Source organism: Taudactylus pleione, unplaced genomic scaffold (assembly GCF_031769625.1).
Source record: "Taudactylus pleione unplaced genomic scaffold, aTauple2 ptg001166l, whole genome shotgun sequence".
Lineage (NCBI taxonomy): Eukaryota > Metazoa > Chordata > Amphibia > Anura > Myobatrachidae > Taudactylus > Taudactylus pleione.
Genome location: NW_028285567.1, coordinates 65,073 through 189,843, shown reverse-complemented (window position 1 = coordinate 189,843; position 124,771 = coordinate 65,073). Strand labels below are relative to the sequence as shown.

At 44.7% G+C, this 124,771-nt stretch overlaps 1 protein-coding gene across 1 annotated transcript; it reads right to left on the bottom strand.

Moving 5' to 3' along the window:
* Positions 1 to 14,428: 14,428 nt before the first annotated feature.
* Positions 14,429 to 123,591, bottom strand: GRK4 (G protein-coupled receptor kinase 4). The gene is made up of 14 exons (XM_088462242.1): positions 123,409 to 123,591; positions 102,449 to 102,526; positions 77,208 to 77,308; positions 52,981 to 53,073; positions 37,971 to 38,034; positions 37,744 to 37,884; positions 30,691 to 30,881; positions 30,011 to 30,048; positions 29,002 to 29,091; positions 22,980 to 23,188; positions 20,942 to 21,079; positions 19,734 to 19,871; positions 19,032 to 19,163; positions 14,429 to 15,046 (listed from the first exon to the last, which is right to left on the bottom strand). The coding sequence occupies exons 1-14, from the start codon at positions 123,589 to 123,591 to the stop codon at positions 14,996 to 14,998; spliced, it is 1,647 nt and encodes a 548-aa protein (XP_088318368.1). The 3' UTR covers positions 14,429 to 14,995.
* Positions 123,592 to 124,771: the final 1,180 nt, after the last annotated feature.

Genomic DNA, 124,771 nt, shown 5'->3' with positions numbered 1-124,771 from the left:
GATATTCAGAAAGCTCTGGTCCATTTAATCTGGAACCACAGACCCCCCCGAATATCGGCCAATGTTTTGAAGAGACCGGTAGATGCTCGTGGCAGAGGACTTCCAGATATTAAATTCTATTACCTAGCCTCCCATTTCTCGCAAATTACCTCTTTTCGCCCCCAGGATCCACTTCCTGGTTAGACATAGAAGCTGCCTATATTACCCTTCCTGACCTTACCTCCATTTGGGGCCTTTCCCCCTTGCAGCGCCCTGTCACTCTTAAACAACTTCCTGCCCTTAAATTTAATATCTCCCTCTGAGACCGACATTCACTCAAATTGAATCTTACCTCCTCCATTTCTCTCCTAACTGCTATTTGGTTCAATCCCTTGTTTCCCCCTGGGTCTTCTGTTAAAAAAGCATACTTATGGTCCAAAGCGGGCTTTAAGTTTCCTATAGATTTCTCCACACAGGGCCAATGGTTGGCCCTACCAGAACTGCAAACACATTGTCCAGCCCAAACATTAAGTCCCTTTGAATTTTTTCAAATTAGTCATTTTCTGCGTTCTCTACCTTCTGCATCGGTACTCAGAGAATTTACGCCCTTTGAACGCCTTTGTAAATATTGTCCCCTTACCAAAGGCCTGATCTCACAACTTTACTCAATTTTTCTTGACATAACTTTTCCTTCCCCAAGATCTCATGAGGTTGCGTGGGAGACAGATTTAGGCCCTCCTCCAGAGGAGGAAACCTGGGAGGAAATCCGACTTAATATTGCTAAATGCTCCATCTCCACTAAAATTAAGGAAACCTCATACAAAATATACTACCGTTGGTATTATACCCCTGTACGACTCCATCAGATGTTTCCCTCCTCATCACCTGACTGTTGGCGAGGTTGCGGCCATAGAGGCACTATGTTACATATTTGGTGGACATGCCCAAATATTATCCCCTTCTGGGATTTGGTTACTGACCTTTTGAATTCTTTGTTGGAATCCCCAGTCACAAAGGATCCCTGGGTATTTTTGTTATGCTGCTCACCACCAAATCTTCATAGTTTCTCAAAGAAATTACTTATGCATGTTCTTTCGGCGGCCAAATCTCTGACAGCTCTTAATTGGAAAAATACCTCCCCACCGTCTCTTTCTGCGCTTAAACGCTAGATTTGGCACATAGCTGCTATGGAAGAGATAACTTATTACCTCCATGATAGAGGACATATGTTTGCTCAAGTATGGGCTCCCTGGCTTTCTGTTGAGCATAAACATCTACCCCCATCTCTGGGAGGTGACGTGTATGGAGACCCATGGAGGGTAGGCACATCTTCTTCTTTAGTTTAAGCTGAAATTTTTTTATTCCATTTATTTTTGTGGTAATTTTCCCCAACCCTTTCCTCCCCCCCAATGGTTTCTGACCTATGACTGTTGTCTCATATATAAGGACTTATTTGTATTGATAATTTGGTTATCAATTTATTTCTGTTGTCACCATTAGTAGACTGATATCTATTTTGTTCTTTTTTTGCTTTAACCGATTCAATTTTATTGTTGATTGTGTAAAGCCGTTTGATATTGGCATTGTTTATCGTTTTGCGGCCGGCGACACGGTTTTGATGTTTATTTTTCTGTTTTTCTTGTTATGACTGACCATCCAAAATAAAGAATTTAAAAAAACCCCAAACTGTTACACTTCACACAGGAAAGGAAATTGAATGCTGAATTCAACGCAATAAACAGAGGTTAAATATTTACATTACAAGGGAAGTTAAGCAGTGAAAACAACACTTAGGACAGTAACATCATAAGTACACAGGGATTTTCACCCTATCAGTATTTTGTTGGGTATCCTTTATTCTTCAAGACAGCAGCACAGCGATGTGTCATTGAGCCAACCAATGTTTGGAGCTCTTCCTTCTTTATTATATAGTGCCATGACACAATCATAGCCTCAATTAATTGTCTTTTATTGGATGGACGGCTCATATGTACCAGTTATTTCAAACGGAACCACAAATGCTCTATGGGGTTCAGGTCTGGGCTGTTTCCTGGCCATCCCAGCACCTGCATGTCATTCTCTGTGAATCACTATTTGTATGTCCGTGCAGTGTGGCAGGGAGCTGAATCCTGTTGAAAAAAAATGGGGCATTATCTGGGAAAAGATCCCTGACAGAAGGTAGTTTTGGTTGTAGGATGGTGTCAATCTACTTTCTGCTGTTCAGTGTGCCATCTATGACATAACGGCGGCCTACAGCATCTGCTGTCATACATGCCCAGATCATAACACTTGTAGGATTCTTTGTTGTCGCTTTACTGCAATCTGGATGTACCTCTTCCCCGATGCGACATCTCACATATTTTCTCCCATCACTACAAATATCGATATCTTAGTTTCGTCACTCCATATCACTTGTTTCCACTGACCTTCTGTCCATGCAATGTGTTATTTTGCCCACTGTATTCGTTTCTGCTGCTGCTTTTTATTCAGCAATGGCTTTTTTTCGGGGAATCCTACCTTTTAGGCCAACCTCCGTTAGTCTTTTCCGTACCGTTCTTGCACTGACAAAAACACCAGTTGCACTCAGGTCACTGCTAATGGCCGCAGATAACATCCATCTGTCCCTGACGCAAATTTGTTTTATTATCCTATCATCAACAGCTGTTATGCACTTTTTCCAGCCTTTTCCTTCTTTGTTTTGTAGATTGTGTTTCCTGTAAACAAAACTTTCGTACTTGTGATGTTGTCACATTCCCATCAAATTATTTTGCAATTGCTCCATACGAAAGACCATTTTCATGTAACACTACAATCCTGGATCTCTTCCTAGGTGACCAGTCACCACTTTGCCTGGACGATATTGTTGTATTTATTTTTTACACCGTCAATAGCACTAAACAATATACACAAACATCCAACCGTAATTGCACTTCAGTAACAAACTTTATTCTGGAAAATGAAAACAGCCAAATTGACCTTTCCCACCTTTGAACATGACCTTGTATTTGCTCATAAATTACAGCTGATTGGTCCTCAGAACAACGATTCCGATCGGCAGCTCCTACAATCCGTTTCTTGAATCTCACGCATCTGTGCTTCTTTGTCTGACTGAAAGTAGCATAACTTCCCTTGTAATGCAAATATTTGACCTCTGTTTATTGTGTTGAATTCAGCATTAAATTTCCTTTCATTTGATATATGAATCATTGCACTGCTTGAGGTGAAAGTTTATAGGCATTCAAAGTTGAAAAACATTCAAATTTCAAAATGTGTCCACAATTTTGGCCACCAGTGTACATGTGCAGTACCCAGAATTTGGTATACCGCTCAGCCCTGTGATAAAATAAGTACAGAATACGGTCATGAAAATATGGTTAGTAAACTATGTAGGAGTAAAATAAGAGCGTTATGATAGACTTACCATTGATAACGCTTTCTTCGAGGTCCATAAGCTCCACAGGAATACCATGGGGATAATGTGGGAGTGATCCAAGCACCAAACAGTTACCGCTTTCAGCTCCCAGGATGCCCCTGGTCCTCCTACACACATACCCCACCCCCAGGCATTCAGTTCTGTAAACAAGCCAAAGGTAGGAGAAGGAAAGAGGAGAAGGAAGAACAATCGTACACCATAAACACTGTCAGAAAATGAGGAAATCCGTGCCTGAAAGAAGAATTACCCAATGAAGCCAGGTGCATCAGGGTGGGTGTCCTGTGGACTTCGAAGTAAAAGTGTTATCAATGGTAAGTCTACCATAACTCTTATTTTCTTCTTCAGGGACCATAGGGATCCAAAGGGATACCATGGTGATGTCCTAAAGCAGTTCACCTAAGGGTGGAGGATTCTCCTGTGCAGAAAAGGAGAACTCGTCATCCAAAGGAAGCATCTTGAGAGGCAAAAGTATCAAAGGCGTAAAAACCTAAGAAAAGTGTGGACAAAAGATCACGTGGCTGTCATGCACAATTGTTCAACATAGGCACCACAATGAAATGCCCACAATGGTTCCACAGACCGAGTAAAATGTGCTGTCGCCGTGTTAAGGACAGGGAGATTTGCCTTAGTGTAAACCTGGGAGATAGTCATACATAACCATCGAGCCAGAGTTTGTTGGCTAACCAACCTCGTTTGTGAAAAATCATATAACACAAAAAGAGTGTCCATACAGATACGGAGAGCACAAACCACATCCAGGAAGACTTCACCTACAGAAAAATCTGAAGACTGATAAAGCTTGAACCACCATTTCTTCATTCACATGAAGACGGGGCATTACCTTAGAAAAGGTAACTCTCCCCTGTACGGAGGACAGCTCTAACCTGGTGGGGAAAAAAAAAAAAAGGGACGCAACAATTAGTGCTGCAAAATCAGAGACTCTGTGTGCAGAAGAGATAGCGAGGAGAAAAAAAGTGTCTTCGCTGTCAACCTCGAGAAGAGAAAAGAACAAAAGATAAATCCCACGGTGCTACCGGTGGGACAAAAAGGTGGCTGAACTTGGAGAACCCCCTGAAAAAAAGAATTCTAACCTCCGGCAAAGAAGCAATTCCCTTCTGAAACCAGACTGACAGTGCACTACCAGGGTGGCTAGGCTGAGACCAAAGTCTAACCCAGCCTAAAAAAAAAAAGTACCTGGAAAACCCTAAAACCTTAGGGTCATACTTTCTTGTGGGAACACCCAACAGAATGCCAAACTCTGTAAGATGCAGGCAGAGGAAGGCTTTCGTGCCCTAAGCATAGTTTAAATCACAGAGCTGGAGAAACTTTTGGCTCTTAAGGTGGAAGTCTTAAGAGCTACCCCGTCAAGAACAGACTAGATAAGTCCGGATGCAGGCAGGGACCCCTGCACTGACAGATCCGGCCATAAAGGAAGATGAAACGGATTATCTGTGGATAGATTCCATATGTTGGTGAACCAATGACATCTAGGCCAAGCAGGAGCCAGTAGTATTACTGTTCAGTCTTGCTGCTTGAATTTCCTGAGGACTCTTGGAAGGAGGGAATCGGGGAAAAGAGATCCACCTGCTTGAAGTCCCATCTTCCTGCCAGTGCGTCCATGAAGGTGGCAGAGAGTATCTCTGGTCCTGGACCCTTACCTGGACCATGTGGTTGTGATGTGAGGCCATCAAGTCTATGTCTGGGAGGTCCCATTTGTCCACCAGGAGTTGAAAAAAAAACCCAGGAGGAGAACCCACTCTCCGACTGGTATGCAGTCGGGAAGCCGGCGGACCTAATCCCGACAGCCGGCTTCCCGACTGCTTAATCCTGGCGAGGGTTAAATGACAGGCATCTAAATCTAGACGCCTGTCATTTTACCGATGCCGGGAGTCTGGCGCCCGGCATCCCGATGTATGTCCTAACGACTTAGGAATTACTCTTCCCAATTGAGGACTCCCAGGATGAATATAGCAGAGATGACATTCTGCCCATTTCAGAATGCTTATCACTCATTTCAGGGCTACATGACTTTGCGTGCCTCCCTGATGATTGAGACAAGCAACTGTGGTCGTGCTGCCGTACTGGATCTGGACCAGGTCCTGTGCCATGATGAGTGCATTGTATACTGCTTGAAGCTCCAGAACGTTTATGGGCAGATGAGTTTCCTGATTTGTCCATCTTCCCTGATAGGTGTGACCTGTCACCCATCTGTGAAGACTGGCGTCCACGGCGAAAAGCACCCCATTTTTAATCCAGAATGGGCGACCTTTATCCAGATGATCCCTTTGTAGCCACCAAAAGAGAAAGAGATGAATCTCCGGAGTGAGAAGGATCCTCTGGTACCGTATTAGATGATACTGTCCGTTCCATCAGGAGAGAAACTTTGCTGCAAAGGCCTGGAGTGGAACTGAGCATATTCCACCATGTCGAAGGTGGATACCATCTACCCAAAGATCTGTATTGCTTATAGAATGGATACCCTTTGATTGCGTAGCAATTTGCCCTCAAGATGCCCTCTGCCAGAGGACATCTTGTCCTCTGGCAGAAACACCCTCTGCGCCCGAGAACCCAGAAGCACCCCCAGATGTACCATCCACTGTATTGGAGACAGAGAAGATTTCTTCCAATCGATTATCCAGCCGTGCTTCTGTAGGCAGGCAATGGTCAGTTGGTGATGGTGTTGTAGAACAGCTGGAGACTGTGCCATTATCAGAAGACCTGCCCAGACATGGCCGTATTCTGATTCCCTGAATCCTGAGATAGGCCGTCAACAATGCCATTATTTTGGTGAACACCCACGGGCCGTCGATAACCCAAAGGGCAGTGTCTGAAATTAGTAAATGTTGTTGCAGGACAGCAAACCGTAGAAATTGTTGGTGTGATGGCTTAATCGGCACATGAAAGAACACACCCTGAATGTCCAGAGAAGCCACAAAAAAAACAAAAACCAGGTTCCATTGATAGAAGAGTTTCCCTGCGGAACTTTGGTACACGGATAACCTTGTTGTGGGATTTCAGATTTTGAATAGGGCGATGAGACCCATTCTGGACCAAAAAATAAATTGGACTAATAATCCTTTCCCTGTTGATTCAAAGGAAACAGGATTATCACACCCCTGCCTGCAGCAGGGAGTAAATGGCCTCCTGTAGGGCTAAATTCCTGATAGACTCCGATGGGGGAGTAGTGCAAAAAACCCCCCACACTTCTCTGACCCAGGCATGTATTATTTGATGCCAGTAGTCTGCAATTGAAGAAGTCGGCCTCCCACCCTGGGCTCCCCCCAGGAGGACGCCCGCCCTATCAGGCAGAAGGTTAGTCATCCAACTTAGAAACTGGACGCCTGGCCGACCAGGACCTCTTAGCTTGCTTGATGGTCCTGCAAAGACTTCCTAGACTTGAATGTAGCTGTTAATAGCAGACCTGCAGAATTTAAAGCAGCAAGAGTAGGCAGTATCTTATCTAATTCTGCTCCAAAAAGTATATTTTCAAAGTAAGTATTCCGGAGCCTTCTTAGAGCCCGTATGTTTTCCAGGACCTTAAAAGGGCTCTACAAGCCATAACCAAGGCTGCCGATGCTTTAGAGGCTAGAAACCCAGCATCTATTGCAGCTTCTCCCAAATAGGGACCGATTCCCATATGTGAGAGATATGTCAGCTGTTCTCTGGTAGCATTTGATAGAGTATCTTCCAAGTCCCCCGTCCATTCCTCAACAGCCTTTGATATCTAAGCCCTAGCCATAGCTGGACGAGTAAAAGCTCTAGATGATGAAATACTGCTTTAAGACATGTTTCAATATCCTATCTAAAAGGAACTTTGAGGAGATGCTGACGGAATAAGTACCGTAACTTTCCTGACTAAGGGCATGTCTTTAGCCGCCCACTAGCGAACGTCATCTCCTGGAAGTGTATACAAAGATCGGTACATCGGAGTCCATCGGAAATGACCGCAGCACTTACGGTTGAGTGTACCCTACCGCAAGCACTGCGAGCACTTCAGTGTATAATTCAACCAGGTGACGTGTACTATGACGCTGCCTGTTAATTATGCACGCCTCTGAAATGGCATTGAAACACTCAGGCACACCTGCTTCCGCAACTCCACTCCCCCCTTTACTACTGCCCTGCCCGTTACCACACACATACGGCCTCTCCTATCACTCTTTCCACTGGGCTGTCTATGCTGAGCGAGTGCATCCAGATTGCTCATACTAGCTTGCGCACTGCGAACTATATGCATGCACACATTTGCAAACATCGCCAGCAACGAGCGATTGCTTGCTAGCGAGCAGGTCTGAATCAGGTCCTAAATGTGTCACCTGAGAATCCACGGTAAGAGGGACTTCCCACTTAGTACATTCAGTAGCTGGGAAAGGATACAAAAGATGCTAATATTCCGTTAAACCGGGTTACTCCATGCCTCTTCCATCAATTCAGTGAGCTGACCGCCCCCCTCCCTCTCAAATTGAGGAAACTCAGCTTTTACCACCTTCTGTTGTTTAAATACTGGAGCCTTCTTTCTTGGAGTCGGCTCATCATTCTGTATATTTAGGATTTGACCACCCTCACCAAAGAAAAGACATCCACTGTAGAAGGATGGTCCTCCTCTCCCGGGCAAGATCCTGGAGAACCTGGCACATCATCTGATTCCTCCGATGATGCGTCTGAATCTACATGCTGAGCAGACTGATAAAACTAACGTCCGCTTAAGGCGCCTTAGTGACTACTGGTCTGTTTGCAACAGCCAACTGAGCCATACTCTGACTTGAGTGGGTATAAACATCAATCCAGGAAGGATGTATAGAAGGGACAAACATAGCATGCTGAGAGTATCCCATTAAAGGAGGCAGTGTTGGAGAAGGAGGACGGACCCAAAACCTCGAGACCAAATCGCTTCAGCAGAGCACAGATAGAGGTCTCTGAGTGTCTCATTTACACGAGGAGGGTAGAAGCGACCCAGACGTGCGAAAACCTTTGATGGATCTGTGTCTGGGGAGAAGCTGCCGGGGGGAGAGCTTACCTCCCCTAAGCTGCGTCAACCGGCCGGGTATGCTGAACTCATGGTAGCAGAAGCGTCTGCTGCCGATCCCCGGCGTCAGATGATAAGGCCCCGGCGGTCTAGTGAGGGAGTGGGCATCCCGGTCCCTCACTGCAACGGCTTCCGGTGAGTCTCCAGCACCAGAAGCAAGGACTGCCGCGCTCGATTCCCCATAAGCAAGGAATCGCCTTACCTAACATCTCCATGTGGCCGGTTACAGTCCGGGCCCCAGCATCACTGCTAGCAAGGTAGATGGAGTCGCAGTGCAGGCGTCTTAATTCAGACACTCAGCACTGCTAACTCAAAAACATAGAAAATAAAATATAAAATAAAAGCTTGGGACTACATGCGCAGTCCCCTTGTTCCAAAGGTGCGTCTGAATCCTGCCGCACTAAACGAACAACTGAATGCCTGTGGCCGGGGTATATGTGGAGGACGACCAGGGGCATCCTGGGAGCTGAAAGCTTAACTGTTTGGTGCCTTGATCACTCCAACCACATTATCCCCATGGTATCCCTGTGGATCCCTATGGACCCCGAAGAAGAAAAGAAGTTCATGATTTAAGTGGTCACATCTCCTGCAAAAAAAAGTACTGTAGCTTATTAAACTGCAGCAGTTAGGGCATTCGCGTCATCTGTTTTAGCTGGTGCCAGCTTATTGGGGAGTGGCAAAACAACCCAGAGTATGGCATTTCCCATTCACTTCCAGACAAACATCATAAACAGTAAATGGAATGAAAGGATCAGAGACACTTGGAAGCATCAGGTTGGAGACTTATGCTGGGTAGACACTGACCGATACATTGGCCGATCATTTGATCGGCCAATATATCTGCTGCACGTCGACCAGTGTGTACCCGCGATATGTCGGTGAACGTCGTCGTTCACCGACATATCGCATTGGCTGTGCTGCACAGCCGATGGACAGATATGTCTGCAGACCACCCGCGCACACACACAGCGGCAGCCGTGAGGAGGGGAGAGACACGCCCCCGACCCGCACAACGGCCACCGGGTCCCGCCCCCCGGCCGCCGGGACCCAAGGGTAAAAGTAGATGATGGCCGTTCAGTGTGTATGAACGACCATCATCTGCAGATATATCTATCAGGTGCGTAACCCACCTTATCTCAAAATTAAGGTTATCTGTATGACAGCAACAACTGTAGATAAATACATTAACGTAGGAAGTAATTTAACACCTAGTATATTTACTAAAGTACGGGTTTTTAGATGTGGAGAGGTTTCTCATTTCAACCAATCAGATTCTACTTAACATTTATCTAGCACCTTATAGAAAATAATAGCTAGAATCTGATTGGTTGCTATGGGCAACATCTCCACTTCTAAAAACCTGCACTTCAGTAAATATACCCCTAAGTTGCGATCAGAGATCAAATCACTATTACAGGGTGTCTGTCAAATTGGAGGGAGCAGTTACTATTGTAGCATGTGCAGAGCTTATGGCAGGAAAATAAGGTATAATTCATGTTTCCTATTGTAAAACTGATTGATAAATTCATAGAAAGTGTTGTTACAAAGTGGAACTGCACCTTTGAGTCACAGTGTAGATAATCCCTATAGGTCTGACACGTCGGGGAAGTGATCATGTTGTAACCTGAGAATGCATCCGGCCCAGGGCACAGGATAATGGCTTTGCAGCAGGTAGCGGAGAGCAGGGATCAGACTAGACTCACAAGATAGGAGACGCCCTTAGGTGCACCCATTGCCAGCACACTATGGGGACAGCCACCAAGGCAGTATGCATAAGGCGGCCTTTCAATTCACTAGGAAGTGCATCAGGGCGGTCAGTAGTGAATCCAGACAATGCATTCTCATGAATATTGCTTCAGCTATAAGACCTGTAGCAGCGTCTCAATTTGCATATGCGCTTTAGAGATTGGTGAGCAGACGTGCACCTTGCATGCACTGGGCTAACCACCCAGGAACAATGGTTTTCTGCACATCGAGCATAGGCCATAAGGTGAGCCCCACTAGCTGCAGGCGATGGGTGCTCTATACAGTCTGAGGTATGAAAATAGCTTCTCTCTCCCCCAAAATATTTAATACAAAAAAAAAATGACATTTAATTAAAATGAAAAACATAAATCCCAAAACAAGATGGATAGAACATAGTGCAGAAATCCCATTAGCGATTCATGAAAGATGCCTGGACAGAAGGAGGCGGCAGGAGGAACAAACTTTTTTTTCTTGGTGCATTGGCCGCAAATATGAGGTGTGGCTATTAAATAATGAGTCTGACGCTATCGTTTATGTTTAATTATATTAAGTACATTTTAACTCCATTCCCCTGCTATGTACTCCCCTTCTGCATCCACACATCGCTGCATTCTTATTTTCCATTGGTCAGAGCCGCGCTGAAGCTCGTTATCTGTCTCCTGTCTCATCAGCTCCGTCATTTTCTTCTTTATCTTAGAAAAGGTGCATACACACATAACGATTTTAGTAACCAACGATTTTCATTAAGATTTTCCCTTGAAAAAGTGAACGAAAATAGTTTACAAAAATCGTTGGTTACTAAATTAATGAACGATTTTGGCAACGATTTTTATGAACGATGAACGATTTTTTAACCATGCATACAGTGAACGGACATCGTTCATTCTGTACAACAAATGATTTTCTAAACAAAAATCGTTATGTTGGACAGTCAGAATGGACGATGAACTACAAACGGTAGCGCGTTTGGATGATTTTCGTTCACCCAAAATAAAAATAAACAATTTTTTAAACGATTTAACGATAACGACGTTGTTATAATTAAATCGTTAAAAAAATCGTTACGTGTGTACGCACCTTAACTGGTGCAAAACAGGTTCCCCTTGAGTACAGATTTGACTTTAGGGAAAAGAAAGAAGTCACATGGTGCTAGGTCTGGCGAGTATGGAGGGTGTTCTAGCACTGCAATCTATTTGTCGCCCAAAAACTGCTTCACAAAGGGAGCAGTGTGGGCTGGTGTGTTGCCCTGATGGAGGATGAAACCATTTTTCCACAACTCAGGCCTCTTCTGGTACCCAGTCTTCCAAAATAACACCCTTGATATCAAAAGGAAACAATAAACATGGCTTTCAATTTGGATTTGCTTTGATGTGCTTTCTATATTCTTGGTGATGGTGTTTCCCAGTGCATGGACTGGTGTTTTGTCTCAGGATCGTACTAGAAGATCCATTTTTCATCACAGGTAAGAACTTTATCTAAAAAAAAAATGTGAATCCGCTTGAATCGGTCACAAAACGTCTGTACAGATTTGCTTTCGGTTTTCCTTCTGCTCGGCAGTGAGAAGCCTTGGGACCAACTTAGCACAAACTTTTGCCATGTTTAGATCTTGATGCAAAACTTGTCTAACAAATTCTTAACACGTTGCTCTTACTTTGGACCATTTTTAAGACGCACGGAAAAAACACGACTTCTATGACGGCTGTGTGACAGCAAACTATCTTTGTGAGAGGGGTGAAACATGCAAAACCGCATTGGGGTAGTCTAAGGTCTATGTTCCCCCCACCTCCCTTTTAACTCACGCAGTATATTTTATTATTATTACTTACAAGTACAGTCTCGTTATTTAATAGCCACACCTCGTAGATGTGTGAAAAATAACATGGCAGATAGAAAAAAAGCCATATAAATTCTGTATGAAAATAAAGAGAGGACACAAGAAAACTCACCAGGATTTAACCCCTTTGCTGCCACATACGAAAGGAGCCAACTGCGCATGCTGGGAAGTTGCAGGACATAATCCATATGGTTCAAACCCACTGCTTGGACGCTTCACATAGGTACAGTAAGGTCATAATAAACCTACCTTCTCCTGCTGATGGAGTTAGCAATGACAGTACATGTCCATATGCTGATATTCCACTCCCTAAAGCAGGGGTAATTCCAGGGACTGTGGAACTACACATCTCAGCATGCCCTGTCCCAGTTTTGATATTAGGGCATGCTGGTATATGTAGTACCCCAATAGCTGGAGGGCTGCATTTTGAATACCCGTCATTAAAACATGTAACGTGTATGATCTTGGTATTTGTGTATGGAGGTAGATGGGGCAGATTTAATTACGGTCGGCAACACTATCCCACATACGAGATGTGAGGTGTCAAAAATACCTTCATGGTGCATCCTACTAGTACATTAGGGCCATGTAAACACAAAGTACTAGTTTGCGGGGAGAGAAAAACTTGGGCAACTTCCATTAAACAAGGTGGGAGTTGCTATCGGCGTGGGATATTTGGTAAATAGCCCCGAAATCCTTGTCGTAGAAATATGCGCCAATAAGGAGTCCCACTGCCACAATCATAAGGTGGTCCCAGAGGGTGAGGCGGGCAGCGAGAAACATCCCCAGATTCCAGCAGCTCACAATAATAGACACAGGGGTCAGCTGTGGTGGCAATATACATATGGGATAAAACACACTCACGCAGGTCCAATGATTGATGTTAGTGTGCACGCTGTACAGCACAGCACTCACTGGGGGCTGAGGCTCCGCAGGCTGCATCTCACCATGCAGTCCCAGTAATAAAAACACAATACATCCAACACCTTTATACGTTTGGTAACTTGGCTTTGAAATGACAATTTCATCTACTGTATATAGAGTATGACTTTGTTTACACCATTGCTATAGAATGGAAAGCTCTAGGAATTATGACAGAGGGCAGCAGTGAGGAATGACATAGCGCAAGTTACAGAATGTTACAGGGAATGTGAAGTTGATGTTCGGATTACACACGTCCCCCTGCATTATAGACCACAGAGCCGCAGAAACAGGTTTGTGCATCTGCATGTTGTACTGTAGCAAAGCCATTTCTAGAGGTAAATGGATCCCTTGGCAGGGCTCCTAATGAACCCTGGTCTCTATAAACCACTCGCCAGCTCCTCTACATTAGAGATCTTCTCTATCCCACATAATACATATCCTTACTATGCACAGATGGTACAATGACAATGAATATGGTAGAGGTGCCCGAATAAGAGACTGTCTCTCTGGATATTACACTAAATTTCCTGGAAAATGTTGTTCTGTAACGTTCCGCAGCACCTCCTACGCCAAGGTGTACCGAACACAAGTGCGACATTTATAAAAGGGGTTTCCAGCGACCAATGACTGACTGAGCCCTTGTGCAACTTTTACTAATGGCGTGGCATGATTCTGGCTTCATTGTGTGTTTCCCATCTAAACCTTTCTATCATTTTGCAGTTAAATATGGATACAGCACAAAAACACACAATAAAATGCAGTTCTGTAATGAAATCCATAGAAGAAAGGAGCACACAAGTGCATTTAAAATAAATAGCTCTATAATACTGGTGGCAAAAGAGACTATACATAAATGAATTTTAAAGTAATATGAAGGTGGAAAACCACTTTAATCCATGGTTAACTGGCCATATTGGTCACAAATGAAAGGATTGAGGGAGTCCGCCTATCCCGGATGTCGTTTGGACACACAAACCGGTCGTCCCAGACCTGATGATTTCATATATACAGCAGAACATTAGTGCATGGCTTTGCCGACCTCCAAGGCAGTGCTTCCACGGAACACAACAAAGGGGCAAGTACATGAACAATCAATCGGCCCAAATCTGCGTTTTGCCAAAACGTCAAAATCTAACTTGTTGGAAATTTCCATTTAGCTGATTCCGATAATTTTTTTGTTGCAATCATAATTTTTTTACAAATTCATCGGCAAAACACAGAGTTGAGCCAACACAGAACATGCACCTTAACAATGCATGTTTTCTTACCATCAGCTTCCGGTACCCTTCCCTACTCTAAGGGTCAAGACCTCACCGCTGACTCACTATGGCCCTGTGTGATCCCGCAGCCACTAATGGTCCATCTTGGTTACTCTTCCGTCCATCCTCCATTTTGTAAAAAAAAAAAAAATTATAAAAAAATAAATAAAAAATCATGGCATTGAACGGCAGCAAAGGGGTACGGTAAACACAACAAAGAACATAAATAAAGCAAAAAATTAAAAGTTTTCCTTTAATCCACAAATTTAGCTTAAAAATAAAACCATACAAACAGTATAGACAAGTCTTTGCAGTTCTGCTCCTTATGAGAGATGGCGTTTGGTAAGGAGCCCGCAATCATTATGCTGCGCACCTGTCTGCGGAATAAAATGCAGAGGCGCGTCTCCCCGCAGCACTGTACGCGCTTAATGCCGCTAACACAGACTGTGGCTTTAAATACTATCAGTCATTCAAAATAACATTGTGTGCACATATAGGCATATTATATATATATATATATATTACATATAACTAATATACATATGCGCACACGCACGCGCACACACACTGTATGCATTGGAGTGGTAACGATTGTGGCCTCTTTTTTTTTTGTACAATACACTTTGTGAAAATATACATCTTAACAGAATTCAAGTAGAAATGTACAAAATCTGTAAACTCATACAGAATTCTTTGTTTAATTTATAATACACCTTTACAGTTTATAGATACAATAAAATATTTGCAGTTTTAATGCTCTAGGATTTGATTTTTTTTGGCTGTTGGACAGTGGTTCATGGTCTGGAGGCTTCTCCGTCATCATCGCTGTAAGATTTAAAGCAGACCTAGAAGAGATCAAGAAGAAGAAAAAGGTTAGAGAGGCAGGTTCCTTCCTGTGGGCCCGACACTGCATGGATCGCTAATCAGCGGTGCTATTTACATGTGTGCATTCACATTGCGTACACAGCCTGACATAAGGACGCCCACTTCCCCTTCCTCACATAGCGAAACAACCGGTAACATCGGACCCATGCGTACAGTTAAGGAAGCCCAGACCTCACTCAGGAATTGCTTACTTCTGTGCACGCTATGAGACCTCAGGAGGCGTCCGGTATCACAGTGGTTAATTTATGCACGTCCCTGCAACGGCGTTGAAACGCACTGGCACGCCTGCGTTCGCCCGACCACCCCCCGTCACCACCCACAAACGGCACTTCCTGTCAATCACTCTGTTCCAAGTCTGCGCAGCCTCTGCAAATGCAGTTGCCATCGCAATTGCTAGTTTGCGCACTGCGATGCATACACATGCGCAGAATGCAACAATCTACCGATTGCGTGCGTCTTTGCAAATGCGTTCCTTGCTGAATCAGACCCTCTGTCAGCTATATTGCAGCCAACATCTCAGAACGGGCTTCTTAAAACCTGCCCACAGCACCAAATGTTCAGTGAAACAGTAACAGGTTAGGATGGAAAAGAACAAACATTACAGTCAAATACCTATTAAATTTGATTTGGAAGGTTACAAGGCTGCAGGAGGTGGGTCCATCTCAGTGGCAAATGCAGGATTTCTAGAGGGGGGTTTCCAAATGCCTGAGTTTAGAGTAAGTGTGGCCAGTGCATGAAGATGGCATAATTAGCACTTAACCAGCTTTAATGTGTCAGTTCCTTTACACAGGCTCATAGGTGCTGCTTTCACAATCTCCCTGAAACGCTTTTTCAAAAGTAGGCAAGTATGATACACAGGTGTATTTATTACTGTCTGACACTTTATATTTCCAGCTTTTACCCACACCCTGCTAATTATTTCATTTGTGATACTGAGAAGAACGTGCAGCCCTAGTACAATTCTTTTATATTACTATTTCTATTGTGGTCATGGTGTGGGCTGGGGGAGGGGGGTTTCCAGGCAACCGGAAACCCCCCTTGAGTTTGCCTATGCATCTCAACACATGGGTTCAACTCAGAAGATTTCAAGTGATGTCACCCTTGGATCTCTCTTGTCCAAGCAGCAACGGGGGGCACTGACAAAATACTTTTTCTTCCATGCAAAGTTCTACAAAGACTCATTATAGTTACCAGAGGATCATTTTCTGGTTGCCAAACCCATGCAAACCTTTACCTTATTTGATATTGGGAACTCCAGGGGCGTTTATGTTTGTTTTTGTTTTTTTAACTTACTGGTAATTTCAAATTTTAGCCAAATATGCCCATAATGTGGATTGTGTATATGTAATACAAAACACATGTGCAATTAATAATATATACTATTTTAACTCTACTGATGGGTCCTGCGTACCCGAGTCCTATACGATGCTGTTCATCTCCCTAATCACTAAACGCACCTTTAGATCATCTCAATTATCAACAATAATCTTCTGCTGCCAAAAATGATCTCCTGCTCTATCTATCTTACAGCTCCTCTATGGCCAGAATGAAATCGTCCTGTAATATAGGAACAGCCGAAATGCCGTGTCAGGGGCTATTCAATTACAGGCTGCACTTAACACGGATTTCTGTTCTGGCCTTATTGCAGCCAGCGCAATTGTGTTTACCATAGCTACGGGTACTTATCCCGGAATCTATGGGTTAACGCGTGTTAGCCGCAGATTTACCGTGCGAGGGAAAGGACTTCTAAATAAATAGCTCTGGGATCTTAAAGCTTGAGGCTACGACCCTTTTCCTCGTATGATAACATATCGAGGATATTTGAATTCGCACCTATGAAACATATTTTGTGGTTGTAAAATGCGTTTGTAAACCACAGGTCCAAGCTATGTTCTGTATCTGTGGCAGTCAGAGCCCTGTGGTTATGGGTTCAATCCTGGCCATCCATTCGTGGTTTGTACATTCTCCCCATACTGGTGTTGGCTTACTCTACACAACCCAAAATCATACTGGTAGATTGGTTGGCTGATGACTAAAATTGTCCCTAGTGTGTTTATGATTAGGGAATCTCCAATGGCTCAGGGATGAAACATTTTCTGTACAGCACAGTGTAATATGCTGGCGCTATACTGTATATACAATAGTAAATAAATATTATATGTCTGCCCACCTTATTATATTGTAAGCAGTAATGAGCTAGTCTCTATACCAGGCGGGCCAGTGAGTAACCATTTCTAAATATGACAAAATGCTTTTAAAAAGGACCTAAGTACATTCCAGCAATAGAATTTTATTTTACATTCATTATTTTTCATTAAACAAATACAAAGGTAAAATAAAAAAACTAGGTTTAGTGTACCGTAAAGAAGTACGGTTTTAGACAATCGTTGAGGAGGTGTTCATATAGGACAAATAGCTCAAACGGCAAAGCAAAAGCTGGCAATCAATGCCCTATCATTTCCATAACTTGTCATTCCATCATCTTTGAAGTCACTAATTTTTCAAATAGAAATATTTAAAGAGGATGCGTCAGTAGGTTTATACAGGTTTAAAATAATGTATGAATTTACCCAACCTGCACCTTTGTTTTATCGCACAGAGACCTAGTACTCCTCATAGTTTATAGAGCTGCGTTTGCTACTGTATATACCTTGTAGCTTTTTAGTCAATAGTGACCACCCTCTTCCACTACCGAGCCCCTGAGAATATATCACCATCAGCAATATTACACTTCTCCGTTTGGATAGGAAAAAGAAACCAGTAAATTTCAATCAAGTTCACATTGATTAATGATATACTTTTTGTTTGTTTTTTTCACTTGGCTGACAGGCACTGTTAGATTTAGACAAAATTGTACCCAGGGCTGACTTTATGGGATGACTCAGTGAACACCAGGCCAGTTGTATCATATAGTAACACCAGGCATGTGGGCAGGCTTTGTTACATACCAGAGAAAAGGGGACGTTTAGCCTGAAACGTATGAAGTGGTTGTGTGGATAAATCATCTCTGGCTAAAACGCAGAATAGATTCAATCTGTGGCCATTGCAATCTGGTGCGACTCTTCCTGTATTTAGCACCCCTGGAATCTCATTTCTACTACAGTGTACCAAAAGTGACTGCACAGGCTGATTATCTCAGCAGGGCCCTTACCCCATAATTATACTCTACAGTGCATCACAGAGGCTGGGCAGACTGTTTATCCCAGCAGTGCCTCCTTCCCATGTGCACCAACAGAGCCTGCGCAGACTGATTATCCCAGCAGTGCCCTTACTCCATGATTATACTCCACAGTGCACCAACAAAGTCTGTAAAGAACTGATTAAACCAGCAGTGCCCTTATCCCATAAATGTAAGTATCCTATTGTATTACTTACACTAGTAGTTCCTCATACAGCACATAACATGGACTATGTGCAGCGTGCACAAATACTGCACCATACAGTATCCTCAATTTGTGCACTTTACTATGCGCCCCTATTGGGTCTGCGCACTAATACGCACAATGTAGGGGCGAATTAAGGACGAGTCCCCAACTAATGGGTCCCTACATAAATACAGCAAATAAGACATTGGGCCAAATGTAATAAGGTGCTGGATTCTGAAAGTCGAGAGATTTTGGCGAGTTAGCAGATAACTGTGAAGCAGCAATATTTAGTAAGACCAGACCAACCAGGTTTTGCTTTACTAAACATTGCTCTTTAAATTTATCTGATAACTCGCCGGAATCTCAGGCCTTTCAGAATCTCGCACCCATATTTCGTCCATTATCCAACAAGCAATTCTTTATGGTAAAAGAGGTAATAAACAGTAAACAGACAGTAACAGATGTGCTTATGTAACCTTGTAATATAGAAAGACCTTCAGTGCAAGAGAATACAATTACATTTCCTGTATACTGTAGCTACAGTAGTACTGAAAATAACATTTGATTGAAAGTGTCTCACCCCTCGCCTGAACAATCGATGGAAGAAGCTTCTCTTTGGTCTAATGTTCTGTTTGTTCACATCCAAGTCTGGCGACAAGCAGCCATCTGTCTCATAAACATTGATATCTTTAAAACATTCTGTTTCAATCATCTGCAAGAAAGAGAACAGCAGATACACAGAAAATGAGTATTCAAAGAGCATCGCAAGTGCCGGGACAATGTCCTGTCCCACAGAACTAGAGTAGACCCTATTATTCTGACGCCCACCCACCCTTTTTCTTCCCCAATCTGCAATGACATCCCCAGTTGTATCAGTGGAAAACAAGACAGACAGTGGTGATAGGAGAATGGGAATAGGACATGTAGGGCTGCAAGGAGACATTAGTCATATAGGACCTGTAGATGTAGAACTATTACAACCCTGGGGTATGGTTTGTAAGGCCAGACAGGTTGGTCCTGGATATTACGCAAAAAAATAGCCCAATATATAAAAAGTAGGGAAAAATATGACATTTTATCTTATTTACATATGGACACAATGGAATAGTATCGATACAATATATGCAATTGTATACGTGAACCCTTTATTGTGATCCAATTGCAATGGTATACAATATACAATTGTATACGTGATCCAATTTATTGTGCTATTTACACAAGGAGGGACATACAACTGGCAAACTATGCAAACTGGTTTCTGAATGAAAAAATATAAAAATACCTCTTGCTGCCAGGGGATGGAGACACTGCCCGTCACAAACTTTGAATAGAAATCATCATCTGTGGTATCCAGATTTACTCCTTTCACCGTGGAAAACTGCTCAATGTCCAGCACATCCTTACAATACACAGCGCGTGGCTGGAGGGGGGACAGAAAAAAAGCTTTACTGACCTCTGTAATACATAATGGCAGGATACATATATATAGATGTCAAACTACAGGTTTGCAAACAGAAGAAGCTTTATCCTGGGGATTTTACCCCAAGAACAGTCATAGAACACTCTTTTCTCCCAGTATCAGACACGTTGAGCACCACCATGTATTGGGAGTTGTGCATCAGCGGTCAGACACACTGATGATTGTTAGAGTCGGCTAGCCTGGCGCTACAAACAGCCTCAGAAATCTATGAATGGTTTAAATCAGGAGGTGCTCACTGCTCACCTTTATCTGTGGCGATCAATTCCCTTTGTGAAACAAGGATGATATGTATTATACTAGTATTTTTGGCCATTCATTTGCATAGCCTCTTTCTAGTGTGGCCACCATATAGCCCCATTCCATGTTCTCTCTAACCTCTTCACCCCATGTGTCTCTCCAGCCTCACGCCGCCCCCATGTGTCTCTCCAGCCTCACGCCACCATGTGTCTCTCCAGCCTCACGCCGCCCCCATGTGACTCTCCAGCCTCACGCCGCCCCCATGTGTCTCTCCAGCCTCATGCCTCCCCCATGTCTCTCTCCAGGCTCATGTCTCACCATATGTCTCTACAGCCTCATGACTCCCCCATGTGTATTCCTAGCTTCATGCATCCCCCCCCATGAGTTTATCCAGGCTCATGCCCCCTCCCCCCCCATATCTCTCTCATCACTGTGCCTACTCTCCCCCATCACAGCGGGGTTACATGGACCCAAAATGATGGCCAGCCAGCCTTTGATCATAACATTCTGGAAGTCTATCACAACTGATAGAACTTGCTCATAAGAATTGTGTGTGTGGTCACAGTCGACCTACTAATGGTGCAAGAAGGTAATTGAGCGGTATGGACAACACGAGACGGCTCACTGTACAAATCCATGCGGTGAGAGAAGGTAAAAATGACATACAATTAGTAAATGTAAACAGCACACTGGTTGGATACACAGAGGTCTTTAGAATGCATCATTTAAGTTACACATATTGTCACGGGTCAGGCACAAGTCACTGTACTAACATCAGGAAAGAACGGGGGCTCCAGCATGTTGGCTGCCAGCCGTTTGAAGTTGATGTTCCTGAATATTGGATGTTGCTTGACACCAGCGGCTCCATCTCCCTTACAGCCCAGCCGCTGCTTGGGGTCCTTGGTGAGTAGCTACATGGAGGAAAAGGACATTATTTGTGGAGGTACATCTTGAGGTACTTGGACAGGTCACATTTCGTATCTCCAAACGTTACAACACTGCTACTAAGAAATTAGTTTTGACATTTGCTCAGTGTATAGAAAGTAACTCTATACTTTCTGCCGCAGGTGCCAAACTTTCTAGTGAGACCTAGCACACTATCCAGGAGGCACACACTATACTGGGCCAAGCATGGTCTCCTCCAGCCAGAAATATATTATATATTTATATGACTAATAACAACGTGAAATGCAGAGACCAGTAAAACCAGCAAGAGAGTCATACTGGGATTGTTTGTAAACACTTTTAATCACAATTCCATTGATTCATTGATTCATTGATCTCATCTCCCAACATAGAGAACATAAAATAACGGTATCCGGAGAAAGATCTACAGTGTCTAGATCAGGGATCAGGGATCTTTTTTACCTTTTACCCCAAAATATATTTAGATACGCCGACGTTACCCCCTTGATTTAAAAGGTTAGGAAATCGTATCGTACTGCTCCCATATAATGCCCCTGTAGTAGTGCCCCCATATAATGCCCCGGTAGTAGTGCCTCCATAGTCATGCCCCTGTAGTAATTCCCCCATAGTTATGCCCCTGTAGTAGTGCCCCCATATAATGCCCCTGTAGTAGTGCCCCCATAATTATGCCCCTGTAGTAGTGCCCCCATATAATGCCCTTGTAGTGCCGCTTGTACAAAAAATCCCCGCTCCTGCATCCACCGCCGTCCGGTCCGCCCAGGTGCTCCTCGGAACTATGGGAGAGACGTCATGACGTCTCTCCCATAGTGCGCATGGAGAGAGGCGGAAGTTGGAGTTCAGAAGAGAACTCCAGCCTCTGGCTAACGCGGCGCTGCAGGGAAGGAGCCGGGCACCCACTGATAATAACATCTCAGCGGGCATCCAGCTTAGAGCCTCACTGCGGCACAGCCGGGGGTAATGGACGGACAGCCGGCTGTCCGTCCATTACCCCCAGGAATTTCGTTTTTACCCCATGTGGGGTAATTTACCCCTGTTCCCCGACCACTGGTCTAGATAGACAGCGAATTGATCAACACCAGATGGTCGACAGTTAAAAAAGTTCATCATGGACTTAGGTTGACCTGGTCAAAAGGACAACACGCAAATGGTCGACACAGACAAAGTAGATAACTGGTTTTTCATGATTTTGAGGGTTAAGATTAGGGATAGGCACTTGGCGAAGGGTTAGGCTGTGGAAGGGAATGGTTAGGATCAGTCTCTAGGGGGAGGGTTAGGGTTAGGCACCAGGGGGAGGGTTATGGTGAGGATTAAGGTTAAAATAACAAAGTGTTAGCCATTTCTATATCTACAATTTGTTTGTCAACCTTGTAAACCCGCCAACCTTAGTCCATGTCAAGATTTTAACTGTTGACCATTTGACCCCATCGACCGTCTAGTGTCGACCTATTGCCTGTCTATCTATACACTGTCGACCTTTTATGTCACACCCTAAAATATTTTTTTTTGGAGGTAAATATGTATGTAAGAGCAATGGACAATCCGGTTTCACTGTATAGATTATAAGTGGCATATTTGACACACTGAGGCACATAGAGGAAGGTTAAGGTTCAGCCATTGCTGCCCTGTGCAGGTATGACATCGGAGAAAGGGAAAGGGTCAAGGGAGTAAGGGGGAGCTTTATCAAATCAAAAGAGGACAAGTGCCCACAGCAACCAATGAGATTGCAGCTATCATTGATCTAGTATTCTATAAAATGAGATCTATAATATAATTGTTTGCTATAGGCAACACCTCCACTTGTCCTCTTTAGAAGGTTTGATCAGTCTCCTCCTAAGTGTCATAAGTACTTTAGTGTAATGACGTCACCGTTCCATGGTCACCTACCATCCTGCAGATAGATTTGGCATCTTCTGAGAATTTATTGGAATACTCCTCTTCATCCTCCTTCACTCTCCTGTCCACCTCATCCCGCTTCACTTTCTCCTTCCTTTTCCTGAAGGGCGACTGACCTTGGATCATTTCATAAATAAGGCAGCCAATCCCCCACCAGTCTGGGCTGAACGTATAGCTTTCATTGTTTATGACTTCTGGTGCTGAGGAAACAACAAGAACCGTCACTCATGAGATCTAATTTCTTACCCAGCCAACCAACATGTTATCGAATGCCTTGCCCTCAACAAAAATGGAAGATGTGACATTTCTGTGGGGAATATAAACTTCAGGGGAACTACTGAATCAGGGCAGCTATGGTTATCTTGTATAATCATCACTTACTGAGGCCGATACACATTCGCAGTTTTAAGCGACTGCGTCTATGGTGATTCAGAGTCGTACGCCACCTGCGGCTGAATGGGCATTACTGGCTGGTAACGGACAGAGTGAGGCAGTGTTGGGGGGGATGTAGTCGGAAATGCAGGTTATGTTGAGATGTGCGTACAAAGAGATCTGTCTGTCTGATTCCAGACGTATCTCTATCACCAGTTATAGGGATGGTTTAAATGTGCGATGATAATGACAATGGCTATTTACGCAAGCGGATGGATTAGAAGGCGTGGTCGTACAGATGCAGACAACCCTGCTATTGGGCAAATATCCGCCATGGATTTGATGATTGTGTAAGGATCGTGTATCCTACTTAACTATTCTGTAGCTGCCCCATTACGTGTCATCTCTTCCAGGCACTGCCTATTCTGCCTTATGTAGCCTATGCAGTGCGCTCAAAATGGCTGCTTCGCCTAGTACCTTCTTGGGTAGGAAGAATAATCCTTGAAGACGAAGCCCCAAAATGGCTGCCTCAACTTTGTATTATGTTCTTGGTTGATGTATTTTCTGCAAATCTAAAGCTCTGTTTATTTTCTAAAGCTCTGTATAGATTTTCTGCAAATCTAAAGCTCTTTGTGTTGAGGTCAATGGCTGGGGAGGCCAACATAGAGATGGGTCTGAGTGCTGGGAGCCTGTCTCACCCCCTACTCACTGTACCTCTCCCCTCACTACACTAAGCTTCAGTGTCCATTGATTCTCCTACCTGCATCACTGTGTCTTCTCTCGCAGATGCTGACTGAGGTCCGATCTCTAAACACTGCAGTGCTCTTCCTAGCCACATGACACATCCAAGGTGTCCATCAGTGCTCAAAGCACACCCCGCATGCTCAGAGGCATGCCTCTATTAGCTCTCTTTCTGTGCAGCTTACTGCCCATGGTGTGGCCCCACCCCCAACTCTGCAAGCAGTGTCTGACTATACAGAAGCGAGGCTGAGCTGTTGCTGCCTCATCTCTCATTTCCCTGCAGTCCCAGGGAGCTTTACAAACATTGTGAGTGTTAACTATAAAAATGATTACAATAAACAAAGATGATGTTTATAAGTTATAAATGTCTAGTTTGTATTATTCTAAATCATTTGTATTTCAAATCTCAGGAGTATGACAGGGACTGCACATCCCTGTTATTATGTTCATGGTTTCTGTAAAGCATCTTGAATCCTTTTGGAGAAAAGCGCTATATAAATAAAATTATTATTTAGCTCTGTCCATGTAGTGCGAGTGGAATTGTGGCCGACTTGTAATTCTGGACCAGCAGCACTATGAGCAACCACCTCAGAGAACATACAGATCCTGGTATTCCACCTACAGTACATCTGAAAGGACACCTCATTACTATCGCGAGTTACTGAACACAAGACAGTTTTGCTTAAAAAATATAAATAATGTTCCCAAGTTCCATACTACTTGCCAGAATCTGATAGGATTTGGAAAACAGAATGAAACAAGACATCTGCATAAGGTTATTTTTCGGGTTGAAGTGGGCTGTAATACTACTACTGAATAATACTACTGATAGCGAACCTCGACTTAAGAATTAGCCTACAGGCTGCACTTAGATTTCTATTCACCTACTCCGGAGGGTAGAAATCTGCTTTAAGTTAGGTCTTCTGACCTTATCGCAGCCTTCGCAGACACAGTAGCGCACAGCTCCAGGTGCGTATCCCAGAATCTATGGGTTAATGCGCGTTAGCAGCAGATTTACCGCACGAGGAAAAGGACCTGTAACTGAGTAGCTCCAGGCGTAAAAGTCTGCGGCTACAACCCTTTTCCTGACGCGGTAAGATATAGAGGCTAATTAAATCCGCCCTTAATGTCAGGACAATATTTTCCTAGGTTTGCACATTCCCAAGTCCTCAAGAGGTCGCAATTTCTCTCTGAGCCAAGTGTAAGAAACGTCTAATAATTATCACTATGGATAAAGGAAATCTTATACGAGTTAGTAGCCCATGAAAATGATGGGACATTGTCGCAGCTCTGAAAAGTCCCGGGTTCAGCACTGAAAGGGGTCACTTTTAGGTCATTTTTGCGAGACAGCGCGAGGGGCTGAGAGTAGGAAGGTCAGCAGCGGCTGTGAGCTCCCAAACAAAGGGGGCAACAATTGAATTGCTCCGTCGGGCGACCATCTTGTGGCCGCCAGCGCGCAATACACTTGAATTCCCCCCGTAGGGTTGAAGAGCAGAGTTAGCCATAATACACACACACACACACACACACACACACACACACACACAGTATATATACAATATTGATCAACCTTACTGAAAAGCTGGGTGCACTAATGTAACTTATACGGTGGGCCTCCCTTCATACATTTTCCACCATACAGTAAGCTAAATATATATACGATAGCTAGAATACTGTAACATATAAAGGTTTATTATTTGTTTTCTTTTATAGTATCACGCTGTATACAGAATATCTAATGACGTTGGCTTTAATACCACATTCCTAAGTATAAAGGAGCACGTCTCCTATTCCAGCATCATCAGAAGCAGCAGAGGTGGGAGGGCGGATTCTACATGGCACCGTACAGAATGTTCTATTAGACTTTACTAAAATATAGGAATGCCAATTACCTGGGAATTAGTTAGATCAATAAGGTACGAGGCACCTCAGTGAAATCACTAGTTCCTAGCAAACGGAGAAAGTAGAGCGTGGATTTGGCTCCCAAACTTTCTGTCCCCACGGAGGGTAGCAGTAACACTCTAATGATGTCTGGCCCAGCACAGGATGGGACCCTAGCACACTCACTGCTCAATACTACAGGGCATGCTCAAGAAATAAGGGGAGAGGCATCAACAGTTTAAAGATTTTTAGAAGTGGACAATTGCAGAAGTTACCCATAGTAACCAATCAGCTCTGAGGTAGCTTTTATCAAGTACATTTTATAAAATGATAGGTAGAAGCTGATTGGTTTCAATGGGAACCTTCTTCACTATTTGGACGACTTGATAGAAGATCACTGTAGTGCTGTGAGGGGAATGAATCTCTGTGCACTATGTAGGGCTGCTGCAGTCTGGGGCGCTGTTAGAGGATTGCTCAAAGGATATAGATGTGCCCAAGGGGTAAATGCACTAAGCCTTGGCAAGAGATTAAGTGGATAGAGATAAAGTACCAACCAATCAGCTACTGTAATTTTTTGAAACACAGCCTGTAAATTGACAGTTAGGAGCTGATTGGTCGGTACTTTACCTCTCGCCAAGGCTTAGTACATCTCCCCTGAAATCCTTTACTGCGTCCGGCCAGAACTGCTCAGTTCCTCTTTCAGAAGCGAATTGAGCATTTACTTATTAATCAGTAGAACTGACAGACAGAAATAAGCCTTTCAACATTAATATTTGATTAGACATGAGCATGGAAACCTACGTGACAAATGAATGTAATACATATTTATTTTCAAACATCTATTTTTTTTTATTTTTTTTTTAATGGATTTTGGATTAAAATAAGTTGTTTCAAACACAAAAATATAAAGCCTCAGGCGCAGTTTCACCGTCTTCCTAATGCTGAGTTCACCCGTTCATCAACGAAGCACTAACGTAGCTAGGCTTCAGGAACACAGATGTTTTTTTTGTAACACCTCCAATGTTAAGTGTTTAACAAAATGGAGGATGCTGTAACATGTAATCTGCACCGGTCTTCAGTTTCCTAAACACGCATGTGCACTGGAGATCCACGTTACATTAATGAATCAACGATCCCAGTGACTGTCTACAGTAGCAGTGGCTTCACAGAGGGAAGAATGCAGCAATGAAAAGGTGGTAAAATAACGACCCTGTGCCAGGCCCTAGTGGTTATTTACTAAGCGTGATCACATCCATAAACAACCACTATAAGTAGAAGGAATTTATGAAATTGCCCTTACTAAAGATGGCGCCTATTGTGCTCCGGCAGGTCAAAATAGCTGGGGCATAATCATCATCTAGAACATTCATACATGCAAAATCTTAGAATAGTAGAAGGGAAACTTTCCTTGCCTGTATGTGTGTGTGTGACAGAGAAAGTGGATTGCAAGCTGTATAAATTTTTGGATGCCTGTAGTAGAAAAATTAGCTTCACTGGGCAGAGGGGGTCATTCAGACCCGCTTGCGAGCAAAGGACGCTCGCAAGCGGGTCGAAGTTTGTCGAATGCGCATGTGCACGACGGAGGGAGCTACGTCGTGCGCATGTGTGAGACCCGGCGAGCGACGAGGAATACGTCGCTCGGGGTCTCGCACCAAAGGGGGCGTGCTGTCGATGGTGACTGACAGCACGCCCTCTTTGGTGGGCGTGCCGGGGGCGTGGCTGCCAGATGGAGGCGTTCCCATGGGAACGCCTCTGATAGAGCCAAAATCACTCCTGGGCTTGCGGCAGCGAGACCCTACCGCAGGGTCTCGTCACAAGCCCGATGGTCGCGATGGTCAAAGACCATCGCGACCATCATCATGGCCGCTCGCTATAGCTGTGGGTGGTCACCCACAGCTATACGAGCGTCCAGGAGGCCGCTCCATTTTTAGGGAGGAGGGCACTGATTCGTAGCGAGCGCTCTGGTCAGAGCGTCCGGCTCTGAATCAGGCCCAGAGGCTGATGTGAATGACTAGGCAGTTTTCCCATCGTACAGTGCTGTGTAATAGAGTAGCACTTTATAAATAATGGTTGACTAAAAATAATATTAGACTTATGGCAAAACAAACAGAGCACTGACAACAGTCATGTTCTAACGGGTGTGATACAAAAGGTCGACAATAATTTCAACTTCAAAAGGTCAACATGGAAAAAAAAGGCCGACATGACAAAAATTGGGCAGTACAGAACGTTAAAAAAGTTTAAAATGGTCAACATTTTTTTTGGTTTTTCGACCCCTAATCTTTACCCTGACCCTTCCTTTGGTGCCTAAGCCTAACCGTCCCTCCTAGTGCCCAACAGTAACCCTCCCCTCGCTGCCTAACCCTAACCATCCCGCCTAGTACCCAACCCTCTGGTAAGTGCCTAACCCTAAATTAAAAAAAAACATGTCAATCATTTCCATGTCGACCTTTTGATCATGTCGACCTTTTGTACCTGTCGACCTTCTAGTACTGACCAAATCATTGTCAACCTTTTGTATGGAACCCGTTCTAACAATGAGGGTGGCAATAGTCATATAATGTGGAGGGGGTATTAACGATGACATTGCCCATGAACAATGATGGCATACCAAGTGAAACTAAGCATTAGAAAAGTGGAGACTGGTATGTAATTATATGTATGGCTGCACATTGCAACATGCATATTTCTTAGTGTATGTCATCCTGTATAGATTTTATGGTTGTGCTTACTGGGTATAGAAGTGTGCTCTGCATGATAGATGCTTTCTTCAAGTTTTTCATAATAAAATAGTCACTGGGTGGCAGTGTTCTAATGCAATATTTCACTTGGCTGAGATTTTTTTTTCTTTTTTAAATAAATGATTGGAAATATGCAGAGAAATGAACATGTGCCCCCGTCCATATGATTTAATAAACAATTATAAAAAGGAAGTAAAAGTAGCAAGACAAACCCCACTTGTAAAAAGTAAGGTACATTTGCAGGAATGAAAGGTAAGCCGGGAAAACAAGTTACATACCCATGTAACCCACTGTGCCAACTCTGCCGCGGATGGTCTCTCCATCGGGTATCTGCACAGCTAACCCGAGATCTGAAATCCTGATGTGTCCTGTGCAAGGAATGAACAAGTCAGGATATTGCTATTCCTTGAGGGAACATTATAAAGTCACACAATCCTACAATCCACAATCACAGAGTGGAAGAGAACACAATATGGCTCCTATGGCCAGAACGGTCACTTAGTAGCATTGCATTGGGTAGTGACATACTTGTAATTCCACTCTCATTATTAACAGGACTAATGTGGATGTACAGTATAAAACACTCAGTGAGCCGTTCTGTTAGCGAGTCTTCATGATAGAGGCCAGTGACATTACTAAGGATGCAGCCTCTAATATTGCTATAGGCAGTGACTTTACTGAGGGGATGCGGTCAGAATGCCGACCGCTGGTATTCCGGCTGTCAGAATGCCGACGCCGGGGTAGGGTTAGGTTAGGCTTACTTACCTGGGGGAGTCGGCATTCTAACCTGGTCAAGACACAGGTTTTGGGATTCTGATCACCGGCATCCCGTAACCACCCCCTTACTGAGGTCCCCTTAGTAAGGGGGTGGTGGTGGTGGGGGGGTAGATGGCGAGCAGATGTCCCCAATGAGTACAGCTAATCAGTAGAAGTAATTGTATAGCTCCCGGGCACTTAGCATTAGAATTGAATAGACTCGCAGTGGTGGCGAACTTTGGCACTCCAGCTGCTGTAGGACTACATATCCCAGCATGCACTGCCAGAGTTCTGCTATTAGGCAATGCTAAAACTGTGGCAGGGCATGCTGGGATATGTAGTCCCACAGCAGCTGGAGTGCCACGGTTCGCCACCACTGGAATAGAGTCTCCAAACAATAAGCTGCCTTAAATCTGTTCTGATTAGCAAAACACTGATAAAACTAGAACCTAAATATCATGATCACAATAATGTCACATACCAGCACCATTTGTACTGCTTCACACATAAACCCCCCCCTTGTGCGCTTACCACAATCATCCAGCAGAATATTTTCTGGCTTCAAATCTCTGAAACATACGATTAAAAACTCCAATAAGCAAAAAATGTTTAGAAAAGTCGTCACTAATTGCAGTTATTTGTAAGCGTTCTTACTACCATCAGATTACAGCGGTGTCTCCCTATTTCCCACCGGAGATCTTTAACTCGCACTCAGCATTTATCCCATTATTTAAACCCAAATTAACAGGGGGCACAGACTCCTGTATCTGGTTTACATCATGTAAGACCTTAATTAAGCATGGGTTACATCTTACGGCTTTGTCACACTTTAGGCCTGTACACGGGGGTGCACCCAATTAGATGCAGCGGAGCAACAAACTAAATTGTGAGCCCTAAATTGCATATTAAAATAAAATAGATGCATGTAGAGGATATAAAATATTATCTGTAATTTTACATCCAGAAATAAGATCCTGTGAACTGATCACTAAAATCACAATGAAATGATTCAGAGTAATTGCCAAACACAACCAAATTCTGTATTTGGTGCAATCCCAGCTGCAGGAGAGACCCAGATACAGACATAGTACATTACCTGCCTATCTCTGCAGGTACAAACTACACAATAAGAACAAGGTAATAACATACAGAATGGCCTGCTCTGGCTCAGCGAGGCACTAACAGACTACCATACGGCAGCAGCTTCTCACCTGTAAACTATTCTCTCTTTCTGCAGATCCTCCAGCCCACAGCAAAGCTCGGCAGCATAAAACACAGCTCTCTGTTCCTCAAATCCTGGATTTCCCATGTTGTATATGTGAAACTTAAGGTCCCCTCCATTCATAATGGTTAATACTAGGCAAAGGGCATCCTTTGTTTCATATGTGTAGGCTAAACTAACCTGGAGACACAGAAGGTTACATCAATTAATGTTTATAGTCAAACAAACCTTTTAGACTTTTACAGAACAGAAGTTAAATCTGGATTGGCACATCTCTCAGTTTACGTTTTATATTACAAAAACTGTAACTGACCACTATTATCCCCCATTAAGTTAAGGATAACTCCACTCAAAAATGTTTAATTTAATATTAATTAAAATAATTATGTTAGGTTCTGCAACTTACTGGAATGGCTCCTGATACTACCTGAAATTGCATGTTGAAAACTCAGGAACAATATATTACTGCCCATTTGACTAACAGGTAGAGAGTGCAGTCTGCCGTTTGTTCCCATGGTTAGAGAGGTTGCTAATGGAAGGATAGTTATTTGCAAACTATCTATCAAAAGACAGAAAGAGTGCGTTACAGAGCTTCTGTGAGATCATTTCAGGATGAATTCTGAAGGTAAAATAATTTTGAGTTGCTGCCCATTTATTATAATTAACGACTGTCTATGCATCACTGGAACTGTCCATCTATCTTCCTGCAGACGGCAAATAGGCCCCACTCAACGCTGCCGACAGTGGACATCCTGTGCTTAGATTACGGTCTAAATGTTATATCAAAGACGTGCACAGCCTGACCATTAGCAATACTACACCTCTTGTCTTGAAAGAGAAACGGGATTAAATATTCACTCCAAAAATGGAGCATGAACATTAAAGTTAAACTATGCCAAAAAGGAGATGTATGAAACCGTCAAGAAAGATAAAGTGCATAAATGGCCCATAGAAACCAATTAGCGTCTAGCTATAATTCATCTAGCACAGCCTATAAAATGGCTGTTAGCAGCTAATTGGTTGCTAGGAACATCATCTCCACTTTATCTCTCTCGATGGTTTGATACATTTCCCCCCAAATGGTTAAGCATGGTGGAGACAGCCATTTTCCTGGGCTAAACCATGTGTCACGAGTATACTGCCCATTAATTCACTAGAAATCAGTGGCTCTACTTCCTAACTTTACTAATATTTACTCGGTTAACTGAGAATGGCTGAGACTTCCACTTAAGCAATAGATAAAAACTGCGGCTGTAACTATATACTGAAGTTTATACAGTATAAATGTCCGTGTGGTGAACAACACAGGTATTACAGTGTGTTGAAAGCACATCTCTTTCAAAGCAACAAGACAAAGACTTTGTATTAGGAATGACAAGATGCCTATTATGAGCTAAATTGAATTAACATTCCAGTCTGTTTTCCCACTTTCTTTCTGAAAGCCCCATTCTTGTAGTCCCAGACTTTACTGCCTCGTTTGGTTCCGGCAGGGGACGTATAGTAACGGCTGAGGGACCCTCACCGTGCCAACATATTTGTGTGCAAAATTCCAGCAGTGTCATTTTAAAATCAGGGGTTCTGTGGATTCTGTCACCCAGAGGAGATCAGAGCACAAAGAGGCTTCTGTTGTATCCATTGGGCAGTGTCACATATAGAAAGTCAACGCTTATTCTTCACAGACAGCGGACATGTTCCAGTCGCTTGAGGAGGGCTCACAAATGCAGCGGCGAACTCCTGTGACTGGATTTATTTCCCCAGCCTGAGAGCTGCTGAGCAATTATATACATGACAGTGCACATGGTGCTTGTACAACGTGGTGGCGGACATTTTGTGGGCTAAACTATTATTCAGGTGACTGCAGCCAACCAATTCACCATAAAGAGTGATGTCTCTGAGGTGAGGCGTGAGGTGCAAAGTGTTTCATGGCTCAGTGAGGTCATCAGTGCCTCATAAAATGATAGACTGCAGTCAGCTGCTTCAGTGATATTAGTCTATAGTGAATTAACAAGCAGCATTAAAATGAATTGTTTGAAGGGGTCATTCATTTTGAACAGCAACCACAATTAAAAGCTTAGGGACAAGCATTTTAGGACTCCACAACATAGTTGTCAAATATCAGTAAATGTATGATTAGTATTAATGAAGTAAAACTTTTATTACTTTACCTTAAGAATTTTACTATAACTTTATTATAAGAAAAAAAACAAACAAACATAATTGATCCTGTTAATATAGTATGGTATCATAGTTGTGTTTCAGTAAATACTACCCATCATTACATTACTATAAAACAGTTAACTAAATTCCACTATGAATATGACCGTTGTCCCAGTAGAAAGGAGTTGGTTATGTAATAAAACTCCAATATTCAACTCAGTTTTCAATGCTTTCTACTCTTTCACCACTAGAGGTCACCATCGCCATACTTTCATATTATACAGGATTTTAAAAAATAAATACAAATCTACGTTGTACAAGTTTTTTATTCTTGTATGCAAGGTAAATGAATGTATGTTTAAAAATGTATAAGATAATGTTTTCTGTGTCCGCAGAATGGTGCATTTCTCATGAATCTTTAAGCACAATCAATAATGACCAGCATTTCATGGTTACACTTATCTCTGAAGTGATTGGACCTGACTTGCACATAATTTATGTGTCTCGGACATAGTTTGAGGTGTAGTCTGACAGAGAACTGGGATCCAGAAGTGACAGGTTCAGCACAGCCTAATATCAGTACTGTCTGTGCCTCACACTGTGTAGTAACAGGGACATAAAATGTGGTATCCTACGTACAGTAGTGCGCCCAAGACGACTGCCTCATTTGGTACCTTTGTGGGTGGAATATATAACCCATGGAAGTTATTTCCCAAAATGTCTGCACCAACCCTGCAATATGCTTATTGTGCTCTCTAGGTTTTGGTTGATTTTAATTATCTCGGTGCGGTTTTCTATTTTTTTTGTAACACCAAATCCTTGTACAATGTACCATGGGCCTGATTCAGAGCCAGACGCTCTTTAAGAGCGCTCGCTCTGAATCAGGGCGTTTTTTTTTTGCGGCCTCCTGGCTGCTCGCTAAGCTGTGGGTTACCACCCACAGCTTTTGCGGGCGGCCAGGTGATGGCTTGCGACGAGACCCTTGTGGTGGGTTCTCGTCCGTCGTAAGCCCCAGAGAGCTTCCTGCTCTAACAGAGCAGGAACCTCTCCACTGACATCACTGGTGATGTCAGTGGTGCCTCTCACACACAGCAGGCGTTCCTTCGGGAACACCTCCGTTTGTGTAGCCACCCCCCCCACCCCGCCTACAAAACCGGGCGAGCTGTCGATCGACATCGACATCCGCCCCTATTGTAGTGAGTCCCGGAGCAGTACCCCACCATCGACCCGCTTGCGAGTGATATGCGCTTGCGAGCGGGTCTGAATCAGGCCCCATGTTTTCTGGTGTCTGTAAAGCAACTTTGAGTCCTATGGGAGAAAAGCGCTATATAAATCAAATTATTATTATTATTAGTATGAATAGTGATAGACAGCTCATAGTATATATAGCATTGCTGGCTGGCGTCTTCCTAATCAATACTGAGATAAGCTCTGATAATTTGGACCCGATTCAAAAGGTGGACGCTACTTCATTCGTGACTGCATCCTTGTACGCAGCGGTACTGCGAACATATGCAAATGCAGCGTCCGATTACATTTGTGCAGAGACTCCCACCGGCTGAGTCTCTAATTCGCAGCTTGCATACTAAGACGCACCATGAATCTTTTGAGCAACCCTGTGGGTGCTCATAAATGTCCTTCAGAACTAAGCGCCAGGGGCCAGTGCGACAGCGTACACAGACCATTAAATGCTCACTAAACGCCCGCGTTTCACTAGCCACACTCTCCCGTTACCTCCCATAAACCCACAATGACTATCACTCACTCTACATCCAAACTCCCACTGCGACGACCACTGCCGGTAACCAGTCCCGATGCACGCACAAAGCGACTCGGACGCACGCGCAGTATAAAAAGCATCGCTCAACTGTGCAAAAATCAACATAGCAGCCACCGGTCTACCAGGTCCTTTATACCTATTGTACATGTGCCTCCTATTTTTGGGCAATATGCATATGTTGTAATAGGATTACGCTATTTGTTTATGTTTTATTTTTGAGTGGTAAAGAAGAACTGACAGAGGGAAGCGGTCTATGAAGTGGGGATATGATCTCAGATAAGCTTTCCACTATCTCCGATTTTCTGCACTTGTGGTGGATTTAATACACCTCTTCACTAGGAGGCGCCCTTGTTTCTGTATAATATTATATATATATATATATATATATATATATATATATACATATATATATATATATATTGTATATATGTATAATATATATATAAATATATATTTTTTTATTTTTTTTTCACAGCCACTATTTATGAATAAAGAATTTTTATGCACAATTTACAGTATTATCTTGCAATTAATTAGCATGTTACAATTGATCGAATTTATTTTAAAAGGTTTGCTCGTTTAAGAAAAAACGTTCTACAGGATATATTATATAGAATGCTGCTTACATGAGTTTTATATTTTTTTCTGAATAAGCCGGCACATGCAAAACGACAGAGACTAACCCAGCAGGGCCATAAATTGCTCTTGGAAAGGAAGTGAGGAGGGTAGGTAGGGGATCAGGTAGTTGGCAGGTAGGCTAGAGCGAGTTCCATAGAAGAGTTTGAAGCAATGGAGATTGGGGGGAGAGAGAGTCTGATAGAGCGGGGGACAGCGGGAGAGGAGAGGCGGTGGTCACTTGGTCACTGGCTGATCAGCGGAGAGGCCAGGAGGTAGTGTGGAGAGAGGTAAAGTTGCAGACGTATGTGGGATAGCATAGGGTTAGAGCTCTGTAGGTGAGGAGTATAGTTTAGGAGCCACGTGGGCTGAATGCTCTCTCCCTCGCCACACTGACCAATCACCCCTGACGCAGTCATACCACTTCCTATATAAGTATTAAGTCTCCCCTGGGACAGTGGCTAGCAAAGTATGCTGGTACTTCTAGTCCAACAGCTGCATCACAACATTTCGTTCATTAGAGTACGGTAGCCATACACTACGGTATTCCAGCATCCCGCATTGCACTAACAAGGTTTTACTACCTTATACTTTTTAAGTCGCTTTTTAGTGTTCTGTATATTTGCCACGTCATGGTCTTCCAGCTTATTGCCATGAGTAGTCAGTGACATGCAGGAATGTGAATAAAAATATACATTACAGTAACATAATGGCTAGCATTATCTATTAGCATCAATTATTCAAAGACAGCATTTTTTTCAAATAGGATTTCATCACAACCAAAGGAAGTTTGATCAATATTTAACTTAGTTTGGACAAAAGTGTAGCACTCAGACTATTGATTGTTTCCTGGGACGTGGAATGTTTGCTGGCTTTGTCCAGGGGATGAGTGTTTAGATAATTTTTTTTTTGATGGGGGTAGGTTGAACGTATGGAAGCAAAGAGATGTGGAGCCCATTACACTTCCTGGACAGAGAGCGTTATCGATCTGTTGACCCTTTCGCCATCCACTGGGAAAATCAACCGATAAACTATATTATATAACTTCTAGAAGAGAGCAAGCGTTAGGTGTTCCATCGGCCCACTACTGTCAGAGCAGCATTAAGCAGCTGCGATCATAAATGGTCCCGTCATTCACACTAGTGTCTACAGCAGGGATGGGGAACCCCAGGCCCAGAGGCCATATAAGACCCGCGGAATCATTTGGTCTGGCCCTTGCAGCTTTTTCTGCTAGTCTTATTTGGCTAGCAGGGTGCCTAGAATGGCACACTGCAGCCAGAATCTATGCAGCAGTGCCGCCTGGAGCGTCCTTAGGACGCTTCAGACGGTCACACCGCTGCCCTTACAGTTCCCGGAGCATCCTCAGGATGCTTCGGACATTGCTGTAGTCACCGGCAATTGTGACCCCACCCCTGTATGATGTCACAAGGAGGGGGCGTGGCCATTCACCTGGCCCGTGAATACTGTATATATCAAAATGGCCCTCAGCAGAAAAAAGGTTCCCCACCCCTGGTCTACAGCATAAAATAATGAGCTTTATAGCTTGTGGTGGTATTTACTAACAAAGCCTAAAATGCAGTAAGAAAACAAAAGGGGGGAGAGGCAGGGTAGAAATAACCCCATAGGTGCTGCTGCAGGATCAAGAATAACTTAGTCAATGGTTTTAGTCGATGTGTTCCCCAGTAGACTTACCCATGGGTGGATTACTACACACGGGTAACTCTGGGAGATCTCCACTACGTTAAGCTAGCATCAAACTGGCCAAGTAAGAGGACATACGTAGGTAGCAAAAACTAAACAAGTTGTGGCCGTTCAGCGATCAGGCCAAGAGGCTGGATTACTTCTGGACGGCATGAGGACCTATTAGGACCATGAACAGATGACCACACACACACAGACTGACAGATATCGCCTTCTGGGCAGATTAAAGGTCACACCCTGTAAGACTTTGGTCGGATTATGTTTGGCAATATAAAGCTCATTTCCATGCCACCCGAACTGCACGATTGGACAAATGGGCAGCTATCACTAGGGACCCCCCAACATAGCGCAGCCACACTCCCCCTCCAATTGTTTAACATCTACAGAGCTCCCACGACGGGGACCACATCGCCCACACAATGACCCCCAAGTACCGGGCCCTGACCATTCTCTTAGTGGCCCTTACAAATATGTGGACTAAGCTGCTGAGCATGATGGGAGATATCATTCAGCAACATCCCCTGTGGTCCTGCCCTCTTTCTCCCTATTTGACTTGCCTCCATCCCACACTGCTTCCCATCGGTGTCACATAAGAGCAAATAATAGTTTCAGCTCTATTGGAAATCGGTGTCAAATGTTAGAAACATGCACATAATAAAATAACATTGATGTGTACAGCGAGGGGAGCTTTGCCCATAGAACTCTGGCGCCCCCGGCTGGTGACTGTGTGACCGTTGCAGCAAATTCAATGATTAACAAAACACACAAGAAAAAATGGCTGATACTTACTACAAATCGGCTATTTACTTTTTCTAAAATCTGTTTTTCATTTAATGCCATAGATTCTCCTTTCCTCTTTTTTATCCTCTTCTTTTCCAGCTTTTTACAGGCGTACATCTTCCCGGTGGCTCGTACTTGGCAGGCGCACACCTAGCAAAATAACAGGGGCGAGTCAGGAAAGCACTGTGATGCCACAGGGTAACAGGCACTGGCAGCTGGTCACTAGATTGCCTCACCTCGCCGAATCCACCTTTCCCCAACACCCGGTAATGTCGGAACGTGTTCTTCGTGACTGGTTGCCTAAAAAAAAAAAAAAAACATGAGGTAACAAATAATTGAAGGATAAGGATTTTAAGACCCATGAGCAGTGATCGTGTATCTGACCACAGAATGTATCTAACCACAGACAGAATATAGATGATCTAGCAGAGTGCATGCAGTAATGCCTGCAGCTTCTTTGGGTGAAGACATAGGCCCTCATTCAGAGCTGCTCGTAAGCGGGCGCTCGTTCGTCAGTGCGGCCGAAAATCGTTTGTTCGCTAAATAGCAAATGCCTGCTATTTTGAGTGACAGGAGGAGGCGTTTGTGGGTGGTAACAGGGGAAGGTGCTTGAAAATGGGGAGTGGAAATCAGAACGCAGGCGTGCTTAAAGGTCAAAACGGGCGTTTTATGGGTGTGCATAATTAATACAGGCGCTTCATTGACCACGTCACTTGGTTTTTTTAAAGTCAGAACTGCTCGCATGATTGCGGTAGGAAAAACCAACCACAAGAATAGCGAGCAGTTCATACGCTGTTCGATGTACTCGATTAATCTATTAAATAGCGGACATGACGTACGATGCGAGCGGCCAGGGGGCGTCTTTTACAAAATTACGACAGCATGTTTTGTTCGCTCGTTCAGACATAGAGACGTGAACAGACCGAAAAGAGCGAACAGTTCATTTAAATAGGCACCCCCTTTTTCTGAACGAGCGAGCGCAAATAGCGTCCGGCTCTGAATCAGACCCATAGTATACAGGACTCTTCATATGTCCACTCCCACCACCAGTCATTTCAAACCCACTGATATCTGGCATAAGAAACAACAGTGGAAGTTGGATTGACGCAGGTGGCTGCCCGTGATCCCTCTTTCCCCAAAATAGAATGTATTAACCTCAATGTAATGTTATATACACTCCACTAGAGGGCATAAAACCAAAAGTAAAAGATAGGCTGACACCTGTACTTACAAATTAGTCAGCCGCAAGGTAACAGAAGCATTAATGGCGGGGTGCGAGGAGGGGGGATTATTCAAATCTTGGAGATAAAACAACCAATCAGCTTCTGCCATTTTTCGAGCACAGCCTGAAAAATGGCAGTTCAAAGCCGATTGGTTGCTATGGACAACTTCTCCAAGATGTGATACATTCCCCACTATGAAAATAAACGTAAAAAACAACAACAGCAAGTAGTGGTTCTGTGTCAAAGTTGTACTGTTGTGAATATTGCGTTCCTTTATTTAGAAAGCGCCAACATATAATATAACGTAGCGCTGTACATGGACATAAAGGTTGAGAAGGCCTAGCCCAAATGAGCGTATAATTTAGGGCGTTTCACTAGCTTTTGGCCCCAAAGTTTTTCTTATTACTTCTAGAGTAATTGGCGTAATTTAATGTAATGTAACACAGACATACCTTGAGTAGTCCTAGCAAGTGTTGAAAGTGTTCGCCATTAACCTCTAGGCCAGCTGTTCACACATGTGCAAAGTGAAGGCCAGCTGTTCATCACCCTAGTCCACAGCGTAGTCCAAAATTGGACAACGCTGCAGTCCCACCTATGAAAAGTCAATAACTTTAAAAGTTATAAGAAAAACTTTGGGGCCAATAGCGAGTGAAACCCTGTATAAGTAGGTGTAGGAACAACTAATATATATAGTAGTAGCTAGGGAAAGGGTGATGGCTGGAGGGTGATCTGTTCCCTTGACCCTCCCACCAGAGGTTCTACCTACCAGTGTATGTGCTGTTTATATATCCCAAAGAGACGTATGTATGTATGTATCTATCCATGTGTTATACTGTCATTGTACAACATCTAAAAATACAGTGTATCTAAGAATTACAAGCTTAAATCCTTCACCACCACTGCTCTGATCTGTAACGGAAAGTGTCTCTCTCTTAAAACACATCGCTTCTGATACTTCAAGAAAGATGAAACAATGAGTCAGTGACTATAAAATCGCTATTCAAATCGGGTATGTCTAGAACAATGCCGACTCAGGGAGCCTACAGAAGCGGCAAAATACAAGGAATACATTCAAAATATAGAGTTATGGTAGACTTGCCTAGATAACTCCTTTTCTTCAAAGTCCATAGGATCCACAGGGATACCATGGGGATATTACGGTTGGAAGACCAGGCACCAAACAGTTAAAGCTTTGGCTCCCAGAATGCCCTGGGTCCTCCTCCATATATACCCCGCTCCTAGCCATAGGACTTCAGGTTTTCGTTTGGTGCGGCAAGATTCAGTCGCACTTTTGTAACAGGGGACTGTTCAGACAGTCCTAAGCTTTTATTTTTATGTTTTACTTTATTTTAAGTTTGTTGAGTTGGCAGTACCAAGCGTCTGCACTAAGACGCACGTACTGCAGCTCCATCTGTTTCCGCCGGGCCGCAACATCAGTAATTGTGCTGGTGATTTCGGCGGGTTGTGGCTGAGGTTAGCTAGCAGCAATACTGCGACCTGGACTCCGCCGGATGCTTGGAGATGTCAGGTAAGGAGATTCCTCGTTTACGAGGAATCGTGCGCGCTGCAGTCCTTGCTTCCGGTGTCAGAGACGCATCAGAAGCCGCTGTTTTCAGGACCAGGGATTGTCCGCGTCCTCACTACACCAGCCGGATCCTTATCGCCTGACACTGGGGATCGGCAGCTGACACATATCTGCTGCCACGAGGCCAGCGTACCCGGCTGGTTAATGCAACTTAGAGGAGGTAGGCGTTCCTCCGCAGCTCCGACCCAGACGCAGTCCATACGAAGGGTTTTGCGCATCTGCGTTGCTCCGCCTACCTTCCACGAGTATGAGACGCTCACGGTCCACACTCAGTGCGTCTTGTAGCTGTTGGTCTCAGTAGGGTCTGTGTCAGTCGCCTTGTATACCTCTCCCTTGGTTAAGGTATACGGTGCTCTATGTCCTACCACTCCTTTGTGCTGCTGTAGTGATATAGAGCCAATTGTAATTATATTACAAATGTATTGTATGTGACTGTTTGCTGGCTGCTGATTGACACTGTCTTTTATTTTTATCTGTCAATTATAACTATCACTATTATTTCTTTCTGAGTACTACACATTCATTGAGATTTTGTGAAGGCTGTCACATAACTTTGCAATTATTGCCTTTACTTTGAACATGTCAAAAGATAAAGGGAAACAGGAGGGGGAGCCACATGTGCTGGTCTCATGTAAATCATGTACGGCTTGCGTGTCCTTATAGGACATGGTTTGTGTGTTGTCTGTTATAAAGAGCCACCTCACCAGTCCGGTTTTCCGGTCACTGGGCAAGAGCCATCTTGGGTTGCCTCTTTGTCCCAGGTTATGATGCAAGTTGTGGATCGTTTGGCTACCCCGACAATGCCTCCTTGGATGGGGTGAACACATGCTATGTTTACACCTCATATGCATTCCTCAATTAAGGATGTGGATGACCATTCTAGTCAGAGTATGGCACCTTCCAATGTTGATAACATGCGGTAGTGACAAAAGCGCCAAAACGCAAATTGTCTTTATATATCAGTCTGCCCAACATATGGTTTCAGACGCATCATCAGGGGAATCTGATGATATACAGGATTCCTCTCCAGGACCTACTTCTGGGAAGGAGGATCATCCGTCTACTGTGGATGTTACTTATTTGGTGAGGGCGGTTAAATCAGTCCTAGATATTCAGGATGAAACCAGCTCATAGTAAGAAGGCTCCAATGTTTAATCACCACCGGAAGGTGGTCAAAACGGAGTTTCCGGTGTCTGAACAGCTCACTGAGCTTATTGAGGAGTCATGGGGTAACCCTGATAAATGATTTTATGTAAATAAGAGAATCAAATCATTGTATCCATTCCCACTTTCTTTATGTACTAAGTGGGATCTACCGCCTACTGTGGATGCTCATGTAACACAAGTGATCAGAAATGCTACATTGCTTATTCCATCAGCGTCTTCTCTGGGGGATTCCACAGATAAAAAGATTGAAGCATGTCTTAAGGCAATATTCTCATCATCTGGAGCTGTTACTCGTCCAGCTATAGCTGGAGCCTGGGTAGCCAAAGCTGTTGAAGAATGGATTGAGGCACTGGAAAATTCTTTACCACATGCTACCAGAGAACAGTGATGAATATCTCCCACATACGGGAAGCGGCTTCCTATCTGGGAGGAGTTGCAGTGGATGCTGGAATTTTAGCTTCTAGGGCATCAGCAGCGTCCATAGTGGCACGCAGGGCGCTTTGGTTAAGATCCTGAAAAGCTGATACAGGATCAAAGAGAGCGCTGGAAGTCTTACCTTTCCATGGAAAGGTTCTTTTTGGAGCAGAGTTGGATAATATATTTACTACTCTGCTGGCTTCTAAGTCAGCAGGTCTGCCATATATGAATAGTAAATCTAGGCAGGTTTCTTTTCAGTCCTTCCATCCTCAGGGACGAGTTAAAGGACAGGCTTCCTCTAGGCCGACTCGTTTTCGTAAGTCAAAGCGACAAACTAAGAGGTCTGGCCAGGCAAGACGTTCCGTTTCTAAGCCGGAAAACAAGCCCTCGGCCTGATGGAGCGGGCCTCCTCCTGGGGGGTTCCCAGGGCGGGGGGCCGACTTCTTCAGTTTGCGGATTATTGGCATCAAACAACTACCTGGGTCTGAGAAGTGGTCTCTCAGGGGTATGCCCTCACTTTTAAGAGACATCCCCACCAGAAGTTTTTTTTCCACAAGGCCTCCACAGATGTGGACAAGGCCTTAGCTCTTCAGGAAGCCATTCATTCCCCGCTACAGGCAGGGGTAATAGTCCCAGTCCCTGCGTCCCGATAAGGAAGGGGTTATTACTCAAATCTATTTTTGATACAAAAACCGAATGGGACATATCGCCCTATACTGAATCTAAAAACCCTCAACAGGTTTATCCATGTTCCCACATTCTGCATGGAAACTCTCCGGTCAATTATTTTGGCTATGGAGCCAGGAGATTACATGGTTTTCCTGGATATTCAGGATGCATATCTGCATATTCCAATTATCCCATCCCACCAGCAATTTTTACAGATTGCTGTCCTTCAGCAACATTATCAATTTCAGGCTCCCTATGGAGCCTTTGGGATCTTTATGGACCCCAAAGAAGAAGACAATGATGCAAATCAACTTTTAAAAAACAAACAAAAAAACTCATAAAAACAAAGACTACCAATGCAATATATATGTATATCTATCACACAAAGGAGCAACAAATTAAAACAACTTGTTTGTGTGTTGTTGTTTTATTTTTAACCTTATCACAAGATTTAATAGTGATTAATAGATCAATTAATGTAAAAATCAACTTTTTCTTTAAAGCATAAGAAAAACAAAGACCATCAATGCAAAAAAAAATAAATACATAATATATAAAGGCAACAAATCAAAACAACTCTTATTTTTTATCTCATCACAAAATCTAATAATGATTAATATGTCAAAAACTGTGATGAATAATTCTGGTACATAGATTTAATTATTAATGTTTCAGTAAAGAATAATGCTAACAGATTTATTAATGATTAATGTGACAAAATTTTATAAGTGTACATTGTACACACAGACTTGTTAAGTTGACGAAGAGATGTCATGAGGGGAAGGGTTGGGGGCATTCCAGTCAACAACTAGGGTAGCCAAATGGATTTATGTAACCTTATTGGTAGCTACATTTCTAAGGTGGTGCACACTTGATCTACTTTATTTTTTTTTTATAATTCTTTATTTTAAGTGGTCATTCAATAAACCAGAAAAATAAACATTAAAGCTGTGTTACAAACAGCGGAAAAACAAATATAGCAAATATGAAATATCACAACGTGATCCAGCTCAAAATAGAAACAGAAAAATAAAAATAACACAGGTAAATATTAGCAGAGGGCACAAATAGGTGACCAAATTATTAATGGAAAAAGAAACTTGGGAAACAACAATCATAACGCAGACTATTATTAGGGGAATAAGCGCAGGGGGAGAAAGGGGGAGGGGAAAAGAAGGGAGGGATGACCACAGCGATAGATTAAATGAAAAATTACAGACCAATCTGTAGAGAAATTGGGAGTAGTTTGAGATGAGAGAGACCACCTAAACTACCCAAGGGTCTCCACCAGTGTTCAGCGCTCAGGGGTAGTGAGAGATGGAGGTCTACATTCAGCAGAGAGACAGGGACCACACACTTGAGTAAAAACATGGCCCCATCATGAAGATAATAAGTTATCTCCTCCGTAGCAGCCACATGCCAAATCTGGTGTTTAAGTGCAGAAAGAGAAGGTGGAGGAATAGTCTCCAGCAGGACCGTAGCTAGGGTAGTGCGGTCGGTGCCATCACACAGGGCACCACAGGTCAGGGGCCGCTGTTTGGGCCTGTCAAATTTCTGTTTATTATCATTCTCACTTGTAACTTCCTCTTATTTCATCCCCAGCATCTCCTGGCCTCTCCTACCTCTTCCCTGGCCCTTCCCCATGAGGACATTCCCCTTTTTTGGGTGCATTATGTCCCTTTGAAAAATGAGGGGGGTGCCAATGCTCTTTCTGGCACAGGGCACCAAAAAGTCTAGTTACAGCTCTTGTTTCCAGTTGACTTACCAGGGATTTGGCCGCTGACAGAATATGTATAAGTAGTTTCTTTGAAAATGTAAAAAGGTCTGGGGGTGAGTAGCATAACAAAAATACCCAGGGGTCCTTTGCTACTGGGGATTCCAAAAGGGAGTTCAAGAGACCATGGACCGAATCCCAGAAGGGGATAGTATGGCTGCAGCCCCTTCCAACAGTCAGGTGACGAGGAGGGGAACATTTTGTGGAGTCTAGTGGTGGTATAGTACCATTGATAATAAAATTTTATATGAGGTTTTATTAATTTTAGTAGAGATTGAGCATTTAGCAATCCCCTGTCTCACTTCTTCCCATGTCTCCATATTCGGAAGGGATCCAAGATCTTTTTCCCATTCAGCCTCATGAAGACTCGGGAAAGGAGGGCTATATTAAGGAAAATAGAATAAAGTTGGGAAATCAGGCCTTTAGTTAGGGGGCGATATTTGCAGAAGTATTCAAACGGCGTAAGGACCCTAAGTACTGATGCAGGGGGTAGGGATCACAGGAAATTACGGATTTAGAAAAATTTGAAAGAGCTTAGAACTTGCGACAGGTATTCCTGTAGGGACAACCATTTGCCCTGTCTGGTAAAAACCATAGGGAATATGAGGCCTACCTTAGACCACAAATACGCTCTCTTGTTGGAGGACCCAGGAGGGGACATGGGATTAAACCAAATGGAAGTCAAGGGGGAGATTGGAGAGGTAAGGCTCAATTTAAGTGAGTGCCGATCCCAGAAAGAAATGTTAAATTTGAGGGTAGGAAGCAGTTTGGAGGTGATAGGGCATTTTGCAGGTGGTAAGCCCCATTTGGGAGTGAGGTCAGGAAGGGCAATAAAGGCAGCTTCTAGGTCTAGCCAGCAGGTGGATCCTGGAGGCGAGAAGGAAGTAACAATTTGCGAGAAGTGAGAAGCTAGGTAATCCTCCTGCATATACTGGTCTTTTCAAAATATTAGCAAAGATCCGGGAGGGGGGGGTCTGTGGTTCATCTATCCACTTTTTAAGCCCTTCGTTGCTCAGGGTTTCACACATTTGCACTAAGGTAATTTCTGCACATTTGCGCTTGTTACATTCCAACAATTATTTTTTTTATGCGATACATTAATCTTTCTACTAATCCTAACGCATCTAAAAAAATGTAACCCAAATGGCGAAAAAATAAATAAATAAATATAAATAAATATAAATATATATTATAATATATTATTATATATATATATATATATATTATTATATATATATATATTATTATATATATATATTATTATATATATATATATATATATTATATATATATATATATTATATATATATATATATATATATATTATATATATATATTATATATATATATATTATATATATATATATATATATTTATATATATATATATATATATATATATATATATATATATAGTCAAAGCTGTATGTGGTCTAACAAATTTTTTTTTTTTTACAATTCAAGAACGGGAACCTAAACGAAATGTGATATTTTACGTCTTCTGAACACCTCAAAGTCTTCTGCAGTCTAGCCAATATCGGGAGGACGAACCCCCACTGGTCCTCTGCAGTAGAGGTATTAAAACAATGCAGAAACTTTTGTAGGGTGTTTTACTTGCAGGAAAAATACTGTCTGCTTTTGCATGTTGCCTGCAAATACTGGTCAGCTTTATTTCTACATTGCCATTTGAGCTGGGACATGCCAATGTTCCCAATTGGAATTCTGTCTGGACATATTTAATTTGCTTCCTCTACTGCAGCGCAACATTACTATAGCAAGGTGCAAGATTGCACCTTCCAGCTGGACACTCTCAAACTCTAAATGGGTCATTCTGTGTTAAAGCGGTTTTAAGAAAATAGCCTTATTGTACAAGAAATCAGTGCTGGATTACCAAACAGGCCGAGTAGGCACCGGTATATGGGCCCTGCACCTTTTAGGGACCCTTGTATCATTATCAAAATAATATTGATTTGATCTTGAAAGAAAATTATAATTAAGCTTTCTTATATTGTTTCCATTGATGGTTACAAACATATTAGGAGATAATCTGCGAGGGGGGGCCAGTGAATTTGACTGCCTAGGGGCCTCCACAGGGTTTAATCCAGCACTGCAAGGAATGTAGCGTATATAGTGTCTTAACACAGAGCAATGCTCTCTGACCCATTGTGTCATAATACATCCTCCCTCTAAATCAGGGGTTTCCGACATGCGGCCCTGCAGCTGCTGTGGAACTACACATCCCAACATGCCCTGTCACAGTGCAAGATAACAGTCATGGGCAAAGCGATTCATTGCCACATGGCTCAGCTCAGTGGAGTTTCTCAGGACGTGGCTCTTTTGCATCATGCAGAGCAGTAACAAGTAGGGGCTCCGCAGACTCCGAGTGAGTCGCTGACAGTGCTGATATCCGTCTGCATTGACTCTGCCGAGTCAGGGCGCAAATCCCGGGCTCCGGCGGTAGCGGCTGCGTGAGGCTAGAGAGGCTGCTGTCTTGGCACACCAAACTTTGACTCGAATCATTCGAACATCTAAATGATTTGAGTCATTGTGTCGAGACACTCACTCACTAGCCTTCTCCACATGACAAAAACTGCCAGGGCATGCTGGGATGTCTAGTTCAACAGCAACTGTAATGTTGAATACCTCTGCTCTACATAAATAGAATTATTTTTACTTATCGATAGTAAGAAATATGTATCTGGTTCAGCATGCCTCCTACCTAGAGCCCCAGGTCACCCAAATGCTGGTTAAATTCTACAGAAGTGTTTTTATGATATTATTACTGTTCAAACATCCTAACCAGTCGGGCCTTGTGCCCAATAATATCCATATAACTTTGCATGATTTCCCATTAGACTTTCATGTTCATAACAAGACAGGCAAGGTCACCCCCCTCGCCCTCTGCTCAATCGGACCAAACTGTACGTCAAATCCACGGCTTGTCAAGAACAGGTGAGGATTAATAAGTCTCCTTATATTTGGATTAGATCTTATGGTCTATAACAAAACCAATATCCCTTCCCACTGTGTATTGACTCATGGAAGAATTCGGGAAGGTATCAGGATTTTGATCAAACATCAACAAAACTCTGCAATGTAAAATTGACAAAGCTGTATGTGGTATAACAATTTGCGTTACCAAAAGTTTTCCAGCAGGTTACTTAATGGGGGAAAGGGGGAGATATGACTTACATCCAACAACATAAAAATGACATGTTAGCACCACTGAAGCATGTTCACCTGCTTTGGATACCCCCCAGAGCCTTGGACAATAAAACCGTATTACTTATGATGTATTTGGTACTCAAATACCACAATAAATTGACAATTTCCTGCAAAGAGAGAATCAACTCATTAAAAATGAGAGATGAGTGCTTGGACGAGAGCTAAAATTAGAGATGATGAGTGCATGGACGAGAGTTAAAATGAGAGATGAGTGCATGGACGAGAGCTTTGGAGGCATCAGTGGCGAGAAAGGATCTGATTCAAAAAATGTTGCAAAGGTGAAAATGGCAAAATTAAGAGAGAGTCTGAATATGGGGAGTGAAGGAGGGGGAGGATTCAATGATGACAGCCAAGCAGCGGCCTTGAGGGACAGAGAAGATTGGTTAAAGGAGGAGAGGTAAATGTGAGTATTAGCGTAAAAATGGTACTGGAAATCCCCTAACTGTGTGGAGTTTGTATATTCTCCCTGTGATTGCGTGGGTTTCCTCCGGGTGCTCCCATTTCCTTCCACAATCCAAAAATATACTGGTAGGTTAATTGGCTCCCAACAAAAATTAACCCTAGTGTGCAAGTGTGTGCATGTACATGTAGTAGGAAATATAGATTGTAAGCTCCACTGGGGACTGATGTGAATGGACAAATACTTTCTGTAAAGCGCTGCGGAATATGTGGGCGCTATCTAAATAACTGGTAAATAAATAACAATCTAATGATCTTATGAGCTTTTTAAGAAAGAAAGTAGAGAAAGAAGAAGGAAAGGAGGACAATGCACCCTTTGGGGAAACGGACAAGCATGGGAAAACTGGGAGGAGGTGGAATCAGATAAAGACCTCCAAATGAGAGAGCTGCAGGGGAAAATGGTATCAGCAGCGAGGAAACAAATTTAGTTATGGTGAAGAGAGTATAAAATAGAGAGGTCATGATTGGAAATAAGTTTGCTGCAAACAGAAGGCATAGGAGAAAAAAAATGACAAGAGAGAATGGAAAGGAGTTTGGCATGCTTTATGGTGCATAGGGATGTTTCAGGACAGTGGCTAAGCTAGTTGGTGTGGGGGGTTGGGACAGGTGGCAAGAGCTGAGGTGGAAAGAGAATAGTTGGTTTGAGCTGTGAGGGGAGAGTGAGACCGGGAAGTTTGTGGGTGTGATTGCATGAAGAGGGAACACTGACTGTTCAAGAAACAAGGAGGACTGGAGAGGGGGTAGAGAAAGACAGACACTGGGAATTTAGTGGAATGGCAGAAGGGAAGATAGTGGATGGGTATAGTTTGTGTATGTGATGCTCTGAAAGTTTGTACAGTGCTGCACCACTAGCACCAGGTGCAGTATTTGTAATCCTGGATAAATGAGAGCAGTTACTGCACCCCTATTTGTACAGATCCAGGGACACTCCACAGAAACACCTCACAGACCATCCTTTTTTCAGAAATTCCTCCCAGACTCAACACTGACAGCCCTGGGGAAGGTATTTTATAAACTCTTCCATATTCTCCTCCCTGTCGGTCAGGCATCTATGAGTGGACAGGGGGACCCCAGCAACAGACCGCCTACAGGAATCTCTGCCTGGACACCCAGGCTACCAATCAATGGGGCAGGATTTTCCCTTCTAAATGGGTTGCTGACCAACGGGAACTTTTTACCTCCCTGTTTGCACATGCTCAGTAATGTTCAGGGAGAGCAGGGTCAGTCAAAGTTCACAGTACTATGTGAATGGGGCTGTTATCTCTATATATAAAAAAAAAATTGGGGGACCCCTATTTGGGAACAAACTTGGGGGTACCACATGTATATGAGGGGGAGGATAGACTGGAAGATCGGAGTTAAGATGAGCAGCATTAAAGAGATGAGTGGGGGAGCAAGGTGGGAGATAGCAGAGGGGAAGGCAGTGGGAGAGGAAATAGGAGTACAGGGACCTCAAACGCGTTTCATTTTACACTGAGGAAGTTTTGTCTAAAACAAAACGCATTTGAGGTTCCTGTTCACCTTCTAAGGACACCCCTACTCTAGGAAGATTTTCTGTTACTGGGTAACTCCTGTGTACTCCAGATGGAGTTACAGAGACTGAACTTTTCCTACCTTGGAAACTGGGTGAATCCTTCCTGACTATTATGCCGATTGTCAGGTACCTACATTGTCCGTGATTTTAGTACTTATTTATAAAAATTCTAATTTACCACACTAAGGGGTAGATTTACTAAAGCTTCTAAGACGAAGTCTGTGATGAAATGCATTAGAACAGGACTCTCTGATGTTCTACACACCAACCGATCGTGGTTCCCCGGTCCCAAGACATGGTGCGGTGGCCCGGCAAGACCTGTACCCAGCAGGTGACGACGGCACATGGTACCCGGTGGTGGATACGGTAGGAGTAGTTTGTCGGTGGATGTGTTTTATATAAAACAATGTGGTATTAAGCCCACACAGTTTTGTTTTAGGTACGGGCACAATTGTTACATGTGCACCATTGCTTTTAATATTAAATACTTCTATGCACTATGAGGCGCCCTCTCTTGTTATTGTTGACATCATATATAATATATATATTATATATTTTACACATACACACACTCATATACAGTACATACAGTATGTACACACACACAGAGACACACGCACACAGTGCTTAAACTTGACAGGTATATGGAGTTAAGGCTGGTTCCCAAACTGTGCGCCGTGGCACACTGGGGTGCCTCGGGACACTTGCAGGGGTGCCTCAGGTTGGTTGTCCAGCACCAAATCAAATTATTTATGGTCAATGTAATGTAAATATGTGGACAAACAGAAGCGCAAACCTGTCACCCACCACATAACTGAGCCTAAGGATGATAGGTAATTTACTTCACTTTCCTAGATCAGTACATTTTTTTTTCTGAATTTCCCAACAACAAACTTTTGGCTTAGGGGTGCCATGAAAACCATGCTGATACTCTAGGGTGCCGTGATTCAAAAAAGTTTGGGAACCACGGAGTTAAGCTCTTCCACCAAACACTAACTACAGAGACATGTTTTCATCTGCAGCTTCAAGCTAAAGGCAAAACACTGTAAGATAATAACCAATCAATAACACAAATACTTTTGCTCAAGGTCCAGTGCACTTTATATGCACATATAACCCAACATTTGCAGCCACAGGAGAGACACATCACCTCCTAGCACTGTAAAAGCCATTGTACGGTGTATCCAAGTGGAACAATTGCAAGTTGAGGCCAGGCTCTTATCAGAGCTCGCTGCACGCATTTATTTTTTTATGGCAGTCATCAGGCATTCTAGGGCCATAGCACAAAGCGAGGTGTGTAGGAGACGTAGTCTGGGCACAGCCACGCTCAATCATACCAAGGCAGAATCTTTCCAGCACACATTTATTGCTCCCTTCTATAACAGCGCACATTACCAGGAGACGGAGATAAATGTACTTTGGGAGCATTTAGATTACTTTTAAATTTTTAATACACACAATACTTTTTTTTTTTTTTTTTTAAAGAAAACATATCCCCTAATTAATAAAATAATTTAATAACTACACATGATGGAAAAACTATATTAGTGTCTAATCCTAAGGTTCCCAAACTCGGTCCTCAAGGCACCCTAGCAGTCCAGGTTTTAGGGATATCCATGCTTGACCACAGGTGACTTAATTAGTACTTCACAAAAAAAAAAAGTTGCAGATGCACTATGCGATCATTACTACATTACTAGTCACATTAAATATAATATCAGAGGTAGTCGGCATATCAGTGGCCAATGATACGGGCCTGCCCACCATCGTCAAGGTCACCTCATTGAGCAGGCCCTAACCCTCTGCGGTTCACATCTGGGACGCAGGGCTCCCCAAAAAGACAGCCCAGCCAAAGCCCCCCCCCCCCCCACAGGGCATCACACGAAAAAAGAGTGACAGTGAAGTGTAAACAGTAAAGTATGAGATGTGTAAAAGAAGCTAATAAGTGTTGGAAATAGTAATAAAGGTAAAAAATATAAATGTGAAAAAAATACAAATCGTAGTATGTGTATGCAACTTAAAACCTGAACTGTTGGGGTGCCATGAGGACAGCGTTTGGGAACCTCTGGTCTCTAATCTAATCCACTTGTGAGCTGCCTATTTCAGACACTTGGAGGCGCTCCCATCGGCTCCTCTTCACAATTTACTGTATTACCATAGAATCATCAGGCAGCAATGATAGGACTTTAACTCCCAAACTCCACTATTACAGTCCAGGTATTAAGGATAGCCATGCTGGAGTCCAGTTGGTTAAATCAAATTGACTGAAGTACTAATTAAGTCACCTGCGCTCAAGCATGGATATCCTTAAAACCTGGACTGTAAAGGCGGCGTTTGGGAACCTCTGCCGCAGTCAAATGAAATATGATCATTTTTGCAGATCTTATCAATTTGAGTAACAAAATCCACCCCTCCCAATGGTTTTTATTTTTTTTAATTTAGTGGATATATTACTATCATTTATAGAACGCACACATATTCTTACTGTGCTTTACAAAGGAGGATTTAATTATTCACATCAGTTCCTAACATAAATGCACACAACATAAATACACTAGGGTTTATTTTTTATATTAGAAGCAAATTAATCTATTGGCAACACAGGGAGAACATATAAATTGGTAGTGTCTTGTTGGGAATCGACCCCAAGACCTCTGATGTATAAGTATTTCAAGGGCAAGTACACACCTGGCCGACTTGTCCGCCGACACTTACCAAACGGCCAATCAATATGTCTGGACTGACCTCGCAACTGGGCGGGCATTTAAATTTGCATGCCCAGTTGAAAGTTCAGTGTCGGCGCTCCCTGCAGCAAGTGTACGGAGGGGGGGGGGGTCAGTCAGGTCACCTGCAGGGCCGACACAATACATCTGTGAACGACGTCTCCTGTACACACGCGCAGATGCACTATGTCGTACGTTGGCTGATTGAACTATGTATCGCATAGTGTATACCCAGCATTAGAACAACTATTTTATTAAGTTTTAAGGTGGGTAAAGCAAACAAATGGTGAGTTAGAACGTAGCCCCCTTCTTAATGATTTGCAAGAAGATCACCCCCCTCCCAGACAGGTGTCTGCCCTGTCCCCCCACCAACATCTTACGGCGAGAAAAAGTCTTCCCAGTCTATTGGTTGCCGGTAAAGAGGAGCCAAGTAAAACCTTCCATAGTGATCCTGTTTAAAGGTGCACTTACCTCTCAAGCCATTTCCACTGCAGGAATCGGGAAAAGTACATGCTCGCCTGAAAGTCTTCGAATGGTACTCCACTCAAATAATCGTGAACCACTCTGCAATAAAGAGAGGCAACAGGCGTTAGCCATTGTATGTAATGGCATTATGTGCACATGACTTCTCAAGTGCTATACAGACAGCAGAATCAGAACCGCAGTTAGGAGGAATAGATAACTGCATGAATAGCAGGAACGTCAACTTTTAAATATAGGAGTTGCAAGTCTATAGGGCCAAAGATCTCCTACATCGATAGTATATATTATACATGGAATCAGTATGTAATGCCGGCAGTCGGGATGCCTACTGTCAAAACACCGACAGCGCCATACCTATGGTTGGTATCCCGACAGGAATTGGGTAAGTAAACTTACAATCCCCCCTTCTCCCCCTAACCCTCCTTTTTTGTAGCCTAACCCTTCCCACCCCGCACTCTAACCCTCCCCGTTAGTGCCTCAACCTAAGACACCCCCCTTCGTGCCTTAACCTTACCCTCCCCCTTAGTGCCTAACCCTAAACTCCCCCCAGTCGTGCCTAACCCTAACGCCCCCCAGTCATGACTAATCCTATAACCTAGAGGTGCCTAACCCTAACCACCCCCCCCCCCCCCAAAAAAAAAAAAACCTAATGCTAATCCTGCTATGCTACCTAACCCTAACCCCCCACGGCTAACAGCTAAGATGTCCCGGATTTACCTGGATCGGGCTGGCGTCTGTCTGTGTACCGGCATCGGGATTGAGATAGGTGTCGGTATTTGGACGCCTATCTTACGTCCCGTGTCGGATTTCTAGCGTTGGGATTCAGACCGGCGGCATACCGTCCGCTGGTCTGCTAACTACGGCCCTCATTCAGAGCCGCTCACTAGTGGCAGTACGCTCGTTCCGAGCGATGTTCGCACATCTGCGCATGCGTACGGTTTTTAGTACGCATGCGCGAACCAGTCAGTGCGGCCGAAAATCGTTTGTACGCTATATAGCGAGTGCCTGCTATTTTGAGTGACAGAATGAGGCGTATGTGGGTGGTAACAGGGGAAGGTGCTTGAAAACGGGGGAGTGGAATTCGAACGCAGGCGTGCTTAAAGGTCAAAACGGGCGTTTTAAGGGAGTGCATAATTAATACAGCAGCGTCATTGACCACGTCACTTGTTTTTTTTTAACTCAGAACTGCTCGCAAAATAGCGGTTGAAAAAACCAACCACAAGAATAGCGAGCAGTTCATACGCTGTACGATGTACTCGATTAATCTAATAAATAGCGGACATGACGTATGGTGCGAGCGGCCAGGGGGCGTTTTTATCAAATAAACGAGCGTATGTTTTGCTAGCTCGTTCAGACTTAGAGGTGTGAACAGACTGCAATGTGCGAACGGATCATTTGAATAGCCACCCCTTGTTTTTGAACGAACGACCGCAAATAGCGAAAGGCTCTGAATCAGGCCCTACATTCCTATTAATAATATTTTAATTCCAAAGGCTTAGATGCATGGTGAAAAGACACTATAGGGCGAGTGTAAGATTTAGAATACCTGGCTATATTCCTTTTCTATTTATCTTTGTCATACCTCATGTAAAGTATACATTCTGTGTAAATATTAATTTGAGATTATAATATCAGGGGCAGGACAAGAGCATTGGCAATGTGTTTTCATATATAACAGGCATAATAAAAAGCTACACAGTACGAAAAAGAACATTTTGTTTTGTTAGAACAGTGTATCAAAGTTCCGAAAACGGATTCTGCACCCTCAGGGGTTGATAAAGTTTCATTATTTCCTTAATATTTTATGTTATGTTCCACAAAAAAAAAAATCACTATGTAAATAGATGACATTTAAAGACATGCATTATTTACAGAGGTACATCCATAGGCATAGCACAAATATATAAACGCTAACAGGCTGGGCGGCTAAAGTAATACAGACAGTACTGTTTATATCTGCAACTATACATTTTAACTTGGGCCAATACTGTCATTCACAGAACAGGTCTCCCGTGGAAAACAGAAGCGTAACTACAATAAGGAGAGGAAAGCACACTACGGTCACACAGGAGAACGCATGATATCAGGATTGCTCCGGATTCCAGATACAAATGACACTTGTGGGCTAATCTATACACGAAACCCGAGAAAAACAGGACTGTTGGGGATGAAAATGCACAGCACATAAATATATATTTATTAATAAACATTATTTATAGGGCGCCACAAGGAAACAAACTTGATGAACCGTATTATAAATTAAACATTTTTTAAATAAGAGTTATTTTAGACTTACCTTTGTTAACTCTTTCTTTGAGGTCCATAGGATCCACAGGGATAACCATGGGATGTAGGTGGTTGGAGCTAACCGGGCACCAAACGGTCAAAAGCTTTAGCTTCCAGGATGCATCGATCCTCCTCCACATATACCCCGCCCCCAGCCAAAGGCAGACAGTTTTGTAAACAAGCCAAAGGCAGGAGCAGGAAAGAGGAGAAGGAAGAACAGTACACAGGAGAAACACTCTCACAGAAGATGAGGGAATCAGTGACCAAGAGGATAATACTCAAATGAAGCCAGATGCGTCAGGGTGGGAGCCCTGTGGATCCTTTGGACCACGAAGAAAAAGAGAGTCAACAAAGGTAAGTCTACCATAACTCTTATTTTCTTCTTCAGGGTCCATAGGGATCCACAGGGATAACCACTGGGATGTCCTAAAGCAGTTTACCCTAAGGGTGGGGAGGCTCCTGAGCAGAAAGGAGAATCCGTTGCCCAAAGGAAGCATCCTGAGAGTCAAGGCGTAGAACCTGAGGAAAGTGTGGAAGGAAGACCACTTAGCCGCCCTTCACAATTGTTCAGCAGAAGCGCCACAGCGAACTGCCCACGAAGGTCCCACAGACCGAGTAGAATGTGCTGTAACCGTGTATGGAATATTAAGACCAGTGTGCGTGTAAGCCTGAGAGATTGTCATCGGGCCAGAGTCTGTCTATGTTGTAACAGCTATCACAAACGGGGCTGAACAACTAACAAAGAGAGAATCCGATTTCCTAAAGAAGTTTGTATGATCCACGTAGATCCGAAGACCACAAACCACATCTAAAGAGGCTTCACCCGCAGAGAGGTCCGAGGACTGGAAGGCCGGAACCACAATCTCTTCATTTAAATGGAATCGGGATACCACTTTAGGAAGGTAATAAGCCCAAGTTCGGAGGACAGCTCTGTCCAAATGAAAAATCAAAAAGGGGGAGCGACAGGAGAGCGCTGCCAAGTCAGATACCCTACGGGCAGAGGAGATAGCGAGGAGGAACAGCGTCTTCGCCGTCAGCCACTTGAGGTCTACTGAGCCTAGAGGTTCAAGCGGAGGAGGCTTTAAAACCCGGAGAACCAAGGACAAATCCCACGGGGCCACCGGAAGGACAAAAGAAGGTTGAAGGCGGAGAACACCCTGAAGGAACGTTCTAACATCAGGCAGGAGAGCGATCCTTCGCTGGAACCAGATAGACAGTGCAGAAACCTGAACTCTAAGGGAGGCCAGGCGGAGGAGACGTCTAAACCAACCCGGAGAAGGGCAAGCACCTGGGAAACCATAAAAACCATAGGGTCATAGGGTCTCACTCAGACCCAGTCGCAAGCGTTGAGTGCTCACAACCGGGTCGATATTAAGGCCCTGCACACGCGCAGCGGCCGCACTGTGCGTGCGCAAGCACTGCAGCAAGAGAGAAACTCTCTCGCTCCGGAGCTCACTACAAAAGGGGCGGCTGTTGATGTTGATTGACAGCTCGCCCCGTTTTGTAGGCGGGGCGGGGGGGGGTGGCTACACAACGCTTGACGATCAGAGCAGGAAGCTCACTGGGGCTTGCGGTTGCCGAGACCCAACCTTAGGGTCTCGTCGCAAGCCCCGATGGTCATGATGGTCTTGACCATCGCCACCATCACCCTGGTCGGTCGCTAAGCTGTGGGTGGTAACCCACAGCTTAGCGAGCTACCAGGAGGCCGACCTTAAACAAACAAGCGGCCGCCCGCATTGAGAATGAGCGATCGCTTCTTGCGACCGCCTCTGAATGAGGGCCATAGTCTATGGAGGAGCACAATTGAAAGTAAAAGTGCCAAACTCAGTAATAGATGTGGCTGAGAAAGGCTTATGCGCCAAGCATCATCTGGACCACAGAGCGAGAGAAACCCTTGACTTTTAAGAAGGATAACTCAAAAGCGACTCCAAAGACAGACGAGGTAGGTCCAGGTGCAGGCAAGGGCCCTGCGCTAATAGATTCGGCCATAGAGGAAGTGGAAAAGGAGTGTCTATGAGAGAGACTCCGTAGGTAGGTGTACCAATGGCGCCTGGGCCAGGCTGTAGCCATCAGTATCACAGTGCTGCCTTCTTCCTTGAATTTCCGGAGAACCATCGGGAGGAGGGAGATTGGAGGAAAGAGGTATGAAAGATTGAAGTCCCACTGCACTGCCAGAGCGTCCATGAAGGTGGCTGAGGGGTGCCTGGTCCTGGACCCGTACCTGGGGACCTTGTGGTTGTGATGCGAGGCCATGAGGTCTACATCTTGTATGCCCCATTTGTCCACCAGGAGTTGAAAGACATCTGGGTTAAGAGCCCATTCTCCAGCGTGTACATCTTGATGGCTTAGGAAATCTGCTTCCCAACTGAGGACTCCGGGAATGAACACTACCGAGAGATGACGTTCGGCCCAGACCAGGATGAGTGCTACTTCCCGCATGGCTAACCGACTTTGCGTGCCTCCCTGATGGTTGAGGTAGGCTACCACAGTCGTATTGTCGGACTGTATTTGGAACAACCTGCCCCGGGGGAGATCTCGTCCAGAGTGAGCGCTATGTACACTGCTTGAAGCTTCAGCATGTGTATGAGTAGGCGATTTTCTTGGGTTTTCCATTGTCACTGAAAGTTATGATAACCGGTTACCGCGCCCCATCCGCGAAGGCTGGCATCTGTAGTGAGAAGTTCCCAATTTGTAATCCAGAAGGGGCGACCCTTGTCCAGATGGGACATCTGCAGCCAACATGAGGGAAAGCCAGTCCTCTGGAGGGAGGAGGATTGTCTGGGACCAGATCAGATGATACTGCCCGCTCCAACGGGAGATAATTAGTTGTTGAAGGGCCCAGGTGTGGAACTGGCCGTATTCCACCATATTGATCCATACCACGGATCCCAGGACCTGCATTGCTGAGTGAATGGATACCATTCAATTGTGGAGCAACATGCGCAAGTACAGTGCCGAAATTTTGTCCGCTGGCAGAAAGATCCTTTGTATTTGAAAATCCAGGAGTGCACCCAGATGTACCATCCACTGTGTGCGAGAGAGGGAGAACTTTCTCCAATTGATGAGCCAGCCATGTGCTTGCAGGCAGTCCACTGTCAGCTGGAGATGGTGTTGTAAAACAGCCGGTGATTGTGCCAAAATTAAGAGGTCGTCTAGGTATGGCAGGATTCTAACTCCCTCACACCTGAGGTGAGCTGCCATGACTGCCATTATTTTGGTAAAAACCCAAGGGGCCATTGACAGACCAAAGGGCAGCGCCCAAAACTGGTAATGTTGCTGCAGGACAGTAAACCGTAGGAACCGTTGGTGGGTTGGGGTAATAGGCACATGCAGGTATGCATCCTGAATGTCCAAAGAAACCATGAAATGCCCAGGCACTAATGCCAGGACAATTGATCGTAGAGTTTCCATACGGAACTTGGGGACTTGGATAAATTTGTTGAGGGCCTTGAAGGGGTCTGATGGGGGACCTGTACAAAAAAATTGCTGGGGAGAGGCCACTTCTCGGACCCAAGCGTCCATTGTTTATTGACGCCAGGAGTCGGCAAATCGAAAAAGTCGATCCCCCAGGAGGAGGGATTGTCGTCAGAATTGGAAGCTGTTTGGATCGCGGCTTGGCGGTCTTGTGAGAACTAAGCTGCCCGGGAAAGTACTGTCCTTTTGCCTTACCCTGGGGGCAAAAGGACTGAAAGGAGGATGGCCTAGGCTTAGGGGCAGTTGCTGATGGTAGAAAGGTAGATTTTGAGGCTGCCATGGTAGCCACGATCTTGTCCAACTCTGCGTCGAACAGTAGGTTTCCAGAGAAAGGTAAGGATTCGAAAGCCTTCTTGGATTCCGTGTCCACTTTCCAGGATCGTAGCCAAAGGACTCGGTGAGACTACCAAGGTCGCAGATGCCTTAGAAGCAAGGAGTCCAGTAAACAACGCAGCTTCTCCCAAATAAGAGGCCGCTTCCTGGATATGGGAGATATAGGCCAGTTTCACCCTAGTAGAGTCTGATGGCAGCCTGTCTTCAAGCGCATCCATCCATCCTTCGATCGCTTTAATCAAGGATGTGGATGGTACAGGCAGCGTAGAGGTTCTGACTAAGCATGCCACGTGAGAATCAACAGTAGAGGGGGCTTCCACTTAGTAATCTCGCCAAGTGAGAGAGGGTAAAAAGACATATCTGGTAACGTTTACCAGGAGTACTCCATGCCTCCCTCATGAGCTCAGTGAGCTGGTCCGATTAAGGGAATTCAGCCTTAACCACCTTTTGGCGTTTAAACACCGGGGTTTTTAATCAAGTATTTTTTATTTCAAGTTTTGAAAATACATCCAATAAAAAAATAGTAGTAATAAAAGCAAGTGCGGCAAATATGAACAGTAAATTTTGTGACATATACATACAGACAAAGGAAAGTATAAGGTATGGTAATATTATTTAGGATATACATACATGTCTCAGGTAACACAGAAAAAAAAAAGAAAACAACGAGTACCCGAAGGCGCCATTCGGGTTCCCGAAGCAGGAGCTGGAAACCAAAAAACAACAAGCATAGGAGGTGCATAAAAATACCAAGGAAATCCTATATGAATGTCCCACCATAAGACAGACCACACTCGCAAAAATAATAAAAAAAAAATAACTAAACAAATACGAAATACACCCAAAGCAAACCTACCCTATAACCCCGCACCCAGGTATAGCCTATCCCCAACTCAGGTATACCTGAATCCCACATTTCCCTAACCCCCTAACTAAATTAACCTACTACTAACAGTCCCCCTCTCCCTCCACCCGATTGAAAGGATAGATATTCGGATAAATGACTGGGGCAAAAATACAAAAATGGCCATATTCAGGACGAAGCAGGCAGCCAGCTCCTCCCATAAACTACTTTCCTGCATTTCCGTAAAATGACTAGAAATATATACAGAAATACTGAAATATAATAGGCTAAAAAACAAACAGATTACATATATCTAAGGTGCTTTGACAGAGAAACTACTTTTACCAGGAAAGCAGGGTAATCCCATAAAATAGACAGAAGCTTAAAAATAGCCACAGCAAAATATATATAAAACACAATATCTAGATATAGCAGGAGTCTCATATAACAAACATATAACCAAATAAAATATAATAATCACAAATTATATTAAATGACATACAAATGTGATAAAAAGGATATAGAGATATATAGATATATATATATATATATATATGAATACTATAAAGTACTAGACAATTACAGAAGAATCTTCAAATATACTATGGTAGGTCATAGCCGACTAACAACTTGCATATAACAACTGGTAAGGCAAAATAATAGATTGATGCAGGCTTCGGCCCCCTGTGAAAATGCACCATAATGAGCAGTCGCATTCCAGTATACCCGAAAACCGACAGGAAAGTACATAAAATATAACAGCAGCAGGTCCTGGAATCACGGCAGACCCCACAGGGCTAAACATCTGAACTTGGCCAATGCAGAGAGAACCACAGTCATATGGAAGGAGAAATACATGAACCGATTTTCCTCAAATGGAGTGTGAACTGCAGGATCAAAGAATGGAGATTCAGATATATCAGTCTCCTCCTGGGGTTGCCAAGGGATACAGCAGGAAGCAAGAATATTCATTTGTAATTTCCCAACTTTGCTGATAAGTCTCTGAGCAGAGGCATTGACAGCTTGCAGGATCTGTTGTAGAGAGGCCTCCATGTTTGTTTTGTACAGGTGTGATGATAGCAGAAATCAGCAAGGACTGGGTATAGGAGCTGTGAAATGGGAGGCTGGGATGGGGCCAAACAAGAATTATACGACCAAGGATTACAATGTGGGCAATCTTGCAAAGAAACTGCCCCTCCACATGTACCCAGGATCCAGCAACCTTAGTGAAACAGGGCAGGGACTGTAAGCAACCTCTTCACCTAAAAGTGGCCGCAGGACAGACTGACAGCTTGGCACGTCAGTAAGGAGCCAGAGCATCCAGCTGCAGCCACGACCTTCGGACAACAACCATCAAGCACCAGACAGTGAGGACCGCCGCGGACCAGACAGCACAGGAGTCCAGGAACAGCGCAAAGAGAGACACTGCCGGGACCCTCAGCTAGGCCAGGATACTGTCTCCAGCGTGGGAGCCGGTAAGTATAATTAGCAGGCACACAGGGGGACAAAACTACCACTGGAGGTGCAGTGATATGTAATGCACCTGTGGTTCAAGTTTCAGCCCAATACCACCAGCGCACCAGGATAAAACACGGATATTTAGCATGCAACCAGCTGCCTGCTCCAACCAGAGCCAAGCCACGCCTCAAACACCGGGGTTTTAGGATTAGGGGCCGGTTCCTCATCCTCTATTTTCAGGATCGATTTAACTGCCCTCATTAGACAAGGGACATCCACTCCTCAGATGATGCGTCAGAATCCGAAAGCTGGGTGGACTGGGAGGATGATACTGTGCTTTGGTGCTAATGGTCTGTCCGTCTGTAACATTTGCTGATAGACAGCAGACGTTTGAGGCATATTCTGAACTGAGTGGGCAAAAACATCCATCCAAGGAGGATGCATAGGGGGTACAGACATAGCAGGATGTAACAGCTGTGGGTACCATATGATGGGAGGCAGCATAGGTGATGATAAGCGGTCCATTAACTGTGTCATAACCTGGGATAAGGAGGACACCCAAGGTGGCTCCTGGACAGAGGCTGATAAGGTGGACTGGTGAGGTGGTACATAACAATTCGCACACAAACCATCCTGCACAGACTCCCGAGGTAACAAGCCTGCGGAACAGGATCTGCATTTAACTAGCACAGGGGCTGCAGCCTCCTTATTACCCTTGCCTTTAGAGGACATAGTAATTAGCCAGCAAGTAGTACACAAAAAATGTATAGCAAGTAATGCAACGTGACACCCTTCACAAATACAAGTAAATGTGAAGCAATAGTAAACCCCCACACAACTGGTAGTTGAGGGTTAAGAAAGACCAGCAGGGATAGATGTAACTGATACAATTCATATGACACACACACACACACACACACACACACACACACACACACACACACACACACACACATATATATATAGTAGTGCAAATGAGACCAGCAGCACACTCTTGGTAGCAGCAACAATGAGGAGTGCAAACACATAATATGATATGTAATAAAGAAAGAAGGAGTCAGCACATCCATATCAATCCATAGAAAATGTATTAATCCAGTAGAGAACAAATGTCGAGGTTATTTGAGGGGCTTGTGAGCAAAGTCATAGCAATAGTTCATCATGGCACAAACAGCAGGCAATCATGAAAATACTCATCACAAGTCCTCCCTCCAGAGAGTAGCGCCCGACAGCCGTTTCGGTGTCAATCCGACACCTTCATCAAGGGCATATCATACAAACCACAACCCCTGCCTACATATACACCCAACAATCAAAGTAAAGCATACTCACCTGTACATAGACGCACAGCGGCGGGTCATGAGACCATAGCTCAGACACACGCCGGATATGCCGGAAGTGACGCTCCTGGACCGGAACTGGTCACAGGTAACCAAGACAACCTAACAACAACGCGAGCACCGGAAGTGACGATCCGAAAAACGGATCGAGTCACCAGTAACCAGGGCAACCCAACTCAATGAACAGTGTAAACTAAATTAATAATAAATAACTCCTTAGGTAATAGCTCAAATAAACACTGTCTACAAAGAGAGCACCAGTATAAAAGCGCCATGTACTCCAAAAGGTTGGTTACTCCAGCATATTGGTACGTAATGTAACGTAGCGAGCATGATCCACATCATTGGTGGGTGTATAATAGACAAAAAGATATTTACAAAAGAAACCCAAAGAAAAAAAGTAGAAAACCATAATACAAAAACAAAAACAATACAATGAAAAAAACAACAACAACAACATTTCCATAACAGCGAAACCACCAATATAGAGAGACTAAATAAAGTATACAAAAAACTATAAAAAACAACTCAATGACAGCCCCTCATTAAGTCCGTGCGGGGTCACAGTGTTAAGTCGACTAATCCAGAAACATTCACGTTGTAAAAGCAACTTATTACGATCTCCTCCTCTCCTTAATGGAGCAACATGGTCAATAGGAAAAAATAAAAAATCTTTCATAGTGTGACCATATGCTGCAAAGTGTCTCGCTACCGGAGGTGTATTAGCATAAACAGCCCGTAAAGCCTTCTTAATGGACGACCGGTGTAAGGCAATCCTCTCCTTAAGGAGCCTTATGGTTTTACCAACATAGAGCAATAGACAGGGGCACCTGATGAGATAGATAACGAAACGGCTGTCACAGTTCAGATGGTATCCAATATCATATGAAATGTTGGTACTTGGATTAATAAATTGTGCTCCAGTCTGAAGAAACGGGCAGTTCACACAACCATGACATTTGAAAACTCCATTCTTTTGTCGCAACCACGTATTAAGCTTCGTGGCTCCAATGTCGGTTTTAGCCACTGCATCTTTAACATTACTGCTACGTTTGTAGCAGAATAGAGGTTTTTCTTTACAGAGATGTCCTATGGTATCATCAGCTTGAATGATATGCCAATGCTGTAACACAGCTTCTCGTATACGCTTAGACGCAATAGAATAAGTGGAAGTGAACACCATACGTGAAATCTGATCACCACGGTTGCTGCTGACCAATGCTTCGTCCTGCGTCAGAGTTGCACAATATGAAATGGCCTCTTGAATCTCACTAATAGGGTAACCCCTGTCTATGAACCTCTTGCCCATCTGTTGTAGTGCCAAGGGAACCTCAGTAATGTCCGAAGTAATCCGAACAACTCTCAGTAGTTGTGATAGAGGAAGTCCTTTTTTAAGTGATAGAGAATGAAAGCTATCAGCCTGTAACAACGTGTTTTTATCTGTGGGTTTCCTGAATAATCTAGTTGACAATCTGCCCCCGATTTATAGACACAGACATCCAAATAACAAATGGTGGTTTCACTGTAAGATAAAGTAAATCTGATACTGGTATCCAATGTATTGAGTGAATCAATAAAATCGGTGAGTAGGCTCACACTGCCAGTCCACACAAAAAATAGGTCATCAATATAGCGTACAAAAAAATGTATATATTGAGAAAACTCTTCATGTGCAAAAATATGTTGATTCTCGTACATATGCATGTACAGATTCGCAAATGCCGGGGCCATATTCGACCCCATCGCAGTTCCCGTTAACTGCAAAAAGAAAGAGTTTTCGAAAAGGAAATAGTTCTTTCGTAAAACTATTTCCATAAGTAATAGCAAAAATTCGATATTAGGACCTCCATAATGTGGACTGCCAGTGATGAGGCCCCTCACTGCATCTAAACCATCTCTGTGTCCAATGTTAGTATAGAGGCTAGTAATGTCAAGAGTTACAAGTAAACTGGAGTCAGGGAGCGAACCCAGTGCTCTGAGTTTGTTAATAAAGTCCGTGGTATCTCTAATATAATATTTAGTATGTTGTACCACTGGTTGAAGCCAAAAATCAATGTATTGTGACAAGGGTTGGCACAAAGACCCACACGATGAAATTATAGGCCTCCCTGGAGGCTTAACAAGGGTTTTATGCACCTTGGGCAATACATAGATGAAGGGTATCTTAGGATGCGTTTGTGTAAGGAAATGAGCGGTAGGTTCATCAATATAATCATTGGAAAGGCCTAATGTAATCACTGCATCAATCTCCTTTTTATAAACATAAGTAGGATCATATGTAAGTTTTTTATAGCAGTTAGTATCATTCAACTGCCGCATAATTTCTGACACATACTCATCCCTATTCAACAATACAATACCACCCCCCTTATCGGAGGGGCGGATCACTATATCAGAATTGTCCCTAAGTGTATTAATAGCTATATTTTCTTCCTTAGAGAGATTACAGTAAGAAATCCTTTGATTATCCATAAAAGATAAAGTATCGCGTTTAACTAAATGAATAAAGGTTTCAATTGAGGGATTTGTCCCTGGAGGGTCAAATGTACTCTTGGGTCTGAAATTACCACCAGCATCGATGGGTAAAGGATGCTTACAGAAAAAATCTTTCAATTTAAGCAATCTGTGGAAACGATATAGCTCAACCCCAAATTTAAAGGAATCCTGTCTAAAGGTCCTAACAAAAGAAAGGCCCCTGGACAAGACCCCCAACTCCGGGGGAGTGGGAATATAGGAAGACAAATTAAAAATAACTACTTCCTCCTGCCCCTTTGATTCGGATTTCTGTTGTTTGCGGTGTCTAGCCCCTCCCCTTCTACAGGGTTTTTTCCTTTTGGACCCTTGAATTTGGGTCGAGTTGCATCTCCCTTTAAAAAAGGCACTTGTACATGAGAATGATCAGAATCACTAGCAGAGGTATGAGTATCGACCTCAGAAAATGACCGATCTACTCTATTCCTCCGGAACCTACTGCCACCCTTATACCCAGGTTTGAACTCGCCCCCCTGCATCCAGGTATAAACTCGCAAATCCTTATAATCCTCTTTCACACGTTTATATTTACTTTTTTTGAACACAAGGAGATCAGAATAAAACTGATCAACACAAGTCTCAATTTTGGTCAACCAGTCAGTACCAGTATCAGCTTTCAATATACCGAGACCAGTAGATTCACATACAGAAATTTCTTTGTCCAGTGTCACAATGTCAGAATTAACTTGTTCAATTACCAAAACCATCAACTGAAGAGAACATTCATTCAGAATTTGGCACCATTGCTTGCAAAAGGCCACATTTGATCTCCCTAGAGTGGGTTGATTCTTGATTCTAAATTTAGTTTACACTGTTCATTGAGTTGCGTTGCCCTGGTTACTGGTGACTCGATCCGTTTTTCGGATCGTCACTTCCGGTGCTCGCGTTGTTGTTAGGTTGTCTTGGTTACCTGTGACCAGTTCCGGTCCAGGAGCGTCACTTCCGGCATATCCGGCGTGTGTCTGAGCTATGGTCTCATGACCCGCCGCTGTGCGTCTATGTACAGGTGAGTATGCTTTACTTTGATTGTTGGGTGTATATGTAGGCAGGGGTTGTGGTTTGTATGATATGCCCTTGATGAAGGTGTCGGATTGACACCGAAACGGCTGTCGGGCGCTACTCTCTGGAGGGAGGACTTGTGATGAGTATTTTCATGATTGCCTGCTGTTTGTGCCATGATGAACTATTGCTATGACTTTGCTCACAAGCCCCTCAAATAACCTCGACATTTGTTCTCTACTGGATTAATACATTTTCTATGGATTGATATGGATGTGCTGACTCCTTCTTTCTTTATTACATATCATATTATGTGTTTGCACTCCTCATTGTTGCTGCTACCAAGAGTGTGCTGCTGGTCTCATTTGCACTACTATTAACCCTTTGTATGCTGGATAGCACCTCTAAATTAATTTTTTAATGTTTGCTTGAAATTCTTGAGTTTTTTGGATTTTTTTCTTTTTTCTTTTTACAATGGACACTACAGTGAATACTTTTGATGAGTTAACTAAAGTTAAAAGATTTGAAAATAAGGATATTACTCGTATCTTGTTTGCTGATACTGAATCTTTGGCCTTTGATGTGGATTCCCCCTTGGAAATTTATTCAGATTTACTGAAGTTACGAAAGAGAAAAGTAGAATTAAATCTTCATGGTTTGACTCTCTCCCAATATTATAAGGAGAAAATTATCCCTAGGGGTTTTAGAATCAAGAATCAACCCACTCTAGGGAGATCAAATGTGGCCTTTTGCAAGCAATGGTGCCAAATTCTGAATGAATGTTCTCTTCAGTTGATGGTTTTGGTAATTGAACAAGTTAATTCTGACATTGTGACACTGGACAAAGAAATTTCTGTATGTGAATCTACTGGTCTCGGTATATTGAAAGCTGATACTGGTACTGACTGGTTGACCAAAATTGAGACTTGTGTTGATCAGTTTTATTCTGATCTCCTTGTGTTCAAAAAAAGTAAATATAAACGTGTGAAAGAGGATTATAAGGATTTGCGAGTTTATACCTGGATGCAGGGGGGCGAGTTCAAACCTGGGTATAAGGGTGGCAGTAGGTTCCGGAGGAATAGAGTAGATCGGTCATTTTCTGAGGTCGATACTCATACCTCTGCTAGTGATTCTGATCATTCTCATGTACAAGTGCCTTTTTTAAAGGGAGATGCAACTCGACCCAAATTCAAGGGTCCAAAAGGAAAAAACCCTGTAGAAGGGGAGGGGCTAGACACCGCAAACAACAGAAATCCGAATCAAAGGGGCAGGAGGAAGTATTATTTTTAATTTGTCTTCCTATATTCCCACTCCCCCGGAGTTGGGGGTCTTGTCCAGGGGCCTTTCTTTTGTTAGGACCTTTAGACAGGATTCCTTTAAATTTGGGGTTGAGCTATATCGTTTCCACAGATTGCTTAAATTGAAAGATTTTTTCTGTAAGCATCCTTTACCCATCGATGCTGGTGGTAATTTCAGACCCAAGAGTACATTTGACCCTCCAGGGACAAATCCCTCAATTGAAACCTTTATTCATTTAGTTAAACGCGATACTTTATCTTTTATGGATAATCAAAGGATTTCTTACTGTAATCTCTCTAAGGAAGAAAATATAGCTATTAATACACTTAGGGACAATTCTGATATAGTGATCCGCCCCTCCGATAAGGGGGGTGGTATTGTATTGTTGAATAGGGATGAGTATGTGTCAGAAATTATGCGGCAGTTGAATGATACTAACTGCTATAAAAAACTTACATATGATCCTACTTATGTTTATAAAAAGGAGATTGATGCAGTGATTACATTAGGCCTTTCCAATGATTATATTGATGAACCTACCGCTCATTTCCTTACACAAACGCATCCTAAGATACCCTTCATCTATGTATTGCCCAAGGTGCATAAAACCCTTGTTAAGCCTCCAGGGAGGCCTATAATTTCATCGTGTGGGTCTTTGTGCCAACCCTTGTCACAATACATTGATTTTTGGCTTCAACCAGTGGTACAACATACTAAATATTATATTAGAGATACCACGGACTTTATTAACAAACTCAGAGCACTGGGTTCGCTCCCTGACTCCAGTTTACTTGTAACTCTTGACATTACTAGCCTCTATACTAACATTGGACACAGAGATGGTTTAGATGCAGTGAGGGGCCTCATCACTGGCAGTCCACATTATGGAGGTCCTAATATCGAATTTTTGCTATTACTTATGGAAATAGTTTTACGAAAGAACTATTTCCTTTTCGAAAACTCTTTCTTTTTGCAGTTAACGGGAACTGCGATGGGGTCGAATATGGCCCCGGCATTTGCGAATCTGTACATGCATATGTACGAGAATCAACATATTTTTGCACATGAAGAGTTTTCTCAATATATACATTTTTTTGTACGCTATATTGATGACCTATTTTTTGTGTGGACTGGCAGTGTGAGCCTACTCACCGATTTTATTGATTCACTCAATACATTGGATACCAGTATCAGATTTACTTTATCTTACAGTGAAACCACCATTTGTTATTTGGATGTCTGTGTCTATAAATCGGGGGCAGATTGTCAAATAGATTATTCAGGAAACCCACAGATAAAAACACGTTGTTACAGGCTGATAGCTTTCATTCTCTATCACTTAAAAAAGGACTTCCTCTATCACAACTACTGAGAGTTGTTCGGATTACTTCGGACATTACTGAGGTTCCCTTGGCACTACAACAGATGGGCAAGAGGTTCATAGACAGGGGTTACCCTATTAGTGAGATTCAAGAGGCCATTTCATATTGTGCAACTCTGACGCAGGACGAAGCATTGGTCAGCAGCAACCGTGGTGATCAGATTTCACGTATGGTGTTCACTTCCACTTATTCTATTGCGTCTAAGCGTATACGAGAAGCTGTGTTACAGCATTGGCATATCATTCAAGCTGATGATACCATAGGACATCTCTGTAAAGAAAAACCTCTATTCTGCTACAAACGTAGCAGTAATGTTAAAGATGCAGTGGCTAAAACCGACATTGGAGCCACGAAGCTTAATACGTGGTTGCGACAAAAGAATGGAGTTTTCAAATGTCATGGTTGTGTGAACTGCCCGTTTCTTCAGACTGGAGCACAATTTATTAATCCAAGTACCAACATTTCATATGATATTGGATACCATCTGAACTGTGACAGCCGTTTCGTTATCTATCTCATCAGGTGCCCCTGTCTATTGCTCTATGTTGGTAAAACCATAAGGCTCCTTAAGGAGAGGATTGCCTTACACCGGTCGTCCATTAAGAAGGCTTTACGGGCTGTTGATGCTAATACACCTCCGGTAGCGAGACACTTTGCAGCATATGGTCACACTATGAAAGATTTTTTATTTTTTCCTATTGACCATGTTGCTCCATTAAGGAGAGGAGGAGATCGTAATAAATTGCTTTTACAACGTGAATGTTTCTGGATTAGTCGACTTAACACTGTGACCCCGCACGGACTTAATGAGGGGCTGTCATTGAGTTGTTTTTTATAGTTTTTTGTATACTTTATTTAGTCTCTCTATATTGGTGGTTTCGCTGTTATGGAAATGTTGTTGTTGTTTTTTTCATTGTATTGTTTTTGTTTTTGTATTATGGTTTTCTACTTTTTTTCTTTGGGTTTCTTTTGTAAATATCTTTTTGTCTATTATACACCCACCAATGATGTGGATCATGCTCGCTACGTTACATTACGTACCAATATGCTGGAGTAACCAACCTTTTGGAGTACATGGCGCTTTTATACTGGTGCTCTCTTTGTAGACAGTGTTTATTTGAGCTATTACCTAAGGAGTTATTTATTATTAATTTAGTTTACACTGTTCATTGAGTTGCGTTGCCCTGGTTACTGGTGACTCGATCCGTTTTTCGGATCGTCACTTCCGGTGCTCGCGTTGTTGTTAGGTTGTCTTGGTTACCTGTGACCAGTTCCGGTCCAGGAGCGTCACTTCCGGCATATCCGGCGTGTGTCTGAGCTATGGTCTCATGACCCGCCGCTGTGCGTCTATGTACAGGTGAGTATGCTTTACTTTGATTGTTGGGTGTATATGTAGGCAGGGGTTGTGGTTTGTATGATATGCCCTTGATGAAGGTGTCGGATTGACACCGAAATGGCTGTCGGGCGCTACTCTCTGGAGGGAGGACTTGTGATGAGTATTTTCATGATTGCCTGCTGTTTGTGCCATGATGAACTATTGCTATGACTTTGCTCACAAGCCCCTCAAATAACCTCGACATTTGTTCTCTACTGGATTAATACATTTTCTATGGATTGATATGGATGTGCTGACTCCTTCTTTCTTTATATATATATATATATATATATATATATATTTTATACTTGCAATGGGCACTTAGTCAAAGTTAAACTCAACTACTCAAGCCTTAATAGGCTGGCAGCATTAAGCGTTGTATAACCTGGCCCTGAGGTGAGGTATACAGGGAGACTGGACTATTCTCCTGAGACCTGTAGCTTCAGTAATGCCCTGAGAAATGACTGCTGAGCAACAGTGGGAGGAGGGTGAGGAGGAGCAGCTCAGAGGCAGGTAACCTCGATAAGGGATCATGCTCTGAGCTGGGGGAGGGCTACAGCAGGAGAGCTTACCCCCCCCTCTGCTGTATCAACGGCCGGGGCCGCTGGCCTCTACAAAGGTCCCTGATGCCGGACTTAAGTGCCCTGGCGGTTGAATGGGGGTGCGGACGAACCAGACTCCCAATCTCAGCGCCCTTAAGGATAGCAATATACACGATTCCCGCAAGCGGGGAATCGCCTTACCTGCCTCCCTGTTTGTCCGGCTGCAGCCCTTGGTCTCCAGTGGAGCAGCTAGCTGAAGCCCACTGGGGTAGATAGAGCAGTAGCGTAGGCTTCCACTAGGATGCCCAGTGCTGCTTGCACTAAATGAAAAACTAAGAAATAATAAAAATAAAGCTTGTGGCTGCCTAATGCAGTCCCCCTGTCTAAAGGTGCAACTGGCTCCTGCTGGCACCAAATGCAAACTGTCTGCCTTCAGTGTTGCCAACACTGAAATGGAAAACAAGCAACCTATAAGTAATAAACAAGCCTAAACCAATCCTAAAAAGCCCAACAAAAAAGCCCAATTTATGGGGGTGTCTCTTTGTCCTCACTCAACTTCCTTTATTCCCCCTCTTCTCCAACCTAAATATTTTAGTGTGTGCACAGCCTTATCTGCCTATATTGCTTTTCTCCCTCTATACCAGCCTCCATATTTTTACCTCCTCCCTCTTTTCATACCTCATTCCCTTGCCAGTCTTCAGCTGGGTACACACTTGCCGATGTGTTCAGGCGGTCAATACATACTGCATGATGTGGTGATCAAACGTCCGATATGTCGGGCACCGTCTCCATCCACTATGCTGGTGTCGGCATCTGGGTCGTCCAATCGGCCCTACATGCAGACCAACGGAACAACCCCGATGGACGACCCGCGGGAGTGCACAGGGTCACGCATAGTGGTTACACACTGGCCAATGTGGACAATATGGCAGCCCAATCAGCAGGATCAGGCGACATATCGTCTAGTGTGTTCCTACCTTTCCTTTACCAGACTCCTCTTCTCCGCATTTTTCTTACCTCCTTCATTCCTGTCACCTGTCTAATTCCATTATCCCCTCTTTTTAACAGCATCAGTAATTTTAACTTACCCCCATGTACCTGCCTCATTTCTGTCATCTAGTTTACCTCTCATTCATGCCTGCCCCCTCCAACTTCACCCTGTCCACTGGCTACTGCCCTCTATTCTCCAGACACAACCTTCCCCTCACACACACACACATTTACTTACCTCCAGGGGTGCCTCGGCAATGCACAAAACAAAAACAAGCTCAAAAACTAGCAACCTTAAAAAAACCAAGCCCAAAAGCAAGCAACTTGCAAAAATAAGCCCAATTCCGCTTGTTATAAGCGGACTTGGCAACTATGTCTGCCTTTGGCTGGGTTAGTTATATGTGGAGGAGGACCGGTGCATCCTGGGAGCTAAAGCTTTTGACTGTTTGGTGCCTGGTTAGCTCCAACCACCTACAACCCATGGCTATCCCTGTGGATCCCTATGGACCCTGAAGAAGAAAAGCATGTATTCCAATGTTTCTACCATAGAGACCTTTTGAAGGACATACGGTACTGTATCATAAGTAGGTCCCTTGAAAAAGGTCTTTATGCAGACAGATACTGTACATTAAAATGGTGAGAGCTATTCATCAAACTTGTATATACAATACAATTATATATTACTAATCATCTAGTCCTCACAAACCCTCAAATTTGATAAATGGAATCTCATGTGACAAATAACATGTAACCGATTTTTCTTGCGTCATAATTTTCCTTAAACAAGCTAACATTGAAGACATATATAGATATATAAATACTATATGTAAAAATAAATAAACAGTCTAAAATTCATGTTATGTTACTACAACTTTAGGGACCAGACAACTGTATTGGAGCTACAGAAGTTGTTCAGCTACACTGTAGATAATCCCTGTTTCCTTAAGAATTGGACCTTTTCAAGGGGGTATAGTTTCCAGATATGTATACTGCAGAAGGAGTTCATCCCTGTGTCCTTAAGAATTGGACCTTTTTTGGGGAAGGGGAGGGGTATGGTTTCCAGATATGTATACTGTAGATTCTACAGTATACATATCTGGAAACCATACCCTCCAAAAAGGTGGAGGGAGGGAGATCCAAGATGGTGGCGCACATGGAGCGACTCTGCCATATGGAATGCTGAGACCACTGCGCCGCCCAGGCTTGGCCAGAGGAAGCCTTAGCCAGGTGTAATCTGTAGGAGAGAGCAGGTGAGCAAGACATTACCTGGACTCTGTAAGTGAGTTCCGCAGTCAAGTGGATCATGACAGACTGCACGAATGGTTGAACTTGCCAGCTTATTATTGTAACAAGGTAAAGAGTCCCAAGAGACCTTGTATGCTACTAAAAAAAAAATGTTGCTTTGTTGCATCTAAAGTTATAGTTATGCCCTATTGTGGGTACCACGTTTAGGTGAGGCTGACCAGAAAGAATAAACAGACATCATAGTTGTCTTATGGAGCGCTGTCAAGGCAACAGAACTAAACACCCACAATCAAAGCCAAATTGTGTGGCGTCAGGAAGCCTGACAAGCACGATGACCTCATCGCTGAGCCGCACTCCCACAAATGCTGGTCAGATTAGGAGAGCACTAACCGACAATCAGAAAAGAACTCTCAGATGTATAGGATCCTCATTAACTTGTCTTACAGCCATATATCATATACAGGGAGGAACAAGCAGCATCATGTTGACTAAGCGTGGATTTATAAATAAATAAATGTTAAGGGTCATTTCCAAATATGTCAAAGCAACCAAATATTTTTACGTCTGCATTTTCAGAGAACCAGGCAGAGGAGCATGTGTCAGTGAGAGAATTACATTTATACATTGAAATTTATAAACTTCACTTCTTGGGATTAATGTAAAGAGGATTTATATTCACTCTATATACACAGATGTAGTTATTCTATGGTAAACTCTGGAATGTATTGCACGGGGATAGAATTACACACAACTATGATTTCAATCACATAATAGAAATGAGAACACATACACTGAGCGGCTAAATTATAATGACCACTGGGTTAGTATTTTGTTGGGTTACCTTTTGCCCTTAAAACTGTTGAAATTCTACTAGTCATGGATTCTACGAACGGTCAGTATGATTCAATGGGGAATATTAGCTCAAATGTGATGAGCTGCATCTTCCAGTTCCTGAAGGTCTGATAGCGGAATAATAGGCGTTGTGACGATACAAGAAGGATCCATGCTTTTATATTGTTGTCTCCATGTCCTCATCCTACTATCTGCGCGGTGTAATAGAAATGATGTCAGACCACTTGTCACGTTTCCAATCATTTACTGACCAATTCCTGTGACCCTCAGCACACGGGAGGCGTTTTGCCCGGTTTGCAGCTGAAGCAACGGTGTACGGACAAGGCCTTCTGCTTCTGTAGCCCATACAATGTAATGTGCACGCAGGGCCGTAGCTAGGGTAGTGTGACATGTGCTATCGCACAGGGCACCACAGGTCAGGGGGCGCTGTTTGGGCCTGTCACAATTCTGTTAATTATCATTCTCACTTGTAGTTTCCTCTTATTTCATCCCCAGCATCTCCATGAAGCCATGGCCCTTTTTTGGGTGCATTATGTCCGTTTGAAAAATGAGGGGGGCGCCAATGCTCTTTCTGGCACAGGGCACCAAAAAGTCTAGTTACGGCTCTGTGTGCACGTATTATTCCTTGAGAGGCCATCTGAATTGGTCCTTGATGCAGATTATCCGTAATTGGATGCAGTTACCCGTCTGTGAGACTGAACAAGTCTCTGCCCACTTTCCGTTTTGCGCCGGCATCCCGGTAACCATTAACAACCACAGGCCTTGGGCTCAGACCCAGTTATTTGTCTGCTGGTCCCCTCAGTGTACCCTTGAACAATTCACCAATGCAGCAGTTTTGGTAACGCTCGCACTGCTGCCTGCGAGCACCAACAATCATTCCACATTCAACGGGTGTTACTCCCATGTCTAAAGCTTAAATAAAGCCGCTAGGTCACACATACAGAACCAACGGATTTTACTGTACTTGCACACTCAAAACACATTTTGCATATGAACAGGTCATTAAACTGTAGCAACTATTCTATATGTAACAAAAGTATTGCGTTTCATGCATAAAATAATGACATATTTGTTATATACAGTGTACAAAGCGCGCATTAAGCCACAGCCATTGTTACAAATAACAGAGTATTTGTGCTTTTGGTCACTGTAGGTCTTTGCACCACCCCATGTGCATCATATCCCAAACCTTGTACAGAAAGTGTTATTGTTACTGCCACAGATGCTGACATGAGCCCGTAGAATAAGAGGAAACCATATCCTGTATAGCTGCCAGTATCTTCCCAAGGATTGTGCGTAAGCCACCACAATTGCAAAGGATATGTGACTGTTAGAGCCGGAGCATTGTTCTAATGGCAGCTACGCAGGATAAGCAGGTGAAGGGTGGGGTCACAACCTGCTGACATGAGGCATTGCATGTGTTATGGGTGAATAAATTAATGTACGTAGAAAACCACTGAGATACTACTAAATCTGTGATTCAGCTTCCTGACAGCGTTTGTTGTCACAGCCAATGCTCCTGAAGAGGGCACAGGTCATCTCCCATCTCTATAGGCTGTAGCTGAATCAAGGGGATGTAGTCAGCATCCAGGCTTGTGGGATGCAGACGGCCGAAATATCGGTGCCGGAATCCTGACAGCGTCGGTATCCTGGCGCCAGAATCCTGACCGCCGGCATCCCGAAGCTAAGTATCGGGGGTTAGGGGAGGGGGAGGTTAGGGATAAGCACCAGGAAGGGGGAGGACAGGGTTAGGCACTAAGGGGGGGAGGGTTAGGGTTAGGCTCTAAGGGGAGAGGGTTAGGCACCAGGAAGGGTGAGGTTAGGGTTAGGCACCAGGAAGGGGGAGGTTAGGGTTAGGCACCAGGAAGGGGAAGGACAGGGTTTGGCACTAAGGGGGGAGGGTTAGGGTTAGGCTCTAAGCGGAGAGGGTTAGGCACCAGGAAGGGGGAGGTTAGGGTTAGGCACCAGGAAGGGCAAGGTTAGGGATAGGCACCAGGAAGGGGGAGGTTATGGATAGGCACCAGGAAGGGGGAGGTTAGGGTTAGACACCAGGAAGGGGGAGGTTAGGGATAGGCACCAGGAAGGGGGAGGTTAGGGTTAGGCACCAGGAAGGGGGAGGTTAGGGATAGGCACCAGGAAGGGGGAGGTTAGGGATAGGCACCAGGAAGGGCGAGGTTAGGGTTAGGCACCAGGAAGGGGGAGGTTAGGGGTTAGGCACCAGGAAGGGGGAGGTTAGGGGTTAGGCACCAGGAAGGGGGAGGTTAGGGTTAGACACCAGGAAGGGGTAGGTTAGGGGTTAGGCACTAAGAGGAGAGGGTTAGGCACCAGGAAGGCGGAGGTTAGGGGTTAGGCACCAGGAAGGCGGAGGTTAGGGGTTAGGCACTAATGGGGGAGGGTTAGGGGTTAGGCACCAGGAAGGGGGAGGTTAGGGGTTAGGCACCAGGAAGGGGGAGGTTAGGGTTAGACACCAGGAAGGGGTAGGTTAGAGGTTAGGCACTAAGAGGAGAGGGTTAGGCACCAGGAAGGCGGAGGTTAGGGGTTAGGCACCAGGAAGGCGGAGGTTAGGGGTTAGGCACTAATGGGGGGAGGGTTAGGGATAGGCACCAGGAAGGGGGAGGTTAGGGATAGGCACCAGGAAGGGGGAGGTTAGGGTTAGGCACCAGGAAGGGGGAGGTTAGGGTTAGGCACCAGGAAGGGGGAGGTTAGGGTTAGGCACCAGGAAGGGGGAGGTTAGGGGTTAGGCACCAGGAAGGGGGGAGGTTAGGGGTTAGGCACCAGGAAGGGGGAGGTTAGGGTTAGGCACCAGGAAGGGGGAGGTTAGGGTTAGGCACCAGGAAGGGGGAGGTTAGGGTTAGACACCAGGAAGGGAGGGGTTAGGCACTAATGGGGGAGGTTAGGTTTAGGGTGCAGGGAGGGGGGGGTTAGGTTGTGGCACTAGGGTGGGGAGGTTAGGTTCAGGCACCGGGGATGGAGGGTTAGGGTAGGGATAGGGGGAGGGCTAGGATACCTACCAACAGGTGTCGGTATCCTAACACTGTCAGGATGCCAGCATTAGGATTCTAAACACCAGCATCCCGTAGCCAACCCAATTAGATATCAGCTTTTAGCAGTCTAGGGTAATCAGACTAATAATACCTAATATACGATTGGCTATTATAAATTACAATATGCATTCGACATGCACAATTTTATTAAATAAGCCTTAATATGTTTTCTACTCCTATAGCAAAAGACATTAAACATCCAGTCACGTAAGCTACTTACCTAGTGCAGTCGTTAAAGAGCTCCTTGCAGGGGCTCTGTTCCAGCCTTTCCTTACATTCGTGTACGGTGTCCTGAGGTATTTCCGGCAAATGGGCTGCAGACTGCCAAACAGAGGAGAATTGAACGTGTAAATGGATATACTGTCACCAACTATCCACCTATCAGTATCAGTATAGATAAACCATATAAAACTGTACACAAGATACTATTTACAAGAAAAATAATCATTTTTAGGTATTTTTTCTTTCACATATCACAGACTAAAACAATCCATGAAGTGATTACATTCTAATTAAACACATTGCAAGGCTTAATTATATTTAATAAGACAGCTGATATGACAATGTAGAACTTGGGAGTGGTCTCCTGTGGGCACTTTAAGGCTGTTTGTTCAAGTTGTGATCCGGTCATTCTGCCTGTGAGCCAAACATCAGAGACAAGGAACACATTTCACCATGAGAAAACAAAATAGGTGAAACTGCAGCCATGTATCCCGACAGATAATTTGGGGCCTATGTATCAAAGCTTGATGTGAAATAAAGGGATCTATTTACTAAGCGGTGTTAGGAGACAGAGAAAAGTAATAAGAAAGTGATAAGGTGCCAGCCAATCAGCTCCCAACTGTCATCTCACAGGCTGTGTTTGAAAAATGACAGTTGGGAGCTGATTGGCTGGCACCTTATCACTTTTCACTCTGTCTCCTAACACTGCTTAGTAAATAGACCCCCTAATTGTGAGATATATATCACCAACCAATCAGCTTCTAACTAACATTTTGCAGGCTGTGTTTAAGAAATTATAGTTTGTAGCTGATTGGTTGGTGATATATATTTCACAATTTTATCTCACATCAAACTTTGATACATATGCCCCAAAGACCCCCCCCAAACCAGTATGATAGTAACTGGCCAGTATATCTGGTCAATTGAGTGAGAGGTCTAAAAATGTAAGAGATCGATAAACAAGTAGGTGGGAAAATGCCCATGAGAGGACAGCCTCAGTATAAAATGTTAAATGAAGAATGCTTAGGGATAACAAAAGTACAATTGCATGCAAAGCCATAACCAGAACCCCTGTGTTCATAACTGAGAACTTAAGAAGTATTACATTGCCAAAGATGGCTACGGACGATTATGGTGCCGGGGCTTATCAAACGAGCGACAAAACCTACTGACCACAACTCAGGCCAGTTAAACTGCGGCAGAGCTTATATCTAAGTAACCCTGAGCTGTGCCCAATGTCATAAATCATTATATAATACTATTAATAGGCATACCCAAATGCAGATGGAGAAGGCAAACTTTAAAAAAAAATTGAAAGAGATGCAGATCACCATCCAAGTGCAGGCAAAGTGTTCACACTGTGGAGGCGTCCTATGTAGAGTTTATGGTATTAATTGGAATGAGCACTGCAGAGCAGCTTGGCTGACACAGTTGTTTACATCCTGGCAGGCACTGCCCATGGCATACATAGTCTACCAGGTCTTTACAGCCAAGAGGAACAATAACATCTGCGTATGTCGATGTATACACACCTGTCAATATTTGCACTGCAAATTGCTAGTCTACACTCTACACCCTGGCTGTTAAAGATCAGGCAACAGGCTTATGTCCAAGAGAGTGGAAAATCAACTGGAGCAACTTCTTAACCCCTCAGCTGAAAATTGTACAAAAGTTTAAACTTATTTCAAGTTTGTAGCATCATGAAATACATAAGGCCCCCCCAGCCTGCATGGTAAGCATTCACATTTAGGGCCATATTCAGTTAGAGGCGGAAAGTACGAGCTCGGACTTTACCATCATCGGAGGTTTCTGCATGGATAAAGTATTGGGCACGTGCCCGCTTATCCCCGTATTCAATTTGGATACGGCGAAAACGGGACACAGCAGAAAGGTAAGTATGGAAAAGTCCCCATCACATTTGGGGTACATGAAAATGGGTGCAAGCATATTTTTACGTCCCTGAAGTAATTATTTAAAATTTTTCAAAAGTTCACCTGCCGCTACCACCCGCATTCTAGAAAACACCTGCCGCATACATGGGAAGCCCCCCTGAATCAATTTTGCTAGTATAAAACGTTGTTCCTTAATTCCCCCCCCCCCCAAAAAAAAATGAAAGTACATTTTTTGGGGTGTCCTGAGAACTTTTCATTAAAAAAAAAAAAAATTACACAGAATACTTTTAGGGCACCCCAAAACCCTAATTCTGCAATGTTTTTCGCTATGTATTACATGGTGAAAACTTATCCCCATTTTTTAACAAAGACTTTTCGCACCTGTGAAAATATGGGGATAAATGAACAGGAGAAAATGACGTCATCGGTGATAAATTATCGCCGATAACGGACTTTTCGCCTCAAATTGAATATGGCCCTAAATTACAAACCATTACACACCTTGTAGGGTTACCACCTGTCCGGGATTACTCTGGACAGTCCAATAATAAGAAAATACATCGGGAAGGTGACTAATCCGGAATATGAATGCCCAAGGATGGGTAGCACCACCTTTAACCCATGATGCATAAAAAGGATTTCCTTCACACACTGCCTACAGTGGCAAATGCAGGATTTTGAAAGGGGGGTTTCCAAATAATTGTTACAGAACCAAATGACAAAAAAGTCTAACCAGAATAATCCTGCAACCAATGGCATATATATATATATAATGGGTGCAGTGTGTGCGGGGCACACGGGCCCCCGGGTCCAGGTAGGCCCCGCACACCCTGCACCCATATTAGTTTAAACTTACCTGTCCGTGGTCCTGCGTCGGGTGTCAGCGCTGCTCAGAACACAGGAAAATGGCCGCCACGGCCATTTTTCCGGTGTTCTGCGCATGCGCAGTAGACTCCGGGCACACTCTAGTGCCCGGAGTTTACTAATCCTCCAGCCGCGTCAGTCGGCCACCAGGGAGAGAGGAGGGGGCCCCGCACAGGGAGTGCACATGGGCCCCCTTCTCTCTTAAGACGCCCCTGCCTGCAACTTACACTTTGTTGTGCACTTCAAGTGTTTGAATATAAATAACAATAAAATTAGTTCTGCTGAGCAATAATAGACATCCGCGTGAGAAAAGCCGCAGGCAAATGCTAGTAAAAAAAATAAATAAAAAATGCATAAAGCAGGGCTGCCATCAGAAATTAAAGTATGCAGCTTCACCCCCCCTCCATAGACAGACAGCACCCCCATGCTCCCCACACACAGAAAGCACATCCACCATGTCCATTCCCACCACAGCACCACCCCTCCACAGACAGACTACACTACCACCATCATCTGCCTGTGCCCCGCCCCCGCCCCCTCCCCACTTTGCTCACTCCGCCTCCCTCCTTGCCTCCCCGCTATCATGCTGATTAATAGGTTTTAATGACACCCGCCTGCTCACATTATACCGGCGTGAGTTAACAACTTTACCTAAAGCTGCGCCTGCACTGTGCAGCCGTCTCTGAGGACATAGGCCCTGATTCTGACAGAGCGCTCGCTCTGAATCAGAGCCGTCCTTCCTGATTTTAGAGCGGCCTCCTGGCCGCTCGCATAGCTGTGGATGACCACCAACAGCTATAGCGAGCGGCCAAAAAGATGGTCGCGATGGTCAAGACCATCGCGACCATCGTGTTTGCGACGCGACCCTTCTGGTAGGGTCTTGTCTGCCGCAAGCCCTGGAGTGCTTTTGGCTCTATCAGAGCCAAAAGCACTCCCACTGACATAACTTGTGATGGCAGTAGGGCCGGCCCCAGACGGTAGGCGTTCCCATGGGAACGCCTCCGTCTGGCCAGCCACGCCCCCGGCACGCCCACCAAAGGGGGCGTGCTGTCACTCACCATCGACAGCACGCCCCCTTTGCAGCGAGACCCATAGCGACGGCTTGCCCGTCGCTATCCGGGTTTCGCGCATGCGCACGACGGAGCCGGGTTCGTCGTGCACATGCGCACTGGCCCACCATCGACCCGCTTGCGAGCGCTCAGTGCTCGCGAGCGGATCTGAATCAGGCCCATAGAACACTCGCCGCTCTTCCCACATGACAGGGCAGCCTGAGAGGAGCTGCTAAAAGCAGCTCCCCCTACCTGCCAGCCGCGGCCAGCCTCTCACACTGTGTACGCCGGAGCTTAGCAGCCACGCAGTCAGTGAGTGACATACTGTACTGCTGTTGCTGCGCTGTTCCGGCAGCGATGTACTGATCCCAAAAAAAACCAAATAAAATAGTCAGCTGCGATAAATCGGTGACCACAGGGGGTTTGTAGGTACTCACAAACCCCCCCGCGTGCGTGCCTGGCTTACATTTCACTGCATGAGTGAGGACAGAGGGGAACTACAACAGAAAGACCAGATTTCTGTAATCCCCCCTGGCTGTGATGTTTCTGGGCTGTGTTGCAGGAAGCGGCAGGGTGCAGAGCCATATAGGTTAGATGTCACAACCCCATACCTAGCGACGGGATGCCGACGGTCTAAATGCCAACCGTCGGCATCCCGACTGTCTAATCCTGGCAAGTCTAACGACAGGCGTCGAAATCCTGACGCCTGTCATTAGACCTAAGCCGGGAGTCCGACACCCTGCTTACCAATCAAAGATAAGCCAGGCGCCGGGCGCAGACAGCCGTGGTGGGTGAGGGTTAGGTGCTCCCAGGGGGACTTAGGGTTAGGCACCCCTGGGGGGGTGGTCAGGGTTAGGCACCCCCCGCCCCCGGGAGACTTAGGGTTAGGCTGCGGGGAAGGGGGGGTTAGGTTTAGGCACTTGGGTGGGGGGTTAGTTAGCGTTAGGCACTTGGGGGGAGGTTAGGGTTAGAAACCCCTAAAGGAGGGTTGGGGGGGGGGTTAGGTTAATAAATAGAAACAAAACTCACTTGTCGGGATCTTCACTGTCGGGCTTCCGCTGTCGGTAAATCATACTGATTCCCTAGCGACACCGTGACCTCACTATCACTAGCCACACCCCCTAGTCAAGTCCCTTAAAGACATTCCTTATGTATGCCCCTAGTCATGTCTGTTAGCCACGTACCTATCTGGAAATGTGAAACGAAAAAGATGATAACCCTAATATCTTGCTATGAGTTAACTATATGGTACCAATCATATTATGCAGCATTGTACAGAGAATATATAATCATTCACATCAGTCCTATTGGAGCTTAACATCTAAATTCCCAAACACACACACACACACACACATACACACACACACACACGTCCGTTTAGTCAGGAGGCAATTATCCTACCAGTAATGTTTTTGGGTGGAAACCGGAGCACCAGGAGGAAACCCACAAAAACATTAAGAGAACATATAAACTCCACACAGATGGAGCCCTGGTCAGAATCAAAGCTGTGAGACAGCCATGCCAACCACTGTGATGTCCTCACTATAAAACTGTACTGTACAAAACAAATCACTATGTACATATGTGTCCACATCTATCCTCCGTGCACTACAAGTCACGTTAAACATAACGCATGAGCACCATGCGTCTCTGTAGAGCCGAGCGTCTTTTCTTGTTACTTTTTCCCTTAATATGTGTCTTATTCGCACAGCGATGCGAATAGGCCACACACACTTAAAATATGCAGTATGCCTATTCTGTGCGCAGTTATATCTGCATACGAAATACTACGTTACAGTGTCAGCGGCTGTGAGCCTAACGTAGCGTTTTGCATGCAGATACAGACGCAGATGCACACAGAATATAGGCGTGCCGCATATTTTAATCAGCAGAAGCTGCTCATGCATCCACTTTAAATCACTGTGCGAATAAGACGTATTTGAAGGGAAAAAGCTGCACGAAAATATGCTCAGCGCTACCGAATGGCGCAACTAGAGGGCTGTTTAACGCACAAGGAAACAAGATGTATGTGGACACATCTGTAAGTCTGTTACGAATATAAGAAGAGCTCAAAAGGCTTCATCATTCATTAATGAGTTACACAGCGGTAAAGGCTTTGCCACGCTCACCTGTGGTATGTGCCTTTATCAACAGCTATTTTCATGTAAGGAAAACAATCATAATTTGCCATATATTTTGTTTTAATCTGGGAATATCCCTGAGCTTCACGTCTCAAAATGTAATGGCAAAAGAATAATAAAAAAAAAATAAAAAGCATTTAAAAACATCCCTGGAGAAAAGAAAAAAAAACCTGAGTTAGGGAGGAAGGAAAGGAGTGGCATACATATTGGCCAAATAACAAAGGTTGGTAAGGACACCGGCTAAGTAAAGAATAGAGACTGCATGGATTACGTGGCCGATTCATTTACCGCGATTGTTTTATAGGACCGCAAAGTCTCGGTGACAGCACCATTCATCGGTGTAACGCCGTATGCTGGGCTTCATCAGGAATGCTCACCACTAGAGAACTGCAGCTGGGCTACGCTGCCACGTGCCTGGAATTGCTGAGGGATTATTCATTTACTGTGAAGAATTTTGTGTTTACAAGTTTAAGGGCAATGACCACAAAGCTACAAATAATATCTTTATATACAAGGCTCAGAGAAGCTACCGGATTGTTTTGTCACTGCGAGGGGCTGAATCTAACTTTCAGTGTCACAGTCACCCTAGGGGGTCTTTCATTAATAACGGAGAGCTGCTCATCAACAAAATTCCGTCTGTCAACCAGGAATTTGCTTTCCAATTGTAAACGATACTACAAAAATGGCACTAAAAAGAGTGCGATTAGATGCCGCGGGTTGCTTTAGGTCTTTCTTTTTCTTTTCTTTTTTTTATTGCTGTGCACAATTTGTTTTATTAATGTCCTGCATTCCTTTTATATAGGACAATCCTCTCCCTAAAATGCCCTGAGAATTAGATTGTAAGCTCTAACAAGCAGGGCCCTCTTCCCTTGTGCGCTTTTCCTTTCCAGCATATATCATCATCTCCCCACTGCCAACCTTTGCGTTCTGCCATACCGCTGCTGATTTGAGTATTATTATTGCTAATGCAGCAAGGTTTATATATTCCTTGTCCATGTTCTGCAATGTTCTGTACCGTAAGTAACGGTTTTCATGTTTTGTTCATACTCTTCCGGTTTTTGTACTTTGTAAGTCGCTGTGGACCCCTTGTGGCACCAAATAAATAATAATAAAACAGCTGCAGGTGCCAGTCGGTCTCTCCTTGTCCTGTTACCCTGGCTGCCTGTCCCAGTAGTCATTCCTTGTTCTGTTGGTGTGCCTGCCAGTCCCAGCAGTCACTCTTTGTCCTGCCGATAGGTCTGCCTCTGTTGTCAGGCTCTCTGGGGGTGATTCAATTGTTTTCGGCGCCGGAATTTCTGCTCGTCCCCTCCTTAGGAGGCAAGCAGAAATGTGCGATAACTCCTGTTTGGGTGCCCTAACCTGGTCTTTAGACAGGTTTAGCAGTTTTACATGGCTAAACCCGGCCTAATTACCCGTGAAGGGCGTGATAATTAATGGTTGCCCAAAACAATTGAATTGCAACATTGGCAGCCAATAATTACCACAATATAAAATAACAATTGAATCGGCAACTCCTTGCCCTGCTGGTATGTCTCCCTGTCTCAGGAGTCTCTCCTTCTGTTGGTGTGTCTGCCTGTCCTGGTAGTGAGTGTGATATGTATTACCGCCGGCCCTAACCTCCTTCCCCGTGCCTAACCCTAATCCCCCAAGTGCCTAAACCTAACCCCCCCTTACCCGCTGCCTAAACCTAAATCCCCCGGGGGGGTGCCTAACCCTAACCTCCCCCCAGGGGTGCCTAACCCTAACCCTCCCTCCCCCTAGCCTAACCCTAACCTCCCAGGTGGATGCCTAACCCTAACTCCCCCTAGCCTAACCCTAACCTCCCGGGGGGGTGCCTAGCCCTAAGTCTCCCCCCGGGAGCCCTAAACCTAAACACCACCCATCCCCCCCCCCCCCCCCCGCGGCTGTCTGCTGCGATCGGGGTGTCGGGCGTTGGTCTCCCAAATGATAGGCGTCTAGATTTAGACGACTATCATTCGTCCCTAGTCGGGAGTACAGTGTCTGGAAGCCGGCGGCCGGCATTTAGACCGTTGGCTTCCAGACTACATCCCCTGGTAGTCTCTCTTCCTCCTGCTGTTGTTGTGCCTCCAGGTCCCAGCAGCCTCCCCTTATACGGTTTGTAAGACTGCCTTTCCCTGTAGTCTCCCCCTTGTACTGTTGTTGTGTCTTGGTTTGTCTGACTTTCACATTTCTCATTGTTCTAATGGTGTGTATGCCTTTCCCCATAGTCTCTGATGATTCCGTTGGTGTGTCTGCTTGTCCTAATAGTCGTCCTTAGCCTATTGGCGTATATGTCCTTTATATTACTTTTCCATGTCCTGTTGGTATGTCTGCCTGTCCTATTCGTCTTCTTTGTCCTAATGATGTACCTGTCCGTCATATTAGTTCTCCTTGTCCTATTGATGTATCTGCCTGTCCTCAGTGGTGTATCTTCCTATTGGCCAGGATGTCACTCGTCGGGGTGCCGGATCTACCTGTGACACCCGCGGTCAGTTCTGTCAAATCTATGCTGCTGCTGCTCTCAGTCAAAAGCATCAGCACTGGACGACGAGGGGGGCATTCGCCACCTGTACAGCCACCATGGTATCTGTTTACTAACTGCCTGGACCAGATCGGCCATCCCTCCCCCCTAGCAGCTGGACAGACAGTCTGTCAGAGCCCTCCCTACCACTGATCAGGGAAGGGGGTGTGTGTGTGTGTGGGGGGGGGGGGGTCACCCGGAACCCAGATGCACCCCTGCCTGTCCTATTAGTCTTCCTTGCTTGTTGGTGTGCCTGTCCGTCATTTTAGCTTTCCTTGTCCTGTTGGTGTACCTGCCTTTCCTATTAGTCTTCCTTGTGCTGTTGGTGTGTCTGTCCTATTAGTCACTCTTGTCCTGTTGGTGTGTCTGTCCTATTAGTCACTCTTGTCCTGTTGGTGTGTCTGTCCTATTAGTCTTCCTTGTCCTGTTGGTGTGTCTGTCCTATTAGTCATTCTTGTCCTGTTGGTGTGTCTGTCCTATAAGTCATTCTTGTCCTGTTGGTGTGTCTGCCTATTAGTCTTCCTTGTCCTGTTGGTGTGTCTGTCCTATTAGTCATTCTTGTCCTGTTGGTGTGCCTGCCTTTCCTATTAGTCATTCTTGTCCTGTTGGTGTGTCTGCCCTATTAGTCACTCTTGTCCTGTTGGTGTGTCTGTCCTATTAGTCATTCTTGTCCTGTTGGTGTGCCTGCCTTTCCTATTAGTCATTCTTGTCCTGTTGGTGTGTCTGCCCTATTAGTCACTCTTGTCCTGTTGGTGTGTCTGTCCTATTAGTCATTCTTGTCCTGTTGGTGTGTCTGCCCTATTAGTCACTTTTGTCCTGTTGGTGTGTCTGTCCTATTAGTCATTCTTGTCCTGTTGGTGTGCCTGCCTTTCCTATTAGTCACTCTTGTCCTGTTGGTGTGTCTGTCCTATTAGTCATTCTTGTCCTGTTGGTGTGTCTGTCCTATTAGTCTTCCTTGTGTTGTTGGTGTGTCTGTCCTATTAGTCATTCTGGTACTTCCGCATCTTTGCGGTCCCCTACTGGAGGCAATGGTTATGCTACTTACGTATCTTCACCAGTCAGTGAAGATACGCAAGTAGCATAAAGATGAGGAAATACCATTCGGCCCCTTGCGGGCTCGCTTCGCACGCCACGCTGCGGGCACAGTGGCTCGCTTAGCTCGCCACATGGATATATTCCCCCTCCATGCCCACTTGGATGGCAGGGAATGACGTTTGACACTGGTTGATCTTCACCCTACTTATGTATCTTCACTGACTAGTGAAGATACGCAAGTAGCGTAACCAGCGCCTCCAGCAGGGGGCCGCAAAGATGAGGAAATACTGTCATTCTTGTCCTGTTTGTGTCTGCCTGTTCTATTAGTTTCCTTGTCCAATAGCAATCTATTGAATTCCCCCCCTTAAACTAATACAAGGTGCTGGCCTTGCTCCTGCAAGCATATAGCTCCACTTGCAAATTTTTGCAACCAATGGATATTTCAGAAAACATCGGCAGTGACTTGAGATCCCGGGCACTGAACGTTTTGGTTACAAACAGGGTTTTAGTCATGAAGTGGAAAATAAAAGGTCTATTCCTATTTATTATATAAAGCTCTGTAAAAAAAAAAAAAAAAACTTATGAAGTTTATAACTGTATATCACCACACTTATACCTTACCCATCATCACTTTAGAGTACAGCATGTGAGAAGACGGATCACATTTCAGAGATAAATGCTATAAACATAATTTGTGTTATTTAACTGACAAGTGGCTCTAAAGTTTATTTATACACTGATCTTGTTGTTTTGCATGTGTACGAGTTAGCCAAAGCCGTTCCTCTATCCCTGAGCTCCCGTCCTGATAATGGTCACAAATGAAATAAAGTAATAAAATAAATCAAAACTAGGAAACCTGATTAAAGTAAAACAGGTGATAAAAGAATCTTAACACAGACCTTTCCCTGAATACCACATATATATATATATATATATACACACACACACACACACACACACACACACACACGGGGGGAAAAATGGCTAATACACACATTCTGCAGCTTGTGCACGTTGGTAGTAATGAAATTGCATGTGGTAAATAAAACTCCTTCACTCAACGCCAGGAACCGCAAACTTCTGTCAACGTTCCTTTATTCCACTCTCAAAACACATCTATAAAACAAGGTTTCCCCCAATGTTTCTGCAGCATAGATTTTCTACCACTTACCAACTTGTTTTTTTTTTTGTACAGGAGAAATTGGCACTTTGCAAATATGATGTGGGCTGGTTTGGCAATTTCCTATCTAATAAATGAAGGTATATGGAATCCCCCCCACCATCCCTCACCTTTAATCCTCTGTTACCCATAAGAATCCAAACGTGAATGGTGTCGAGGGTTAATAGTGAAATTATGTAGAACAATGGCTACACTAACAAAAAAAACCTCTTCTTCCATGTAAATGTTGTTACTGGCAGTACTGTCATACCCAACAAAAACAAACACTGTGCTATAAACCAGAAATCCCATGCCAGCTCTTAGCAGCCCTACGCAAACAAATGAAAGCGGACAGGTGATTGGTTGCTACGGGTTCACCATTATTATTGACCTTTTCCTCATTATTAAATAAGCCTGCAAGTACTTTTTCAGGTTTATAAAACAAGGTAGTGTAACCCAGAGCAACCGATCGTTTTACTTGTCTGATACACCCACAGACGCACACAGAATATAGGCATGCTGCATATTTTAATCAGCAGAAGCTGCTTGGGCGTCCATCACTGTGACTTTTTACCTTCAAATGCGTCTTATTTGCACACGAAAAGACGCTCTGTGCTATCAACTCTCACAGCGCTAATGCGACATGTAGCGCACGGAGGTAAGATGTATGTGGACACATCCGTAAGTCCTGTTCGGGCGCGCTAACCAGGGCGCAACAAGTGCAATAATTAATTTGGAACAAAATAAGAGTGCATTCGGTTATAATTAAAAGGTCCCTTTTCCAAAGTTCCCCCTTTGTTTAGCAGAACAAGAACCCACTTGAGACTTGATGGGGATCGTGCATATCTGGTGACGCTAATGGACAGTTCTGCAGACACAGTAGAGAACTGTAGAAAAAACGAACATCACTGTAAAATATACATAAATGGAACGCACAATAACTTGATGAGCTGCTTGTTTTCACAACCTGAAATCGTCATACTAAACACTTTCCAACACTTCTCATTCAAATTCCTTATAAACTATAAACAATCTTTAAAATCCCTCCGAGAACTGCAAGTTGCCATGAATTGGACAAATGCAACATTCCTACTCTGGCTCGGTGACCTGAAAGCGCGAAATGCAAACAGCGCGGTCCTATTAAATTACATGTGGAGCATTTTATTGCGGGTCTTGGAATTAGGCATTTAGGGCTGTGTGTATTTTAGATCAAGAAGGAGCTACGGTTGCAGTATCACCAAAACCTTGGAGTGAAAGTGACCTCTTTTTAAACTATTTCACGTACAATATTCATGTTATAGAAGACCCCCTGCCTTATGATATAGTCCTAGCATTCACGTATTCTGGGAAATCTACATGCATATAAGGGGTTAATTTCGCTCGCCGTCACCCAGGGACTGTATACTTTGGATGCGGGGATGAGGATTTGTCAAAAGCATATTAAACTGGGGTTAAAATTCTAATTTCACATCTGTTTGCTTGCTCATTTATGGTATAATAAGGAGTAATAATAACAGTTTGTGTAGCACATTTCCTGTCTCTGGAACCAGCCTCATAAAACGGGGGAACGTCTATATTTGCAGATACTCTGAAAAATCTACATGGTACAAATAAAGGCAGTAACTTCATAAAAACTTTCTAATTTTTTTTATTTAATTACTGCCTGGTTTAGCCTCATTTGAGACCGAAATGATTCACGATTTAAATAAAAACTTTCACTAATGTGCAAAACTAGGAACATGTTCGCCAAATCTAAGAGCAAAGTACTGTACATGCTGATCACATTATAATGTACAAAATGTTCATGTCATAGAATTACACAAATGCTCCATAGAGTCTACTCTATTGTCTTGTCCCAGGTGATCCTAACATTTACAGTGTCAACTAAAACAATGCTGAACATTAATCCATTTGCACTGCTAGAGGAAAGACATGGTATTGACAATATTGTTCAGTAAGGTTGGCAAAATCCCAGTTTCCAAACTTTTAGTGCACAAAGTAGATTTACCACAGGAGCTAGTAACACGAATAACACGTGCCACTTAGAATAGTTCCAGGAGCAGGGTTCCCATGAGTTATTAAATGCAAGGTGCCTGCATGAACATGGGCTATCTAGGGCAGCACTATCAAGTTTTGTGTCCAAGCCTCTGATTGGATAGAGGAGACGACATGTTAGAGCTAATCTTATTGGTGTGATAGTGATGTTTGGCAAGATGTTGGTCTACATTGTGATATATCATTTCTTAGCATAGCACATCCATCATTAAGCACACAATACCACATTAATACATGGAGGAGAAGCAATAACTGGGAGTATATAACGTGCACAGTCACCAGTAACCGAATCATACTGTACATCTACCCCTGTCTGTTACCGGTTCATATATTCAGAGCTTTCCAGACATGGCTGAGCCCCCGGAAACAAGAAAAATATGAACACGCTGTCACAAAGGAGCTGGTAAAGAGGGTCAGTCCCTAAATACAGTAATGCTAAAACAAGATATTAACCAGCGCTATAAAGGATGGACGATTTCATAAAAAATTTATATAAATAAATACATTTATTTAAAAAGGCACAAATGCAACATTCAAAAAATATATATGAATATAGCAGCAATATAGATGTTGCCAATCAGCAATATAAAATCAAGCATGTATCTGATCCTCTATACAGCTGGACCTAGGACGGCCTCCAATAAGTCCCAAGAGTATTATAAGATGGTTTACCATAAGGCAATGTCACAGTCACCTGTACATACTTAGCATCCAAGACGCCAAAACTATATGGTGTAAGCGGGATCCAGAAAGGTTGATAACAGGTATCCAGAAAGGTCTCAACGCGTTTCCCTGGGTAAAGCAACACCCAGATTCATCAGGAGCTGAGCCCCAGCCGACAATCATGTCAAACATGACCCATCCTGTCAGTAGTCCTAATGCCCAAACCATTATATTGGTTATATGTAGCCTAAAAGAGGCTCCAACTCCTGGCTGGACTGCAACAAATAATGATAATTAAGTACAAAAGGGGTCATTTATGAAAAAGGAGAGTTATAGTAAAACTTACCCTTGTTAACTCTCTTTGAAGTCAATAGGGCTCCACAGGGAGACAATGGGGTGTAGGTGGTACTTGGGAGGACCGGATACCAACATCAAAGCGGTTTTCAATCCCAGGATGCTCCGGTCCTTCCCCCTATACCCCGCCCAAAGCCTGAAGGCAACTCAGTTTGGTTAACAAGCCCAAGGCAGGAGCAGGATAGGAGAGAAGGAAGATTGGTACACTGAAGAATCACACTCCCACACAGAGAAGGAAATAAGTGACGAAGAGAAGAAACCTATAGAAGCCAGGTATATCAGCATATATGTGGACCCTATGGACTTCGAAGAAAGAGTTAACAAGGGTAGGTTTTACCATAACTCTCCTTTTCTTCTTCAGGGTCCATAGGGCTCCACACGGAGACAATGGGGATGTCCCAAAGCAGTTGTTCAAGAGCGGGGATGCTCCTGAGCTGAGGGGAGAACCCGATGCTTGAAGGAAGCATCCTGAGAAGCAAATGGATCAAAGGCATAGGAAGCTAAGAAAGGAGTGGACAGAAGACCATGTGGCATAGTTGTTCGGCAGACGCGCCACGGCAGAGTGTCCACAAGGGACCCACAGATCAAGGAGAATAAGCAAATACTGTAGCCAGCACAGGAAGGCTCGTCTGGGTGTGACCCTGTGAGATAGTCATGCAAAGCCATCTGGACAGAGTCTGTTAGCTGGTCATACCTTCTTGTGGAATCCAATAGGACAAAGAGGGTGTCCGTTTTCCTGACGGCACTAGTACGGTTTACGTGGATCCTCAGAGCACAGACCACATCCAAAGAGGCCTCACCTGCTAAAAGGTCTGGTGACTGAAAAGCCAGAACCACAATTTCCTCATTGAGGTGGAAACGAGAGACCACCTTGGGAAGGAAGCCAGGGTGCGTTCGAAGAACAGCCCTGTGCCGGATGAAAGATTAGAAATGGGGAGTGACAGGAATGCGCCCTTAAATCCAATACCCTATGGGCAGATGCTATAGCCAGAAGAAACAGTCTTCGCAGTGAGCCATTTGACATCTACTGAATCCAGGGTTTCGAATGGAGGTTCCTGTAGTGTGTGGAGAACCTCTGACAAATCATACGGAGCCACAGGAGGGACAAATGGAGGTTGTATTCTTAGAACACCTTGCAGGAAGGTGTGAACATCCGGTAGAGGAGCAATTCTGCGCTGGAACCATATGGACAGAGCAGAGACGTGCACTTAGAGAGGCTAGGCGGAGTGAGAGATCCAATCCAGCTTGAAGAAAGGCAAGGATTCTAGAGACCCAAAAAATCAGAGAGTCATTAGTTTCTAGCGTCACACCACTGGAAATATGTATGCCACACCCAGTGATAAATCCTGGCAGACGCCGGTTTACGAGCTCTTAGCATAGTCTGGACCACAGAACTAGAAAACCCTTTAGATCTTGAAAAGAATGTATCAAGAGCCAAGCCGTTAAAGACAGATGGGCCAGGTCCGGATGTAGACAGGGACCCTGAGTCAACAGGTCTGGTTGTAGAGGAAGTTGGAGAGGAACATCTACGGAGAGACTTTGAATATCGGAGTACCAATGGCGTCTGGGCCAAGCCGGAGCTACCAACAGGACAGTGCCCCCTTCTTGCTTGAACTTCCGAAGAACTCGAGGCAGAAGGGAGGCTGGAAGAAAGAGGTACATCAAATGGAAGGTCCACGTCACAGATAATGCATCCACGAAGGCTGCGTCGGGGTCCCTCGGCCAGGCCCCATACAGTGGAAGCTTGTGGTTGTGTCATGAGGCCATGAGGTCCACGTTTTGAAACTTTTTTTTTTTATTATTCTTATTATTATAAGGCTAATCACCAATAAACGCTGTAAAAGAAAAATTCCCAAACAAACATTTGTGGAGATCACAATGCAGTTCTAACTGCTACAATAAAATGTGCTTGTCCCAAATATTTAAAAACAAACATGTGACGCAACAACATTACTAAAAAGCGTCACTTTTGTGGGAATAAACTTACTGCGCACAAAGAAACAACAATAAGATTGGGCAGGTAGATGTTGATTTAAAATGTGAATACGTAAAATGTAATAATGTGCTGCGAGAATACTTACCCAGCATCACGGGACACAGAATGCCATGTCGGGCAGATAACAATGTATTTCAGCTTGCAATATGGTATTTGTACACATTTATTTTTACCAAGTAAGACCATGGACACGCCGTTACATCTCCGATTAGTACAAGAGAAAATATATTATCCAAATGTTGCCGTTAAAAAACTTGCTGGCATTTGAGAAGAAACATAGGAGCTACACACCTTCCACAATCTGCATTTTTTTGTAATTTGTCTTTTGGGTAATAGTTTGTCAGCTTTGATTCAGAGCCAAACTTTGAAAAACACACTCAAAACTCATTTCCTGTTGCTGTTGTACTTGGCTGGGAACATCTGGTTAACATTTATGTATACTCGGAGCATAGCAGAGTCACAACTTCCCACTATGCGCTTGGTAAGGAGTAGTTTGAAAGTGCCCCCGACATCTGCATTAAAGACTGGAGGGGAGATATATCAAACCTTCGAGAGAGATACAGTAGAGAAATTGCCCACAGCAACCAATCAGCTTCTACGATCATTTATCTAGCAGTCTATAAAATAACAGTCAGGATCTGATTGGTTGCTATGGGCAATTTCTCCACTTTATCTCTCTCGAAGGTTAGATACATCTCCCCTGGTATGAGAAGTAGACTATAGTGGCCTGCTGCACCACTAAGACGTACATCTAAATGACCATGTCCATTTAATAGGACTCATGACAATAAAAAGTAATTGTTATTTTTATTTACCAAGTCAGCTGAATAACGCCACATCTGACCGGCTCCAATACGATTAGACCATTCAAAAATTTGTTTGATTCCATGACCACATCAGAGTGTGAGCTCGCTGCTCTCCAGAATGACTGAACCAGTGGTCATGCTGTCACATTCAGCCCCATTAGGAAACCTACCAGACCTGTGTAATCGCAGCCAGATATGGCATTTTGCCGACATCTTAATGCTATAGACGTAATATGTTAACACAGGTGGACAAATGTGCTGTCTGGGTTACGGATGTGGATTTGTTTGCTTAGTAAATAATTTCACAGTCCCCCCTTGTTGTGCCTACTGGACCAAGAAGGTGTATTGCCCTGTATTGAAAACTGTATACTATAAACTAAAATGGAATTGCATTTGATAAACCCGGCTGCACCCGATTTCTATATTGAGGAAAGCCCAGGAATAAATATTACATATATATATATATTCCCAGCAATATATGGGCACTCAAGAGATACTATTATAAATGCAAATAAATCCTAGTGTACTGAATACTTGTCAGGGTTTCAGGGCATCCGCCCTATCGTCAGGACACTCTTGCGAAGACAAACAAAAATATATATACATTGTAAGCTTACAAGCAGGGCCCTCTTACGTCTATGTCTGTCTGTTATTACCCTATTTTGTTCTATCAATGTTTCCAATTGTAAAGCGCAACGGAATATGCTGCGCTATATAAGAAACTGTTAATAAATAGTAAATAAACATGCATATATACACACACATACACACAAATATATGATGCTGTACAACTTATGACCACTATGTGGCGATGCAGAGCCCTTCCAATCCATCAGTATATTTACAGTTTACAATCATTTGTAGGTTATATTATGATTCCTGCATACAGTAGCATCTATGCACTTATTAGCTGCTGTAGGCTACCCTTACCAGATGTGGCATTTGACAAAAAGGGTGGCATTGGTACCATAAAGACAGTTCCCACTTTAGTAAACTCAATCATTTTGCACCTCCCCCTCTAATGTTCAACTAATATTACCACCAAGGGCAAAACATGGCTAACGCAACTCATTTTGACAAGGCCATAGAGATGGGTCTGGAGCAATGTGAGTGGGACACGGAGGAGGGCTGTCCTACTCCCTCTCATCTGTGAATAATCAACCAGCTCAGTGACGTCACGTGAATCCCAAGAGTTCAAGTCAGTCAATTTAGGCACATTCCTCCCAAATCATTAGCATTACACCAGATTATCTGTGGGGGGAACAAATAGTTTGCTAAAGATGTTTATTTCTCATTAGGTGTATTACTGATCAAATAAATCGATAGGTCTATTTACTAAGCAGTGTTAGGAGACAGAGTGAAAAGTGATAAGGTGCCAGCCAATCAGCTCCTAACTGCCATCTCACAGGCTGTGTTTGAAAATTGACAGTTGGGAGCTGATTGGCTGGTACCTTATCACTTTTCACTCTGTCTCCTAACACCACTTAGTAACTAGACCTCTATCTTTTTTTTTTTTATCATGCATCACATAGGGTGCCTAACCCTAACCTCCCCCCCAAGTGCCTAACCCTAATCCCCCTTCTACGTGCCTAACCCTAACCCTCCCTTCCCCACTGCCTAAACCTAAGTCCCCCGGGGGGGGTGCCAAACCCTAACCCTCCCTCCCCCTAGCCTAACCCTAACCCTCCCGGGGGGGTGCCTGACCCTAAGTCTCCCCCGCACCCAGGAAGGGTTTCCGAGTACCTAGAAACCCCCCCTGCCTGCTGATCCATCCACGCGGCTGACCTGCCCGCTGATCCATCCAAGGAGCTCAGGCAGGCTGTGTTTGTAATGTGCCGATTGCCTGCTTCCTGGATGCAAACAGGAAGCTGTTATTTGCTTCGGCTAACAGGCACTTCAGGGTGCCGTTAGCCAGGAGAGCGGGGGCGGAGTGTATGGAGCCAGGCAACCAACGTGGGGCAGCGCGTAGCGGTGTATATGTGGATGAAGTAAAGGGGTGGTCCGTTTGTGCACAAGACCACCCCTTAGAATGTGGGGACTGGACAGCGGGAAAGTGACCGACCCGCCGAAGCCAGTCAGGACTCAGGAGCGGGTCACGATTGCGGATGTAGCCAGGGCAGGGCACCTCCTCAGCTCCCCTTCCTAGCGGTCCAGCCCGGTCAGACCACAGTGATCCTGGACCCTGCGGAAGCTGCATTGTAACAGCATCACCTGCTCAAGCTCTACTTGCTTGTAAAGGTAAGAAGCAGGTGTCCTATAAGTTAGTATGTGCAACCAGATCACTGACTGCCTGTCCATCTGTGATGAGATTACAAGTCCCAGCACACTTTGTCAACTGGATGTGCTGGGACTTGTAGTGCCATCACAGCTAGAAAGACCAATATATATATATATATATATATATATATATATATTTATTTACACACACACACACACACACAGTCAGGTGCATAATTATTGGGACATTGACAGAATTTTCATATTTTGGCCTCTATTCACCACCACAATGGCTTTGAAATGAAACAAACAAGATGTGCTTTAACTGCAGACTTTCAGATTTAATTTGAGGGTAATTACATCCATATCAGGTGAACGGTTTCTATATGTGCCTCCCACTTTTTAAGGGGCCAAAAGTAATGGGACAAACTAAACAATCCTAAATCTAACTTTCACTTTTGAATACTTGGTTGCAAATCCTTTGCAGGCAATTACAGCCTGAAGTCTGGAATGCATAGACATCACCATACGCTGGGTTTCATCCCTGGTGATGCTCTGCCAGGCCTCTACTGCAAATGTCTTCAAATCCTGCTTGTTCTTGGGGCATTTTCCCTTCAGTTTTGTCTTCATCAAGTGAAATGCATGCTCAATCAGATACAGGTCAGGGGATTGACTTGGCCATTGCATAACATTCCACTTTTTAGCCTTAAAAAACTCTTTGGTTGTTTTTGCAGTATGCTTCGGGTCATTGTCCATCTGCACTATGCAGCGCCATCCAATGAGTTCTGAAGCATTTGACTGAATATGAGCATATAATATTGCCCAAAACACTTCAGAATTCATTCTGTTGCTTTTGTCAGCAGTCACATCATCAATAAATACAAGGGAACCAGTTCCATTGGCAGCCATACATGCCCACACCATGACACTACCACCACCATGCTTCACTGATGAGGTGGTATGTTTTGGATCATGAGCAGTTCCTTTTCTTCTCCATACTCTTCTCTTCCCATCACTCTGGTACAAGTTGATCTTTGTCTCATCTGTCCATAGGATGTTGTTCCAGAACTGTAATGGCTTTTTTAGATGTTGTTTGGCAAACTCGAATCTGGTCTTCCTGTTTTTGAGGCTCACCAATGGTTTACATCTTGTGGTGAACCCTCTATATTCACTCTTGTGAAGTCTTCTCTTGATTGTTGACTTTGACACATATACACCTACCTCCTGGAGAGTGTTCTTGATTTGGCCTACTGTTGTGAAGGGGTTTTTCTTCACCAGGGAAATAATTCTTCTGTCATACGCCACAGTTGTTTTCAGTGGTCTTCGGGGTCTTTTGGTGTTGCTGAGCTCTCCGGTGCGTTCTTTCTTTTTAAAAATGTTCCAAACAGTTCATTTGGCAACACCTAATGTTTTTGCTATCTATCTGATGGGTTTGTTTTGATTTTTCAGCCCAATGATGGCTTGCTTCACTGATAGTGACAGCTCTTTGGATCTCATATTGAGAGTCGACAGCAACTGATTCCAAATGCAAATGTCACACCTAGAATCAACTCCAGACCTTTTACCTGCTTAATTGATAATGAAATAACAAGGGAATAGCCCACACCTGTCCATGAAATAGCTTTTGAGTTGATAGTCCCATTACTTTTGGCCCCTTAAAAAGTGGGAGGCACATATAGAAACCGTTGTAATTCCTACACCATTCACCTGATTTGGATGTAATTACCCTCAAATTAAATCTGAAAGTCTGCAGTTAAAGCACATCTTGTTTGTTTCATTTCTAAGCCATTGTGGTGGTGAATAGAGGCCAAAATATGAAAATTCTGTCAATGTCCCAATATTTATGCACCTGACTGTGTGTGTACATATATATAAAAATAATTAATTTCTTGAAACTCCTCCTGTCCTATGAATTTATGAATTTGTTCATTTTATTATTTAGTCTGCTTGGTAATATATAGTTTATTTAGTGTGTATAGATTTTATATATCAGTGTCCCCGCCGTCTGTATCTCCGTAACTCCCCTTCAGTGTCCCTGTGCTCGCTTTCCCTTTAACTCCCCCCGGGGTGGGGGGGTGGGTAGTTTTTAATAAATGATGCTGGCCTGGTGAGGCACTCACTGTCTTCCACTCCCGATGTTCTGATAGCTGATGCAAGTATTTGTCTGACTCGTACGTCAATGTGTGCCGAGGGAGGGGGATATACTGTATATATAATAGATATATATTATAACGAGATGTAGTCGGCATCCCGGTGTGCAGGATTTTGGCGCGGTATTTATACCATCGGCATCTCGCAGGTAAGTATCAGGGTGTTAGCGGAAGGTTGGGGTGCAGGGTTAGGTTTAGGCACTAGGGGGAGAGTTAGTGAGGAGAGCTGCTGTCTCTCACCTGAATTGCCCACATTTCTGTGGGGTTAGCTCTCCCCAAGGGAGGCTGGAGTGAAGCCTGTGCGTTCTGCATTAGCTATGGAGGTGTGGAACTCCAAGTTGTCACAGTGGGAGAGGAAAAAAAGACCTGCACATTCTAAAGCTGCAATAGACTATGGAACTCCATGTTTTCACAGTTGCACAGGCCCAGCTGCAACTCACCACTGAGCAGCAAAGAAAGAGTTTAAAACTCTCACACATCTGATGCTCCTTGCTCCTGATGCCGGACAAACCGACCAGGCGATAGGCCAGGGGTGATGGTTAGCATTAGGGTGCCAGGACCTGGAAGGTCCACAGACATTAGCACAAGGCGTGCTGGGACATTAACTTTTATATTTATCTGCTTATTTTCGGTTATGTACCTGTGTGTATTCAAGGCCTATGCTCGCGTATGCCAAGGTGCAGTGTTTGCTGCCATTAAAAAGACATGGTTTCACCTAGTACCTCCCTGCCTGGAGTCCTCAATTCAATACCCCGTTTCACTAATTTGTATATATATATATATATATATATATATATATATATATATATATATATATATATACATACACACACATACATACATACACACACATATACACACACATATATGTTACTGTAAGGTATTGCATTTAAGCGATGTATCTACTACAGGCTGCCGTTACATATTATGCATCATTAAATAGCAGTGTGTTAAGTTGTTTCATCTTTGAAATTTAAAGGGCCAGGACCTTGCGTCTCTTTCACTATGAGGTAATGTGGTCTCTCCCTGCGGCAGCCACTCTACAGAAACACTCCAACATGCAGTTTCCTCACACGGGACTGGCTGGTTTAACGTCTTATTATGAAGTGTGTTTTATCACTGTGACCCTCACCAGCCACTGAAAGCTGAAAACTTCTCAAGACTGTGATTCATCTCCTGAAGATTGTTCATGGGATTGCTGAAACCACACAGTTGCAGAAACGACAGCTGGGCATCAATAAACACATTACGCTACTTCCAGTTTGTGGTGGAGTAAAACCACTGACCTCTCTGTCAATGTCATGGGCAAAAGCCTTGGTATTTCACATTTTCAATGGATACACTGCCATATTTCTGAGACGCTTGGGGCCTGTGCACGCAGGTGTTAATCCCTCTGCTACGCTTTGGGAAGAGAGACGGAATCTTGCACAGATGTCTATAAAGAAACATTGATGCAAGATAGAGTCTGTTATAATTTCCCCAAACCACAAAACTATTTGCCTACAGGAGGTCGATGGTCATCCCTAACTTACAGTACTTATTTATCATTGCATGCTTAATACACCGTCTGGACTGAGTACTCAGTAGACGTGATACAGTACAGAAGTGATATCACAATATCATTGCTCATTTATTTTACAAACTATGCAGAAGTGATGGCCATCAAAGACTCTACCATCTATGGTTATTTTTTTTGTTTTACAATTGAAAGAAATCCATAGATGCAGACCTCAGACATTGGGCCAGCACCACCAATGTTCAACATTGGGGCAACGACATCTATGGTGTGACATCGATGAAAGAAAAAAAAAAAAAAAAAACACTTGACATCGGCATAAGCTGGCCACACATCTAAAGATTATCTGTCCAACCAGCCAACTAGTTGATTGGTTGGAATGAAAATCTGGTAAGGTATGAAAGTCAATGACAATCAGCAATTTGCTCACAAACGCTGGAAAATGGACCAAAACTGATGTTTGAACAAATTGTTTAGATCAAACATTTAACAAACTTGTCTGACGTGCATTTTCATCTGTTTTCTGGCAATTAGGAGCAAATTGCTGATCAGTTACTCCCATACGTTACCAGATTTTCATTCCAACCAATCAACAAGTTGGCTGGTTGGATGTAAGTTGGTCTAGTGTGTGGCCAGCTATGGACCATCAATGGTTACGAAACAGTTGATGGTCGATAGCCATCCCCACTATGCAGCGTTGTCCATACACAGAAGAAAGAACTAGAGCCAGCTGCTGGGGTATGAATGAGAAACCAGCCACTGAGGACATGACAACAGACTGTGTAAGAGTGCACAGAGGAGTATATTAACTAAAGTGAGAGTTTTTAGAGGTGGAGATGTTGCGCATAGCAACCAATCAGATTCTACTTAACATTTACCTAGCACCTTCTAGAAGATAATTGCTAGAATCTGACTGGTTGCTAAGAGCAACATCTCCACTTCTAAAAACTCTCACTTTAGTAAATTTATCTCAGAGTGTGAGCTGCACTTTATTTCATAGTTTGCACTGGGGATGGATATCTAGTACCAATGTTTTACAAACATTGATATCTGCATCTGCCTATGTTGGGAGGACGATGTTTTTCCTGCCATCTATGTTTTCTACCGATGCTGAAGTTTTTTTTTTTCAGCTGAAGGCAAAATTAGTCTTGTGAGCACAGAAAGGCCTCCACATAAATGTTGTCCAAGTCTCAGAAGCAACTAGGTATGTGAAGGCCCCATAGCAATGTAAGGGCCCCTATGTACCACCTAATGGTAAAAAATGTATATAACACATTCTACTTTGACAAGAAAGATGGGCCCCCCTCAGCTCTGGGCCCCATAACAGCTGCCCCCTTTGCACTTATGGCAGTTACACCCATGCTCAGAAGCCAAAGTTATCCAAAAACAATGAGTTTTCAAGACTATTTAAAGAAGATGAGAAAAAAGTTTCAGACATTAATGGTCAAGTATCGATTGTACCATCAAATGTTAGGCTAGCGAAGTCTCTTCCTAGTTTAATCTTTCGGTGCAATATATAGTGAACACATCCCAAATTATTATTATTTTTCTTTTGCTTTATCCACTCAATGGTAAGTTGGTTTAGCAGCAATTAAGAAAATATGCTAGAGGGATATTGCGCACTGGATTCAGAAATAATCGTTAGAGGTGAGCTGCACTTTTGGGACGGGTGTCTGCCCTCCTATGTTAAATACAAATATCTGATCTATGGTCATAGATCAACAAAATGCGCTCAGAACCTATAACAAGATAGTATGTATTAGTTGTAGGTGTGTGAAATATTGATACGTTCGGAACTGGTAAATGGTTTTTTCTTCAGAGACTGAATATTGCCATTAATACGGCATATATCTTGCAAATTGACTGCCATTTACTCAGTCAATGAACTATCATCTTTTTAGTCTAATAGTTTCAACCTCTACTCCAATAAAGCCTTATAATAATACATCCAGTTCCGAACGTATCAATATTTCACACACCTACAACTAATACATACTATCTTGTTATAGGTTCTGAGCGCATTTTGTTGATCTATGACCATTTGTATTTAGCAGCAATTAAGCAATAAAAGCCAAAAGCTTGTCACTTAGGGCCCGATTCAGAGATTTACATAAATCCGATATTTACGTAAATCTCTGATAGCAAATGACCTGTGCGTGCACCAGAGCCGCACTGCACATGTGCAGATCTGCTCCCGCGACGTGGGTCTCACTGCCCCAAAAGCCGTAGCTTCATTGACATGGTGCTGGCGTTTGGGTGCGGCGTCCGTTACAGAAAATGGAGGTGCGTTCTGGGCGGGCTGGAGTCTGTATCTGCGTCCAAGCAGCATGATTTGGCTGGACATCCTGAGTAACCTGAGGGTTAATCCAATGCTGCGTCTTCAGATGCAGCCGGCACTGTGAGTCGTTTTACTTAAGACGCCTCCAGCGGCTACTGCATATTTTAGCACAGCCGCTGTTTACAAAGACTCAGCGGCCGGTGCTATAGCGCCCATCTCTGAATCAGGCCCTTAGATCCTTTAGGCTGACCTCCAAATTTCTGTTGACAGTCAATGAAACGATCAGATTAATGTTTGTAGTTTAAGACCGGTCATTACAGAGAATCGTTTACACTGACCATGGTTGGAAACATTGTATGCACAGTCACAGGCGATCGATACTATATAAAAGGTGATGAATTCCGACATTAAGCGCGGGTCCATTTTGGTAGAAATGCGATGGACAAAAAGTTGCATGGTTCACAGGGGGAAAGAATCCTATCTCCATACCGATTTATATGTATGGGTCATCCTTAACATAGCGGAGGACTTAATGTGACTTACCCCATTGTTGAAGTAGGTGTCCAAGACTTTGAGACCATGGTCTTTACGCTTCTCATCTGAGGCCACCTCGTATTCCGCCTGCAGAGAGGGAATACGAAACAGAAACTTAGAGCTAAAAGAAAACAATCATGGAGGTCTATAGTTTCAGCCATAGGCAACAAAACAGTCAAAGCGCCAAAATAGAAAAAAATAAATAAAAGGCTCGTTTAAAAAAAATAAAAGAACGAAAACAATAAACGCACAACTTTGAACCTCCTGGTAGAAGTTAAAAGAAAATGAGATCGCTCCCACCCGCATCATACATGCCCTCATCTGTCTAACACCTGCAGAGACCAAGGTGTCTGCAACATATTCCAGGCCTACACATGGCTACAGCGGAGTAAGTTTAGATTAGAAGGCTAAATATTGACAAGGAGAAGTATATACAACCTCTACAGACAGGAGAACGGGCCGTCACACTGTACAGACACATACATAGAACAGACACTGCACAATAAGCTTTAAATGATGCTGCGATTTCAGATGGAGAATGAGGTCATTGGAACATGGAGACCTACACAGGGTTATCGCTGATGACATAGACCATCAACTCAACAATACTTTACATATAACCTGTGTATAGAGGAGTGTTGGGCCATTCCACAATCACGTATCTGTCAAACTTTACATATATTATAAATTAAATAATTAAGTTACAGATGCGTCCACATACATCTTGCCTCTGTGCGCTACAAGTTGCATTAAACATAATTGAGCACATTGCGACTCTGTAGCGACGAGCGTCTTTTCGTGCGACTTTTTAACTTCTAATGAGTCGTATTCATAAAGTGGATAGAACGCACAAGCAGCTTCTGCTGATTAAAATGATATGCGGCATGCCTATATTCTGTGTGTGGCTGTATCTGCATGCAAAATGCTACATTACAATGTCAGTGGCTGTAACACTGTAACACAGCATGTCACAGGATTTGCTTTTTGCATGATCATGTATGCGACAAAGGATAAAGTCACATAAGACATGCATTACTACTTTAAAATTCTATGAATCATACATTCTATACCCTAATAGTTTTGTTAAATTCCAGGACCAATACAAATGACATCAAACATACACACTGTTTGAACATTGTATATGTCATTGGCCATTTTCTGCCTCAATAATCCTATGAAGCCTTGGCATGTTAAGAATACTTATATATTGGGATAATTAGATTGATACATTTCAGAGTAATTCCCTGGGACTGCTCCAATCGGAATATGGTCATAATACCGACTGCGGGGATTCCGTTGCTCAGAATCCCGGCACCAGCATCCTGAAGGTAAGTAGTGGGGTTAGGGTTAGGCACTAAGGGGGAGGGATAGGTTTAGGGTTCAAGGAGGGGGAGGTTATATTTAGGCATTAGGAAGGAGGTTAGGTTTAGGCACAAAGAAGGGAGGGTTAGGGGTAGGGAGGGTTAGGTTACTGACCGACAGGTGTTTGTAATCCTAAACCTGTCGGGATGCCGGCATCGGGATTCTGACCGCCAGGATCCGAGCGCTGGTACTCCGTACCCAACCCCTTTAATTATGTAAAATAAAAAAATTTTGTTTGAGATTTCTGAATTTTTAGTGCCTATAATTAGTTCTCTCTGTCCTTATTACTAGTGCTAGAATAAGTCCAGCATAAACATCACAACAATATGTATAGCTCAATTGGGGAAATTGATCAATTAAAACATTATTTCCAGCAGAACCAACACTGCAAAATTAAGAATACCGTTCCAGTCTTTACAGGGTAAAACGTAATCGGTATGAATTACCGCCGGACCTAAGCCCGGCGGATGAAATACAGACGCCGGAAGGCCGGCACATGAAGATCCCGACTGAGGTGAGTAAGACCCCTAAAACCTCCCCTCTCACCCCTAACCCTCCCTTAGGGGTGCCTAACGTTAACCTCATCCCCTAGTGCCTAACCTCCCCCGGGGGTGCCTAAACCTAACCCCCCTCCCCGCACCCTGAACCTAACCCTCCCAGGGGATGCCTAAACCGAACCTCCCCCCCGATGGTGTCTGACGCTAACCCCCCCTTCCCCTAGCCTAACCCTCCCTGGGGGGTGGCTAACATCAAGTCCTCCCGGGAGTCCCTAAACCTAACCCTCACCCCTCTGCGGCCCAGTTCCCAACGCCCTGCTTACCTACGTTCGGTATGCCGGGCGTCGGCATTTCAGTGTGGGGCTTATGATAGGCGTCGGTATTTAGACGCCGATCATTAGTCCCATGCAGGGATATCACTGTCGGGAAGCCTGACTACATCCCGGGTAAAACACCTCGTAACCAATCACAAAGGGTTTTTATCTTATAGCTGTACAGGATTCCAAAGTATTTAGGATTATAGTATGATACTAATTAACCCATAGGGTCTGAGGTGATGTGAGATTCCCTCGTTCCGTTCAATCAGACACAGAACCTCTGACTGTGTGTTACTTCTTACAGTATTATCTATATCATAGGTTCTCAAACTCGGCCCTCAGGACCCCAAACAGTTCCTGTTTTCCAGCATCAGCAGTGACATAATTAGCTCCACCTGTGGATCTTATAAAATGTATAAGAGAGTAATGAATACACCTGTGCACCTGCTGGGTGACCTGGAAAACATGAACTGTTTGAGGTCCTGAGGACTGCGCATGCGAACCACTGGTCTATATGATACTATCTATAAGGAGAGCACGGTCCTTGCTAGAATGGCGCATATACTCAAAGACAAGAGACGCAATGATGACACCAGTCTCTAATGAGTTTATACGCTGTATGCTCATGACGACTGTGATTCAGTCCACTGTGAGTGGAATCGGTATGATTTACTGCCGGAATCCCGACAGCGGCTGCCCGCCATGGGTGAAAATCCCGATCGTCCCTAAGGTAAGTATTCACTAACCTAATTCCCTCCCATAACCCTCCCTTAGGGGTGCCTAACCCTAACCTTCCCCTCAGTGCCTAACCCTAATCCCCCCTCTAAGTGCCTAAATCTAACCCCCCCCTTTCCCACCGCCTAAACCTAAGTCCCCCGGGGGGGGTGCCTAACCCTAAGTCCCCCCCGGGGGTGCCTAACCCTAACCTCCCTCCTCCTAGCCTAACCCTAACCTCCCGAGGGGGTGCCTAACCCTAAGTCCTCCCCGGGAGCCCTAAACCTAACCCTCCCCCCTCACGGCTGTCCGCGCTCGGCATCACTTCGATCGGGATGCCGGGCGCCGGTCTCCCGGCGTTCGTAAAATGTCTGGCGTCTAGATTTAGACACCTGTCATTTAACCCTAGCCGTGATAAAGCCGGCTGTCGGGATTAGGTCCGCCGGCTTCCCGACTACATACCGTGTGAGTACCGTAGGCCAAATATACAATTTATCACACACCGTCTTGCACTTCTACTGAAAGCATGGGCGACTAATATTTGTACTAACAGCTATTACCAATAGCTACAGAGAATTATTATATGTGGCCATAGTGGGGTCGCTTTGGTAGCTCTACTCAACAGCGTATGGTGAAAGATAAAAAGATTCAGCCTCTGTGAAACTCGAGAACAGCCACCATAAGTTAGTCAGCGACTGTATTAGCGCGGTCGGATAATGACAGCATAAATGATCAAAGGCATTCATCACATTGCCGTATTAACCGTCCGGCCAGACATACCTCTGAGATGGGTCTTTGGGAAATTGCCATCCAGAACGATAAATTTGGCAGTCACTGGCATCAGTCATTTCGGCTCTAGAACCATCTATGGTCTAGCGGTATCTCCCGAATGATACAAGAGTACATTAGCTGCGATTCATCTCCGCAAAACGTGTTTTGTGACTGAACGCTGGAGTGATGTAAAAGAAATGCCTCGAAAAAATGTGCAGAGAGGCCAAACTCCTGGAGGACATCCAGTCCTCGGCTGCCGAGAACACATAAGACTAGCATAATTACAATTTCTTGACTAAATCTACAAAGCTAATAAACATATGCTGAATCATTAAATAACCGTTCAAGAAACTGTTTATGTAGCTTAATGTCTTAACAGAGTCAAAGCAAGACATTGAAGGACCACAGTGCAACGTATTTCATGGGCAATCCCACTGCATGGAATGTTGTGGGCGGAATTCAAACGTTTGCTCCCCCCTTCGCGCCAGACGAGCTATTCAATTGTTGCTCCTGTCGGGCGCAATCAGCTTCTGGTGCTGGCATTTCAGCTCGCACCCCCCGGAGGTGGCGAGCTGAAATGCGCGAAAAGGGACCCGCTTGGGCGCCAAAACAGCACTTTATGCAATCGCGTCCAGCACTTTGGTCGGGTGCAGCTGTTTTACGCGGCTAAGCCTAACCTCTATGGGAGCGATCAGCACGATAATCGGCATCAACTGAATAGTGCCCCGCGATCTCCCGTCACTTTACGGGAAATGGGGCACGCTAAAACAATTGAATTCCGCCCTGTGTGCCAGTAAGAAGAGAGGAAATTTAATAAAAATAGGAACACCACCACAAAAACAAAAAAGAAAAGGGGTAGATTTACTAAAGCTTCTAAAATTGAAAAGTGTTGTTACCCGTAGCAACCATCAGATTACAGCTATCGATTTTCTATTGCAACCTATCAAATGATAGACAGAATCTGATCAGTTGCAAGGGGCAACACAACCACTTCATTTTTAAAAGCTTTAGTGAGTCGGGGGTGGTATGAAAAAAGTCATCACCCACAATGACCCCCCCTTCCTGAGAAGTGACTTGTACCTCCATAGCGTGTTAATTCAAATTCCTTTATCGCCATTCTTTATCACTCTGAATCTGGTTCTGGGGTAGAACCAGGTACGGTAGGGCAGATTTTGTCAGTAGTGCTTTCAAGGTGTCGTCCCCCTTATGCATTTTGTTGTATTTGGAAGTAGGCAATTAAAATGACTTGTTCTAAGAAGCAAACTAGTGATGTTTGTGCCTTCCAAAACCTATATACTGAAGACTACGCAATAATCTGTTACAAGTTGAGTCTCCCATATCCAAGTATTTTGGATATCGGATTTTTCCGTATTTTGTAATATTTGCATACCATGATGAGTTATCTCGGGAATGGGACCCAAGGCTAAACATAGAATGTATTTATGTCTTGTATGCACCTTATATACACATTTGAGGGGAATTCAATTCAACGCGATGTTGAATAGCCGCGGGAGGAAGCTCTAAGGATTTCTTCTCGCACCTCCCTGGGGATGCGAGGAGAAATCCGACCGAAGTGCCGGGCAGAGAATGCTGGTTAGCGCGTCTTAACACCATTGTTAAGGCACGATAACCGGCATTCTCCGACCACATAGCGCACTGAATTGAATAGCTCCGGGAGCTTGCTCCCGGCGCTATTCAATTCACGTTGAATTTAATCTCCCCCATTGAGACAAAAAAAGGGGGAAGAAAAAAAAAGAGAGGATAAGGGCTATATCTCACTGCACTGGTATATATATTACTGAAAAATATGTATACAAATAAAATAAATGAAAAAACTATGGGCCTGATTCAGACCCACTCGCGAGCGGCTGTCCGCTCGCAAGTGGGTCGATGGTCTGCACTGCGCATGCGCACGACGGTGGGAGCTCCGTCGTGCGCATGCGCGAGACGCGACGAGTGAAGGACTTTCCTTCGCTCGTTGTGTCTGATCAAAGGGGGCGTGCTGTCGATGTTGATTGACAGCACGCCCCCTTTGGTGGGCGTGCCGGGGGCGTGCTAGAAGCCGGCCCCACTGACATCACTAGTGATGTCAGTGGGAGTGATTTTGGCTCTGATAGAGCCAAAATCACTCCGGGCCTTGCGGTTGAGAAACTCAACCGCAGGCTTTGGCATCGCGACCATCAGCCTGCACGCTCGTATATGCTGTGGGTGGTGACCCACAGCTATACGAGCGTCTAGGAGGACGCTCCATAATTATGGAGGTGGGCGCTGATTCAGAGCGAGCGCTCTGGTCAGAGCGTCCGGCTCTGAATCAGGGCCTATGTCCACAGGTGTTCCTTAGCGTAGAGAGAATAAACAAATAATGGAGTGTGTGGTGGCGCGCTACTCAGAGTTGGTGATAACAGTGCAAAAAAGAAGATCACAATAAATGACCCACAAGACTATTAGGGAGCACTCTTATAGCCTATAGAAGTATTAATTCTAAAACATAACTTTTAATATATCAAATAACTTAAAATTGACTTACAAAACAGATATAATAGAAAAAGACGTGAAAAGTATATAGATAGGGGTGTGAGGGGCGAGGGTGGCGAAATATGAAAAGGAATAATGACGTTAACATATAGATGACAATCACAAATACATACAATACAGAAACAATGTAAAATACACCCAGGGAAAAAAAAGAAAATAATTCATAAAAAACAACGTTACTGCTTTCATGTACAAAAGTGGAGAGACTGAATTAATATCTCTCCAGTGATGTCAATCACTGTAATTTATTCACAACAAGGCACTTATTAGATACCGATAGAAGAAAGGAGAGAAAAATGAATTTTGTATTTTGTACTATGCATTAATCGCTGTCAATTGTCTTTTGAACCTTGCACTTTATACTGTGTAATACTTGCTGCTAGACATATGTCATTTATTATTTGAATACAGCTTATACACAACACTGCTGCTAATTTAATTCTATCTATAAATGTTGCACTTTGTACTATGCAATAACTGCTGCTAGTAATAACGCACTTAACTATAAAGAACAAAATGTATTGAGTGAGAATGATAATCCTTTCTGTGATCAAAATTATCTGCACTAAGAAATATTGCTGCTAATTTAATTCTACCTATGAATTTTGCACTTTGTACTATGCAATAATTGCTGTCAATTGTCTTTTGAACCGTGCACTTTATACTGTGTAAAACTTGCTGCTAGGCAGATAGAATTTAAATAGCAGTGTTGTATATAAGCTGTACTCCAATAATAAATTACATCTATAAAAGTTGCACTTTGTACTACGCAATAACTGCTGCTAGTAATAATGCACTTATTTCAGTTAAGTTACCGCAGTATAAATTGTCATTAATTATCACAATATTGCTGTTAACTAAATCTGCCTTTGACCTCTGCACTTTATGTTGTTTATATATGGGCTGCTATGCATAAGCACACTTTATTATTATGAAACCGCTATCTTAGTAAAAACTATAAAGAACACAACTGTGTATTGAGTGACAAGGATAAAACTTTGTGATTATCAAAAATATCTGTACTAAAAAATAATAAAATTATACCATTTATAGGAGATATAATATGAGATATGGTAAGAACTTACCCTTGTTATCTGTATTTCTACGAAGTCCATAGGGTTCCACAGGATACCTTGGGGTATAGGTGATGACGTCAGTCTTCAGGCACCACAGAGTTAAAGTTTTCAGCCTCCCAGGATGCATCTGGGTCCCTCTCCTATACCCCGCCCCCGGGCCAAGGCATCTCAGTTACGTCACAAGCCATAGGCCGGAGGAGGAGAAGAAAGAGAGAGAAGAAAAAATCTGGACAGTCACAAGAATCACATTCTCACCATAGGGAGACGGAAAAACCGGTGACCGGAATAAAGCCCATCTGCAGTACAGGTGCGACAGGGCGGGAGTCCTGTGGAACCCTATGGACTTCGAAGAAATAGAGATAACAAGGGTAAGTTCTTACCATATCTCATATTTTCTACTTCAGGGTTCATAGGGTATCCACAGGATACCTTGGGGATGTCCCAAAGCAGTATCCTTTAAGGGAGGGGACGCTCCTGTGCTGAGAGGAGAATCCGCCGCCCGAAGGAAGCATCCTGAGAGGCAAAGGTGTCAAAAGCGTAATACCTCACAAAGGTATGGACATTAGACTATGTAGCAGCCTTGCAGATCTGAACTGCAGAGGCACCACGTCTAGCTGCCCACGAAGAACCCACAGACCTAGTGGAATGAGCCCTCACCAAGGAGGGAACTGGAAGATCTTCATGAAGATAAGCTTCTGAAATTGCCATATGAATCTAGCCTGCCAAAGTCTACTTTGAAGCATGCCAACCCTTTTTACGGAAGCCATAGAGGACAAACAAGGCGTCCGACTTCCTAAAAGAAGAAGTGCGGTCAACATAAATTCTCAATGCCCGCACAACATCCCAAGTGGCGTCACCCACTGAAAGTCCAGGTGAATTGAAAGCCGGCACAACAATTTCTTCATTGATGTGAAAACTGGATACCACTTCGGGAAGGAATCCCGGACGAGTGCGAAGCACCGTCCTATTCCTATGAAAAATCAGAAAAGGGGGTCTACAAGAGAGAACCCCTAAATCCGAAACCCTTCTGGCCGAGGCAATGGCCAGAAGGAATATGGTTTTAGCTGTAAGCCATTTAAAGTCCACTGAGTCCAGTGGTTCAAACGGCGGTCCCTGGAGAACTCTCAGGACCACAGCCCAATTCCAAAGCGCCACCGGTGGAACAAAAGGTGGCTGAATGTGAAGAACACCTCACATAAAGGTGTGCACATCAGAGAGCGCAGCAATCCTACGATGAAACCGGGCAGACCCCTGTACTTTCAGAGAAGCCAGGCGAAGCCCATGATCCAGTCCAGCCTGTAGGAAAGCCAACACCCTAGACAGGCGGAACTCCCTAAGGGAATACCCTCTAGGTCTACACCACTGGAAGAAAGTATGCCACACACGATGGTAGATTAGATTCTTGCCGAGGAAGGTTTACGAGCTCTTAGTATGGTTTGCACCACGGAGCCAGAAAAACCCTCTGGACCTTAGCATGACCGTTTCAACAGCCACACAGAGTCAGGTCCGCGTGAAGACAAGGACCCTGTGACAGCAGATTCGGTCGTAATGGTAACCTCAGAGGAACGTCTACTGACAGACTCTGGAGGTCGGAGAACCAGTGCCGTCTGGGCCACTCGGGAGCTATCAACAGTAGCGTACCTCCTTCTTGATTTGAATTTCCGTATTACCCGCGAAAGAAGGGAAAACGGAGGGAAAAGGTAGGCAAACTGGAACGTCTACTGGACGGACAGGGCATACACCAGAGACGCCTTTTCGTCTCTTGTTCGAGACCCGTACACCCGCAACTTGTTGTTGTGCCGGGACGCTATGAGGTCTATCTCTGGAAGACCCCACTTGTCCACCAGACTCCGAAAGACGTCCTGGTGTAAAGACCACTCTCCCGGATGCACATCCTGCCTGCTGAGAAAATCCGCTTCCCAGTTGAGGACTCCCGGGATGAACACTGCTGATAATGCTGGGAGATTGCGCTCCGCCCAGACCAGAATACGGAACACTTCTGCGAGTGCTGCCCGACTTTGGGTTCCTCCTTGCTGGTTTAAATAGGCCACCGGGGTGGCGTTGTCCGACGGGACCTGCACAGGGTGACCCTGGAGAACCGGCTGTGCCAGCTGGAGAGCTCTTGACACCGCATGGAGCTCCAAAATGTTTATTGGAAGCACCGCTTCCGCCCGAGTCCACCTGCCCTGAAACAAGTGTGGACCCGTGACAGCTCCCCAGCCCCGGAGACTGGCGTCCGTTGTTAACAGGACCCAGTTCGCCACCCAGAACGGGTGACCCTTGTTGAGGTGGGTCGTCTGCAAACACCAGGTTAGAGACAGGCGAACGTCCGGAGTGAGCCCCATCGTCTGGGACTTGAGACACTGAGGCAATCCATTCCATCTGGACCGGATCAATAGCAGCAGAGGTTTGGAGTGAAATTGGGCGTACTCCAGCATGTCGAATACCGACACCATTGAGCCCAATAACCTCATTGCCGAGTGTATTGACACTCGACGACACTGCAGACAACTGCGCACCCTCAACTACAAAGCAAGGATCTTTTCCTCCGTCATAAAGATCCACTGCTGCCTGGAGTCCAATAAGGCCCCGAGGTGCAGGATCCTCTGACGGGGTGAGAGTGGACCTCTGCCAGTTTGTCAACCAGCCGTGACGTTGCAGTACCGCAATCGTCAGATCCAGATGGTGTAAAAAAAACTCTGGAGACCCCGCTATCAACAGGAGGTCATCCAGATAAGGCAACAGTCGGACTTCCCTGCGTCCGCAGGAGAGCCGCCATGACCGCCATGGCCTTGGTGAATACCCGTGGAGCAGTCACCAGGCCAAAAGGCAGTGCCCGGAACTGGAAATGTTCGTTGCAGATTCCCAATCTGAGGAACTGCTGATGGCGCAAAAGAATAGGGACATGCAGTTAAGCGTCCTGGCTGTCCAATGACACCATGTAGTCCCCAGGTTCCAGTGCCAGAATAATGGACCGCAGGGTCTCCATCCGAAACAGAGGCACCCTCAAGGACTTGTTGAGGACCTTTAGGTTTCGTATTGAACGGTAAGACCCATTGGGTTTCTGCACCAAAAATAGAATGGAATAGAAACCCAGGCCCCTCTGGGAAATTGGAACATGCACTGAAACTCCGGCCTGGAGCATAATGTGCAAAACCTTCCGCAGTTCCGAGGCTTTGCTCTGGTCTAGCGGAAGGCCTGTCCCGAAAGGAGAGGGCATACCCGTGAGAGACCACCTCCTGAACCCAAGTGTCTGTTGTAGTCCTCGACCAGCACTGGGCGAACTGAAGCAGGCGCCCCCCACTTTGGGGTCCCCCAAAGGGAGGCCTGGACCGTCAGGCCACAGGTTTATCTGACCTAGGAGCCGGACGTCTGGTACTCCAGACCTGTTTCTTGGGCTTGGACAATTTCTTGGTCCCAGCCTGCCATGGAAAGGACTGTACTTTAGGCCTACCTTGGGCCCTGTGAGGCCGAAAGGACGACCCACCAGCACTAGAAGGAATCGTAGCAGACGGAAGACATGCAGATTTTGCTGCTGCCAACGTAACTACAATTTTGTGCCAGATCTGGACCAAATAGTACCTGTCCAGACCTTCTAATCCCTTTTTGGAATCCGCGTCCGCTTTCCAAGAACGCAACCATAAGGTGCGACGAGCAGCCACGGCTGCAGAGGAGATCCTAGAGGTGAGCATACAAATATCTAAGGCCGCTTCATTAATGTAAGTGGCCGAGTCTCGGAGATTGCCCACCAACTCGGTCTGTTCAGCCGAACAGTCAGAGTCCAAAGACGCCTCCAAATTATCCGCCCAGCGCTCCATAGCTCTGGCTACCCAACACACGGCCAGAGCCGGTCTGGATGCTTCCCTGCAAGGGAATAAACGGATTTGAGGCAGATCTCCACCTTGCGGTCAGTGACATCTTTCAAGGATGACATCGAAGGCATAGGCAACATGGCACTTTTGACTAGGCGTGTAACATGTGAATCCACTTGCGTAGGGGATTCCCACTTAGAAAAATAATTGACCGCAAACTGATAAGCCACGGCTAAGCGCCTCTGGGGCTGAAACCGTTTACCTGGATTTTTCCACGCCTCCTCTAAATGATCCACCAATTGATCAGAAAGAGGGAACACCGTAGCCTCACCCTTAATATCCTTAAAAAGGCATATATGAATGTGGCCACCGAAGGATCAATATCCCCAATAACTAAAGCCGAGCGGACCGCTCGAATAAGACCAGGGATATACACCGTGGACTTAGCGTCCGGCTCTTTCGTACGGAGAGGTTCTTGGTTAGATAGATCCAGAATCTCCCCATCATCTGACGTCTCATCGTCATCCCCATAAGGAGCAGATAAAGACGCCACCGGCCGTTATGAGGCCGCAACACAGACTCCCCCTGTAAAACATCGGACAAATGCTGAACCAATGTAGTTAGAGTATTAACCCACGCAGGCTCCGGAGAAACCTGGGAAGGGACAGGGAGACTGTGGGGTACCATCAATTGTCTCGGGATCTCCCGCATGGGTGACGACACCACTGACTGCCGGGACAAACCCGTCTGGGTAAACGCAGGTGGCGGAGCTAGCTGGCCCACAAGGGTTGTAAGCGCCTTAGCGAAACAAGCCCAGGGAGGTTCCTGTACCGGGACCGTGACCATAATCGGCCGTGACAGTGCCAGGCACTGGGGACATAACCCCTCAGCGTTACCCTCCCCCTCCGCTATTGGTACCTTACATTTAGTACACATGAGCTGGAGAGGAAAGTCAGTCTCAGACATGATGGTAAGTATGTGACACTCACACCTATACTTATTGGTATAGTGCGAATAACACCCTGCACACCGCGCACCGCAAGGGCTTTGAGCAGAGCAAAATCAGGGACAGTAATAAAGCTGACAGTAGAAAGTGAAAGTACAGACAGCAGGCTATCAGATTAGTCACATACAATGCAGAACAAATCCCTGCACTATTAGCGCTGGTTCTCAACTACTCAGACCCTCAGGCTGGTAGGACTCAGCACTGCATACACTGACCTGTGACAAACAGAGGAGAGGTATGCTGGGGGACCCAGACCGCAATGCCACCGCTCACAGGCTTCCAGCAGCGTTCACCATGCTTCAAAGATGGCCACCGAGGAGCAGAGGATGAAGGAGGCCGGCCTGGGGACACACTATGGCCAATCAGACAGAGCAGAGAGGCTGTGTACAGCAGGGGAGGCGCCGGCTGTGAGACAGGGAAAGCGCGCTCCCCTGGCATGCACTTAACCCCTGGGACGCCGCAGCGCATGCCGCTCAGCAGCGGCCCGCTGTCCCAGGGGGTAGTGGAAGCGCAGGTTGGTCGCCTGGCTCCACGCTGCAGCCAGTCCCCAGGGAGCCCCCTGCCTGGGGACTCAGGACCATGTGACCAGTGGGGACACACCGCGGGACCCCGCTGCTTACCTGCTATCCCCTGGGATCCGGCCATGGACCCAGACATCTGTGGGCACCGCTAGCCGTGACCCCAGATGTCTACCAGCATCCCCGGATCAGTACCGGCGTTCTGGTACCGGCGGGGTGTAGGGGAGACGGCATGGACGTCAGTACTGACTGTCCATGCTGTACTCCCAGATGTGCAGCCAGCGCTGCCTTTAAAAGAAACTTCAGGGGCTCTTCACAGCCCCCCTCTGCACAGTGCCTCCGACTCCGGCCAGGCACCGACGAAACTGAGATGCCTTGGCCCAGGGGCGGGGTATAGGAGAGGGACCCAGATACATCCTGGGAGGCTGAAAACTTTAACTCTGTGGTGCCTGAAGACTGACGTCATCACCTATACCCCAAGGTATCCTGTGGATACCCTATGGACCCTGAAGTGGAAATATTTATGATTTATCTATCACACTCCTTTCGTTTCCCACCTATAGCCAAGTAGTACTTCTCATTCGCTGTCCAATACACCTCGGTGCAAGACATTGAACAGTAGAGATGAACGGCGGTAACAGGGAAACGTAACTGGCTGTGGTCTCCAAGGGTTACTGTGGAACACATGTCTCTCACTTCCCACCCTATGCTTTAGGTATGATGGGAAGCAGCAGAACTGTCTAACACAGGCCTCTCACACCCTGACCTTATATACACAGCCTGAAGGGAATTCATTTTATACAATATTTTTTATCATTTTGTGCATTAAACAAAGTTTGTTTACACTGAACCATCAGTAAGCAAAGGTGTCACTATCTCAGTCGTGCTAAAAAATAAACCCATATTTCGGAATATTTATATACGGAAGACTCCCGTATTAGCACGATAAAATAAGTTATATTTTATAAAATATATTTCATTTATAATATATATCTCAAACAAACAGAGGCGGCAGTCTAGGGGCTTTAGACAAAGAGATAAATGACTGTCAGGGGGCGGAGCCTCGCAATGGTGCCGCAAGGCTCCATCCCCTTTGAAACAGGCTCTACCTCTTTTCGGACAGTAGTATAACCATAGCGATGGTTACACTATCGAATTGAATGCGGTGGCTAGTTGCCATCGCAGCGCATGTTTTGATGTCTGAAGTCCGGCAACCATTTGATGCTGGGCTTCCGATGTCCTTCCCTATCCGGGGCAGTTTGTTTACATTTGATGCCCAGCCCAAACACCTGACATCAGGCAACCAACGAGCTTCTAGCAGGCTCGGCCGGTGGCTGACAGCTTGGATTTAGTTTGTGGTACGTTGGTGCCCATTAAGTGTATTTAATTGGCTTCAGTGCACTGTGTGTTTAGCCCCTGAGGAAAACATCAGTTGAAACGAACGTAGAGCTTCTGCGGGCACCGCTGTAGCAATGCATGACTGATCATTGATGCCTGTATGAATAAACACACACACACCATACATACATACATATATACACTAGAGATGAGCGGTTCGGATTCTGTGGAATCCGAACCGCTCCGAACATTGGGGATCCGAGTCCACCCGAACCCTGTTCGGGTGTTCACCGCCTGACTCGGATCCCCGTTCGGGGCCGAACGGCGGCCGCCTGATGTCGGATTCTCACTAGAGAATCCGACATCAGGTCTCCTCGCGTGTAGGGCAGAGCGCAGTGATAGCGCTCTGCCCTACACAGACACAGACACACAGCCGCCAGCGGCAGCTGTGTGTTTGTTACAGCAGCCAATGAGAGTCACACAGACTCTCATTGGCTGCTGCACGGAGGGAGCCGGCTGGAGCTCACACATGAGCTCCGTCTTCCGGCTCCCTCCTCAGCGTGTGACAGAGCGGACGGCGCGGGAGCGGGGATACAGGTAAGTTTTATTTTTTTTATTTTTTTACTTGTCAAAGGTCCGGGGGCGCTACTGGGGGGGGGGGGGTCTGCACTACTGGGGGGGTCTGCTACTGGGGGAGGCAATACTACTGGGGGGGCCATACAACAGAGGGGCCTGCTACTGGGGGGGGCTATACTACTGGGGGGGGGTCTGCTACTGGGGGGGCCATACTACTGGGGGGGGGTCTGCTACTGGGGGGGCCATACTACTGGGGGGGATCTGCACTATTGGGGGGCCATACTGCAGAGGGGCCTGCTACTGGGGGGGGCTATACTACTGGGGGGGTCTGCACTACTGGGGGGGGTCTGCTACTGGGCAGGGCTATACTACTGGGGGGGCCATACTACAGAGGGGCCTGCTACTGGGGGGGGGCTATACTACTGGGGGGGGTCTGCTACTGGGCGGGCCATACTACTGAGGGGCCTGCTACTGGGGGGGGCCATACTACTGGGGGGGCCTACTACAGGGGGGGCCATACTACAGGGGGGGGGCCATACTACAGGGGGGGCTACTACTGGAGCAGCCTACTACTGGGGGGGCCTGCTACTGGGGCAGCCTACTACTGGGGGAGCCATACTACTGGGGGGGCATACTACTGGGTGGCATGCTAATGGGGGGCATACTACTGGGGGGGCCTGCTAATGGGGGACATACTACTGGGGGGGCCTGCTAATGGGGGGCATACTACTGGGGAGCATTCAACTGGGGGCACTGCATAGTGGACCGTACTACTAAGGGGACTGCATAGGGGGCACCACTGCTGGGGGACATTGTGTAAGGGACACCGCTACTGTGGGCATTGTGTAAAAGGGTCACTACTGTGGGCATTGTGTAAAAGGGGCACTACTGTGTGTCGTAACATAAATAAGAGACACTACTTTATGGTGTAATGTGAATCAGGCCCTATGTGCGGTGTAATGCTAATAAGATTGTGCACTGTGACTCCTAGGGCCGTAGCCCACTTTGTAAACAAGTACTGTGACTCTGCTGGCCGTACCCCACTGGGTGGGTGCACTACTTTTCATTTCTGCCACTGCTGTGTGGCAATGTGTCATAGATGTGCTTTATACTGTGGTGTCTGTGTCGTTGTGCCGCTGCTTTGTCGCTTAGTAACCAGTCAGCTCACTGCAACCTTTGGCCAATAATGTTGAAAACAATATTATAAGCTGTGATATGGTCTAAATTGACTGGAAATTAATGTTATTGAGGTTAATAATACTCTAGGAAGAAAAAAAAGACCAATTTATGTGATTTTAGCTTTTTTTGACAATTTTTGTAAAAAAATCCAAATTCAAATCCAAATCCAAATCCAAAGCCGGTCACCGCAGTTTGGCAAATCCAAATCCAAAGCCGGACGACGAATTAGAACCAAATCCAAATCCGGCAAAAATGGTCCGGCGCACATCCCTAATATACACACACACACACACACACATATATACACTGACTTTCCCTCTAGTGTTACCATATGTACAGTCCTGATGAACAGGTCCTAGGATTGATATCTGTATTCTGTACTGATGTTTTGCATATTTAAATAATTTTTGATTATACATCCTGGGAGTGCCGCCTCGTTTTTCCTCAATTTTGTGGTGCTGCCATGAACCACTAGAGGGAAAGTCAGTTCTATTTGTTTCAAGGATTGCACTCCTTACTTTGCTCCTTAATCCAGAGTGGCGAACAATTTGGACTTGCAGGGACGGCACGGCACGGCAGCCGTCCTTGACAGTGGATATTCCCGGCTTTTACACAGCGACAGTAACGTGTCGTGCCGTCTGAAAGGACCCACCAGTTTCCATGCCGAATTAAATTTTACAGCTGGCAAAAAAACGGCAGTATTTTCGCCTGCCGGTGAAAACCGGTTGGTGTGAACTAGCCCTTATGCTGGCCATACACTAGTACGACCAGCACACGATGAACATACGATCTGACGTACGATAACTCGCCCCTATACGACTGGCCATGATACGATCGATCGTGTGCTTCACCAAAAACATGCGATCATAATAGATTTAAATGATGCCACTCGGATGCACGATGCTTCGCATGCGCAATAACACGGCACAATCTGCATACGATCACGACGGATAATATGGGCTGCAAGTCTGATTATAAGATCCGATAAAACAGCGGGGGGAGTGCGCATTGGATCGTATTCCTACCTAAATACTACACGATTTTCACACATCTCATTGCACGACGCATCTAAAATCGCGGCCCGAAATCACGCTAGTGTATGGCCAGCATTAGTCTACTGCAGTGTTTCCCAAACTCAGGAAGCACTAGCAGTGCATGTTTCCCAGATCTCCTCAGAATCACAAGTGCAATAATTAGCTCCACCTGTGGATCTTTTAAAATGTGTCAGCCAGTAATGTATACACCTGTGCGCCAACTAGGAAAAATGGAAACCATGCACTGGTCCACTGTAATCTGCCCCCAACACGACATCATTATCGTTCAATCGCTCATTAATCGTGCATAAATTGGGCAGTTTAATGTCGGAAACGACCAGCGATGCGCCCTCCCGCTGGTTGTTTCCGTCATCAATCATCGCCTGAACATGCCGGTCAATCTGTCGATAACGACAGATAGACCATGTTCAGGGATGAGGGAGGGTGCCTGCATTCAACGACATATTATTCAGTGTAGGCACTACAGGGGATGAGGAACAACCGTACGATTAGGATGTTGTAATCGTACTGTCGTTCCACTATCTGCAAGCGGATACGCGGCATAAGTCACGCCTTATGGCACAAAAAAGATAGGTGTATGAAGACATCTGTATAACACACACTAGGTTAGAACATAGCACTAATAATACATTATTATATTATAATTAGAGATGAGCGGTTTGGATTCTGTGGAATCCGAACCGCTCCGAACATTGGGGATCCGAGTCCACCCGAACCCTGTTCGGGTGTTCACCGCCTGACTCGGATCCCCGTTCGGGGCCGAACGGCGGCCGCCTGATGTCGGATTCTCACTAGAGAATTCGACATCAGGTCTCCTCGCGTGTAGGGCAGAGTGCTGTGATAGCGCTCTGCCCTACACAGACACAGACACACAGCCGCCAGCGGCAGCTGTGTGTTTGTTACAGCAGCCAATGAGAGTCACACAGACTCTCATTGGCTGCTGCACGAAGGGAGCCGGCTGGAGCTCACACATGAGCTCCGTCTTCCGGCTCCCTCCTCAGCGTGTGAGAGCGGACGGCGCGGGAGCGGGGATACAGGTAAGTTTTTATTTTTTAATTTGTGCAAGGGCCGGGGGCGCTACTGGGGGGGGGGGTGTCTGCTACTGGGGGTGCGGGGGGGCCATACTACTAGGGGGGTCTGCACTACTGGGGGGGGTCTGCTACTGGGGGGGGGGTCTGCTACTGGGGGGGCCATAGTACTGAGGGGCCTGCTACTGGGGGGGGCCATACTACTGGGGGGGCTTACTACTACTGTGGGGGGGCCTGCTACTGGGGCAGCCTACTACAGGGGGGGCCCATACTACAGGGGGGGCTACTACTGGGGCAGCCTACTACTGGGGGGGCCTGCTACTGGGGCAGCCTACTACTGGGGGGGCCATACTACTGGGGGGGCCATACTACTGGGTGGCATGCTAATGGGGGGCATACTACTGGGGGGGCCTGCTAATGGGGGGCATACTACTGGGGGGCATTCTACTGGGGGCACTGCATAGTGGACCCTACTACTAAGGGGACTGCATAGGGGGCACCACTGCTGGGGGACATTGTGTAAGGGACACCGCTACTGTGGGCATTGTGTAAAAGGGTCACTACTGTGGGCATTGTGTAAAAGGGGCACTACTGTGTGTCGTAACATAAATAAGAGACACTACTTTATGGTGTAATGTGAATCAGGCCCTATGTGCGGTGTAATGCGAATAAGATTGTGCATTGTGACTCCTAGGGCCGTAGCCCACTTTGTAAACAAGTACTGTGACTCTGCTGGCTGTACCCCACTGGGTGGGTGCACTACTTTTCATTTCTGCCACTGCTGTGTGGCAATGTGTCATAGATGTGCTTTATACTGTGGTGTCTGTGTCGTTGTGCCGCTGCTTTGTCGCTTAGTAACCAGTCAGCTCACTGCAACCTTTGGCCAATAATGTTGAAAACAATATTATAAGCTGTGATATGGTCTAAATTGACTGGAAATTAATGTTATTGAGGTTAATAATACTCTAGGAAGAAAAAAAAGACCAATTTATGTGATTTTAGCTTTTTTTGTCAATTTTTGTAAAAAAATCCAAATCCAGTCACCGCAGTTTGGCAAATCCAAATCCAAAGCCGGACGACGAATTAGAACCAAATCCAAATCCGGCAAAAATGGTCCGGCGCACATCCCTAATTATAATGTAGAGCCAGTCAGGCAGAGTGCAGTCAATGTGATTCTCTGCACCTGTGAAACGCATGTCATTATAGATTGGATCAGGAACTCGGGAGGTCGTTGTCAGCTCTGGGTATCACAAACAATACACCATGCGACGCGAGACGCCTGGCACATGTGAACCAGGTCCCATGCCAATCCGCAAAAAATGCAAATGAAATGCGACACACAGCTTCACGGATAATGATTCATTTGATATGTGACACTTGTATATCTGTGTGTGACTGAGTCTGTATACAATGCAGCCAGGAACTTGGCATGAAGAAAAGCTGCGGACGCTGCATTGCAACACATAGCATACAGATTCGGTCTCAGTCAAACACAGATATACAAGTGTCGCATTCATTGAAGACACGTGAAGCGATTTGTCACTTCCAATTGCAACTAAGACGCTCGGCGCAAATCAAGTTGCGCAGGACCGGGAGCGGCAAGGAGGACTGATTGGCGAGATTGCAGCAATAGTGTATGAGGACATATCTGTATGAAACTACAGAGGGAGAACTACTGATTTCAGACGAGAGTTACCACTGGGGCATCAGCCTATGTACCTTGTAGTAAAATGAGCACAAAATCGCTTTATTTTTCTGTACTACAAGTTATTAATGAGCATTACTCTTATAAAGGTCATATTACTGTGGACTACTTTTATTTCTGACATATTATTGGACATTACTATTACTGATGATTCATCTGTTTGTGGCCTTTTCCTGGGCATTTAATATTGTTCCTGCTAGTATAGTACTGCCAAGCTATTGCTGGGCTTTATAGTTACCACTGACATATTGCTGATCATTACTTACTGCTGTACCTGTTACTGGCTATTATAATTACCACTGACATATTGCTGATCATTACTTACTGCTGTACCTGTTACTGGCTATTATAGTTACCACTGACATATTGCTGATCATTACTTACTGCTGTACCTGTTACTGGCTATTATAGTTACCACTGACATATTGCTGATCATTACTTACTGCTGTACCTGTTACTGGCTATTATAGTTACCACTGACATATTGCTGATCATTACTTACTGCTGTACCTGTTACTGGCTATTATATTACCACTGACATATTGCTGATCATTACTTACTGCTGTACCTGTTACTGGCTATTATAGTTACCACTGACATATTGCTGATCATTACTTACCGCTGTACCTGTTACTGGCTATTATAGTTACCACTGACATATTGCTGATCATTACTTACTGCTGTACCTGTTACTGGCTATTATAGTTACCACTGACATATTGCTGATCATTACTTACTGCTGTACCTGTTACTGGCTATTATAGTTACCACTGACATATTGCTGATCATTACTTACTGCTGTACCTTTTACTGGCTATTATAGTTACCACTGACATATTGCTGATCATTACTTACTGCTGTACCTGTTACTGGCTATTATAGTTACCACTGACATATTGCTGATCATTACTTACTGCTGTACCTGTTACTGGCTATTATAGTTACCACTGACATATTGCTGATCATTACTTACTGCTGTACCTGTTACTGGGTATTATAAACTGTGTTAGGGGCCGATTCAATTGTTTGAGAAAACTAAGCTCCCATCTAAAGAAGCCAGGAGCTAACTAAATTGTTTTGGGCGACCAGCCCCAAGGCTACACTTTCTACTCGCACCCTCATGTGATGCAAGTACAAATTCGCACAAAGTAGGTCTTTGGGGCTGGTTGCGAGTGCCTAATACTTAGCACTGGTGAAGCCGCCTAACGCGGTCACTCAAGAATGCGGCGTTATGCAATACAGGGCTGGTCGCGCAAACAAACGAATTAGCTCATAGCCTCACGGCCACTTTACATGGGAGCCAATTCTCTCAAACAATTGAAATCGCCCCCTTAGAGTCTAAATGCATACAGTACACACAGGTCTAATGCAGGTAAAATATTAATAAAATATCATCTTGCTGTACATGGCTGCAAAATATGTAGCAAGAGGTCGGGAGCAAAATAAAACAATGCAACAAAACAAAAAAGTGGGGACTTACCACAGCATCCAGAAATTCAATGCACCTTTTCAGCTCCGGTCGGGTGTCGCAAAACTGCCTGAAGAGAAGCCTTCCGATTGGCTGCTTCTCACACACATTGTTGTAATCTCTTTCTAAGGAAGAGAAAATAAAAAGGATGAACTTAGAACTTAACAACGTTCCAGCATGGGGAGCGTCACACATAGGCTTACCATACTATCCTATTAAACTAATGAATGACAGGTTCTGTGGCAGGCTGACCTCAATACAGGCAGCAGTGAGCCCTATTCACATGTCAATTGATACAAAAATGCAACATTTAAATAAAATACAGAACAAGACCTTAATAACTGGCCTTCTATGAGATTCTGAGGTATGGGGAAGCCATGCACTACACCAGACAGCGAGGAACCTAACACTCCATTCCCTGGATACACATAAGAAAATACAACACTCTGGCATTTCCACAGAACCACTTGTATTTGAACGGAATGGGTATGTAATGCCGGCTATCGGGATACCTCTTGTCAGAATACAGACAGCGGCATCCCGATGGTTGATATCCCGACAGGGGTCGGGTAAGTATACTTACCCTCCCCCTTCACTCCCTAACCCTCCCTTCTTGTAGCCTAACCCTACCCACCCTAATCCCTCCCTTCGTGCCTAAACCTAATCCCTCCCTTCGTGCCTAAACCTAATCCCTCCCCCCTTAGTGCCTAAACCTAATCCCTCCCCCCTTAGTGCCTAAACCTAAACCCTCCCCCCTTAGTGCCTAACCCTCCCCCAGTGGTGCCTAACCCTAACCCCCCCCCAATGGTGCCTAACCCTAACTCCCCCCCAGTGGTGCCTTACCCTAACCCCACCCCCAGTGGTGCCTAACCCTAACCCTCCCCTCTAGGGGTGCCCAACCCTCCCCTCTAGGGGTGCCCAACCCTCCCCCCCTAGGGGTGCCCAACCCCCCCTAGGAGTGCCCAACCCCCCCTAGGAGTGCCCAACCCCCCCTAGGAGTGCCCAACCCCCCCTAGGAGTGCCTAACCCTAACCTCCGCCCTAAAACCCGACGCTAACCCCGTTATGCTATCTAAACCCAACCCTCCCCACTTAGAGCCTGAGCCTAACCCCACCAGTGGTACCTAACCCCCCCCCCCTTGGGGTGCTTAACCCTAACCTCCCCCCAAAACCTAAGGCTAACCCCACTATGCTATCTAAACCCAAGCCTCCCCTAGTGGTGCCTAACCCTATCCTCCTCCCCACCCCACCCAAAAAAAAAAAAAAAACTAAAGCTGCTACGCACCCTAAACCTAACCTGGACTGTTAGGGTACTTTGAGGGCCGAGTTCGGCAAATGCTGCTGTAAAGAATATTTACACAGGTTGGAAACAGTGT

Bases quoted from the DNA above. Each gene is read 5' to 3' on its own strand.
- GRK4 (XM_088462242.1), bottom strand. From the start codon at position 123,591: ATGTGTGACGCTCCCCATGCTGGAACGTTGTTAAGTTCTAAGTTCATC. The intron at 102,527-123,408 runs GTAAGTCCCCAC...CCCTCTCTGCAG, and splicing joins TTGAATTTCTGGATGCTGTG to GCGGAATACGAGGTGGCCTC. The intron at 30,049-30,690 runs GTGAGAAGCTGC...CGTATGTTTCAG, and splicing joins AAAGAGAGAATAGTTTACAG to AGATTTGAAGCCAGAAAATA.